The sequence below is a fragment of the Drosophila sulfurigaster genome, chromosome 4, assembly GCF_023558435.1.
Source record: "Drosophila sulfurigaster albostrigata strain 15112-1811.04 chromosome 4, ASM2355843v2, whole genome shotgun sequence".
NCBI lineage: Eukaryota > Metazoa > Arthropoda > Insecta > Diptera > Drosophilidae > Drosophila > Drosophila sulfurigaster.
Genome location: NC_084884.1, coordinates 1,339,201 through 1,470,908, shown reverse-complemented (window position 1 = coordinate 1,470,908; position 131,708 = coordinate 1,339,201). Strand labels below are relative to the sequence as shown.

General features: G+C 37.4%; 6 protein-coding genes and 2 long non-coding RNA genes across 9 annotated transcripts; 7 read left to right on the top strand and 1 right to left on the bottom strand.

Moving 5' to 3' along the window:
- The first annotated feature begins 23,696 nt into the window (after nucleotides 1-23,696).
- On the top strand, nucleotides 23,697-28,533 carry LOC133846960 (uncharacterized). Its single transcript, XM_062281669.1, is given in 4 exon segments — nucleotides 23,697-23,774; nucleotides 28,038-28,158; nucleotides 28,221-28,354; nucleotides 28,357-28,533. Coding segments are annotated over 4 exon segments (342 nt in total). The 5' UTR covers nucleotides 23,697-23,737; the 3' UTR covers nucleotides 28,407-28,533.
- An 8,922-nt stretch (nucleotides 28,534-37,455) lies between these two features.
- LOC133846998 (transcriptional activator cubitus interruptus) lies at nucleotides 37,456-51,335 on the top strand. The gene is given in 10 exon segments (XM_062281707.1): nucleotides 37,456-37,938; nucleotides 43,525-43,922; nucleotides 44,082-44,545; nucleotides 44,548-44,745; nucleotides 47,244-47,394; nucleotides 47,397-47,627; nucleotides 47,630-47,748; nucleotides 48,193-48,357; nucleotides 49,015-49,179; nucleotides 49,227-51,335. Coding segments are annotated over 10 exon segments (3,927 nt in total). The 5' UTR covers nucleotides 37,456-37,900; the 3' UTR covers nucleotides 51,225-51,335.
- Nucleotides 51,336-60,098: 8,763 nt separating this feature from the next.
- On the top strand, nucleotides 60,099-60,805 carry LOC133846965 (uncharacterized). The gene is made up of 3 exons (XR_009895098.1): nucleotides 60,099-60,382; nucleotides 60,460-60,682; nucleotides 60,733-60,805. It is a non-coding gene; the product is annotated as an uncharacterized LOC133846965 (long non-coding RNA).
- A 756-nt stretch (nucleotides 60,806-61,561) lies between these two features.
- On the top strand, nucleotides 61,562-62,297 carry LOC133846932 (uncharacterized). The gene is made up of 2 exons (XM_062281644.1): nucleotides 61,562-61,979; nucleotides 62,057-62,297. Exons 1-2 carry the CDS (start codon nucleotides 61,702-61,704, stop codon nucleotides 62,295-62,297), a joined length of 519 nt encoding a protein of 172 aa, XP_062137628.1. The 5' UTR covers nucleotides 61,562-61,701.
- Nucleotides 62,298-68,292: 5,995 nt separating this feature from the next.
- LOC133846892 (plexin-B) lies at nucleotides 68,293-83,235 on the top strand. Its single transcript, XM_062281602.1, is given in 14 exon segments — nucleotides 68,293-69,094; nucleotides 75,845-76,190; nucleotides 76,192-76,419; nucleotides 76,421-76,764; nucleotides 76,767-76,871; nucleotides 76,874-76,993; nucleotides 76,996-77,256; nucleotides 77,259-78,779; nucleotides 78,782-79,705; nucleotides 79,708-80,385; nucleotides 80,388-80,531; nucleotides 81,008-81,606; nucleotides 82,399-82,581; nucleotides 82,641-83,235. Coding segments are annotated over 14 exon segments (6,132 nt in total). The 5' UTR covers nucleotides 68,293-68,523; the 3' UTR covers nucleotides 82,749-83,235.
- On the top strand, nucleotides 70,382-70,904 carry LOC133846954 (uncharacterized). Of its 2 annotated transcripts, XR_009895087.1 has the most exons (3): nucleotides 70,382-70,398; nucleotides 70,465-70,724; nucleotides 70,765-70,904. It is a non-coding gene; the product is annotated as an uncharacterized LOC133846954 (long non-coding RNA). The 2 variants fall into 2 exon arrangements; XR_009895086.1 differs by lacking the exon at nucleotides 70,382-70,398 and having other exon boundaries at nucleotides 70,410-70,724.
- Nucleotides 83,236-101,114: 17,879 nt separating the features above from the next.
- On the top strand, nucleotides 101,115-106,056 carry LOC133846931 (inactive rhomboid protein 1). The gene is given in 9 exon segments (XM_062281642.1): nucleotides 101,115-101,227; nucleotides 101,277-101,849; nucleotides 101,851-102,912; nucleotides 102,914-103,277; nucleotides 103,673-104,014; nucleotides 104,085-104,339; nucleotides 104,602-104,859; nucleotides 104,971-105,276; nucleotides 105,349-106,056. Coding segments are annotated over 9 exon segments (3,525 nt in total). The 3' UTR covers nucleotides 105,601-106,056.
- On the bottom strand, nucleotides 105,712-124,454 carry LOC133846930 (probable H/ACA ribonucleoprotein complex subunit 1). Its single transcript, XM_062281641.1, is given in 5 exon segments — nucleotides 105,712-105,784; nucleotides 105,787-105,890; nucleotides 105,957-106,370; nucleotides 106,373-106,428; nucleotides 124,270-124,454. Coding segments are annotated over 5 exon segments (783 nt in total). The 3' UTR covers nucleotides 105,712-105,760.
- Nucleotides 124,455-131,708: the final 7,254 nt, after the last annotated feature.

Below are 131,708 nucleotides of genomic sequence, written 5' to 3'. Positions count from 1 at the left end.
AATGAAATCATTGCCAAGTTTCCGTTCACAAACGATGGTTTCGCGTTGGCTTAAAGGGCTCTCTGTGAGCGCTATGAAAACAAGCGCTTACTGATAACGAGCCAGCTCAATATCCTCTTCAACCTGTCAGCGACAATGATTAAGGAGCTGCACTATTCAGCGGTGTTTGACCGCTCTCTAGCACTCTGATATTTCTGGGCGAGTTAACTCTTTCAAAGATCGAGTCACTCAGAAGAGCAAAGCGTGTGAGTTGTGCTTAAAAAATTACCCTGTCCAGGTATGTCCGGAAAAGCCTCCGTTTGAACTTTTTGCGAGAGGTCACCAACTCCGAGAGTGTACTTGTGCGCACAATTGTTTCACACGCAAGGGGCGGCACAACACTTAGCTTCATCGGGGCGATAATACCCACAACGGTGCCTCTTCTTTTTCTATTTCAATGCCGAATTCCAGTATTATATATATTAAAATAATAAATTCCAAACCAATCGGCAACAAATGTGCAAAATTATTTTGCCGTGAACGCTTAAAATATCCTTCTCGGCACGGTGGTTATCAATGTTTGCCATCTAGGTACTACGTACACCGTGCACTAATCGTCCAAAGCGACTTTAATTTCTGAGCGTTTACTCCATCGCCTAAAGTTGCCTTTCCGAACCGTGCACGCAATTGCGGCCCAAGCGCAGAAGTTATGTCACTTCAGCATTGGTTCTTCAATAAAGCCGAGACTCCATTTCGAAACCTTAGTGTTCATCATCCCACAGTTGACAGGAGCTGACTTTGATTTCAAGTGCCGCATAGTTTCCCAAGGGATCTACCAGCAATCGAACTGGCAGATCCATACTCCTACAAAAGTGTACAGATTGACATTTTAATCGGCGCGGATATCCTTCCGTCAATCATCCTGAGCCGGTCCCGGTCAAACATTTGTGGCTCACTCCTTGGGTAAAAACCTCCTACAGGAGTACGTGGGTCACATGACACCCATCTCGACGCAGGCGGTGGACACGATTCCTAATTTCTATCTGCCTCATCATCCCGTTTTAAACCAGTCAGCACCACAACGAAGGTGTGGGTCGTTTTCAACGCTTCCTGTCCATCTTTAAATGGCAAAAGTCTGAATGATATCCTTCATCCTGGGCTCATTCTCCAATTAATCTCACTTTGCTAGTCCTCAAATGGCGATATTTTCGGTATGTGTTCAATGCGGACATAACGAAAATCTATCGTCAAATCCAACGAATCAAACACAACAAATTCTGTTTCGTACGTCGGACGGTGATATCGGTGACTTAAGTTAAGCACTATGACATTCGTTGTTAATTGCGGGCATTTCCTGGCCCTACGGGTCCTCCAGCAACTCGCGGCAGTATCCTCTCGCAAGCCAAGTCATTTCTGGCAGCACGTACGTGGACGACGTCCTGGCAGGGACACACACTAAGGAAGAGGCCATCCGGACCATTACGTTAGTCTGCGCAGCTCTTGAAAGCGCTGGCTTCCCGCTGATTAAGTACACGGCGAACGAATAAGAGCGTGCTGAAAAATATCCCAAAGGACCACCTACTCCGAGAGGACTTCCTGGAAATCGAGGACTCGAGTACGGCAAAAACTTTGAGCATCAGGTGGCTGGCTCATGACGACGAGTTTTTCTTCCTGCCACGAGAAATTGCCCATCAGGTCTCCTATCCCAAATTGCCAAACTCTTCGAACCAGCCGAGTGGTTGGCCACTTTCGTTATCCGTTATGCAGGAGATCTGATTAAAACGCTTGATTGGGATGCTCCAACGAAAGGAGTATCTAGGAGCTATCCTGTTCTGAGAAAGATGCGGATTGCAAGGTGGGTTTAGCTCCAAACAAGAGTGGAGCTCCAGTACCACGGGTTCTGTAATGCTTCAGAAAGGGAGTATGGAGCGGCTATCTATGTCCATGTTGAGACAACAAACAGAGTGATCACGCATCTCCTTACTGCTAAGTCAGGAGTGGGTCCTGTCAAGTCACTTTCAGTGCCCAGGTTGGAACTTTGTGGCGCAGTTCTATTGGCCGAGCTATCCTCGGCCCTCCTCCTGAAACTTCCAGACGAGAGTTTTCAGCGACTCCAAAAGTTGTTTGTCAGGTGCGTTCCGAGCACAATCCTTCAACCTGATCAATGGCCCACCTCGTCAAGCTGGATTATCGCATTAGATGTAAAATCTCCAAGTTGCGTTTTTCTCCTGATTGCCTGAGCAGGTTCTCTGACTTTCCCAGACCCTACGCACTTCCACTTTCGTTTTCTGTTTTATTGATAATAGTCAAAATTGGCAGCTCCATGCTCCATGGTCAATGCTGATGAATTGTCAAGGGTCCAAGAGCGCCAGATCATCGTGTCGCAATGCCAAACCTTTCCGAAGGAATAGCACTCTTTGCAGTCCAAGCAATAGGCGCCTCCATCAAATTCCGTCCGGAACTTGAAGCCCTTCCTCGATGGCAAAGGGATTCTACGGGTTTGTGGGCGTCTCACTCCCTATGCTGTGATTAGAGTCATCAAATCATACTCTTCCTCTTCCTCTGCTCGACTTCATTCTTTCACTCTCATTGTATATCCGTGCATGGGAGTAACAAGGCTAAAGGTCCTCGTCAAATCCATCATCAGTTCTTGCAAGTTTTGTGTGGTCTACAGGGCTGCAGACCTGATGGGAGACCTGCACACGCAAAGGGCATCCTACTCGATACCATTTGCGCTCACGGGACTTGACTTTGCCACACCGGCCGAGCCTGCCTCATACGTACGTCTTCTTCTTTGTGTGCACCAAAACCTATCCTGGCACTGGGCGCCCAGCACTGGGAGGGTTATGGGATGCCGTCGTAAAGAGTTTAAAGCACTCGACTAAATATACGTTCGAAGAGTTATCTACTCTGTCTATGATTGAAGCCTGCTCTAATTCGAGGCCGATCTCCTGAGAGCAGTACTCATAAATTAGTTCTGCTGTTGGCCTAGCAGCAATCCTGCCGCAGCGCGGAAAGTTGCAGGGTGTGCTAGAAGGACCACCACACCTGCACTTCAAGGAGGTACGCAGCGCTCGCCCCAATCGCCAGCGAAGACGCAACGAGCAACCGGACCCGGTTCGGACTCTGACTCCGGCACGATCACGTTTTCGCTCGCCTTCCCACCATCGACAGGCCTCACCTCTGCCCGAGGGGGCATTTCCAACGTCTCTCACGTCCTTGCCTCAGGCTAAGGCTGTGAGCATACTGCCGACAGAGAACATCCTCATCGACGCCGGATGTCGAGCGCTGATCGACCCGTTCACTGCGACCAGCCGTATCTGCGCGTCTCTGGTAAGAGCCTATCGGCTATCCGTCACCTGCGTTGGTACGAAAGGCGTATGTACGGCGATCATTCGCTCTCGGACATCCGACTTTTGTCGAAAGGTGCTGCTGCAAGTGGACCCCCAACTTTGCCCCACCCCTCCGACCAATCGATAACGAGATCTTGGAACAGTTCCGCAGAATTACGCTTGCCGACGAACGCTGGCTCCAGCCGTCAATGGTGTCCCTGGTGATCGGCACTGATGTGTATGCTCAAATCACGTGTGACCTTGTCACACGCGCAGTCCCACTAATTTAGTTTTTCCTCTCATGTTAGTCACCCTGCCCTTTTTAGTGCCTTTTGCATTTTCACATAAGTTCTACATTCTCAAGCGGCACAAGTTTTTTCAAGTGCGAAAAATAAACGTGAAACGTAAAAGTGAATATTTCTACAAAGTGTTTTTTCCTTTCAACCCGACGCCACCCGGACGTAACAACTAATGCCGCGACCAAGACGGTCGAATGTTTCCCTACAAATCCACACGAAGTGCTCTGTCAAAATCAGAAAACTTGCTCAGGAAATCAGGAGTAGGAGGTAATTTGGTGATGTTACACCTAATCCGCTGCTCCTGCAAAGTCTCCGGATAGGACTTGAATAAGTTAGCCATTGATCCGGTTGGAGGTGGAGCCACTCTGGTCCATGCCACCACAAAGAGTTATGAATAAGCTCTTGTGGCAGGACACCTCGGATCGCATATGCGACCAACTTTTGGAGTCGCTGGCTTGGACTATTTTAGCCATACGATTGTCCACAAAGGCTGTCCACTTGCATGGTGGCTTGTTCAACCAATCTAGAACAACTGTTGAATCTGTTCAAAAGAAAGCCTGGAAACTCTCTGCTGGAAGATTCAGGAGGAGGGCCGACGATAGCTCAGCCAGCAGGACTGCGCCACAAAGTTCAAACGTGACACTGAGAGTGAATTGACAGGAGCCACTCTTGTCTTCGCAGTGAGGAGAAGCGTGGTCACTTTTTCGCCGTCTGAATGCGGACATAGATCGCCGCTCCATGCGCCGTTTCTGAAGCATCACAGAATCCGTTCTGGAGAACAGCATTGTACTGCTCCTTTAGAGAATCGTTCCTGGATAAACGAGGAATTGAGCCAGCGCTATGGTTTTGGAATGACCCAACTCAATGCAATCGGGCTTCCCGATCTGTCACATTTGCTACGAGAAGTCGTGTTTACGAAGTTTTCTTCGCAAACGAAATCGGACTCCTTTATCAGCTTCGCTGGAATACCTTCCACCTCCTAAAATTAAGAAATGAGTCTGTCGAGCTGATCGTCCGCTTGGATGACGACTCATCTGGGAAACGGGGCCGTTGAAAATCCAGCCAAACACGGTTTCTTGCCGAAGGAGTGAGCCACAAATGTTTGGCCGGGAGCCGCTAAGGATGACTGACGGAAGGATATCCGCGCCAATTAAGATGTCAATCTGAGCACATTTGTAGAAATATGGGTCTGCCAGATCGATCTCTGGTAGATCCCTTAGAAACCCTTGCGGCACATGGAATAAATGCAGCTTGCCTGCCCAACTGTGGAATGACGAACGCTGAAGTCTCGATATGGAGCCTCGGCTTCGTTGGAGAACCAATGCTGAAGTGACATAACTTCTGCGCTTGGGCCGCAACTGTGTGATTCAGCCCAGATATTTGAGCTTGCACGGACTGGAATGGCAACTTTATGCGTTGGAATAAACGCTCAGAAATGAAAGTCACTTCGGACCCTGAATCGATTAGTGCACGCGCGGTTAATGTGGTACCCAAATGGCTTACATTGATGACTGCCGTGGCGAGAAGGATATTCTGAGTGTTAATGGCAAACTAATTCTGCATGTTGGCGGCCGATCGATTCGGAGTGGACTGTACACTAGAAAGTGTAGCTGAAGTTAAAGAAGAAGAGGCACCATAATGGGCACTATCGCCCCGATAAAGAAAAGTGTTGTGCCGCCCCTTGCATGTGAAGCAATTGTGCGCCCTTGTACACTCTCGGAGTTGGTGACCTCTTGCAAAACAATTCAAACAGAAGCTCTTCTGTTTAATGTAGGTCATCAGATCATTGACCGACATTTGAAGCAAACGTGGACAGACTTGGACAGAGTGATTCTCTTTTGAGCACAAGTCACACAATTTGTCTTTTGAGTAACTAAGGCCTGAAAAGAGTTAAATTGCTTTGAACTTTACTGTGGACGGGATGATCCAGCGATAGCGTTTTGCGAGTTGGAAGTTTGCTTCACGTCGTCAATACGATAACGCTCGTTGAGAATTGTGCTCATGTCCTGCCATGCAGGAATCTTGGACTTGTCTACCAAAGATTACTCCCATAATGATAGTGTGAGCTTGGATGAGCATAGAAATACCAGGATGCAGTCTGCGAATGGACTAGAGACGGAAATGTCTGAGTGCTCAAGAGCGGTCAAGCACCGCTGAATCGTGCTATGCAGCTCCTTAATCGCTGCCCCGATTCTTGTGAAACCGTGAACAGGTTGAAAAGGATTTTGAGCTGGCTCGTGATTAGTAAGCGCTTGTTTTCAAAGAGCTCACAGAGAGCATTACATGCCGACGTGAAACCATCGTTCGTGAGCGGAAGCTTGGCCATGATTTCGTTGGCCTCATCTGCAGTTTTAGAATTAAGATGGATCAATTTCTCGACATGAGTCAACATAGACGTGAAAAGATCAAGGAAAGTTAGCCAACGCAAGTAATCCTCACGGAAAACTTCGGTGTCACCTTCAGGGAGCCGGCAGCCACCGGAATATACAGGAAGCGGGGATGTGTCACTCCTGATCGACCCGGATACTTGGGTAACTTGCCCCTTCACTCGGGCGAGACACCGCTCGTACATTGAATAACAGTGATTGTACTTTGGCTCCATGGCCTCTGTGTAGGGGGCGACGCTTGATGAAATAATAACACTTTCACTTGTAAATTATTATAAACTTGGAACTTTCGTGTGGTATTTATTTCACTTGAAAATATACATGTGGTTTGTGCGTAGAAGAAAATTTGAACATAAGAATAAGGCGGAGGGGGCGTCTTCCAGATAAATAATAACACTTGCACTTTGTGATTTTTGGAAATTGTAACTTTACAATTACTTTTATTGCACTTGGAAAAACACTTGTTGTGCCGGTCAGAATAGTAGAACATATGTTATCAGGAAAAAGCACTAAAAGTGGGCAGGGTGACCAACATGAGGATAAACTAGATCAGTGTGACTGCGCGTGTGACAAGGTCACACGCACAGTATACTAACTTTGTCGCTATCGATATCAATCGATCGCGACCACACTGTCAGCTGTTTTGAGCGGTCACTCCTGCCATCATCTGGCATCAACATCCTCCCCTTGCAATGAGTTGCAAACGGATTTATTGTCCACATGGACCGGACAGAATCCAACTCAATGTGGAATTCTGGGCCATTGGCAAATCGTTGGTGCTCGGCAGGATGCCATGTTGAATGATGTGAGGATACACATCAGTGCCGAGCACCAGGGGCGGAGGGGCAAGGATGTGAGCGAAGTTGGAAACTCCCCAGAGGTGAGGCCTGCTCATGGGGACGGCGAGCGGAACGTGGCCGTGCTGGAGTTCAAGATCGAGTCGTTTCCGGCTGGTCGTCGCGTCGTCACTGACGACTTGGCATTCACGTATTTGGCTGGTTCCACCAAATAAATTTCTGGTACTTGGGTCCCATGGCAGCAATCATGTAATAGAGTTGAGGCCCATCCACACGGAGAAGGGCATACAACATGGAATGAAACAAGAACAAATGATTATTACAGTAGCTTCTTTACAGTATAGGACAGCACAGGACGACGAATAGAGAAACGAAGTAGGAGGTTATTCGTCTTTGTGTCGATGCCTATCTGGTTTGGATGAATGATGAGGCAGATACAAATTAGGAGTGGTGACGGGCTTATGGAATGGAATAGTCACCCGAGATCTGCCACATCTGCTGCGTGAAGTTGTGTTTTCGCAGCTAACCAGCTTCGACGGAATATCCTCCGCCTCCCACACTTTGGAGCTTAGTCTGTCGAGTTGATCGTCTGCTTGGATAGCGACTCTTGTCGAAAACGCAGAGACAGTTGTCGACACATTCTGGGAGACGGGGCCGGTGAGAATCCAACCAAACACGGTTTGTTGGCCAAGGAGTGAGCCAGAAATGTTTGGCCGGGTACCGCTCAGGATGACTGACGGAAGGATATCCGCGCCAATTAAGATGTCAATCTGAGCACTTTTGTAGAAGTTTGGATCTGCCAGTTCAATCGCTGGTAGATCCTTTAGGAAGCCTTTCGGCACACGGAATGATGGCAGCTTGTCTGCCAGTTGTGGAATAACGAACGCTGAGGTCTCGATATGGAGCCTCGGCTTCGTTGGACAACCAATGCTGAAGTTGCATAACTTCTGCGTTTGGGCCGCAATTGCATGATTCAGCCCAGATACTTGGGCTTGCACGGAATAAACGCTCAGAAATGAAAGTCGCTTCGGATCCCGAGTGGATTAGTGCTCGTGCGGTGTAGGTAGTACCTAGATGGCATACATTGATAACCGCCGTGCCGAGAAGGATGTTCTGAGCGTTAATGGCAAAGTAATTTTGCACATTTGTTGCCGATTGATTCGGAGTGGACTGTATGTTGGAAAGTGTGACTGAAGTGGAAGAGGAAGAGGCACCATTGTGGGCACTGTCGCCCCGATGGAGAAGAGTGTGGTGCCGCCCCTTGCATGTCAAGCAATTGTGCGCACTCGTACACTCTCGGAGTTGGTGACCTCTTGCGAAACAGTTTAAACAGAGACTTTTCTGTTTGATGTAGCTCATCCGATCATTGACCGACATTTCAAGAAAGCTTGGACAAACCCGGACAGGGTGATTCTCTTTTGAGCACAAGTCACACGATTTGCCTCTCTGAGTGACTCGGGCCTTGAATGAGTTAATTCGCTTTGAACTCTGCTGTGGACGGGATGGTCCAGCGGTAGAGTTCTGCGAGTTGTTTTGCTTCATGTCCTCAACAGCCTCGAGCGTACGATAACGCTCGTTGAGGAATGTGCTCATGTCCTGCCATGCGGGAATCTTGGACTTGTCTACCAATGATTGCTCCCATAGTGAGAGTGTAAGTTTGGGGAGCTTGGAAGAGCAAAGAAAGACCAGGATGCAGTCGGCGAAAGGACTAAAGACTGAAATGTCTGAGTGCTCAAGAGCGGTCAAGCACCGCTGAATTGTGCCATGCAGCTCTTTAATCGCTGCTCCAGACTCTTGCGAAACCGTGGACAGGTTGAAGAGAATTTTAACTGGCTCGTTATTAACAAGCGCTTGTTTTCGAATCGCTCGCAGAGAGCACTCCAAGCCGACGCGAAACCATCGTTCGTCAGCGGAAATTTGGCTACGATCTCATTGGCCTCATCTTCGGTTTTTGAATTGAGATGGAATAGTTTCTCAACCGGAGTCAACCTCGGATTGTTGACGTAGATGGCCGTGAAAAGATCACGGAAGGTCGGCCACCGCAAATAATCCCCACGGAATACTTCGGTGTCGATTGGAGGGAGCCGGCAGCCACTGGAGTACACAGGAGGAGCGGATGCTTCTCTCCTGGTTGATTCGGAAACTTGTGTAATTTGCCCCTTTACATGGGCGAGACACCGCTCATACACTGCATAGCAGTGGTCATATTTCGCCTCCATGGCCTGTATGCCTTCGTTGTCGTCGTCTCGATGCAGTGCATCAGCGCACGTGGCATAAGCGGTCTCTACACTGTCCCAGAGGGCTTGCAGGCGGTCACGACGGATCTCGTACGTGTGTACATTGTCGTCTTCGGCTGCAGGCCCTCTGACCCGACTCTCAAAGTGCACCAGTCTGTCAGAGACGGCGACGAAGTTGCTGAGAGCCATCGCACGGGTGTTGCTAAGTTTAGCCTGGACGGATCGTGTAGTTGCAGAAGAAGCAGACGGCGACGGACGATCAACTTTGACTCGGAGTTGAGCGGCAGGAGTGGCGTATTTGGATCCCGAAGGAGCGGGCGAAGCGGACGACAGGCGACGAGCTGTGGTCGGAAGCTATAAAGAAAGTTTAGAGTCCTTTTCACTCTTTTGGCTTTTGGACATACTACGCTTCGGCAGCCGAGAGCAAGCACAAAAAATGGAAAGGAACTTCGGCTATCACAGGATAGTGAACAAAGCCGACACAACTATATACGGAGTGTATATTGAATATATACGGAGTGTATATGGAATATATACGGAGTGTATATGGAATATATACGGAGTGTATATGGAATATATACGGAGTATATATGGAATATGTACGGAAGTGTACATGTATGTATGTGATAATATATATATATTATATGGGTAATACTGGACTTGAGTATATAACTTCAGTATGTATGGAACTTATACGGAGTGTATATGTGTGGAAGTGTCTTGTAGGGAAGTGTACGTGTATGTATGTGGATGTATATATGTCGTATGTATATGTATGTATATATATATATATATATGTATATATATGTATATATATATATGGAGTGTAGTGGATCTACGCGCGTTTGCTATTAGAAGAGCAACTCTCTTGTTATTTTGAATATAACAACATGAAGAGAGATTGCATACACAGGAGTATGTTAAAAACAGACAAACGCGATACGACAGCAAAAAAGTAGCAAAGTACACACAACCGCGGCTAAATCGGAAAATATTAGCGAACTCTTTTAAACTGTATAGATACTTACACATACGTATACATATAAGGATATATATATATATATACTGTGCCAAGTATACACAAAGTAGAAAAGATGGCTGAGAAAACGCCGGTAGAACGCTTATGTACTTATATATATGTTGTGTCACATATATATAAGGTACAAGGAAAAGATATGGCGCGAACACGACACTTGCACAAAATGTATGGAGAAAAAGTGTATTACTTATCTTGACAACCAATTGCTTGCTGGGGTCGAGCGATATCCAAATATCCGGCTCGAAGGACCAAAATATGTAGGGGACGTCTTCCAGATAAATAATAACACTTGCACTTTGTGATTTTTGGAAATTGTAACTTTACATTTATTTTTATTGCACTTGGAAAAACACTTGTTGTGCCGGTCAGAATAGTAGAACATATGTTATCAGGAAAAAGCACTAAAAGTGGGCAGGGTGACCAACATGAGGATAAACTAGATCAGTGTGACTGCGCGTGTGACAAGGTCACACGCACAGTATACTAACTTTGTCGCTATCGATATCAATCGATCGCGACCACACTGTCAGCTGTTTTGAGCGGTCACTCCTGCCATCATCTGTCATCAACAGCCTCTATACCTTCATTGTCGCCGTCTCGATGCAATGCATCAGCGCACATGGCATAAGCGGCCTCTACATTGTCCCATGGTCACGAAGCCGGTCACGAAGGATCTCGTGACCCGACTCTCGAATTGGAACAGTCTGTCAGAGACAGTGACGAAGTTGTTGAGAGCCATAGTGTGGGTTTTACTAATTTTCGCCTGGACAGATCGAGTGGTTGCCTGACTATGCACAGTACTAGAAAGTTTAGGAGCGTCGCTGTGGCGTGTGGCAAGTCGTCTCGGCATCGTGGGAGTTTTAGCAGACAAAGGAGCAAATGGAGACGGACGATCAACTTTAATACGCAGTTGAGCTGCAGGAGTGGCCTTTTCATTAACGATTTTGGACGAGCTGTGGTCGGGAGCTTGAGTGAGTGCTTGGAACCTTTCTCACCCTTTTGGCTTTTTCACATACTATGCTTCGGTAGTCACTGAGTCTTTTTCTACAAAGACTCAGAGTAAAACAAACAGCCGACAGCAAAGCACAAATAATAGAGGAAATTTGGCTATGCCACAGGATAGTAAACAAGCCGAACAGAAAGTAGACGGAAATATAGATAATAATTGGAGGATGATAGTTGTTAGATAAAACACAAACAGCAGCGTGAATTTTATTACAATAGCTTGATTACAAGTTGATGCTCTTTATATATATGTTAACAGGTCACTTCTGTTAATAATAAGTTTAGCGATCCGGCAGCTCATGCACTCTGTAAAAATAAAGAAGAACAAGAGTTGCGAACGCACTTCACTCCTTGGAAAGTCGCGAAGGTATTAAGTCGTTGCTGCAGAAAAAGTCGTAGTTGATAAAATATAATGCGTAGTATCGTTCACTCCAAGTTATCACGATTAATAATAAACAGTTAATTTACATTTAATAAAATACTTTACATTTGGGGCTCAACCGGTCGTGAGTCTTGTGTGTGAAAAATTGAAAGTTATTGCTGAAAATACGGATAGACGGAACAGTTGCAAAGTTGTGAAATAGGGTCTTGTAAGTTGAAGCCCTTATTTCAAAATAAGTTGAAAGGTCCGAATCCAATAAGCAGTAGTACTACAGTGGAAGTTGCAAAAATTCCATTTTGGTGATCATCTGCGTAATTGCGTTTCTGCGTCGCGGGATACATACACAATGGCTACACTGTATACGCCAGTAAAGAGAAACAAAAACGCCGGCAAAGAAAACGTATGTACAACACGAAGAAGCAGAGGAAGAAGAGGTGACGTCGAAATTATAACTTGTGGTAGAGAACGAAATGGAAGAACCGAATGAAAAAGAGTGACCAGCAGTGTATCTGACAAAGTTGACCAAATGCTGCAGCTGTTAAGTTTGAAAATAGAAGTTGATGAAAAACAAAGTGGCCAGATTAAGATTGCAGCCGATAAGTTTGAAAAAGTTGTGGCCGATTACGATGGAAAATCGATACCAGTTAAAAGTGGTTTGAAATTTTCGAAAGAAATGGGGATGCCTACGAGCTTTCAGAAAAGCAGAAATATGTTCAAGCCAGAAGCAAGATGGTTGGAACAGCTAAGCTTTCGTGGAGTCTGAAGATGTGTGCGGTTATGAAGAGCTGAAACGTAGTGTGATCGAAGAGTTTGCATGCAGTGTCAATAGTGCAGATATACACAAGAAGCTGCAGGATAGAAAGAAGAAGAAAGATAAGTCAATGCACGAGTACATGTTGCAAATGAGGAAGATAGCTGCACTTGGGGACATTGAAGTAAATGGACTCGACATTAAAAATGAATATAGGTGCAGTATGTTGCGATGTAAGTCACTTAAGTCATTGAAAGAAGAGTTTGAGATTTACGATAAGCTGAATGTGAATGAAAAGAAGAGTGAGCAACAGAAAACGAATGTTAACAACAAGCAAATGACGTCAGCTGGTAAAAAGATCATTGCTATAATTGCGATTCGACAGAGCATAAAAGAAAGGATTACAATGCCAGCACAAAATGCTTTAGTTGCAATCGAGAGGGTCATATTTCGCGTAATTGTCCTACAAAAGTTGAAAAAGTTAATAAAGTTGTATACGAGAACAGCCGCACCAAAAGATAAAAGTCAACAATCTTGAAGTAGACTGTCTGGTGGACACAGGATCGGATGTGACGTTGATAAAGGCAAATATCGTAGATCAAATAAAGAACGTAGAGCTTACTAAGACTGCCTCAGTATTGCGTGGATTGGGCAATGCCACGACACAACCAACTGGATGTTTCAACGCAAGTTGTGGTCGATCGGCTGTCAACTGACCAAAATTTTATTGTTGTGCCTAGCAATAAAATGGAATACGATGCTAGGACACGATTTCATCAATAAATTTCGCATGGTTGCTGACAAGCGAAGATATACTTTTGAATATGGAAGGAAGCTTGATGCATAATGATGAGTATGAAGTATATAATATTTGCGAAGAGTCTTCTTTACAGTTTCGCCAAAGTATCGAAAGCCTGTCGAGCAGTTGATAGAGGACAGTGTCCTGTCGAGCTAAAGATAGTGCCAGATGGAGTGGTTAAGCCGTTTCGTCATCTACCTGCTCGGTTATCACCGGATGAAGCTGCCGCTGTACAGAAGCAAGTAGAAGAGTGGATTGATAACGGAGTCGTACGCAAATCGTCGTCAAATGTTGCAAGCCGAGTAGTTGTTGTTAAAAAGAAGGACGGCACACTGCGAGTATGCGTCGACTACAGAAAACTTAACAGCATGGTACTGATGGATTGTTTTCCGGTGCCACTGATGGAGGAAGTGCTTGAGAGTTTGCAGGTTGCACGTTGGTATACGATAATGGATTTGGAGAATGGCTATTTCCACGTGCCAATTCAAGAAGAAAGCAAATGGATGACAGCTTTCGTTACACGTGAAGGGCTTTACGAATTTAATAAAACGCCGTTTGGTTTTAAAAATTCGCCAGCTGCTTTCATAAGGTTTGTTCAGTTTGTATTCCAGAACCTTATAAACTCTGGAGACATGCAGCTGGATGATATAATCATATACGCCGAGTCGCCTGAGGTATGCTTGCAGAAGACCAGATGATTTTTGGAGACAGCAGCGCAGTATGGCTTAAAAATTAAATGGAAGAAGTGCAGCTTTATGCAAAACAAAATCAATTTTCTGGGCTACACCATTGAGGCTGGTAAAATTTGGCCGGGAAAGGAGAAAACTGTTGAAGTCAGCCATTTCACCAGCAAAGCAGTACAGTCATTTCTGGGATTGACGGGATTCTTCAGAAAATTCGTTTGCGGAAGGGAGCAGATTTCCATATTGGTACGGCAGAACTACAGGCGATGCAGCAGTTGAAGGATATACTGACGAAGGAACCGGTATTGCATATTTACTCAAGAGATGCCCCGACCGAGCTCTACACTGATGCCTCTAAAGACGGTTTTGGAGCTGTATTACTGCAGTTGTTCGAGGGCAAGATGCACTCAATTTACTATTGGAGTAAGAAAACGACGGACGCCGAATCAAAAAGACCCAGCTATTACTTAGAGGTCAAAGCAGCCTATTTAGCCATCAAAAGTTTAGACCCTACTTGCTGGGTGTTAACTTTAAGCTGCTGACGGACTGCGCCGCATTTAAGGCTACAACAAAAACAGGAGGTTCCACGAGAAGTTGGGCAATGGATATTGTACTTGCAGGATTTCAGTTTAGAAACAGAACACCGCCCTGGGAATAGAATGCAGCATGTAGATTTTCTTAGTCGTTTCCCAAATTCCTGTATGGTGGTAACGACCGAACTGACAGCTCGCATAAGGAAAGCGCAACAACAAGACGATTTTATGAAGGCGATCATAGAAATCGATAAAGAACGACCTTATAAAGAATTTAAGCTGAAAGGGGCGTTCTTTTCAAAAATGTTTATGGAAGCGAATTACTAGCTGTTCCAAGGTCACTGGAGCGGGAGGTTATTCAAACAGCACACGAAGTTGGTCATTTTTCGACACAAAAGACGATGCATGCTATCCAGCAGCAATTCTGGATCCCACATGTGGAGAGTAAGACAATTAATTTGATCTCTAATTGCATAAAATGTATAATCCACAGCAAGAAATTGGGAAAACAAGAGGGTTTTCTAAACATGATCGACAAAGGCGATGCTCCCTTACACACATTACATCTGGATCATTTAGGTCCCATGGATGCATCTGCTAAGCAATATAAGTACATTTTGGCGGCAGTAGATGGATTCAGCAAGTTCGTATGGCTGTTTCCAACCAAGTCGACTGGCCATGAGGAAGTTGTGAAGAGGTTGAACGAGTGGTCCAATGTGTTCGGGCTGCCTCAGCGTATTATTACGGACAGAGGAGCAGCATTCACATCGGGTGGATTTCAACAATTCCTTGACGAGATGAAGGTAGACCACGTAAAGACGACGACAGGCGTGGCAAGAGGTATCGGACGGGTTAACCGAACAATTTTGTCGATCATATCAAAACTGTCAACAAGTGAGCCAGACAAGTGGTTCAAGCACGTCGCTGCAGTTCAGAAAGCCATCAACTCACATGTACATGCATCTTTAAAGATGTCTCCGTTTGAAGTACTTTTTGGCGCAAAATGCATAATCAATCCGAAGATCTTTTACTGCAGATGTTAGAGAAGGAGTTGGTCTGTCAATTCAACAATGAGCGTCAAATGCAACGTGAGGAGGCGAGACGAAATATAGAGCAGACACAGCAGGTCTACAAACGCAATTTCGACAAGAAGCGCCGGCTAAAGCAGACATATAAAATTGGAGATCTTGTCGCCATAAAGAGAACGCAATTTGTCGCCAACGTAAGCTGGCAAGCGAATATCTTGGTCCATATGAGATAACAAAGACGAAGGGAAATGGGCGATATGACGTTCGTAAGGCACCTGATGTTAAAGGGCCTAATATCACTGCTTCTAGCTGCGACAATATGAAGGAGGAGGTTTGTGATGGACAACGAGGAGTTACTGTCATCTGGGACAGATGAAGAAGATCAGGAGGGCCGAATGTAAACAGGTCACTTCTGTTAATAATAAGTTTAGCGATCTGGCAGCTCATGCACTCTCTAAAATATACTGACTCCTTGGAATGTCGCGAAGGTATTAAGTCGTTGCTGCAGAAAAAGTCGTAGTTGATAAAATATAATGCGTAGTATTGTTCACTCCAAGTTATCACGATTAATAATACAACAGTTAATTTACATTTAATAAAATACTTTCCATATATATATGTGTTATTGGATATACGTAATAGATATATGGATATATGTATAAATGGATGTATATATGTATGGAGTGAAATGGATATATGTATTTATGTCGTGTATATATGTATGTAGAGGATGTGCGCGCGTTTTGGACGAAAGTGCAAACTTTTTGTTATTTAGAATAAAATAACATTAAGAGTTTGCATACTCATAGAGTATATTAGTAACAGACAAACGCGGAACGACAGAAGTGCTACTACAAAGCACATACAAGTACGGCCAAGCGGAAATATAATATATACAGTAGAATCCGGTTATAACGCCGCTTATAGTGTTCGTCCGGTTTTTGTGACGAAAACTCGATGACTTAGTGGGTCCCCATACAAATTAAATTGATTAAAACATTAATTAGTTGTATTTTAAAACCTATGGCCACCATCAAATAAACAAAATTTTATTTTTCCTTTTTGGTTAATGGGTCTTCCGGATATAACGACGGTCCTTGAAAGTCGCTATAACCGGATTCTACTGTATATATATATATATATAAATGTATATATATATACAGTAGAATCCCGTTATAGCGTAAGTAAGTATATATATATTACATATATATATATATATATATATATATATATATATATATATATATATATATATATATATATATATGTGCAACATATACACAAAGTCGAAAAGAATGCGGAATTTGCCGTTTCCAACACCGAGATAAGGGGCTGTCCATATATTACGTAATCACTTAGGGGGTGGGAGGGGGTCAAGGAAATGATTATGTTTGATTACATGGGGAGGGAGGCTTCTTGGACAATGATTACGTAATCATTTTATAAAAATTTTGTTGTTAAAAGTATTTATTCAAAAATTGGTTTAGCGACGATTAATCTGTCGATAAGTACCGAATGCAATAATTCATATAAATGTAGCTGTAAGCTTTGATTGGAAATCAAAGAAACCCTTTTACCGTGTGGCTGGACGGCGATAGGGAGAATGCCTAGTAATTCAGTCATACGAAGGATGTGAAGACCTCGAATGGCTTGACGAGGACTATGTAGACGACGAAGACTAAGATGATACCTGCGGATATAAAGAGATTTTGACAAGCCAACTTCCGATAATAAAAATATTAAAGATTGGCTGGAATCTTCTTTTGAAAATACAGATTAAAAGAACAAATTTTCATATTTTTCTTTTTGTGATTACGTAATCATTGTTAGGGGAGGGTGTTCATCAATTGATTACTTTTGATTACCAGGGGAGGGTCAAAATCGCAGAAAACGTGATTACGTAATATATGGACAGCCCTAAGCGGGCCACCTATGGGGAAATGGCAAGTCCATAGGTCGTTGATTCATATCCGGCTCGAAGGACCAAATGTTACGTCGGGGAGGCGTCGGGTTGATAAGTAAAAACACTTTGTAGAAATTTTCACTTTGAAAGTCACGTTTACTTTTTCGCACTTAAAAAACTTGTGTCGCTTGAGAATGTAGAACATATGAGAAACACGCACAGTATACTAACTTTGTCACTATCGATATCAATTGAGTGGTCACACCTGCCATCATCTGGCATCAACATTAGTAAATAAACTTCCAAAATCAATATAGCACGTCAGTTTGGCGCCAACCTAATGAAAGTTAAACGTTCCGTTTCTATTTTGGCATATGTACATGTCGACGCAATACTGTTGAAACAATCGAAACAATTAGTAAATGCTCTGTAAGACGATTTTGAGTACCCGGATGTTTTGGTAGGTATCTATGTCCTATTCCTGCCTTTAAGCTACCTCCTCGCCAATACCCTGCTTCTAAGCTACCTCCTCACCAATACCCCCTCGAATAACACGCGTAATTTTAAAGCTAGAATCGAATTTTGGTATATACAATAATAACTATAGTAGTTGTGATTTTTTTTTTTTTTTTATCTGAAAATTTGGTTGCGATCAGATAAAATTTGTCGAAGTTATTAAAGATATACTTTTGTATAGGCAAAACCCTCACTTACTGGGGGGTCTTAGTTGGCAATCTGGTAGAGCAATCTGGACTGTAGTTTTCTTACATGTTACTTAAGTATTTTTAAATGAGACAAGTGTATTAAAGTGAATTAAAAAAAAACTCAGAAAACCCGAGTTTTTCGTGGTGAGAATGTAAACAAATTTTAACCACCAAATTATCGATAATTGAGCGATCAAAATCATTAAAAAAAGTAGAATTATATTTAAAAATCATTGGATTATATTATGGTGTCGATTGAGTTAGAGACGGTTGCAGATATTCAATCATCACCATCCTCTGTCGAGATCATCAGTCCACTCCAGCTCCTACTTTAATTGTCTATTCCACGATAGTTGCGGTGCCACCGCTTAAACAGATTTTTGTTTCAAGGCTTGCCCGGATACGACATCTGATGATGTTCGGGCTTATATTAAGTTGGACAAATTTAATTTCCCGTGCTAGCGGGAAATTTCATCTCTTAATATAAAAATAAGTGTTCTTGCGGAACAATTAGTAACATTAGCTGTAAAAAGTTTTGGCAGGAACATCTATTAGACAAAGAATTTGTTGCTAAAAAGAAAAATCGGTCTCCGGTTTCGCTTTCTAACAGTAGTAATAATTCTAATTCAAAGCCTTCTTCTATGTCTGCCAATTCAAAAAACTAACATACTCTGTACTTATTGGCTACCAGAATGTAAGAGCCATTTGCAGAAAACTTAAAGGAGTCAAGCTTTGACACTTTATACTTGTATCAAAGAACTGCATCATTGAAGCAGACGCCCTTGGTCTAAATAGATTATAAGAAACTGACGGCTAATGATCCCGCGTCTTCAGAAATTCTGAAAGTGTAAAATTTGTTTTGTTTACCAAAAAAAAAATTACGAAAATTTGGCGTTAACCATTTTTTTAAATGGCTATTCTATCAATAAAAGCCATTAAACCAAAGACCAATAAAAAATTATTGCGAAAATTTCCGAGGCGTTCAAATTGACATTTTATACAGGAAACTGATCGTTTACGAAAAGTAGCTTAATATGTTGCGACTTTGGTGTAATCACTTGCAACACTAGTTGCTCTTTGTGTGATACATTAGCATGTTGAAAATTTTGTTAATAGCAAGAACCAAAACGTAAAAGAAATAAAAGTATATGTGGGGCTGTTCATATATTACGTAATCACTTAGGGGAGGGAGTCAAGGAAATGATTATGTTTCATTACATGGGGAGGGAGGGGTCTTGGACAATGATTACGTAATCATTTTATAAAAATTTTGTTAAAAGTATTTATTCAAAAATTGGTTTCGCGCCGATTACTCCGTCAATAAGTACCGAATGCAACTCTATACTTAAGTCGATATACATATTCTATTATTTGTATATCGAAAATAAGCTATTTTAAAGTTTCGGTTGTGACATGTTCTCGTGTGTTTTGCAATGGAATCGAACTGTGAACTATTTCTGAGCGCTAGTTCGTTGCTGGTGAAATAAGCACTTACCCGCAGACCACCACTACTTACAAAGTGGCGTCTAGCCATGCGTTTTTAACTTCCGTTTTTGTATGAAATGTCCGCAAATAGGGTCAATTGCCACCGCCTCGATTACCCAAGAACTAGAGAAATAGTGCAACATATTAGGGTCTTTAAAGAAAGTGCTTACATCGGACCCCATTGAAGGGTCGGTAAAATAAGTGCTTACATCGGACCCCATGAAAGGGTCGGCCAATAGAAATTAAAAGAAATGTACAATTACAATTACAGTTTTTATTTTATTTTAATTTTTCTTTATTTTAATAAGTCGGATACTTTTATTACTTAAAGGCAACTTGAGTTTTTAAAAACCCGTTTTTTTTTGGAGCAGTAAGGCCTTTTTAAGTGGTCCTCAGTTATTGAATCTGGAAATAAAAAGGATTAAAAAGTTTTAATAAATTGAAGTGGATAATGATTATTAAATAATTATCTTTTAAAATACTCACCTATCATAACACCAAAGAAATTGTCTTCCTTTTTTAGGGCCGCATTCCCCTGTCGTTTTCCATAACTTAGATTTTCTGTCATAATTTCCACTTCTTCTTTTTAGGCACACTGTTTTCACTGTAGAGCCATTATGCTACCTGCTTGTCGTACTTTTTCTCTGTTTATTTAATATTTTACATATTAAACATATAATACATACATATATTATTTTTTAAGTAACTCACCTAATAATTGATCGATTGACCCGCTTTGCACTTCTCAACTCAAATGCTTGCAAAATTTCGTCAGCCAGCAAACACAGCTGCGTTTGAGCAAAAGAGCACAAAATAAAACAAAGACGCGTAAACAAACAGCGATGTAAAGCATAATCGAAGTTTTGTCTTATATCTTGTGTACGCTCTTTCCACAAAATAACAAAACAAAAGCGATGCTTGCCGTTATTTTGTACTTATGCTTTAATGCGCATATATTTATTATATTAACTAGGTGGCTCGACGTTCGATTACTATAGGGTTAATCTAGTAAGTACCCATGTAGTGATCGACGAGGTAAGCACTTACCCAGGGCCAATCGCAAACTCGAGTCGACTAGGTGGTTCGATCTTCGTTTACTATAGGGTCACTTTAGTAAGTACCCGTGTAGTGATCGGCGAGGTAAGCACTTACCCATGGCCAATCGACACCTCCAGTTCTGCAGGGTTATGATATATCATACAAGCTGCGATATCCAGATAAAAGACCGTCGGATTGCATAAGGGAAGCAACGGCAATATGGATTTCAGCAAAAAGAACAAAAAGATATTTAAACATATATAGAAGATGTAATAAAAAATACGAAAATCAGGTGCTACAAAAAAATCAAAACGATATAATTATTTATGAATGCTTAAAGGTATGTACGATATTTTTAATATATTTAATTCAGTTCGCTATACATATGCATTCGTAGTGTTGTCAAAATAAAAAAAATGTTATAAATGTGACAGACACATGCTTTTGCATGTTGGTGGTCAAATTATTATATTTTTTAAACTAATTACAGAATATATGTACTCCCAAAAACGATGTTCCTCACTCGATCGATAATGAAAATTCTATCGATCTAAGGTCTCAGCAATGTAAGTGAATATTAAAACTATTTTAATATTGGTTAAAGAACAAATCACCCAAAAACTTCTAAATTTTAGATGAAAATGGAAATCATATTCCTCAATCAGTGATCGATTCAAATGACAATTCATCGATCTAAGGAATGAACAAGGTAAGTAAATAATAATCAAAAATATTAGTTAACAGACCAACTAAATTACTTAAATACTTTACTATTGTAGAAAGAAAGTCTGTACAGAAAGTCTACGCAAGAAAAGGCAAACGCAAATATTATATCCTTAACTCAGAGAGCAGCAGTCATAGCGCAGGCAAATAATTCAACAATGTACCGTTCTCACATATTTTGCGAAATCCAATAGGAGCTTGATAAAACTAGGCAAGAAATTGAAAAGGAAAGAAAAAGCCTCAAGCGCAAGCAAAAATTGCAGAAGCTCTAAATAAATACAGGCAGAATAAACAACAAAAATTGAGTTGTCTATTTGAGGAAATTCCTGAAGTTAAAAGTCTTTGTAGCCAACAATCTTTAGCCGGCAGACACCCGATTAAAGACGATCAACCGCTTCTCCACAAAACTATTTTGGAGATAGTTAAAGCTTTGTCGTGCAGCATATAGATGGATATTTTGCTACAGCATCTATAAAACGCTTTCAAGATGCGTTGCCTCTGTTCTCGGCCCCGCTCAAGTGTTTTTTTGTCACAAGACGACATGTCTAGGGTGCCAATTGGTTTGACTGCTGCAAATAAGCAAGCACCTCTGCTTATGCATCCTGAATACAAGGTCAAGCTGCCAGATCACGATTGGGTTGTTGCCCCAAGGCATAAGCTAATCCCATCAGTTTGTGCGGGGGTAATTATAGTCCACAAAAATGGAAGACCCGAAAGCTGTTGGTTATTCTAGCCCCACATTTATAAGCATAAGGAGTGGAGAGCATTCTTCATCTACTGCTGGAACTCATGCTTGGGAAAAAAAATTTTGAATTCGCCGGGAGAACATTGGCCAAAGTTTGGGGCAACATGGTTCTCGATGACTTTCCTGTGACTGCGAAATATTGTCTACCTAACGAAGAAGAGGCAGAACTGGATGACATATATCAGTACTGGTATTAAGAACATGATCGTGAGACTCAATACTTTGTGCAAATTGTGAAATGCCGTTCTGACGAATGTTGTGGAGAATTTAGAAGTAGATTACTTCAAATTCTACCTGATATATTTTTCCCTCCTCTGGGTGTCTCTGAAATAATGGTTTCCGAGAACAATGAGAAGGGAAATTTTCTGGACCTAATACAACGCAGAGCTCTCGTGATATCCATAAATAAACACAACAAATATTTTCAGGTAAGCTTTATCTACATTTTATATATTGAATGTGCTAATATCACACTCCCCACATTCACTCTAGATTCCCTACGACTTGAATTGTCCGTCGGTACAAAGCCAACTTCAAAAGCGCATATATAAAACGTGGGGTTGTATTTTGCATCACAAACATCAGCTACTCGGCATGCAATAATTCACAAAAATGTAGCTGTAAGCTTCGATAAAAAATTAAATCAAAGGCTGGTCGACGAAAGAAAAAAGGCCTAGTAATTCAGTCATACGAAGGATGCCAAGACCTAGAATGGCTTGACGAAGACTATGTAGACGACGAAGACGAAGATGATACCTGCGGAAATAAAGAGATTTTGACAAGCCAACTTCCATTAATAAATAATATTAAAGATTGGCTGGAATCTCCTTTTGATAAAATAGATTAAAAAAACAGCTTTGCATACTTTTCTTTTTTTGTGATTATATAATAATTATGGGGGGAGGGTGTTTATTAAATGATTACTTTTGATTACCAGGGGGTAAAAATCGCAGAAAACGTGATTACGTAATATATGGACAGCCCTGTGCCGTTTCCAAAGTTATTGAGGACAACTCAGAGATGAGTTGCGAGTTTAAGTGGCGGATTTACCCTAATACCAGCAAATTCGGCTATAACACTTTAGAATCCTTTTCAATAAATAAATTAATTGTTTGTATATATGTATGTACATACATAAATTGCATTATTGTTTCTAATGTTCTAAGCATTCATCCTACAAATTGAGTTGTCCATTTTAGTCGTCCAATTACAGTAAAATGGACGATGACGCTAATACTTATCATAGAAGAAACATTTAAAGTAATTATTCGTGCGTGCACTAACGCTATGCTATAAAATACTACACATAATACACATAAAACGTTATCAATTTTAGAGTTTCGCTAGAGTTTGAGCATTGAAAAACATAGACACTTCTGTATATAAACAAGAATGGTGCAGTTAAGAGTGCTTGCTCGCTGTGAGATACCCGCTAGCCACTTTGATTAAGAGCAAATGAGCAAAAATACAAAAATATACTGATAATTTCATATAATTTTAGTAGTATTACATTCAAGATTGTCAGCCAAAGCAGCTAAGACCCTATTGCAGTAGACGCTTTTGCCATACAAAAGTATTTCTTAAATAACTTCTACAATCATAAACACTGTAGTTATTATTGTATGTACCAAAAACCAAAATTACTCTAGCTCTTCGAGTTTTGTCATTTGCGGGTGCACAAGTGGGCGCGTCAAAAATGTGGAACAAACGTCATCTATGTGCAAACTCGAAATTTCTCGATATTTCTTCAATAACGTCGATGTTTTCACAAGCAACTCTGCGCACGGCGGGAATAAATTGAAGTAAATGCATTTTTAAACATTTTTTATCAACTAAAATTTTTTTGATACTTTCAAGAATTTCTAGTTGATGGTGTTGGTGGACGTTGATGGATGATGAAAGTAAGATGGAGAATTACCTGAAAAGTAAGTTATATAAATTTACCAGAGGAATTGGAGCTGGAGTTAGCACAAAACGGAAAGAGAGCGATCAATTGTTTGGGACTACTTCAAAAAGAAGTGACAAAGCGTAAGGTATTAGCGCTTGGATCCAAGTCGCATGACTACAAATAAAGAAAGAGACTTGATCAAAAAGTAATGAATATGATTGCCAAAGACGTGCACCACTTTAACGATCTCAAATAAACCTTGTTTGAACTGTTTCTGTTCTTTCTGCTACTAAAACATCGTTGGACACTCACATCGATGTTTCTGCGCCTCTAAAGCAGACATAAACAAATGCTGTCGAAATGAAAATCTCTATCTCAAATCTTATTAAATATATCTGTACACATATATATATGTATGCTTCTAAAAACATCAAAATTCTTAAACTAAGAAGCAACAAACAATTGTATTTCATTGTTAATATTGCCTTTTGATCAATTCAATTTACCTACAAATAGAATTTTGAAAACTGTCATTAGTTTCATTTAGCTTTACATTACTAATGTAAAAATTCAATAAACGTAATTTAATGCTAATGTTTTTCGATCCCGAAACGCTTTGGGACTACATGGATAGTATTTGTTAAATAACGGAAGTCCATGATTTATCTCTTAAATTAAATAGGTGTGGTGAGTTCGCAATTATCATAGCTTTATTAAATATGTATCTACTGAAAGTTAATTCGCTGACAAGAAGACTGAAGCAAGTTTCTCAAATATAGTGACATTGATTTTTGAGGTTGTATTCTAAGAACTACTATATACTCTATAACTTACATTGCACTATGGGAAAAAGTCGATTTTTTGGCATAAACTCTAGTTTTAAAGATAAAAACTTGAAATTTGTTATATATACTATTAAGATTAATGTGTAATTTCGGATTTTGTTGCTTTTGAATCGGACCATTGCCTTCATCCACCCACCCCCACCAATAAATTAAATTTGTAAAATTGCTGCAAGCCACTTATAATTTTTTTTGATTTTTATATTTTTATTATAATTAATGTACAGTTTAATCAGATTCCTCTTCCTCTAAATATATTTCCAAACAATCACTTTCATTATCGTAATCGGATTCATCTTCGGACGAGCCTACGGAGGTATCTTTGTTTGTTTTGCTAATTTTCTCTTTTAACTGACCAACAGATTCTGTTGAAGCCGCTTTTAAAACAAAATGCATGTTATTTTCATTAGATTTTCTTGCCGAAATGGTGGCAGCGTGGAGTAAAAGAGAACTTGAATTGTTATTTTCTTCTGCAAGTTCAGATGCTAATTTTCTTTTGAGCCTTACGCCAGCATCCTCATAATTCATTTTTGGGCGACCTCGTTTATTCGATGACATATTTTGAGCACAAACGCTTAAGCTCATATTGCCGGCTAGCCACAAAGAGTGTTTTTCTTAAATTGGTCCATTATACGGTAGCATTTTGCCAAATGTTTTTAATATAACCAATGAAACATTTAAATTTGGTTGATATTTGCTGATTTAAAGTTTCATCAAATTGCTCGCCGTAAATTTGTATCTTAGAGTATCTTCCGAGCGCCTGTTTTTCTCCCAAACTTCGAGAAGTGCAGCGTGTGGGAGCTCATAAGTTGCTGGACATAAGTAATTTTTGAAGAAACGTGCAAAAGTTGCAAAAATGATTAGTTTTACGATATTAAGGATACATTTGGTAATAACTTTGCGCTTTTACCTTTTTGCAACGTTGTGCCATTTATAAGTTATACACCACGGAACACAAACAAACTTGTTAGTTTTAAGATAAAAAGATATACATATAAAACAGTTCACAGTTGGACAACAAGTCATAATAATCAAAACATGTAATCTAAGATACATTTAGAAATACCTTTGCTACAATTTGCCATAATCAGAAATAATAAATCAATTTGTTGCACACAAAATAAACAGTGAAAGTTTGCAAAAGATTTTTCACTAATTTAAGCACACTACAAAGTCAATCGAACAGCTGACTTTGTTCGTTTATCAACACTATAGTGTTGTTAGTAAAAAATCTTAGATAACGGTTCTTGGCTAATTAGGGTATGTAAATTCAAAAATATATTTTATTTTTAAAAATAATTTGTAAAATAATTTGATTTTATGCCAAAAAATTGACTTTTTCCGCCAATGCATTGGCGGATTTGACAAACAATTCTTGACGGCCGAGATATCAACCAAAATATTTCTGCTCTAATCTGAAATTAGGTCATAAATATGTAATATAACTTGACAAACATGGATATATAATTTATTTTTAATCAAATTTAAATTTATTTAATTTTTGCTAAGATTCGTTAAATAAATATGCAAACATCAATACAGCCAATATTTTCCATAGATAGTTGACGCTAATTTTACGGATTTACTTTAACATTATTTTCATAAAACCGTTTTTGTTAACCGAAAAACTGCAAAAATATATATATATATATATATATATATATATATATATATATATACTACAGATATACAGATATACTACTTTTCGAGAAAAACATATTTTAAAAATAAAAACATGATGCAGAAAAAACAAACTGCTTGCCAAAATAGACTTCCGGCAAAAATGTATTCTTTCTACTATTTTACGGAAAAGGATACGGAATCGTTAGATATTCGAATAAAAGAATAAATAAGATCATTTTCTGACGAAATAAAATTAAACTCTTGATGCTCTTGTCGAACTAGACCAAAAACTCATATTTGAAGTCTTTTCCTCAAAGATTACTCTAGCATGCTATCAATAATTTAAACTTTTAGACGTTTTATTCTATATAAAGTTATTTCTTGCAGAAGTCATAAAGACGTATCAATAATAAAAAGAAAAGAAACGAAAATAATTGTCAACACTGCACACAAATATGATTCCATATAACATACATGTATGTATGTATGTACACATACATATATGTATTTTAAATGGTTGGAGAAACCTCTTTGTGTATATTTTTAATGATAGCGATTTTAAATGTTAATCTTACAAATATATATTTGACACTGCTGCCGGTACGCGTTCCAAGTAAAAGCAATCACCCCATAATAAGTATTCTCATTATTTTCACAGTTTGAATAAAAATGCTTAATATGTGTTAAATATAATATAGAAATTCAAAGATCGCAAGCGAAAACATGACGACATATGTATGTACATTTGGACATCACATCTACAACGACTACTACATCGTTTGATGATAGAAAAACTCGAAAATCAACAATATCGTCTATAAATAGTAGTGCATTGCGTTGAGAGTTTCAATTTGGTCTTCACTTTCGCTTTAAGCGGACTCGTTTTCTGGTCGCAAATATAAGCTTGCTTTTGTTGCGGGTTTTTCGTTACAAATAACAAGTCTATAAATTAATATTATAGTGTTACAATGAATGGAACAACTATAATTTTTCTAATACTTTCCTCGATTTTCGCGTTTTCATTCAATTTGACCGGCTCAATAGCTGAAAAGCTAGAAACACCATCAACGAATGAAGCAAAAATGATGAAATCAAAATTTATAAGCGTCTGATTCCAGCAGATGTTTTAAGAGGTGAGTCGGTATCAGGCGGTGAACGCATTAAAAATCTCGTAATACTAGTGCATCTACGACTACTTTTCCACAGACCACATATCTACTCTAAATAAACATATACATATTTGACCACAAATACATATGCTTGCATTCATATATTATTTGATTTGCAACCAAATTATACACACACACTCCATATCCCACTCTCCACTCGTGCTATGAATGTAGACTCGCTTGAGATGTTTTGAAAGCCACTAAGTTTAACAGTCCATGGCAAATCATACACATGTATGTATATTTTTTGTCTGCTTGGGTTTGTGGACCAAGGCCATTCTATAAAGGAATACTAAATTACATACATATTTGGATGTTGACGTACTAACGGCACTAGCATCAATTGTACCAGCAATACGGGTTTGTTGAAGTGCGGACAAAACAAAAAATTTCGTTAAACAGCATACATTAATCGGAAACCGCCAACAATTAATAAGACATTGAAAGAATATACTATTAATACTATAATAAAAATGAGATATACATATATGAATGAATATATATATAGGTATATATGTATACTATAATAAAAAACTAATAACTAACTAAATACATATATATGTGATAATAATTCGCGAGTTGTTCCGTTTTGGTCGTTTTCGAATGATTTAATAATAATAATAATAATTGTGGAGCTTTAATACTAAATTTAGTGTTTGAATTTAGATTTTCCAGGAATGTGTTTTGCATCCACACGCTGTGCTACAGTAGAGCCGGGCAAGTCGTGGGACCTGACACCATTTTGCGGCCGCTCAACATGTGTTCAAAACGAAGAGAATCCGGCCAAGTCAGCTGATAAAATATTACGTTTTCTTTAGTACTATAAAAATTATATTTTCCATTTCATAGGCTTCTAGAACTTGTTGAGGATTGTGGTCCCTTGCCGTTGTCATTATCGAACGACAAGTGTAAATTGGACACCGAGAAGACCAATAAGACAGCACAATTTCCATTTTGCTGTCCCATCTTCACCTGCGAGCCGGGGCCAAATTAGAATATCCCGAGGTAGAGAGGGATACTAACAAGCAAAACTAAGCAGCAAAAGCGCATGAATTCTTTGACTATTCAACTAAACACGATAACCATCGGTTTGTTTAAAACTCATATGTATAACTTTCTCAAAACCCAGAGTAATGTATGAAATAAATTATAGTATAGAGTTGTCTTAATTATTTATAACTTAGTTCCAACAGCAAATGTAACAGCCAGAAGGAAGCATTTTCGACAGCGTAAAGAAAATACATATATTCTTAGTCAGGGTCAGTAGCCGAAACATAAAATCAATGAAGTTCTTCAGAAACAATAAGAATTACAGATTGTGATTTTGGTGACTATACTTGTATACTATATGGTAATGTTTGTTTTAGATTTTCGATAAGTTCAGTGTGATTCTCAATCTAGTTACTTGTGATTCAGTAATAAAAGCATTCATCAACTAAGAAATTGCGATTCGCAACGAATGACACAAAAAGGTTAGAAAGTAGAAGGGTATTATAGTATAATTTAGTACCTAATGGGAATATATATATAAGCAAGGTATTTCCAATCCCATAAAGAACGTATATTCTTAATCGTGGCAACAGCCGTTGAGATATTGCAATGTCCATGAGTCAGTATTTCTGTATTTCTATTATTGCATATCAAGTTTGTTTCAAAATTTTCCCATGCCCATTTCCTTCCGTTCATTGCAAATCGAATCAAAGCGTAATTTTAAAACAGTATTTGTGACTTCCAAATATTTGTTGCAATCAGATACAAATTGTTTCAATGTTTAAGAAAATATATGTATATTACGAAAAGGCTGCAGCAGTCGGGTCTTAGTTGTTTTGTTTGTCAAACTTAATCTGCGTGTAAAAGTTACAAATGCTGCCAAACATTACACCTCTATCTCTTAAAGTCTCCGAGATCTAGATGTTCATACGGGCAAACAGATGAAAACGGCTATATTGACGGCTCTGACAACGTTGATCAAGAATATATAAATATATATGTAAATAGGGCACAAAGTTATACTTCTACCCAATGGGTAGCGGGAATAATAAATAATGAATTGATTGGCTGTCTATTGCCCGCTCTGTTGATGTTCGAAATTCGAAAACAGGCGAATACTCTAGAGTCTAGACTGTAGTCGAAGCTTGCGGGGCTGTTATAATGCGGTAAATAATTTTTTCACGACCTCTGCATATTTAACACTTGCCGGCAAAAGATAAATGGTCGTTAAAACAAACTACAATAGCAAAATTTGCTTTTTATACCCGCTACACACCGGGTAGACAGACACCTTTGTGACTACAGACAATGTATGTTTTATGGCAATGTATTAAGAATAATACATACACACAAGATTGTGAATTTATTATTAGTTACTATTCAACCGGCGCAGGGAATAAAACTAATTAGATTCATTTTCAATTATAATAAAACTTATAGAACGAATGACAGTCCAATGGAATATTAACATGAAAATCAAAAATTAAATTAATTAATATTTTAGGCCTATATTAACTTTAAATATGACTGCGTCTAAACTATAAATATCTTACAGATAAATCTGTGATCTTCAAATAAATGTTAAAATACAAATGTATTTTTTTGTGAATAAAATTTGAAAAACATTCTAAAAATATTTTTGTTTTTTATTATTGTGATAGTGATAAAGAAAGCTAAAAAACAAAACGTTTTGGATGAAATGAATTAAGCATTCATTTATGATCGACAAAACAAAACGTTTTGCTCTGTCATGTCGAGTCTAGTGCTTTAAGCAGTGGTAAAATTTGAATGCAAGGGGCCGTGATATTTTGTATAGGATGTTGATGTGTTCTTTTCTCTCTAATGAAGCGCTGTTTGCCATTTTGTATCGCATGTTTTAACTCCTCCATGCTTTAACTCCTCCTCTTCAACCAGTTCTTATTGGGGGCTTTCCCATGCCTAAAAAGTGTATATGTATATGTATATGTATATGTATATGTATATGTATATGTATATGTATATGTATATGTATATGTATATGTATATGTATATGTATATGTATATGTATATGTATATGTATATGTATATGTATATGTATATGTATATGTATATGTATATGTATATGTATATGTATATGTATATGTATATGTATATGTATATGTATATGTATATGTATATGTATATGTATATGTATATGTATATGTATATGTATATGTATATGTATATGTATATGTATATGTATATATATATGTATATGTATATGTATATGTATATGTATATGTATATGTATATGTATATGTATATGTATATGTATATGTATATGTATATGTATATGTATATGTATATGTATATGTATATGTATATGTATATGTATATGTATATGTATATGTATATGTATATGTATATGTATATGTATATGTATATGTATATGTATATGTATATGTATATATATGTATATGTATATGTATATGTATATGTATATGTATATATATATGTATATGTATATGTATATGTATATGTATATGTATATGTATATGTATATGTATATGTATATGTATATGTATATGTATATATATATATATATATATATGTATATGTATATGTATATGTATATGTATATGTATATGTATATATATATGTATATGTATATGTATATGTATATGTATATGTATATGTATATGTATATGTATATGTATATGTATATGTATATGTATATGTATATGTATATGTATATGTATATATATATATCTATATCTATATCTATATCTATATCTATATCTATATCTATATCTATATCTATATCTATATCTATATCTATATCTATATCTATATCTATATCTATATCTATATCTATATCTATATCTACATCTATATCTATATCTATATCTATATGTATATGTATATGTATATGTTTATGTTTATGTAATTAATTAAAAAATTAAAAATTAAATTCTATATTATATATATATTTAGTCCTACAAATTGTATCAACATCAATATATATTTATTATATTCCTAAATATCTGTGGGTATATGCAGATGTAAGTATGTCTGTTTATAAAATGCCCAATAAAGAGGAGCTGATGACGATGACGATACGATCTCTAAGGGGCACACACGCATTCACAGATGCCTAACTCTTCACAGACACAGAAACATTCGCTGCGGTTGGCTTTATAAATAATAATGTCTTCATCAGCAAGAGTAGTAGCAGCACCGGACCACTACCACCACCATCACAAAATGAGATGGTGCGGTTGTATGGAAGAGTTTCGTGTCCCAAGTGCAGGAGAGCGGGATCGAAAACATGCGATCGTATCGGATGGGGTTTAACTTGCTTTGGCTCACAGTTTCAACAACCAATTTTTTTGCACGGTCCTCTTAAAATGTTCTGATACAATTATGCATTCTAAAGGAAAACTATAGTACACAAAAATTGGATTGTGATAATTTTTAACAAATTTAAGTATTAAAAAATTTCAATAGTTCCTAAAGCCGTCTTTTCATGTACTATGAGTAAGAATTTCATACAAGAAATTTACATATTATATACATACATAAATTTCCTGTTGGTCCTTCTGCGCTTCTGGGCGCCAAGTAGATTTCATATGTATAGTCAAATTAAAGCATGTCTTATACATAGCATAAACCTATTAAGCCACCCATGTTAAAAGGTCGACGAAAGCAACAATTTACTTGAATTTGTTGTTGCTATTCTGTCAACCTTTTTCCTACATGCAGACAGACCTTCGTACATACATATGTATGTTCGTATGTATGTATTTGCGTGCGGATCCATGCCACATAATAATCCCAGTGCCTATCATCTTTTACTGGCGGTGATGATGCTGTCTTCATCTGTACGTGTATATTTTGTATGCTCCAGCATGTACACACATACATATATGTATTTCTTTATGTGTGTACATACGTACAAAAACATTTTGTATATGTATTAATGGCTTGGTATATGCACATATATTTGTGCGTTTATATGTATGTACATATGTATATATATTTATGTAATAAAAAACTGGATTTGAGAACGAGAGTTGATATTAAGCGCACCAACTCCTCTGACGCTGACTACTTTGTTTGCCCTCCGATATGCTGACTAATTAAGCCCTTAAAATCGGACCGAGCGAAGATTCAGACGCAAGACATGAAAATAAAGTCATTTGGCCTGTCCTCATCGCTTTGCAGCTACATACAATCATGCGTACACATGTATACACATACCAATTCGTGTGTCTACAGGAATGTAAAAGAGAGGAAACTAAAGTATGGAAGATTGTCGTACAGCAGTAAAGATCATTATAGTTTGATTTTTACTTCTATATTATGTATGTGGTCATACATACATATTGAATACTGAACGTTTGTATTATGTAACTTATATCTGAATATACATACATATGTATATTTAAAACAAAAAATAAAACAAATAATTTCGCGATAATTAACTTAGTAACTTTGGACTACTTTTAAAATATAAGCAACTTTTATTAGCATAAATTCAAGTGTTCTGAGTATTTAAGACTCTTAAATCTTACACTCTGTCTGTTTAAAATGAATCAAACTGATTTAAACAAGAAAGAAAGCTACAGTCGTGTGAGCTTGAATGTGAGAGACCCGTTACTCATCATAAAAACAGAACAGTGCTGTACTATTCTTGCAATTATTAAATTAATATATTAAATAATACTAAAATACACAAAAACAAACTTAATTTGCCTGCAAGAGCTGTCCAAAAAATATAGCTCTATCTCTTAGATTCTCTGAGATCCCATGGTTCATACGGACATGCGAACATGGCTACATCGTCTCGGCTGTTGACTCTGATCAAGAGTATGTACACTTAATATGTTCGGAGATGATTCCTTGCGGCTCCCCGCTTGGGAAGATGGTATAAACAGATACATTTTGTAGTGGTACCAAAATAAAAACAAGTAAGAAAGTTACAGTCGAGTGTGCTCGACTGTGAGATACCCGCTACCCATTTTTAATAAAGGCAAAATATTGCGGTATCATTTTCAAAATATACCGAAAATACTAAAAAATACTAAAAATATACTAAATGGTATGTTTGGTATATCGATATAGTACACCATTCAAAATATACCATAGACGGCACAATATACCAGATTGTCAGCCAAAGCAACTCAGACCCCTAGTAAGTAGGCGTTTTTGCCCATACAAAAGTGTTTCTTTAATAACTTCCACAATTTTTATCTGATCGCAACTAAATTTTCAAGAATCATAACTACTATAGTAATTATTGTATATACCAAAATTCGCAAAATTAGCTTGAAATTTACGCTTGTTATTCGATTTTTTGATTTACGGGGGCGGAAGTGGGCGTGGCAAAAATTTGAAACAAACTTGATCTGCGTGCAAACATAACAAATGCTGTCGAAAAAATTATAGCTCTATCTCTTATAGTCTCTGAGATCTAGGTGTTCATACGGACAGACGGACAGACGGACAGACACACAGACACACAGACGGACAGACGGACAGACGGACATGGCTATATCGTCTCGGCTGTTGACGCTGATCAAGAATATATATACTTTATAGGGTCGGAGATGCCTCGTTCTACCTGTTACATACATTTCCTGCCGGCACAAAGTTATAATACCCTTCTACCCTATGGGTAGCGGGTATAAAAATTACACTTATCCGTAATAATTGTGAATGCTTTATTTCGTCAATACTTGAGTGAATGTTAAGAGGACTTCTTGCTACCAAGCTATTTAACAATAGTTTCTATTTTGGTTTCTTAATTTCATTTTAAAACTAAAGTTGTCCACATTAGAGCTAATTTAGAGAATTTATGACCTTGAGAAATGTTATCTCGAGGTTAAGAAAATGAGGTATATTTTTTTGGTTTCTTCTACTTATGATTTTTTGAATTAATATTTGTACACCTGCAAAATTTAAAATAGCACCAATTTATATTTCTGCCTACATACAACCAAAAGATCTTGTAATAAAGTTTCCAAAAACAATTTTTTCATATATGTAACATTTAATTATTTGTAAATGATATAAAAGTTAAATTGAGATGTTATGCAGTTTTTTTTTTTTGGGAAATATTTATAGCGGATGAATTTTTAAAATAGGTGTTATTTTTCATTTTGCAGGTGTACATACATATATATGTACGTATGGTATTATTATTAACCGTATCATCAAATTAAATTCTTGGAAACAACCGTACCGTTCCAGAGCAAGGAAAAATTCATTAGAGGCATTTCTATTTCTGTAATATGTACATATTTGTAGCAGCATGTATCTATTTGTATTTTTGTATGTACATGTATTTTTTGACAAAGAATGGTAGTTAAGCAAGTCATCGTTTTCAGCGAACCTTAGGCAGCCTGTAGTGATCTACAATATATTCTTTGAAAAATCAGGGAGAAACGACGTTTATGGGAATGATTGCCGGCCAAAATACTCTGTATGAAATGAAAGAGAGAACACAGCGGGAGAATATCGTTCTTAAAAATATTGAAATGTTCTTGTGTTCTGCGTTGCGTTGCGTTTCGTTATGTTTGTGTGTGTGCTCCTTTTGTAATTTAACGTCTTATTCAAGTCGTTTCAAATTCTTTGGTACGCCGTTGAATACACAACAAGAGCTGCGATCTGAGTTCTATGCGCGGCCCTGCTCTCTGTGCCCTGCCGTGACTTCCACGACTGCCAGCCTGCCTGGGATTGTGATGGTGGTTGTGGATACAAAGCATTCACGTTTACACTCATACATATACATACGTATTCGTATTCGCCTTATTTAACGACGAAACTTCGGTCGATTCTTGGAAACAACATAAAACCTGATGTATATATATGTTTTTGTGTATTCATGTAGACATGTACAAATGTGTATTCATTTATGTATGTATCGACATACATATGTAAGAAATATCCGTGGCACATGCATTTGTGTACATATGTACATACGCTCAACTTTACAGATGTTTTTGCCTTGCATCTCACTAGTGCAATAAGAAGTACAATAATCAAGACATTAAGAGTTGCTAGGACATCTGTAAAAATCCGCTAAAATTGCACACATCTGCGAACTTTTTCGATATTAATACTCTTAATCAACATAATGTGTATATGTATATACATAACATTTGTTTATGTTTGTATTAACTTATAACTTAATTTATGAGTTTGGATTAATGATCATTTTTACAAAAGATTTAATTGCAGTTAATTGAAAAATTAAATCTATAAATTAAAGTAATATTTTATTATTATTTTAAAGAGAATATTCGATTAAGTTGTCTTCTACTTTCAAAAACCAAATTGCAACATTTCTCTGAAACTAAATAAGTGAGAAAAATCGAATAAAAAAACTATCTACATTTTTTTTGACTTAGAATCTGCCTGATAGTAGATTTCTTTAAAATATTTAAAAATGTACTATATTGCGATAGGTACAAGATCTGTCAATATCACGGATAGCTACATCAGCTATTAACTTTCAGTTTTCTACAGGCTTAAGATCTTTAAATATATATATATTATATATACATACATTTAGCCGAAACCAACTTACCAATACAATTTTTTTTTTCCAAATATCCTTTATTGTTATTGACATATAAAAAGATGCATACGATTAAACCGAAACGAAAATACTCCGCTGTACCTATTTTAACATATGTATGTATATAATATCTTGCTAATCTTTACAATTCGACACAATTAAGGATATTTTGGAAAAAAAACAATTGGCTTCTTTTTGTAAAAGGTCTACCATGATAATTTTACACAAATGTACAGTGGCAGTACCATCAATTGGCCCATCGATACCAAGCACAGGCTTGTTGTTTGTATATTTATAAAGTTATGTGAATTTGAGACAATTGTCAAGTTTCTCATTGACTTTGAATAAACATTGGGTTGCGCAACTTTCTCTATTTCATTGACCGATTAGAAGGAAGCCTAATGTGCCTTATCATGATTATTATTATTATTATTATTATTTTTATTTTTTGTAGCAACAAACAAAATATTGTTTTGCAGCATTAATTGAGCTGTAATGTAAACATGATTAAATACATATATTTCTGAATGTGGTATATACACATACGTTTATTCTCATATCGAAAATTAAAGAGAAAAAGAGATTTGAGAGTAGGGAGATAGAGATATTGAGCAGCCATGCAATAGAACGAGAGGAAACACTAAAGAGAGCGCTTCCCGCTTGTAATGTGGGTGCGTCTAAAAGATCGTCCCGTCTGTCTGCTTTTAAACGTTTGCTGCATAACAAGTAGCAAGTTATTGAAGTTTGGTTAGCATAGGGAAGTTGAGACAACAAACTCGTACTACAATGTTATACCTGATGATGGAGTCCCATTTGGATAGAAAGAGAGCGAGTCTGAAAGAGCGAGCGAGCGAGCCAGAGGCGTATGAACTAAATGAAAATATACCTACAGAGTATATCAGTGTTGGCAGCATTGAACCACATTTCAGACATGTAAACATATAATTTTACTATTTTATGATACAATAATTAAATAAATATTTATTATTTACATTTGCATATCATTGCGGATCGTATTGTATTCGCATTTATAATTGTGTAATAGAGCTGCTGTCAGAATTTTTCGATCGGAAGTTTACTAACTGAAATGTTTTAACTTATAAAAATTGTATTTATACCACATAATTGTTGCAATATCAATATCAACTCATTCCTTTGTTTTCACAGATCTAAACATTTTAAAAGCATGTGTATATCTATCTATAGTTGTATTTGGCATCGCTGACGAAAAAGAGCGACAATTCGACAAAGAGAGCGAGTATGGCCATCTTCGATCTCCCCGCCTTTTCTCAACTACAAATGAGCGGTTAAAGGAGGAAGAGACAGAAAAGATCGTGACCTGTGGCTGTGAGTACACTTGTGTCTATGGTTTCACATCTGTGTGTGTGTGTGTGTGTGTGTGTGTGTGTGTGTGTGTGTGTGTGTGTGTATCTGAGTATCTGTAGTAGGAGCCTGCTTGTTTTTTCATTTTATTATTGCTTGAAACATTTTACATTGGTATGCGTGAGCAGAGCGTCTTGCTCCCGCTTAATCAAGCCAGCCACTGCGTTGCCGCCTTTCAGTCCGATGGGAATAAACAAGGCAGTGAGACACCGCCGAGGCACCGCACGGTCGCTCTTGTTGTTTGCCACACATTGTTTAATCTTGGTGCTTTGAATAATTACTGTAAAATAACAATGCAAACTTTATGCACTGGACTGTTAAATTAAGCTAAAGTCAGAAATTGGCATTATTATGTGTAGCATATATAGTGAAAACATACTTAATTCGTGAAATAGGTTAGACAGCCTATTTATATACAAACATATATACATTTATTAAACGACATAATCGTAATGGAAAATACTCCACAACTTTCTGTCGTCAAATCTTCCTCAAAGAAAAATATTCGTCGACAATTAACGAGGATATGAAGAAGGTGGCGCAAACCATATGAATTTGGATAACGTTAATATTTCATTATTAATAGTATTACAAATATTACAAACACTGGACTGAAATGGACGCATATGCATTACCAACTTACTTTCCACTGGCGTAAGTAGAACGTATAGATTAAATTCTGTTTCCATTACTTTTATACGAATGTTGCAATTTAAAATTTTAATTATTTGAATCTAAATGATAAATTTAATACATACATGTATACTGCAGAGCTTTAATGTAATAATGTGAAAACGTTCGGTTTTGTAATGTTTTCGCGTCTTCTAAAAGAATAATTTCTTTATCCGACGCGAACACTATTGTGGGACCTTATAAACATGACTATGCTTCAAACAATGAAAAACGCAGAAAATATTAAACATCAGTGAAGTAGGAAGAAGGGAAGAAGAACATTGTGGCTATGAATCAGGAAGAAGGCGGCATCTTCGACCCGAAAAGTACAAATATTCTTTATCATTTCCGTCTATTTGTTTGACTGTCCGAAGATCTCCGAGACAATAACAATAGGGGTATATCAAATTAAGTTAGATTTAGATGTTTGTCACTCCCAAATTCGCTCTCGAAAATCAATAAAAAAACAATCGAGCTAACTAATAATAATTCTTGCGTGCCAAAAATTAAAAACAATCTCTCTTATAACATAGTCTTTAAGATCTAGGTGTTCATACGCACGGAATATATATACTTTAAGGAAACGTAGATGCGTCCTTCTGCCTGTTACATAAATTTCCTGCAGGCACACAATTATAATGCATTTCTTGGGATATAGAAAAGCCTGCTGCTGTCAGGTTTTAATTGCTTTGGTCTATAATGTGGTATGTTTTGTACCTTATAATATGTTACGAACGTAATAATTTATCTATTAACCAAAAATAGACTTCGGTATAATTTAGTATTTTTGGAACATTAATTATCTTTTAATAAATTTTCGTGCTGTTTTGCTTTTATTAAGAATGGGTAGCGGGTATTTCACAGTCGAGGATACTTGACTGGAACTTTGTTTCTTGCTTCAAGTACTTTTCTCTGTACGCGAAATGTAATAGAATTAAATAATAAATATTCAGTTGATGTCTCTTAACAGCTGGCTTGAATATAAAACGGACCAGTAAATTACATCCAATTTTTCTTTCATGATGCGTGTGGTTTCGATTCTTTATATAGTGAAGAACGCATTTTTAAATTTATAAACCAAATTTTGCAGGCAATATATGATTTTTAATTAATTTAATTACATATGTGGGGCATGCTAATCAAAATGGAGACATTTTTTATAGTCATATTTTACGTTTGAATTTAATTAGAAAAATTCTATCTTTATGCGAGAGATATAAGTAATTTAATTTACAACCAATATGAAATTAAATTGACTAACCAGCTGCAGCAGCTGTTTTCTGGGATATACAATTATTTCATTACCAACATAACTTATATGATTGCAACCAAATTATCAGTAATTTCAGGAATGTAAATTTTATCGTATGTATACTCAATCTTTAAAATTATGGTTGCGTAGCAAAAAAAAAAAAAACAAGTCAGAAAGCTACAGTAGAGTGTGCTCGACTGTGAGATACCCGCTAGCCATTTTGAATAAAAGCAAAATATTCCGGTATTATTTCCAAAATATACCGAAAATACTACAAAAATACTAAAAATGTTCCAAATAGTATATTTGGTATATCGATATAGTACCACATTCAAAATATACCATAGAGTCCACAATATACCAGATTGTCAGCCAAAGCAACTAACATAAGAGCCCTAGTAAGTAGGCGTTTTTGCACATACAAAAGTATTTATTTAATAACTTCTGAACAACCAAATTTTCAGGAATCGCAATAACTATAGTTTTTATTATACCCTTAGGGTTGTGTCGGCAGGAAATGTTTGTAACAGGTAGAAGAAGGCATCTCCGACCCTATGAAATATATAAATTCTTGATCAGCGTCAACAACCGAGACGATATAGTCATGTCCGTCTGTCCGTATGAACACCTAGATCTCAGAGACTATAAGAGATCGAAAAACAAGCGTAATATTAAAGCTAAAGAATTTTGGTATATACAAAAGTAACAATGGTATTTGTGATTCCTGAAAATTTGCGATCAGGTACAAGTTGTTTAAGTTATTAAGGAAATAGTTTTGTATGGGCAAAAACGCCTGCTATGTATGTATTGCATGTATGCGTATACGTATATACATGTTCGCCTATATATTTGTATCTGTATGCATAGAGGCACTGCGATTGCTCTATTTGTAGAGTGCAAGCATGTGCATGTTGTGGTACTCCGGGTACTCGGGTTCGAGCCCGCTCGGGGTACAACCTTTTTATTCCCCTTACCCATAGGGTAGAAGGGTATTATAACTTTGTGCCTGCAGGAAATGTATGTAACAGGTAGATGGAGGCATCTCCGACCCTATAAAGTATATACATATATTCTTGATCAGCGTCAACAGCCGAGACGATATACATAGCCATGTCTGTCTGTCCGTCTATAATTTTTTCGACAACATTTGTTATGCTTGCACGCAAATCAAGTTTGTTTTAAATTTTTGCCACGCCCACTTCCGCGCCCGCAAATCAAAAATCGAAAAACAAGCCTAATTTCGGTATATACAATAATGACTATAGGTTCGTGATCTCTGAATTTGGTCGCAATCAGATAAAAATTGTGGAAGTTATTAATGAAATAATTTTGTATGGGCAAAAACGCCTGCTATATATGTGTTGTATGTATGCGTATAAGTAGATACATGCTCGCCTATATTTGTATCTGTATGCATAGAGGGTTCATAAGCAATGTGGTGGTAGAGGGTGGTAGAGTGAAAGCCGAGCATGTTGGGGTGCTCGGGTTCGAGCCCGCTCGGAGTACAAATTTTTTTAACCACCCGGTCGGTGGTGCTCGAGTTCAAATCCCGATCGAGAATACATGCATATTTCTTTTTAATATTTTGAGATTATTACCGTAATATTTTGCTTATATTCAAAATGGGTAGCGGGTATCTCACAGTCGAGCATACGCGACTGTAGTTTTCTTACTTGTTGTACGTATTAAAATTCGCGACTCTAGCTTTGAAATTACTCTTGTTATTCGATTTTTGTTGATTTGGGGTGTGTGTGTGTGTGTGTTGGGGGCTTGTGTTGTTGTTGTATATATGTGTGGGAGGAGCGGAAGTGGACGTGGACGTGGCAAAATTTTAAACAAACTTGAACTGCGTGCAAACATAACAAATGCTGTCGAAAAATTATAGCTCAATCTCTTATAGTCTCTGAGATCCAGTGTTTCATACGGACAGACGGACCTGGCTAGATCATCGGTTGTTGACACTGATCAAGATTTTGTATTTGCCTACGGGTGTCCGGTGAAAATCTGTGTGCAGTCAGTGTGCACATGATAGTTAGAATGTTTCAGTAAGCATTCTAAATCACAAAATGTCTTTTAGAGTCTTCCGACTGATTAAAATTAACTTAAATGAGCCCGATGTTTAATAAAAATGACTTTTGGAAGAGTCATGATTGGATCTTATATTCAATCGATTCCTGCTTGAAAAACAGATTTTCATTATTTTTTTATTATATATGTCTCAAATTATTTTAATGTATTAATTTGGGTTTCAACTCAAATGAGTTGTTAATTAAATTCTATTCATTCTTATGATTATACTTGAATCTGAAATAGCATGATTAATATGTGTATTACAAATGATGTGATCAAAGCCTTACACATTTTTCTTGGTCAAAATAAAATGCGCATTTCAACAAATATAACACTATGATACGTGACGGACAGTAAACTAATAAACTAACAATATTTATGCAAAATCACAAAATTGGCGGTCACTATATTTGTTTTGTTAATCATTTTACATAATCTCGTAAGCGCATAGTCAAAATTGAAATACTCATACGAGTATTTCGGTCAATTCCTTTGAGATTGCTTTACATTTTGCAGTCATTAAATATTATCCAATTGCTTGCTGCTTGGCATCCTAGTGCCATCCTAGCGTGTGCAGAGTAAATATATAAATTTCTATATTTTCAGAGCACATACTTTTAAAAAGCACTCATGAAGTCATTCGAAGTTATATGTTCTTCTCATGACAAGAACCTTTTTATACGATTTCAAGACGGCGGCGATTTACTGCACTAAGCAGCAACTGATTTTAAACTACCAATTCACATTGGGCCAGCGAGCCTATTTTCCGACGAAAATTAAAGTTTTAAGGCTAGGTTCTTCAAATTGGGTACATATGACAGTGTCGATGCACACAAGTTTCAGACCGATCTGACCACGTCTTCCTAGCCGCCCATATGAGATAGGTTTTCTCTTATTGATAGTTGTATGGTAATAAATAATGCTAGCACTCGTTAAATTCAACAAATGTTTTTAATTAATTTTTTTAACACTTAACCTTAATATTAATAAGTTAAAAATAACAATACATTCAAAATGACTATAATTAGAATAATCAGAATCTGAATCACTATCACTATTGCTAGCATCATTTAAAAATGTAACATTGTTATTATTATTCATGTTACAAGAATTTTGCAAGTTTGGTGATTCCAAAAGTTCGATTACGTTTGCTGCTAGGAGTAGTTTATTTTATTGACCCAATCTTTTGTTAGATAAGAGGATCTGACAATAGCAGAATTAAATATTGTAATATTAACACATTTTAATACCTAAAGTACAAACTAATTTATAAATTAAATTAAGTGCCAAGACAAATAATTTGTATTTATGTATCTTATCTGTGGTTTTTATATATTTCGTAGGGAAGGTGAAAACATTGTCAGATTGGACTCACAAATCGTCCACAATAAAAAAACGGGAATTAACATATTGTTTTATGGGATTGTACATACTAATTTAGACAAACAATAAATAACAATAAAATTTCTAAAAATAGGTTCTCCTAACATTATGTCCTATGGAGATGTAATTGTATTCAATATAATTTACAACATCTTGCAATAAGGAATGACATTTTAAAATTCAAACTATATAAAATCTGTAATAATGTCTTGCGTCTCAACTGTCTGTAATGTAATAAAATTAATACTGATGGTAATTTATGGAATGCGAGCCAGAATTTTTGTATTTGGCATTTGAATAAATTTGCTGGTTTATTGCATGCCATCTCAGAAGTGATCCTTTATTATTATATCATCGATCAGAAGTTGAAGATCGCCACAGTTGAGATAACCGCCAGCTAAATAAAAGCAAAATAGTGCGGTATTAACTATAAAATATTTCTTTTATAACTTCGACAAATTGTATCTAATCGCAGGAATCAGGAATCTTAAATATTATAGATAGGGATTCTAGCTTGAATATTACATTCGTTATTCCAATTTTGTCTATTTGCGAGAGCGGAAGTGGGAACTGATGTGGGCATAACGAGTGCTTTCGAAAAAGTTATTGTCTCTGAGATCTAGATGTTCATATGGACAATCCGACATGGATATTTCGCCTCGTCTGTTGACCCTGATTACGAATATATATATACTCAATAGGGTTAGAGATGCCTCCTTCTGTCTGTTACACACATTTCCTACATGCAAAAGTTATAATACCCTTTTACCCTATAGGTAGCGGGTAAAAAAATTAGATTATTTATTAAGCCAATTTTTATGTGAATTATTCGTATGTTCCTAAATTATAAAATTTTCTTTTAGATATACGGAACTACAGTTCTTAGCATCTCGGCGAGCCGCTGCTGCTGCTGCAGCCTCAATGATCCCAACAACGCACTCCCAGTCTAGTAACCATATATCCTCGCCCTCAACGGATGTGACTAGCACGGTGCCAGTTTTAGTTCCTCCGTCAACAATGACAACGGTTCCTGATTCTACGGCAGCCACAAATGTAAATGTAACAAATGGTCACACATTACTCAGTAGTAATGTGGGCGGACATCACCATCATCATCACCAATTCCATGGTCATGGTGGAGTCACAGGTATGACTGCTGGTCAAACGCAACAACATGATTTCCATCCGGCTTATCGAATTCCTGGCTACATGGAACAATTCTATGCCATGCAACGAAATAGTCCATCCGCTTCCTATCATGGTAATTATATCTTATTCATTTATTCATTTTAAAAGATTAATTGAAGAGCAACTATAATTATAATAAGGAGTAATAAGAATAAGGAAGTATAATAATAAACGTTTTTCTGACACGAATGAATTAAGCCACATAATAGAAACCTCATAAAATTTTTCACAGATCCATATGCCAACTGCTCACCGGCATTTCACCTGGCTGGCTTGGGTCTTGGCTCTGGCGACTACTTAGGCAGCCGAGGAGGTATGGGATCGCTGAGCGATCTACATCATGCTGCGGTCGCTGCGGCGGCTGCCGCTGCTGCTGGATCGCTGGCAAGTACTGATTTCCATTTCAGTGTGGATGGTTCCCGACCCCCAGGTGGTGGAAGCATTCGTGCTAGCGTTAGTCGAAAACGTGCACTATCCTCGTCGCCGTACTCGGATTCTTTTGATATTAGTTCAATGATTCGATTCTCTCCCAACTCTTTGGCCACGCTAATGAATGGATCGCGGGCTAGCAGCGCCGCAAGTGGTGGTTCATACGGTCATCTATCTGCTGGCACAATCAGTCCTATGACGCATATGTCGCCACATTTGCAACAGCTGCAAGCGCATTTGCTACGCGCTAGCGCAGGACTTTGCAACCAGCAATAACGCCTCAACAGGCCGCGGCAGCAGCAAGTTATTCGATGAGTCATGTTGCTCTCGGCCTTACTGAGCCGGTCTCTGCAAATTCAAAGGAACTAACGTTGGGCGGCAGTACCAGCCAAACATCGACGCCAACTTCGACAATTATAAGCGCAACTCTAGATGAGACTACAGTTAAACCAAACGGCTCAAAACAGGTGGGTAATTACGCAATATTCAACAATCTAGCACACTTGACGTCAGCTTTATTATTTTTGTATTTTGTATTTCTTTAATAAAGTTGTATTTATTATATTCAAATATTACACATTTTGTGGATGAACACAAGGTAAATTAAAGCTATGGAAAAGATAATATATTCTTAGTTACACAAAAGACTTTAATCGTACTAAAGCTGAGAACAACATGAAACTGAAGCTTCCCATAAAAACTAAGCATACGTGACTTAAAATGTAGTTAAAAATAAAACTAATTAAAAACAAGTAAGAAAGCTACAGTCGAGTGTACTCGATTGTGAGATACTTGCTACCCATTTTAAATAAAAGCAAAATATTCCGCTATTATTTTCAAAATATACCGAAAATACTACACAAATACCAGAATATACAAAACGATATATTTGTTGTATCGATATAGTACCGCATTCAAAATATACCATAGACGGCACAATATGCCAGATTGTCGGCCAAAGCAACTGCGACCCCTAGTAAGTAGGCGTTTTTGGCCATACAAATTTTGACAATTTTAACTGATCGCAACCAAAATTTCGCTTGTTATTCGATTTTTGTTGATTTGCGAGGGCGGAAGTGGGCGTGGCATAATTTTGAAACAAACTTTATCTGCGTGCAAACATGACAAATGCCGTCGAAAAAATTATTGCTCTATCTCTTATAGTCTCTGAGATCGAGGTGTTCATACGGACAGACGGACATGGCTAGATCGTCTCGGCTGATCAAGAATATATATACTTTATAGGGTATACATTTTCTGCCGGCACAAAGTTATAATATCCTTCTACCCTATGGGTAGCGGGTATAAAAAGAATACTTATCCTTGTGAGCATAAAGTACCCTGATAGAATAAATTCATGTTCGCGGAAGTTACCAATATGGAATGTGGCTAATATGGAAATCAACTTGAGCATTATTTCGTTCTACTTAAGCACATGCAATGCATATACATATTTAATGTGTTTAATGTGTACTTCTAAATTAGAATACCGTAAACTACATTTCGAATTCGATAAATTAAATAAGCTCTTTAATATATTTATACCCGATATCCATAGAACTGTATTATAATTTTGTGTCTGCAGGAAATATATGTAACAGGGTGAAAGATCTCCGACCCCACAAAAATTTATATTTTTGATCAATGTAAATATCTGAGACGATATGTCCTGTCTATCTAAGTGCTTGTACATTTGACGGTGACTATACGAGATATAAATAGCTATAATTTCGACAGCACTTGTTATTGATGAATGCGGATCAAGGGAGTTTTGAATTTTGCAGTAATAGGAGCTGCAGTCGGGTCTTAGTTGCCTTGGTTTATTTCCAAAGCCTATATAGCCTCAGCCAATATATCGGTCTATTTTAATATGATTTATTTAATTTATTAATTAATTTATTATTTAAAATAAGTATATATAATATACTCTTGATCAGAGTCAACGATATAGCCATATTTACATATACATATAGAGATATAATTTTTATACTCGCTACCCATAGGGTAGAAGGGTATTATAACTTTATGCCGGCAGGATATGTATGTAACAGGTAGAAGGAGGCATCTCGGACCCTATAAAGTATATATATTCTTGGTCAGTGTCAACAGACGAGACGATCTAGCCATGTCCGTTTGTGAGTATGAAACACTACATCTCAGAGATTATAAGAGATAGAGCTCTAATTTTATTTCGATATATTTAAGTTTGTTTCAAATTTCACGCCCACTTACGCACCCGCAAATCAAAAAAATCGAATAACAAGCGTAATATTAAAGCTTGAGTCACAAATTGGTATTACAATAATAACAATATTTGTTGTGACTCCTGGAAATTTGATAGCGATCAGTTAAAAGGGTTAAGGGTCTTAGTTGCTTTGGCCGACAATCTGGTATATTATGCAGTCTATGGTAATTTCAAGTGTGGTACTATATCGATATACAAAATATACCATTTGGTATATTTTAGTAGTGTTGTAGTATTTTTGGGCTATTTTCAGAATAATACCGCAATATTTTGATTTTATTCAAAATGGGTAGCGGGTATATCACAGTCGAGCACACTCCACTGTGGCTTTCTTACTTGTTTTGACAGCACTTGTTATGTTTGCAGACAGATCAAGTTTGTTTCAATATTTTACCACGCCCACTTCTACCGACCCAAATCGATAAAAACAAGCCTAATTTTGAAGCTGGAATCACGATATATACCTTTGTATACATACTTGCGGTATATTCATTTGGTATATTTTAAAATGATAGCCCCGCTATTTTGCTATTATTTAAAATGGGTAGCGGCGACTTTTACCTAAAACTTTTAATGGTGTTCAATCGTATTGTATATTTCGAATTTCACATATGTTAATATACCTATATTATTGCCTATCGAAATTTTACACTTTCAAATGGCATACACTTTAATGCTGTAAGCTACTAAATTATAATATTGTTACCATTTCATTTCAAGAACTACGACGATCGATGCAACTCAAAGACAAATTGTTTAGGTAAAAATAGCAGCATTAATAACAGTAAGAGGCTACTCGAGCAACCGTCATCTACTTCAGGATGCGTTGCCCAAGTCGAAGCAGACAGTGCAACGGCAAATGTGACCGAACGGCGTCAAAAGCAAACAAGACGCTAGCTGACGCTATTAACCGTGGTGAAAGCCACACATTCGATCGGGATCACCAATTAAACGACTATGATTGCGCAACAGCAGACACAACCGATATTAAAGATGAACCAGGCGATTTTATCGAAACGCATTGCCATTGGTGTAATTGTAATATTGAATTCGGCACGCAGGATGAGCTCGTCAAACATATTAACAACGATCATATTCAGAGCAACAAAAGGCATTTGTATGTCGATGGGAAGATTGCTCGCGCGGTGAAAAACCTTTCAAGGCCCAGTACATGCTTGTGGTGCATATGCGCCGCCACACAGGAGAAAAACCTCACAAATGCACTGTAAGTAACAATTAAAGTCACCGCACATGTACATATGTATATGGAATCAGAAAACAAAGATATTAAAGCATCAGTCGAGATTAGAAGATTAGGTATCATAACATATATGTATAAAAGTCTGACTTCAATATTTTTAAATTGTTCATCGGTTTGTTAGTCTTTTGCATGTACCCCGAACATGAAACTGTTTGACCCAAGCTAGAAAGTGGAGAGATTGTTCCCTCACAAGCGTTCAACAGCGTGTTAAAGTAAAAGTTTTAAGGATATGGGTGCATTTGGGTTTTTTAGTAAAATTTGTTTAGTGGTAGAATTTTTCAAAGTAGTGCCATTTTTAATTTCGCAGTTTTAACATACATGAGTATATTTCACAATCGATTTGTTACTTATTATGTTTACATATTTTTAATTTTCATATTATAATAAAAATTCTTTCATAACACGTAGTTTGAAGGCTGTTTCAAAGCTTACTCTCGCTTAGAGAATTTGAAAACTCATCTTCGATCCCACACTGGCGAGAAACCATATACTTGCGAGTATCCCGGATGCAGCAAGGCATTTAGTAATGCGAGCGATCGGGCTAAGCACCAGAACAGAACGCATAGTAATGAGGTAAGTTAAGTTTTTGATTAAAATCGACCATAATTAAAGTGTTACTTTATTATCGAGTGTTATTATTATTACTTGCAATCGAAAGCGAAATAAAAGAGATATACAGTAGAATCCGGTTATAACGATTCCGCTTATAGTGTCCGTCCGGTTATTGCGACGAAAAGTCGATGGCTTGGTTGGTCCCCATACAACCTTATATGAAAGGGCCTCCGCTTATTACGTCTCCGCTTTTAGCGACAAACCACTTATACAGACGAAATTTTTCCCAATTCAACCGGATATTGCGACGAAAAAAATACAGCAAAATAATGCAAACAGATTGAAGTATTTGTTTTATTTTAAAACCCTATTACGAACAGGGCAACCATAAAAAAAAATTAATTTTGCTCCTTTCGGTCCCTTGAAAGTCGCTATAACCGGAATCTACTGTAATTTGTATCAAATACCTTGAATACACCTCTCGATAAAGAATGTAAAATTGAATGGTGTCGGTCATGCATCATTGTAGCTTCTATAAACTCGGCTTTATAAACTCTGTCTAGGGTAAAATTATTTTGTTTTTGTAATTTCGATTCGTGGATTTCACGAAAATGCTGTCAAATTAATCTAGATATTTATTAAAATAAGCTATATTAATTATTGATTATCACTTCACAGAAGCCGTATATTTGCAAAGCACCTGGCTGTACCAAACGATACACGGATCCCAGTTCATTACGAAAACATGTGAAGACTGTGCACGGTGCCGAGTTCTATGCGAATAAGAAGCACAAGGGATTACCACTTCATGATGTCAACTCAGGGCTGGAGAAGCATAAAATAGTAGTAGGGAGACGACTGATCAGCATCATCACAATCTAAGCATTCAGTTGCAGGAGCAAAATATCGATTCCAGCCCTTGCAGCGATGATTTGAGATCTGGCAAAACGATTAGTGTTTCTAGCCCTAGCATCAAGTCTGAATCGGATGTCAATTCTCCTGGACAACTAACAAATGATTGTCTAATGCATTCTTATCGTCAAGATGATGAGAGTTGGCCGTATAACGAGGATATAGATGCTGCCGATTTGCCAATTGTGCTGCGTGCCATGGTTAATATAGGCAATGGAGGATCCACGTGTGCTAATGTCCGTCAGCGTTTTCGCAGCCGATTGCAATCAAAAGTGTTTCACTCGGCTGGCACTTCAATGCTTTCAAATATACCTGAGAGTAATCGACCCATTGGTATGTCCGAGCTAAATCAGCGCATCACTGAGCTCAAAATGGAACCCGGTACAGCATTGACAACACCAACGCCTCAACCTGTGATCTCGGATCAATATTCGTCTGATCATTTTACTGAGCTGCAAATGAATAATACTCATTTTATGCAGCAATCACTCAACAGCTCCATTCAGCATCCGTCTATCCCGTCGCAATTAAGACGCGATAGTCAAAATTCGAATGCTAGCACATATTACTGCAGCATGCCAAGTCGTCGCAGCAGTCAATCTTCACAAAGGTCTTCCATATCGACAATGCGACCCCGTCCCATTTATAATAATAATAATAATATTACCGGACCAACAACATCCTATCCGACATCGCTCTACGATCCAATTTCACCAGGTTGTTCGCGGCGCTCCAGTCAAATGTCAAATGGCGTTGCTGCAAACGCACAAACATCTACAAATATTAACAGTGTTAACATTCAAGCGATGGACGCGCCACGTGGGGAAGTAGCTCGAATGACAGATATATCAGATATTCCATATGGTACTAGCTTGCCACCACCGCCGTCATCGCATTTGATTGCCACACATTTGCAACGCTTACAATCGAGTGAATCAAGTGCCTCCCATTTCCATGGACGTAATTCGGTGCCAAACAATTTACAGTGTCCCAGCCCAATGTCAAATTCAATATACTGTTCACTATATGATGGCGAGAGTCATACGCAATACGACTCTAATTATTCCAGACGACAGTCAGAACCAATATTAGCCCAACAAAAATGTCAGAACATCTCTACATCGAATCTCTCGTCATTTGCAATTAATAATAGCTTCCAGAATCGAATAGATAGTTCTTATCGCTCATCTTGTGGATCAAATAAAATAAAAGCATGCGCAGACTCTGCTGGACAGGACAGTCAACTTCTCACTGATGTGACCAAATCGGATAGTTCAACCGTCGATTATCATCCAAATGAGAAGGTAAATTTGGATGAAGTTGAAGAACTGATACTACCCGATGAAATGCTGCAGTATCTCAATTTGGTTAAGGAAACGGAGAAATATCATGAGAATGATATGCATGAGGCAATGTCAGGTATAAAATCATCCGTTACACTTAGAAGTAGTAACCAACAAGCTCCAGTAAACGAGTTGCAATGCCATCAATCGGCTATAGCTTCCGCTACAATTAGTTGTCCAACATATGCTCAACGAAATTCTGAGTCTGTCATCTTATCTCAGTCTCATCGATATACTGTTATCTGTAGCCGCAAGACCACAATTGATTCGCCAAGTAGTCCTCACGTAACAAATCCAGGATTTATTGTGATTCCAACCACTGCCCAACCAAATGATAAGACGCATCCGATCATCGATTCCTCAATGACAAGCATGCCTGAACTACCTATACAGCCTTCGCCTACCGCAGCAGGACCTCACGATCAAAAACTGAATAATGGCAACGTGGAGATACAATGCAGGATAGTCAGTCAATCTCAATTGTCACCAACGACCACAAATATTAAAGCAACATTTGAATCGAAATCGATTAATCAGAATCACAATTCTTATTTGCCGATGAATCCTTTTGCTCCTGATACTATGGCAATATCAGATCCAAAATTTTTGAGCAACAAGCTGAGAGTAATCTAACATCTATGCATTCAGATACTTATCAGCGCACTTTAGAATATGTGCAAAGTTGTCAAAATTGGATGGAGACAAATTCGTCAACACTTGCTTGCAATAATAGCCACAACAACAGCAATATGATATGGCCAGATGTAAGCAGTTCTACACATCCGCGTCCCAGCACCAACATGATCATTAATGATATGACAACATCATTAAGCTCACTATTGGAAGAGAACCGATATCTGCAAATGATACAATAGCATATTGCTTATTCATGTTTTCCAATGTAATAAATAAACTTTTCCCATCTATCGATGTTTAGTAGGTATGAATATATAATCAGTCGCGTAACGGTCACACAAAAAAACAGTAAATTTGATTTTCCCAGCTGACGAGGTTAGTAGGTGTGGGTATATAATTTAAATTGTGTATTCCGTCCTCCGAACTATGGTTGAACAACAAATGAATGACAACGGATGCACATAGTTTTAATTAACTTGTATTGTAATAAATCATAATGAAGGATCCGCTAGTTGATCCCAGTGTCTCCAAGTTACATGAAAGTAGTTCTTAATAAGCCATATACGTATAATTAAGGATAGTTTTAACAAACATACGGACATATACTCAAACTTATGCGACTTATTTACATCTGTCTTCCCAAACGAATTAAATTAATTTCGAATGTGACAACAACAAAAATAAAATTTTTATATACTGAACATATTTATATTTATATTTATATTTATATTTATAAACTCATTATACGTCCGTTTTACACCGTTACTAAAAAATAGGTCACAAGTTTGGATTTGTGAGTAGATTAGAAAGAGGCATCGCCGAGTTTGTCTTGCCGAAATAAAAACTAAATGCCCTTTCTACCTCAAATCGGATCTTATTTGCAAAATGAAACAAGAAAGAAAGCTACACTCGAGTGCGCTCGACTGTGAGATATCCGCGACCCATTTTGAATAAAAGAATAAATTGTACTGTAAATATACTAAATATGACAAACTGTATATTTTGTATAACGATATAGTACCACATTCAAAATACAGCACAGGCGGCACAATATATCAGATTCGCAGCCAAAGTAACTAAGACCCTAGTAACTAGGCGTTTTTGCCCATACAAAAGTATTTATTTAATAACTTCGAAAATTTTTATCCGATCGTTACCAAATTTTCAGGAATCACAATTACTGTAGTTATTATTGTAATTCGTGGTTCAAGCTTTAAAATTACGCGTCTTATTCAATTTTTGTTGATTTGCGTGAACGCAAATGGGCGTGGCAAAATTTGAAACAAACTTGATCTGCGTGCAAACATAACAAATGCTGTCGAAAAATTTTACAATAAATTCAAGAAATTTAATGCCATCCGTTTCATTATACAAGTATTTTTAACTTACTTTTCATTCCACCAAAAGTATGGCAACTTAGGCGATAACCATGGTGTCGGATTTATCGGTCGCTTACCAAAACGAAAATTGTTGTTGCCGACAGCAAAATTTTATTTCCAAATTTGAGGTGGGGTCAGAAATTAGTCGTTTTAAAAATTATCACAAGCCTAATTTATCTTCTGGCAGTCTTAAAGGAACGACAATAAACCAATGAGTCAACTATTTTTTATACCCACTACCTATAGGGTAGAAGGGTATTATAAGTTTGTGCTTTTGAGGCATCTCCGACCCTATAAAGTATATAATCTTGATCAGCGTCAACAGCCGAGACGATCTAGCTATGTCAGTCTGTTCGTAGACTCCATAATATTTTTAATGAAATTTATATTCCCAAGAAAATGTCTCAGAAGTTTTCTTTATAATAGTTTTTAAATTATACATCTTGATGCTTCTCTTCTTTTTGCCGATATGAGTGCGGAATAACAGTTGTCTATTTTTTTGTAAGTAGAACTGCTGAATTGATTTCGACTATAGGAGTATGGATACGCTTCAATTTTTTTTGTGCTTGGAACTGCGAATCGAAATGTCGCCGCAAAAATTTTCCAAACCATTTTTTACGCAATTGCGCGGAAAACAAGATTTCACGATTTTCACATATCGGAACAGAGCTTAGCTACAAAATTAAATTGTTTTCTATTTTTGTATTAGAATATATACTAACTAAATAAATATTTAAAAGAAAATAAAGAAATATTTAAAAGAAAATAAAAAATATTTATAGAAAATATATACAAAATAATTCTTTTATTTTTTAATTATTAGAAGATGTAAAACAATTATTATTTGTTCCATAATTGTCATAAAATTATCCAATTTGAAATGTCAAACTGTTGGGGATTGTTAATAAGTTAGCAATCAAAATGTTAGGAACTCCAATATACAAACTCGGCGAGTACACCCGTAAGTTTCTAAAAGACCAAAACCAAGCTGCCCAACACATTTGCCACATGTCGGTGCAAGCCGACTAATTAGTCTTTAGTCTCTAGTTTGAATGAATAAAGAACAGGTTCCAGGAACCTCAATTAAATATTTTTATTATTATTTTTAACACAAATAATTAACTGGCGCCCGAGCAGGGTGGATACAGTTTCAAGTATCCAGAGTGCAAAACGTTACTAACTGTACGGTTCACATTAAGCTATACAGGCATGCTCCGGTTTTCACTTTCGGTTTTCGTTTTGAAAACGAAAAATTGGTGCTCCGTTTTACTTTCACAAGATTTTTTCGAATTGCAAAACGAGAAAATTTGACTTGCCGAAATGAAAAGTAAATGCCTTTTTCTATATTAAATCGGATCTTATTTGCAAAAGGAAAAAAAGTAGTTGACTCATTGGTTTATTGTCGTTCTTTTAAGACCGCCAGCACATCAATTGGGCTTGTAATTATTTTTAAAACGACTAATATCTGACCCCACCTCAAATTTGGATATCAAATTTTGCCGTCGGCAACAACAATTTTCGTTTTGGTGAGCGACCGATAAGTTCGACACCATGAGTTATCGCCTAAGCTGCCATACTTCTGATATAATGAAAAAGTAAGTTAAAAATACTTGTATAATCTAACGGATGGCGATAAATTTGTTGAAATTGGGTAAAATATGTTTTTAAAAATTAATTTATTTAATTTAATTACTTATGTGTTAACATTTTATAAAAAAAAAATGTTGGAATAACCGGAATGAAATCTATTAAAAAGGTGGCATCCCCATTTTTTGTGGGAAACAGCTGATTGCCGTTCAACTGATTTTTTAAAGAAAGTTTCAAATCTTTCTTTGCAAAAAGACAAAAAGCAAATATATTTCATTCAGGGGAAGCATAAAATCCACTATGCACGATAAAAATATCCTTATGTGAGTTCTATCCACTCAGGAAATTGGACATACAAAAGACATTTTTTCGCGTTGTTTACTTTTAACCAAAACACAAGTCAGCTGTTTTAGCAGTAAAAATTGAAACGTTCCGATAGCAAAACGATGACCAAAAACGTGTGAAAACCGGAGCACCTAAAACGAAAATCTCGGTTTTGGTCCCAAAACGAAAACGAAAACCGAAAGTGAAAACCGGAGCATGCCTGATAATGTCAAATAGAGACTCGTGGTCGTCAAAGGGATGACTGGGAAATAATAACACTCCAAAGACATTAACTTGACCAGTGGGACCATGGGGATTAAATTTGCAAAACCTTCACGACTATTAGTTTAGTCGGTCGAAGCAGGAGTAGAGATGCAGAAACATCGAGTGAAGCATCGATGTTTTCAAAACATCGAAACTATCGATGGTTCGTGATCACCATCGATGTTTTCACTCGGTACGAACAAATTGTAAGTCAATTAATTTCTTAATTTTTTTCTAACAACTAACAAAATTGTTGATAATATTTAGGATTTCTAGTTGGTGGTTTGGTGGACGTTGATGGATGACGAAGGCAAGATGGAGAATTACGTGAAAAGTAAGTATATCTTCTTAAAATAAAGTAGCTAGTAGTAGTAGTAGTAGTTTGATTATGTTGTTTAGTGAATATTTTAAATTACATACAGATAAGTAACATCCTTTTTTATTTATTGGTGTAATAGGAGCGGAACCAACAGAGGAAGTGGAGACGGAGTCAGGACAAAAGCGTAAAGGGAGCGATCAGTGGTTTATGACCACTTCAAAAGAGCAACGACAAAGCGTACGGCATTTTCAACTACTGTGGAAAACATCTTAAGACAGCTGGCAATACATCAAACTTGCTGGACCATCTTAAGCGTTTGCATCCGAGTCGCATGACCGCTGATAAGGAACCAATGCCTAAAACGATGGCAATTTTTTTGAACAAGGAGCCGTTCTATGGCAGTGACTCAAATATAAAAAAGAGGCTGGATAAAAAAGTGATGAATATGCTTGCCAAAGACGTGCGTCCGTTTAGTTTCGTTGATGACGAAGGATTTGTCGAGCTCATGCAAGAAGCGGTCCAGCGCTACAAGTTGCCGAGCAGAATGTATTTTCGCGATGTGATGCTTCCAACGGAATATGAACAGCTAAGCCTTAAGTTGCGTGCAGCTTTGGAGACCGTTAAGCATGTTGGGCTGACAACCGATCTTTCCAAACGCCCAAAACATCGCAGACTCAATAAGTTTATTGTTGGCTAAGTGGGGTCTTCTGTCGAAGGTTGTCACCGTTACAACGGACAATGATACTACCATGAAAAAGCGTGCGATATATTAGCATTCAAGCATTTACCCTGTTTGGCACACACAATAAATCTGCTTGCTCAGGACATTTTAAAACTGGCAGCAGTAAATGGTATTATCTCAAAATGCAAACGAATAGTAACTTACTTCAAGCAAAGCACAATAGCCACAGCTAAATTAAAAGAAGTCCAGAATACAAATCAGCTGCTTCTCTTAATTCAGGAAGTAAGCACTAGGTGGAACAGTGTATACGCAATGATCAAAAGAATTTTACAAATAAACGAATATGTTACATTGACATTGTTAAAATTGCGAAATGGCCCTTCACCGATCACAACTGAAGAACTCGATGACCTGTCGAACTTGCTGTCACCTTTTCAGGAAGCGACTCTTTCGGTATCGACTAAGACAAAAGTTTCTGTGTCCCTTATCATTCCGGTCATTGCCGAGATTCATCACAAAATGAATCAATTAAATGCAAAGTTACGAACACAGGAAGGAAAATATATATATGACCTTGTTAAGAAACGCTTAGTGGATTCTTTTGAAACGCGCACAATTCCTCGCATCGCTACTCTCGTTGATCCTCGCTTCAAAAAAGATGGCTTTCTCAGACCTTCAAATGCAGATCAAGCAGCCAAAGCATTGGAGCTGGAATTGCTCTCGTTTAAGTCCACAACTCCACGGCGTCCACCAACACCACCAGAGCCAACGTCAAACGAGCCAAATTTCACATTTTCATTTTGCAAAACAAATCAAAAGTGAAGTCCACCCGAGCCGATGACATTATTACCAGAAGGCAATTTATGGAAAAGGAAAACGCTCCTGACACCTGCGATTGGGAGGTATGATTTTCAAATACTTATGACAAACATGTTAAATAAAAATTACTTTTTACAGATGACTGATGACAACGATCTCAAATTGGTTGCGCAAAAATATTTCTGTGTACAAGCCTCGTCCTGTGAGTCTGAAAGGGTGTTCAGCAAAGCTGGACAAATTGTATCTGATCGCAGAACTAGACTTAAACCTGAAGTTGTTGATCAACTTCTTTTCCTCAACAAAATAGACGCTTAAATGATCTCAAATAAACCTAATTGTTATCGTTTGTACTGTTTTGCCTTTTTTTTTTTTGTTAAACATCGATGTTTCACTCGATGTTTTTAAACATCGAAAACATCGATGGACACGAACATCGATGTTTCTGCACCTCTAAGCAGGAGCCTGTTATTTTGGCTATTTGTTACGGACTGGTTGTCTTCCTGGCGCCGCGCCGGCTGGCTCATCGGTACTCAGGTGGAGTTCCATCCCTGGCCCGCAGTCCGCACAATCGATAATTCCACCGATATTAACAGCTGATTGTACAACAGAAAAACACATCACTAACAAAACAAAACAGCTGCCGCGCAATTGAAAACTGGACTAAACAAAAGAAAATCCAAAACAAACTATTGGCGACGGTAAGTACAAGGAAAAACAATAACAAATACACTCACTGATCCATTTAATATTTGAATAGGGCCACAGCTGGACCCCGGCGTACCCACCCTGCCTGAGATGGCTACATCGGCGACATCTCCCTTTGCGTTGGCCACTATATCAGTGGCTGCTCCTCATCCGGCGTAGCGCTGTCGAATTTCCCTCCCTCCATGCTGAGAAACTCACACAAACATGTTCAGGGTATTACAATTATATTCTTCAAGAATTTTCCTTAAGTACTAACATTTAATTTATTTTATTTACAGATAACTTACAAATATTTGGACTTCAAAATGGAAAAAGGAACAAGATTCATAAATTACGCAGTAGGACGAGCGAAACCAACATGTAGCCGCAACGGCGTAAAGGACAACTTCTTTTATATGTAACACATCCGGGCGGTTCGTATATATGTATTCACCAATTTATATACGTATGTTTTTATGTAAGTATATATATATTTATCTGAGTCGCTTTATTGTCAACCTTAACCTAGCTAAGAGCTCTTGGGATTGGTGAAGGGGGCGATATGGGTTATAATAGAGAAAATATGTGTATATATATGTAACTTAGTAAATATAAAACTTATAACCCCGCAGCAAGTAGATTTTTAAAGCATGTATGTATGTATGTAGATGTTTTGTCGTCCCTACTCTGTCATTTATTTACAAGAAAATAAATTTGAATTTACTTTAATTTATATTTATTTAATTTACTTGGAATTTTTATTTACTTGCAAAATTTATAAATTGACTAAATGAGCGTCTTGAAAAGGTCAGCGAAAATATTGAAATCTCAAATTTCAGGAAAAAAAACAAATTAACTGCTGTTTATGTTTATGCAGTTTCGAATCAACCACCATTGCGAGCTCGATCGAGCAATCCGTTCCCACAGATAATGGCGATTGGAACGAGATTGGGCCTGGCACTAACTCACCAGTCGGGCTCCTCCTCCTGGCTCACCGTAGGCGGCTTCGACTCGCTCGCTATCCCACGTCGTCGATGCTGTTCCCGTCGTCAAAGCGCCGTGTGCCTTCTTGCGGCGACGGTGGCCCGCACTTCTCCCGCGGTGATTGTGGCCGCTGGTGCCGCTCGCCGTTACGCACTCGACGTGGTAGTTGGACTTGCGTATACCGTTGGTGCTATGACCACTCCTCCAGATTGCACTTGCCAGCACTTTGGGCACAGAACAGCTACGCAATGAGCGAGGAAAGTGGACGCACGAGACCCAGATTTCAGTGGTTGCTGCTGCTTCTGTTGTTGCTGTTTTTGTTGGTTGTGCAATAAAATGCTTAGGCAACTGACCAACGTCAATTTATCAACTGCACTTCTTGGATTAGTAGTTTTTTCAGCCGCTTCGTCTGCTGGTAATTTGCACTTGATGAATTGTTCCGTCGTTATATTTTTTAGACGTTATAGTCTGTTTTGAATACGCGGCGTTGCGTGATACCACTTTTCAATTCACAACTACGATGCGAACAGCCAAAATCCAAAACAAATAAAAACTCAACCAGCGAAAAGCAATTTCTCTTCTTGCGGTGGACCGTCTCCAACTCCTCGACTCAGCAAAATCCACATGCTCCTCCAGTAAAAAAGTTGACGTTCCTTTTCATCTCCTATATAATGGGAGGAGCAATTTTCAATTTCCCCGCCCCCACCCCTGGAGGTGCCATTTCCTATCTCCGATATATCGCCTCGGGATATATCGATAACCCCTAACATTGCTGGCACAAAATATCCAAAACGTAACAATACCCCAATCCCGGGCTTCTAGGTCGGTGATAGCATGATCCGACAGCGATCTCAGCTTCCTGGCCAACTTAAATTGGTGTCCGTTCAAATTCATGTGTTGGCCGAACACAGCAAAACGGCGTTACTCCAGTAGCGCTATGGACGGCGTTGCGAATCGCTACTTCGATTTCCGGTAGATAAGCATCCCATTCCCGGTGGTCGTTTTCCAAATATGCTCTTATACCAGATATTACAGTCCGGTTTACGCGTTCAGCGGCATTACTTTGGGGCGAATACACCGGCGTGCGCATATGGGTGATTCCAAAGGCTTTTACCATTGTCTCAAACGATTTGGAAATGAATTGCCGTCCGTTGTCGGAGTGTATCACCTCCGGTACTCCGAATTTGAAGAATACTTCGTGAACTAGGAAGTCCACGACATCCGCGGCCGAAGCGTGCCCAAGTTTGGATCGTGGATATTTCCCCAAAAGTGTATATACAACTTCTGGAATGGGCGATCGGTGAGCATTTCCTTTCCAATGCCGGCCTGCGTTGAGTAATTCAGTGCTTTTGTCTCCTTACAGGTAGCACATCCTCGCACATAATCTTGTACTTGTACCGCCATGCCAGGCCAGTAAAAATGCCTCCTCAGTGCATGCAGAGTTTTCGCCACCCCGCCGTGAGCTGATGTCTCGTCCGAGTGCGCTTTCTGGATCAATCCGCCGTTAGTGAATCGGGTATCCACAGCTTCTAGCTCGCCTGGGTCGTTCCATCGTCAACCGTCTCCTCCGTCACTCTCTTAAACAGCATGCCACTCTGTACTTTTACGTCTGGCAACCGATGTTGTTGGCTGGTTACCTCGTTACCAGCTGTTTATAGTCGGTTGACTCGAACTCCGTCGTCTCCATCCCAAGAAGATCCTCCGGCGTCACACTTAACTCCTCTACGCTTCTCGACAAAGTATCCGCAACGACATTTTCAGTCCCCTTTCGAAACTGCATCGTGAACGGAAAAGCCTGGAGTTCCAGTGACCATCTGGTCTCTTTGAGACTCATGAGCCATTGGAGGCTTGCGTGGTCGGTGATCACGGTGAATGGCATCATTTCAACATACGGCCTAAATCGATGAATGGCCAACTTCGCGGCCAAGCACTCCTTTTCAGTCACGGTATAGTTGATTTGGTGCCGGTTCAATTTGGCCGAAAGGACGCGATCGGCCTCTTCTGCTGTTCCTCGTCCAATTGGAACAAAACAGCTCCGACTCCGAAATTTGATGCGTCTCACTGGATGTAGAATGGCTTCTTAAAATCGGCGTGCACCAACACCGGAGCCGTGGTATGTGCCTTCTTCAATTTATCCACAGCGTCAATGGCCTCCTCACTCAGCTGAAACTTCCCACTCCTTTTCTTTAGAGAATTCGTCAGTGGTACTGAGATCTCTGCGAAGTTCTTAATGAATCTCCGATACCAGCCAGCCGTACCCAAGAAGCTAAGCAGTTCCTTGACCGTTCTTGGAGCAGGGATGTTATTGATGGCCTCCACTCTGCTCGGGTCCATCCGTAAAGTGCCTCCACCTATGATGAAACCTAAATAGTTGAGGTTCCTAAAGCAGAACTTGGATTTGGCCATGCCAATGGTGAGATTTGCCTTCTTCAAACATTCCGCCACTAATCTTAAATATTTCAGATGTGTGTCGAAATCCGCCGAGATGATTAACAAATCGTCCAAGTACACGAATACAGTGGACCTTAGGGAGTCGCGATTACGTTGTCCATAAGTCGGCAAAGTTGCTGTGCTGCATTGTATAACCCGAAGGGCATGTGGCGGAATTGGTACAGCGGTCGTCCCGGAACTGTGAAAGCTGTATAGGCTCTACTGCTTTCCTCCAGCTCGATTTGCCAGAAAGCAAACTTCAAATCAACACTTGAGATGAAGTGCGTCTCGCCGATCCGCGAGAGAATGCCTTCGATGCATGGAAGGGGGTACGCGTCCTTCACCGTCATGCTGTTCAGCTTTCGAGCGTCTAAGCAAAATCGATTTTGCCGGGCTTCATGACGACCGTCGTCCTATTGCTCCATGGACTGTTGCTCTCTTCAATGATGCCCAACTGAAGCATCTTATCAATCTCCTTCCACACGATCTCCTGTTTTGCTGGGGATAGAGGGAAATGTCGGTCCTTCACGGGTTCGGTTCCTTCAATTAGCTGTATCCGATGCTGCAACAGGTGAGTCTTATCCAATCCATGAATTTCAAATTGAAGAAATTCGCATTTCACGGCTTCCAACTGACTCCTCTGCATCTCTTCCAGGTCCACATCTCCGGATCAGACTCGATAACATCCTCGCCTCGGTAATAATCCACTTCCACAGTGGCTACTTCCGACACATCTCCGGGTGACTCTCGGTGGTCCAATCCTCCAAACAAATTCGGAGAACGCTCTCCAGAAATCGATGCCCAAATAAATCTCCTGTTTTAAATCGGGGCACATGAAGAAAGTTAGCTCCGACTGGTCGCCGCATGACACCGGCAGATTAACTCGTCCTAGGATCGGACGGCTGGCTCCTGTAGCAGTGGTGACCATGGACGCGTACGGCTGAACATTCCAGTTCATCTTACTGGCCAACTCTCGGCATCCTCGCCCCAGCAGACTAACGGATGCGCCGGAGTCAGAAGGCCTTTAAAACTTGTCCACCGATGACGTCGTCTACAAAAACTCGGGGATCGGTGTTCTCCACTCTTCGAACTGCTTCCACGACTTGCCTCCTCGTTATCCTTCGTCGACGAAAACGAGCGCGTGCCTTTATGACGCGTTTCGTGGCCAGTGTCATTCCTTCACACTGCCGCTCACCAAAAATTCTATTTCGGGCCGACATGTATGCCCGAACACGTTCTCCATATGGCAAGCCTCTTAGTGTTCTTCCTCTCTCTGAGGTGTTCGTTCCTTCTTCATCCACGATGTTTCTCCTTAACCTACTTGTAATATAACTAAGCTTATGTTCTCCATTCGCAGCCTCATCCTCTACTTGCTCCTGTTGGCACGCCACTCCGGCTTCTGGTCGGGTCTCGCCTCCGAACGCGTCTGCCCCAGCTTCATCGCGTTCGCCCAGGTGTTTCCCGGACGAAACTATGATCAGGTTGCCGGCAGTTCCAGCAGATCCGCTTGCTCGCACGCGGGTCTTCGCTGCCACCTCTTCCACTTCCGGGGATGGACTCTCGTCGCGCTGAGGTGGGACTTCAACCTGATAAACTGACGGTTTGACTCCCTGCGGATATCTGGTTTGTTGTCCTTGTGATGAGCGCCCTCGACGGCTCATGTATCGCTCCACTTCGATACATTCTTGGCGCAACTCGTCCACCGTAAGAATATCCATCGCATACACATATCGTGCCAAGCCTTCCTTTAACCTGCGCTTTATTATCTTTATCAGTTCCCGGTCTCGAAGAGGTTTCTGGAAGCGTGAAGCTAGCCGCCGCATGTGGTGGATGTAGTCGTCTACATCTTCGCTAGACTGCTGTTCCCTCTGCAGTAGCTCCTGCATGAGGTCATGCTCGGTTTGGTAGCCCCGAAAGCGGTCAAACATTGCTTGACGCAATTGAGTCCAGCTGTCTACTCTCGAGTGCCTCACGTGCATCCAGTACCATTCCTGACTCTGCCCTCCAATAGAACATGGAAGTCGCTTAGCACTTCCCTCCATGGGCATTGGTATTGTCTCTGCAAAAACTCGATGCGGAAGACAAAATCCTCCTGAGTGGAATCGGCACCATCGAATCGCACGTTCCAGCGTTCCAGCTTCAAGTAAGTGCGGTCCCTCGACGACTCAGTTACCATGACTAATTCGGTCCTTCCGTCTCCAGCATCTGACTGCATGTTGTCGTGGGGATTCCGCCAGTTCGTTGCGTGCGGATCGTACACTTCTTCAGGGCTCGTTAAATAATCTGGACGCGGCAACGGTCCTGGTATGGTCGGCACTGGCGGCTCCGGCTCACTTTGGTGGACCTTCGGGATTGCTCCAGTCCCAGCCATCGATTTTTGCTGCGTAGAGGCGGGTCTACTGCCACCACTACCGTCACTCTGCGGTCGGGTGGTCTCCTGCATCAGCTTCACCAACTCCATGAAGCCTGCGCGAATTTCATCGCGTATCGATGCTGCAATACCCTCCTGTAGGTCGCGTGGGTCTGTGCGAGAGCTGCACTTACCGTCGACTTGAGGACTGAGTCCGTCGGCTCCGGAGGATAGATATGTCGGCCCGTATCCGCCGAGTTGCTGGCAGTTGTGGTTCCCATGCCGGATGCTACTGCTGGTGGTTGAGTTCCCGGTTGCAAAGCCCTTGATCCAATCCTGCAAGTGCCTCAGCCGATGGAAACTGTACTTCCGGGAATCCACGAAAATTTATCGGAGTCCACGCCATACCTCCCACTAAATGCGGCAGGTTCCCGGTGCTCCATCTGTTTCCCGACCTTCTGACATTTCTAATTTTCCTATCTACTCCTATCTACTGCTAAATAAGAAAAACGACAACTACAAAAATAAACTCCTATAATAAATAAATGAACACCGTAAATAAATACGTACCCTAATAAATAAATAAATAACTCAAGCAACAACAAATTTTTCCTTTTATAACATTAACGAACGGAAGGGAGAGAAAAACTTCACACTACGACCTAACCAACGCTTTACTACGCCCAATTCAAACAATGGACATACACTTAAGCACTAATCAGATGCTCTATCCATCACTTTCGTGATGGATGGCATCAAGGAGCGCTACCTGAGGTCTATTTTGAATCCACCTATACAACAATGCTAACCTAATATCACAATTCTATCACAATCTTTGTTCGTTGCTGCCACCAGGCTACGATGACACGTTGCAAACTCTCTACTACCTCGTAAGAGTGACACACGCACATCAACAAAATAAACAAATCCTGCTACAAAAATGACATTAAGACTTGGATCTTGTCACCAAATGAAATCCTGATCAGAGCTGCGCAATTATGGGTTACTAACTCGTACCACATAAGACATCAGATGATCACAATTTCATTCAACAAAAGGACATACACTACATCGATGGAACTATCTTTTTTTTAATTCTAATTTCAAATTTGGTCGCCATATTGTTACGGAATGGTTGTCTTCCCTGGCCCGCAGTCCGCACAATCGATAATTCCACCGATATTAACAGCTGATTGTACAACAGAAAAACATATCACTAACAAAACAAAACAGCTGCCGCGCAATTGAAAACTGCACTTTAATTTATTTATTTTATTTACAGATAACTTACAAATATTTGGACTTCAAAATGGAAAAGGAACAAGATTCATAAATTACGCAGTAGGACGAGCGAAACCAACATGTAGCCGCAACGGCGTAAAGGACAACTTCTTTTATATGTAACACATCCGGGCGGTTCGTATATATTTATTCACCAATTTATATACGTATGTTTTATGTAAGTATATATATATTTATCTGAGTCGCTTTATTGTCAACCTTAACCTAGCTAAGAGCTCTTGGGATTGGTGAAGGGGCGATATGGGTTATAATAGAGAAAATATGTGTATATATATGTAACTTAGTAAATATAAAACTTATAACCCCGCAGCAAGTAGATTTTTAAAGCATGTATGTATGTATGTAGATGTTTTGTCGTCCCTACTCTGTCATTTATTTACAAGAAAATAAATTTGAATTTACTTTAATTTATATTTATTTAATTTACTTGGAATTTTATTTACTTGCAAAATTTATAAATTGACTAAATGAGCGTCTTGAAAAGGTCAGCGAAAATATTGAAATCTCAAATTTCAGGAAAAAAAAAACAAATTAACTGCTGTTTATGTTTATGCAGTTTCGAATCAACCACCATTGCGAGCTCGATCGAGCAATCCGTTCCCACAGATAATGGCGATTGGAACGAGATTGGGCCTGGCACTAACTCACCAGTCGGGCTCCTCCTCCTGGCTCACCGTAGGCGGCTTCGACTCGCTCGCTATCCCACGTCGTCGATGCTGTTCCCGTCGTCAAAGCGCCGTGTGCCTTCTTGCGGCGACGGTGGCCCGCACTTCTCCCGCGGTGATTGTGGCCGCTGGTGCCGCTCGCCGTTACGCACTCGACGTGGTAGTTGGACTTGCGTATACCGTTGGTGCTATGACCACTCCTCCAGATTGCACTTGCCAGCACTTTGGGCACAGAACAGCTACGCAATGAGCGAGGAAAGTGGACGCACGAGACCCAGATTTCAGTGGTTGCTGCTGCTTCTGTTGTTGCTGTTTTTGTTGGTTGTGCAATAAAATGCTTAGGCAACTGACCAACGTCAATTTATCAACTGCACTTCTTGGATTAGTAGTTTTTTCAGCCGCTTCGTCTGCTGGTAATTTGCACTTGATGAATTGTTCCGTCGTTATATTTTTTAGACGTTATAGTCTGTTTTGAATACGCGGCGTTGCGTGATACCACTTTTCAATTCACAACTACGATGCGAACAGCCAAAATCCAAAACAAATAAAAACTCAACCAGCGAAAAGCAATTTCTCTTCTTGCGGTGGACCGTCTCCAACCTCGATCAAGAACCCAACTCCTCGACTCAGCAAAAATCCACATGCTCCTCCAGTGAAAAAGTTGACGTTCCTTTTTCATCTCCTATTTAACAGGAGGAGCCATTTTCAAATTAACAAACTAACAATTCATTTTTCTTATGAACTACATATGATGTATCGATGTTGGCTCCGATGTTTTTGCAGCTCTGGTCTACCGCCCAGCGTGACCGAATGCTAAAATTCTATGTACCGTTTGTAATAGAGCACACCGCAATGCTGAGGAAAATATAATTTAATTAGCAGAAAAATTCTACTTCCCCAGAATAAGATACAAAATAAGCAGTTTAGTAAAGCAATGTAAAATTTGTAAGGAATCTAAATATACCCCTTTTATCCAGAATTAAAAAGAACCCATAACCAGAATATCCCGGAAACATTATTAACATCGATATCTCCAACCAAAGGTCATTTAGTTTAGTTTAGCAGTAGATAAATTCTTAAAATTAGGACAGGCACGCATAATAAATTCCAAATCAGTAGATGACATTCGACCTTAGGACATTATTTTCTACTATGTAGTTCCTAAGTTTGCTGTTATAAATAATGAGAAATTCCATAAAATGCTAGATCAATTAGATATCACTATCCACCATAAAATAGTACAGTTAACGGACAATTTAAAAGGTTTCATTCAATACTCTCCAAAGTGATGAGATTAAAAAAATAATTAAAAAGAAAGCATCTGAGCCATTTTCTTGTGAATAGAAAGCGAATTAATTATAATTTTGGAGTCGCAACTATATGAAATTTAAAATTAAATTAAACTAATGTGATTTCATCTTTTTTTAATAACTGCATTCATTTAATACTCTATCTAGACCAAGTGCATCTGCTTCAATGTTGCAATTATATACAACAAAACTGTAACAAGTGAACCAATCAATAGAATAAATCTTTAGGTGTGATTGTTAAAAAACAATTTGCTTTATTGAGATTCTGATTAAGACTAACTTATTACAATTTTAAGACTTAAAAATTAAGACTCGCTGCAGATACTGCTGCTGCCATCACTGCTGGCGATCCGCGTTGTTGATGGTCTGCTGACACAGGGTATGTGGCGGATGTGCTGCAGACTTTGCAGAGCCTGAAGAATTGGATGAGTGCATTTCGGGTGTCAATGCACTTAGCCACTTAGTATGAAATTGGTTTTCCAATCTTTATCTAAAAATAATAATTATTATTCAAATAATACGATTTTTATTTTTTAGGTTTACCTTCACTGCTATTTATATATTTATTTCAATCAATAATGTTGTACGACTATTTGAAATGATTTGTTCTGTTTTGTTGAAGACCCTCACCGACTCTACGGGTATGCCCAAAGAAATTTGAAAAAATATCGACCACTATCGACGAAAGCGATTGACCACTATCGAGAGTGCGCGCCGCAGGTTTAAGTTTTTAAGAGCTCCGGTTTTCACAAATTTTTGGTCAACGTTTTGCTATCGGAAGTTTCAATTCTTACTGCTGAAATGAGATGACTTGTGTTTTGGTCAGAAGTCAACAAAGAGAAAAAATACCTTTCGTATATCCAATTTCCAGCGTGGATAGAACTCACATAAGGATAATTTTACCACGAATAGGCTTTCACCCTGAAAGAAATCTTTTTGCCCTTTGTCTTTTTTGCAAATAAAGACTTGAAATTTATATTGCAAAAAATCGGAAATCAGCTGTTTCCCAAAAAAAAAAAAGAGGATGCCACCTTGTTAATCGATTTCATTTCGGTGATTTCATCAACAATTGTTTTGCAATTAAGCATTTAAGTAAGTAAATTAAACAAATTAATTTTTAGAAAACATATTTTACCTAACTTCAACAAATTTAATGCCATCCGTTTCATTATACAAGTATTTTTAACTTGATTTTTCATTTCACTAAAGGAATGGCATTTTAAGCAATAACTCAAGGTGTAGGATTTATCGGTCGCTCACCAAAACGAAAATTGTTGTTGCAGACGGCAAAATTTTATTTGCAAATTATGAGGTGGGGTCACAAATTAGTTGTTTTAAAAATAATTACACGCTCAATTGATCTTCTTGCGGTCTTAAATTACCGTCGACTATTTTTCCTTTTCCAAATAAGATTCAACTTAATGTATAAAAAGGCATTTACTTTTCATTTTGGCAAGAAAAACTTGATCGTTCTGCAAATCGAAAGAATCTTGTGAAAGTGAAAATGGTACCACCAATTTTACGTTTTCGATTTGAAAGTGAATGTGATGACCGGAGCCCCGCTGAAAATCATTTTAATTTTTTTCAAACAGAACATCGAACACGAAGTATTGACATTACCACCAAAATTTCGCCCGAACACAACATGTTTTCGAAAATTCTGTCGTGGATGGCCTTGCTTATCGCAAATGTATATGTAAATGCATCATTTACAAAAACAAATTTACATATATTTGCAAAAAATATTTTTAAAGTAAAAAGAGAAAACCCCAGCTTTTTTGCATTTTTTCGCCGAAATATCATTTAGCTTAAGTTCCATTGTTATTCAACCTATTGTATTTTCAACCTGTAAGTAAATATGGCATCTCTTGTGTATGCAGTGTAGACAGAATTTGAAATAACAATATTATCGATAAATTAAAAATTGCAATCGATAGTTAAGCGACTCTTAGAATGTATACCTTTTTCAATTAGGTGCGTGTGTGTGTGAAATTCAGTGTATATTAGAAAAAGTTCGTATTTAATTAAAATATGCTTTTATCTTCAAAAATGAACAATGTAACAATGAATACAAGAATGTGATAAAAGCTTGATTTAATTCTGGATAAAACAGTATCAAACTATCTTAGCTAAATGAAAAATTATTTTCTGAGTTCACTTTAAACGTCGAAATATTGGCTAAAAGAATATATTTAAGATGAATGCTTGTTATGTTGTTCTCCAAATGCTATATGTTGTACACTGCAGCATAGTTGTGAACGGTGTCCGAGACGTTCGTTCGCATATTGAACTAGACAGACAAGCAGCGGTGGTTCCACCCAAGGAGTTCCTATCCAGTGATATTATTGCACAATTTGTTTTGCCAACGCTTTCAAAAGGTGGAGGACCGTTAAGAGATGAATCTTTTGGCAGCACCACATCAACTGCGAGGCCGATCAATTTTGTAAATCGTACAACGTCTGCTGTATCAAACAAGTCAGGAATTGGATCAAACTCACAATCGAAAAACTATTTCACGCATCTGACATTTGATTACATCCACAATGTAATGTACGCAGGTGCCACTAATAAGATTCTGAAGCTAAATGAAAATCTGCGCGTTCTGTCAGAGGCGGTGACTGGGCCCAAACACGATGCACCTCAATGTCACGCAGGTGGTTGTCCAGATGATGTAGAGACAACTCTAGTAAATAATTTTAATAAAATATTAGTTGTCAGTTATGCTCATAATGACGGCATCCTCATATCGTGCGGAAGTATTCGACAAGGTATGCATTTTATGTTTTATTTTTTTTTAATTTAAGTTGCCGATCTAGTGCTTTCCGGTTAGAAAATTTAATAATCATGTTATATCGCACAATAACCAAAATAGAATTGAACACATTCGATTTCAAGGAAGCGCATTCAAAGTTACACAAAATTCAAAACCAAAATCAATTTAGAAATAACTTTGACTCAACAAAGTTCTGTTTTTAATAAACGAGAGCAGCCCACATTTTGGAAGAGTTATATAAAATATAATAATACGGACCAGCCACAGCAACTTAAAATCTCTGAATATAGAAATAGCAACATGTTAAATAGATCGCCGTGAAATTTAGACAATCCAAACTTTACACATCAATCGTTTTTATGTATTGACTAGTTGAACTAATACAAGGTACTACATTTGTTGTAGTATTATATATTTTAACTAAAATTTTTAAGACTCCAAATGATAAATAATATCGTTTTCCCAGAATACAGAAATACAGAACCTTTCATTGCGAAACTAGCCATTTCGACTAAAACTGTGCTTGCGAAGGGTCAGTTCGCAGCTAATTGGCATAACCATGAGTAAGTTAGTAACCGGTCGCCAATTTTATCTTTACTTGGACAGATTTTGACACTACTTTTTATTGTTCAAAATACATTTTATTTGCTTCAATCCGTTTATAAACGTTTTTTCGAAATTCTTTTTTATAGAAAATAGTTATTTGTTTTATTACATACATACATATATTGTAAGTGGTGATATTCTTGGTTTCATACCTTTTTTAAAAATAGGTGAGAAAACTACAGAAGAGTGTGTTCGACTCTGAGATACACGATAACCATTTTCAATAAAAAAAAAAAAAGTGAGGTATTGTTCAAAATGTACCATGAAATATAATATATAAGAAATTATTAGCCAAAAAATTAGGCCCCGGCATTTATGGATAATATTGTATGTAACAAAAATGATGCGACTCCAGCTTCAAAATTATGTTTGTTATTCGTTTTGTTTTTATACCCGCTACCCATACGGTAGAAGGGTATTATAACTTTGTGCCGGCAGAAAATGTATGTAACAGGTAGAAGGAGGCATCTCCGACCCTATAAAGTATATATATTCTTGATCAGCGTCAACAGCCGAGACGATTAAGCTCCCTCCGTCCGTATGAAACACTGGATCTCAGAGACTATAAGAGATAGAGCAAACATAACAAGTACTGAAATCCATATTCAAGTATGGGGCGAACCAGTGAGATATACAAAGCTTTTGTGATGTAGGTATCGTTGAATTCTTTCGAACTGCGTCTTATGAATCCGAGTAAGCCATGATCCTATTTACAGCAAACAGAATATTTTTATCGAATTTTAATTTTACATCAAACAGAACACCGAAGTCATTTAGGGAATCTATTCGCTCTAGAGAAGTATCATATAATACATAGAGAGAATCCCTTAAGAATGTGAAAAGTTTACATTTATTGCAATTAAGATTTAACAAGTTTATTGTGCACCAATATTGTAGACGATTCAGCTCACTGCAACCGTGAGCCCGGAAAACAGTCATTGAATGTCAAGCAAAGCTTAAGGTCATCAGCCAACAAAAATGAATAAAGTGGCCCAAGCAATAGAGGACCAAACTGCCTGGTTCAAACCAGAAGTAACTTGGAGAGTTTTAGATACAAAGCTATTTTAATAAACATACAGAATTCTATTCGATAGATATGAGTGGATCCATTTTCCATTGAGGATAAGAAAAAAATATTTTAAGAACATGAAACAGAATAAGTCGTTTGAAAAAGTCAACAAATAAATCGGCAAGATCATTAGATTTTGTCTTATTTTTAAAGGCGATTATGCCGATCTACGCTTCTACTAAGCGTGCACTTTCTCAAATAATAATTATAATACAGATTATTATGAATGCAAAAGCGGCTTGAGCAGTAGTATAGTGGAGAAAAACAAAGGAAGAGGCAGTTTCCTTGAATTTTTGTAAAGCCCTACGATTTTTAAGTTCGTTAATTTTTAGTACACTATGGTATAAAGGCTTATCAGATCTATGTGGAATACTTATCGGAACACAAGCATCAAGTTTATAGTAGATTGGCCACATCAATGTTTTCAGATAAAGAAAGTTTTGACCAGTCAGTCTGAGATACATAAGCGATTTATCTTTTTGGCTTATCAGTGAAAAAAGTGTACTTTTTGATGTTCCAAGAAGCTCATAACACCAGCTTTTCCCATTTTTACTTTAAATATAGCTCTAAAACAATTTATTTGTTTATTTTTAAAATTTTCTGAATACAAAAAACTGCTCTTGTTTACGCAAGACAAATAAATCTAAAGTGCGTCTATTTCAATGACCGAATGGCAATCACGAGATTGCCATAGAACTATCTAGAATCTTCGAATGTACATTTATTTTTTTCGAAAATCAACCAGCTGTGAGCACATATTCGAACAAGATTCGAACTCTGTTAAGAAAAGATTTTTGGACAATTAGAATAAGCATTATTATAAATATAGCATTTTATTTAAAATAAAAGTTGGTGCGTCTAACCTAAGACCAGCAGTGTATAAGCGAGGCAAGTTTCCAAAAAAAAACAAGTAAGAAAGTTACAGTCGAGTGTGCTCGACTGTGAGATACCCACTACCCAAATTTAATAAAGCCAAAATATTGCGATATCATTTTCAAAATATACCGAAAATACTAAAAATATACCGAATGATATGTTTGGTATATCGATATAGTACACCATTCAAAATATACCATAGACGGCACAATGTACCAGATTGTCGGCCAAAGCAACTCAGACCCCTAGTAAGTAGGCGTTTTTGCCCATACAAAAGTATTTCTTTAATAACTTCCACAATTTTTATCTGATCGCAACTTAATTTTCAGGAATCATAACTACTATAGTAATTATTGTATAAACCAAAATTCGCAAATCTAGCTTTAAAATTACGCTTGTTATTTTTTTGATTTGCGGGGGCGGAAGTGGGCGTGGCAAAAATTTGAAACAAACTTGATCTGCGTGCAAACATAACAAATGCTGTCGAAAAAAAATTATAGCTCTAAATCTTATAGTCTCTGAGATCTAGGTGTTCATACGGACGGACGGACAGACACACAGACGGACATGGCTATACCGTCTCGGCTGTTGACGCTGATCAAGAATATATATACTTTATAGGATCGGAGATGCCTCGTTCTACCTGTTACATACATTTCCTGCCGGCACAAAGTTATAATACCCTTCTACCCTATGGGTAGCGGGTATAATAAAAGTGTAGATGGCAGATCATGCAAAATCTCTACAGTGTGATGGTAACGATCTTCAGGAGAGGATATTGTACAGGAATCTGGGCCCAAAACAAAACTTAAGTCTAGAAACGTGTTTAGACGATTTGGAATATCATTAATCGGAGACAATTTTACACCGAAAAGGCTATCAATAAAAACATGGGTTGTGGACACAGCCCATTAAAAGTCTTAGCGGAAATCCACGGGAAACCATCAATATTAAAATTCCCAAAAACTATAAAGTAATCTCTATAATTATAGAAAAATGAGCTAAATATAAAACGTCATCAGAAACAGGAAAGTACCAAAGGATAATTATACAGCCACCAAGTGTGATTAATCAGTTCAGAATCAATTTGAGCATCTACAGCAATTAAAACACCACCACCAACGCGAAGCAAGCGAGCAAGCGTAACCCATAGGGTAACTTTGTGCTTCCATACATGGATACATGTTTGGCACTTGTGACTTTAAGGTATTATAAAATGCCTAACAATATCTTTATCGATTTAATTTATTTTTTCTATCAATCTTTACTTATACTATATAGAAAAGAAATAAATATAAAGAAAAAACAATATGCGTTAACTTCGTCCACTTTCAACAGTTAAATGGTGTTGAACATAAAGTAACATAACAATAATATCGAAATTTTCGGGATTCCACTATGTATCAGAAGTTAAAATTAAAAAAAATGTTAAAAAACATGAAAAGTATAAACGTGCAATACTTTTAAAAAGAAATTTTTTTAAAATATAAACGACTTGTTTTTGAATATTTGTTTATTTTAAATATAGTAGAAATAATGAAAGATTATTGGAAAAATAAATTAAATCGATTAACATATTTTTATGAATTTTACATCACCGTAAAATCAGAAGTGAAGAAACACAGCTTGCTTCAACCACCACCAACCGACATCTTCGAATTAGTATACTGGCCAAACTAAAAGAAATATTAAATTTATTTAAACGCAGACTTTTAGTTTCATGATTTAACATAAAAGATATTCTTTCATTTATCCTCTAATTTCTTGTTTACTATATAATAAAAATGATCGAAAAACAAAAAATTGCGAAAAAAGTACCTCTATAAATTATTATTATCTCTATTATTGCCGTTCCACTGCTTTTTTTTTAAAGTAAGTTTTAAATCTGTATTTGCAAAAAGACACGGGAAATTAGACATACGAAAGGCATATATATTTTCGCGTTGTTTACTTCTGGCCAAAACACAAGTCAGGTGTTTCAGCACTAAAAATAAAACGTTCCGATAGCAAAACGATGACCAACAACTTGTGAAAACCGGAGAACCTAAAAACGAAAATCTTGGTTTTGGTCACAAAACGAAAACGAAAAGTGAATACCGGAGCATGCTTGCATAACTGCCGACAGAAAATGTATGTTACAGGTAGAAGGAGGCATCTTCGACCCTATAAAGAATATATCTTGTTGATCAGCGTCAACAGCCTAGACGATCTAGCCATGTATGTCTGTCCGTCTATCTGTCTGTCCGTATGAACACCTAGATCTCAGAAACTATAAGAGATAGAGCTATAATTTTCGACAGCATTTGTTATGTTTGCGGCAGATCGAGTTGGTTTCAAATTTTTGCCACGACCAATCGAATAACAAGCGTAATTTTCGTGTATACAGTAATATCTCTTGTAATTGTGATTGGTCACAACCAATTTAGCAAAAACGCTTACTTTCTAGGGGTCTTTTATGCTTTTGCTGACAATGTGGTGGGGTATTTTGCACTCTATAGTATATCTTGAATGTAGCACCACATCAATATACAAAAATACAATTTGACATCTTTTTAAGTTTTTATATATTGTTTTGATATATTTTGAGAATATTAGCGCAATATTTTCTTTTACTAAAAATGGGTAGCGGGCATCTCATAGTCTAGCACACTCGATTGTAGCTTTCTAACTTGGTTTTTTGTAATTTAGTGGTATATTAATTTGGTATTTTTAAAAGTATTTATTAATAATATTAAATAATATTTAATTTTATTCAAAATGGATAGCGGGTACAGCACAGTTGAGCCCACTCGATTGTAGCTTTTTGTTTAAACTGACAGACAAAACTTTTGCATAAAATCTTACTAAATTGTTCGGCAGAAACATTTATTTTAAAAGATGAAATTTCCCACTCGTAAGAAAAATTAAATTTGTCCACCTCAACACTGGCCTGAAACAAAAATCTGTTTTAGCGGTGTCACCGCAACTAACGTGTTATGGACAACTGAAGTAGAGGCTGTATGTAATTCTTTTATAGTTGAGAGACTGATGATTTCGACAGAGAATAATGAAGATTGAATTTCTTCAACTATCCCCAACTTCCCGACATAAAAATCTGAGGAGGTGTGGGAACGTCTACATTTAACGACGCAATGGCGGTATGTGTAACTTCAAGAACTATCGAGAGTTGAGGAGACTGTGAAGTCAATAACACTAGTTCACCAGCAGTTGGTAGAGACACAAAGGAAACCCCTTCAGGAAAAAAGTTCATTAGAGAGTTTCGAATTGGTCTTTTTCTTCGGAGAATCGGTCAAGAACTTTACAATCTTAAACTCACTATTCAAAAACGAAATCAAAAATCCAAATGAAGCCCGCGAATACATCTATAAACCTCGCGTTTGCCTAATAAACTCCATCGTTTGCCTAATAAACCCATCCTGTAATGTTCACAAATCTAACTACCAATACGACCGTTGCACTTTTCTCATACATTAAGTTCAAAAGCGCAGGTATGGGAGTTAGTTAGCAACAATTATGTGAATTCCAAGGAATGATAAGTTGTTTAAAATCTAAGACTTTATGTGGGGAAAAAAATATCGGGACCGTTCCCATTAACATTTTCCAACAACATACAATATGCCTGTCACATATTTTATATTTGAATTTGGTTTTAATCTCGTCTATTATTTAACATGGTATTTATGACTAATTTATTATAAATGTTTTTTAATAAAATGTTCCGTTTTTGGTACCAATCCTAAACTCAAATGGTAACTCAAAATATTTTTCACTAACAAAATCGATATACAAACTGTTTTTAAATCTTTGAATGTTTAACTCTTCAATTGTTGGCGATGGTCCTTTTGGCTGTTTCTATTCTATCCTCCTCCAATTGAAAAAAAATATTTTCCAACATGTTTTGAAAAATTGTGTTATTGCTATGACTCTACACATGATAATTTAATTTTTCAGAGGTTCAGAGTCATTACAGCGAGGGGTTTAAAAATCACTACCATATATTTGCAATGTGTAATTAATTATCTTTGATTTTTGAGAAAAATCCGATATTATTGTAGATTATGTTCAATAATAATTACATTGAATATGATGTTGCTCATAATCAAGTATGGCAAACTTTCTTTTTGTTTTTAAAATATTTGCCTAGTAATACATATTTATTAATTTGTTCTATTCATTTTTTGTTTTTGTTTTAAGGTGCATGTGAAATCTACAACCTTATGAGATTTCCAGCAGCAGCACAGTTCATTGCTGTTCCGCTAGCTGCGAATGAAGAGTACGCATCAACATATGCGTTTGTTGGACCAGCACGTTATTCGTGGAAAGAAGAGGACATTCTTTATGTGGGCACTACATTTACCAATGTCGGTGACTATCGCCATGATGTGCCAGCGATATCATCGCGAAGACTCGAAGATTTAAATTATGCAGAATTCTCTATTCAACAGTCGATTATTAACATCGACGTAAAGTATCGTGATCACTTTCTTGTTGATTACGTGTATGGTTTCAATTCATCAGAATACGCATATTTTGTGCTTGTACAAAAAATCGCATTTGGCTGAGGAAGCCGGTTATGTGACTCGACTGGCAAGAATTTGTATAACGGATCCCAACTATGACAGTTATACAGAAATAACTATACAATGCACGGCCACCGATGAGCATGTTGATTACAATATTTTGCGTGATGCAAAAATCACGCATGCCAGTCAAAAGCTAGCTCATCAAATGGGTATCAAACGAGATGACCATGTACTGGTCACAGTTTTTCGCCATCAAAGAGATTAGCGATCAACCTCAAAATAAATCGGCCATGTGCATCTATAGTCTGAAGGATATTGAAGATGTATTCATTGAGAATATACATATGTGCTTTAATGGCACAATAAAGGATCGTAATCTTGGCTATATTTCGGGCACAATCAATGATGGCCGATGTCCAATTGTTGGTTCATTGGGTAACATATACAACTTTTGTAGTGTGGGACTAAAAATTAGCGGTGTTTCGCCGATATCTGCTCAGGCATTATTTCATTACGATAATGTATCGATCACATCAGTGACAGCGACAACAACAACTGATCAGCAACATTCTTTGGCATTTCTTGGCACCGAAAAGGAACTATTAAGAAGGTTTTGTTGTCAGGTCAACAGCCGGGTGAATATGGCGAGATTGTTGTTGACCCGGGTAATCGTATTTTGCCCAACACTATGATGTCACCCAAAAGGATTTCCTATATGTGTTGTCGTTACGTACAATCACCAAATTGCGCATTGAGCATTGCTCGATGTATACAAATTGTTCAGCCTGTTTGGAGAGTCGTGATCCATTTTGCGGCTGGTGCTCCTGGAGAAACGTTGTACGGTTCGTTCTACCTGCCAACGTGATACGTCCGCATCGCGGTGGCTTTCCCTCGGCAGCGGACAGCAATGCATTGACTTTGAATCAATTGTGCCCGATCAAATACCTATTAATCAATTGAGCCAAGTGCAATTAATTATAAGAACTTTACCCGAACCATTCAATGCCAAATATCGCTGTGTGTTTGGCAACTCAACACCTATTGATGCAGAGATACTCGAAAATGGTTTGAGTTGTGCGACTCCTCAATTGATCAACGGCCAGCCATTGTTGGCAATACAGACCATGTACTCGTGCCGCTTTCTGTGCGAAGCTCCGAAACAAATAAAGATTTTGTGTCGCGCTCGTTTGCATTCTTCGATTGCTCGCATCACAGTAACTGCCAACGTTGTGTGCGTAGCATGTGGGGCTGCAATTGGTGTATATTTGACAATAAGTGCGTTCACCAGTCGGAGCAGTGTCGCAATATGGAAATTGCTATTAGTTCAGAAGGACAATGTCCACACTTGAAGCGACAACGCGATGTCATCTTGTTGCCGGTGCGTGTGCCCAAAGAAATACGTTTCGAGATTGCCAATTTACCCAAACCGAAAAGTGCTCATGCCGGTTATTTGTGCACAATTCAAATCGAAGCCGCCCAAATGCTTCTGCCGGCACATATTGAGTCTAACAAGATTGTCGTATGCGAGAAAACTCCATATTTTTACGAGACTAATACTCATGAGTATGAGGCTAAAGTGGACATTACCTGGAATCGTCAGCATTACGTGGATACAGCCACAATTATTTTGTATAAATGCGATGTGTTGGGCTCTCATCGGGAGCATGCTGATTGCAGTTTATGTGTGACACGTGATCCTAAATACCAATGCGCCTGGTGTGGAAGCTCCTGTGTCTACAATGAAACATGCTCTAGTTCCGACGCCGCACAATCTAACTCCCACAATAATGCATTACTACAAAATGAATGCCCCCGTCCTAGAATTGACATTATTAAACCACTAACTGGTCCTGTAGAGGGCGGTACTCTAATCACCATCGAAGGCAGCAATTTAGGCATTCGCGAGGAGGATGTGCGTGGCAAAATCACCATTGGGAGCGTACCCTGCGATTTGGTTAACTATCAAATATCGGTGCGGATTGAATGCCGCACAAGGGCCGCTTTACGTGAGATGTCGGCGCCAATTAAAGTGGCCAATGAAGCGGGCTATACGGAATCCAGTGTGCAGTACCATTTCAAGGATGTGCTATTGACTGGGTTATATCCAATGGTGGGCCCAAAATCCGGTGGCACGCAGTTGTCATTGCTTGGAAAATATCTAAACATTGGCTCCAACATTCGTGCATTTCTTGATGAATATGAGTGTCATATAAATTTGACACAAGCATCATCTTCTCGATTGTCCTGCACCACATCGGCGTCTACCCAGCCTGAGCCTATCCGCTCACTGCGTCTGGTTATCGACGGTGCGAATCGCACATTTACTTGTAAAAGTGAACCACATTTAGTGAGTGTTGCCCAAAATAATTTTGGAGAATTTTGGCAAGCGCCTTCGATGCCGTGCTCTATTTTCAATTACACACAGGATCCGCGTATTATGCAAATTAAACCGCTCCGCAGCTTTGTCAGTGGTGGACGTATATTAACTGTGCATGGAATGCACCTTGACTCCATACAGAACCCAGAATTGGAAGTATTTTATGAAAATGTCCGAGTTAACAAAACCGCTTGCACCGTGATCAATAACAATCAAATGGAGTGTCCATCGCCCCAGTTAATTTCCAATTTCAATTGCTTAAAAATGGGATGTCAAAAAAGGATTCGGTTTTAGCACAATACAATTTGACTAGATCGAAGCAAAAACGAAATTCCTATTATAATGAAAAATACTTTGTGGGCGATCACCACTTGGATAACCTAGAAAACTTGTCGGCTGCCTTTGTAAAAGTGCACGAAACCCAATTGAATCTACAAATGAGCTTTGTCATGGATAATGTGCAACTGGTGCGAGATTTGAATAAATATTTTCATGATATTCGTAGCACTATTGTGTATCTGAACGATCCGAAATATTTGCCATTTGTCAATGATGATGGCATCAAACTGTATAAAGGCGATACTCTTGTGATTGAGGGAGAGCTTTTAAATATTGCAGCGGATGAGTATGATGTTAATGTCACTATTGGTACAGCACAATGTAATATTACAAGCTTAGCACTCACTCAATTACTCTGCATTCCACCCGAGCGTCAACCACCAGCAACGGATGAGAATGGTATAGACCAACCAAATGATTTACCTTTAGTGGTTGTAAAAGTCGGTCGCAATCTTCGCTTCGTCATTGGATCTCTTAAGTATGATTTAAACAAAACGCATTCAATACCACATCTGATAATTGGAATAATTTTGGCAGTATTATTGTTAATTGTGATCTTAGTGGTGGTGCTAATTATATTTCGTCGCAAATCCACCCAAGCCGAGCGCGAGTACAAACGAATTCAAATACAGATGATCACACTTGAAAGTAACGTTCGCTCCGAGTGCAAACAAGCATTTGCCGAACTGCAAACGGATATGACTGATTTAACGGCTGATCTAGAAAGCAGTGGCATACCTACTCTTGATCATATCAATTATATTATGAAAGTTTTCTTTCCCGGTGTCTCAGACCATCCCATACTGAATGCACCAAAAATCCGAAGCTCAATTATGATGCCGCTATGATGCAATTCGAACAGCTAATCAGTAATAAATACTTTTTGTTAACGTTTATAGAGACGCTAGAGGCCCAACGATCTTCATTCTCAATTCGGGATCGTGTTAATGTAGCTTCATTGCTCATGATAGTACTAATGAATAAAATGGAGTATGCCACTGAAATATTAAAATCTTTATTATTGCGACTCATTGACAAATCACTTGGCAGTAAATATCCGCATTTAATGTTACGTCGTACCGAAAGCGTTGTAGAGAAAATGTTGACAAATTATTTAGCAATCTGCATGTACGATTACTTAAAGGAATATGCCGGTGCCAGTTTATTTTTGCTATTCAAGGCGATTAAACATCAGGTTGAAAAGGGCCTTGTCGATGCTATAACTCATGATGCTCGCTATTCGCTTTCTGAAGACCGTTTACTGCACGAACAAGTTGCACACTCTGTGGTTATTTTGCACATTCTGCAAGATGACTTGGATGAAAAGGTGCAGTGTCGAGTCAATGATTGGGACACCATCTCACAGGTTAAACTGAAGATACTGGATGCAATTTTCAAGAATACACCATTCTCGATGCGTCCATCGGTGCACGAAGTGGACTTGGAATGGCGTCATGGACGTGGTGGCCATTTAACTTTGCAGGATGAGGATCTCACCACAAAACAATTTCCGGATGGAAACGTTTAAATACCCTCCACCATTATGGTGTTAAGGAATCGGCTGTGATGTCACTTATTGCTCGCCAAAATGATAACTATACTATGTCGTATGGGAAACAACAGATCGCGCCTTATCACAATTGTGAGTAATATATTTATCTTTCAATTCTTTATCCTTGACTCAAGCAGGAACTAATTCCTGTATTCAATCTGTTACCATTTGTGCATTGATAGTTCAAGTAATTAATATAAACTATATTAATTACTATATTACTATATTAATATATATATATATATATATATATAATATAATATATGATATATAATACTCGTATATAATATATAATACATATATATATATATATATATATATATATATATATATATATATATATATATATATATGTATTATATATTATATACGAGTATTATATATCATATATATATCATATATATATATATATATATATATATATATATATATATATATATATATATTATATATTATATACGAGTATTATATATCATATATTATATATTACCAGTCCAAATGGTAACAGATTGAATACAGGAATTAGAATTCTTATGCTTTACATATATCTTTCCCTCTCTTTACAGTTTACTACATCAATAACTCACAGAGTCATATTATCATCAACAATGATATTGAATCTGGACTTCAACAACCGAGACTCTACCATTTGGTTAAGCCGCTGATTCCCGATCATTACATGAACATTAAAAATTCTTCCATATCTGGTGTTCTGACATCTTCAGGCCAATCGGCAACACATTGTATTGGAAATGTCAGCAGCGAACGGGCAAACAAAACAATTCCGGAAGTCTATCTGACTCGTCTTCTCGCTACAAAAGGTACAATTCAGAAATTCGTCGACGATTTCTTTACCATTATCCTAACTGTAAATGAGGAGTTGCCGCCGGCGGTTAAATGGTTATTTGATCTGCTTGATGAAGCGGCACGACGTCACGAAATTGCTGATTCAGACATTCTGCACGCTTGGAAATCTAACAGTTTGCCTTTGCGTTTTTGGGTAAACTTTATCAAAAATCCGGACTTCATTTTCGATGTCAACAAAACATATTCTGTGGATTCTTGCTTAAGTGTCATAGCGCAGACTTTTATGGACTCGTGCTCTACCACTGAACATCGATTAGGCAAGGACTCACCATCAAACAAGCTTCTTTTGCAAAGGTTTGTGCTCGATTCCATATTTATACCCTTAGTTTAGAAAGGTATTGTAACTTTATTTCGCCAGGAAATAGTTTTAACAGGCAGAAGGATTCGTTTTCAATCCTATAAAGTGTCTACAGCCGAGACGATATAGCCGTGTCCGTTTGTCTATATGAACACCTAGATCTAATATAATTCATTTTAATAACACTTTTTAAGATTTTTGTCACCCATTGCGACAGCTGTCAGGTCTTCATAATTTTGGCTATTGAATTATAGGGTATATTTTCAATGTAGCAGATCTAACCGAATAATGAAGCAAAATATATCATGTTCAACATCATTGCGATTGGAACACCAGATCCTCCTTGGCTTATTTCAAAATTCGAATACAAATTAAAACTGGTACAAAATATTAAAGTCTCGAATGTTGGTACATACAATAATACGTATGATTTCGATTTTATTTAAAATGGGTAGCGGGTATCGCACACTCGACTGTAGCTTTCTATATATTTATTTATATATACATACATAATTTGATTTGGTATATTTTAATATGTTTTGCTTTACTGCTTTTGTATATATGTTTGCTTTTCTATTATGTATATAAATTATTTATTTATTTATAATGTATACAGTAACATTAGACTCTTTCACGGATAGACGTAAAGAGTACAATAAATGTGTTCAAATCACAATTTTTGGATATATGTATGTGTATATGTCGATACGAGCAACTAAAACAAAGGATGCGCCTTTTTTAAGTTTGATATAAGTGATATTTATATTTCGACTGTGGGTTTATCGTTTACAGGATATTCCAAACTATAGAGTCATGGTTAAAGAATTTTATCGAGACGTGGCGCGTTTGCCCCAAATAAGTGATCAGGAAATGAGCACAGCCATGCAGCAATTGTCTATACAACAAAATGAGGAATTTGATACAATTTCTGCTTTGAAGGAATTGTATATTTATATAACCAAGTATAGAGAACAGGTAAGTGGAAATTACTTAATGTGAAATGTACCTTTATGTGATTAACATTTACATTTTAGATTATGGATGCCCTGGATGCGGACCCAAATTGTAAAAAAATGTATCTAGCGCGTAAACTTGAAAATGTTGCGTGCACTCTTGACGGAGAGGATACATTAAACTGCTGACAAGAATTGACATCTCTTAATGTAATTTTCAATGTTACAAAACATTTCCAATACACCACGAATAACCACATTTGCTTACTTATTTGAACTGAATATATATATACTACAAATACCACTAGCTTTAAAAAATAAAATAATACACATTTTGTGAAAAGTTGAGACGTAAAGTTGACGACTTCAACTTGACATTTTAGTTTCAATGCATTAATTTTTTTTTTTAACATCGAATAAAGTTTAATAAAGACGACGTACATCGAGAAAATATTAAAACATATATTAATGTGCTAAAATTATACATAAATTTCTTAGTTGCCTATTTAGTGATTATTAATGATAATGATCGAAATGTCTCAATTTTTATGAAAATTACTTCATTCGCATTCATTTTTGATTATAATTAATTTTATGAAATATTTAAAAACATGATTTTAATATAATAGACTTAAGTTGAAACAAAAAACACATGATGTTCTTATTAAGGACTTTATGTAGAAATTTTTTAAGTCTGTTTTGTAGGTAAGCGACTTTTCACTGCATCGATATACATTATTGGACTGAACTGTACAGATACATAATAATTTATAAAGTCTGGTAAACATTGGAAACTAAATTTATTGTAGACAGAAAATATTACAATTTAATATTTAGTTCTAAGACAGCATACATTTAAGAAGTAAATGCAAATTAGTTATTTATAGCTAAAATTTATGCTGAATTTGCATTCTATATATAGTAATATAATATATTATAATATTAAGTGCAATTTCTAAGAATGGAGATGGAGTGCCATCCCTCTACTTTTCATAATTTTACGGTAATTTAATGAATTAATATATAGAATTACGTAGAATACCGTATTAGATTAAGAATTCTGTAATACGCAAAAAGAGAGTATTAGGATAAAAATAATTAAACATTTCCATAGCTTGAGATTATTATGCATTCTTTATGTGAATTATTGTGCTGATTCTTTTAATCGGCTCAATGATAGGTTTAGTACTTTAGAACATGTGATATGTATTATATTAAGGATTCTTAATCTTACAGCTTCTTAACACCTTAAGTACTATTTAAAATATTAATTTGTTTCATACATTTTTTGTATTTAGAATTTTTAAACTATGCGTTCAGATTTCATCGTTTCAGATTTTTTCTTTTTAATTCATGAATATTTGAATTTGTTCATTAAATACTGTACAATTTACCAAGATTTATAGGATTATAGGCATATTTAATGAAATAATTTTTGCAAATTTGTTTAGTTTTTAATTTATTGTTTAAGAAAACTTACAAAATTCGACATAATTGTCAACATTAAGGTCGTAAATAAATACTCATTTATTTGTCTATGTAAATTGTCCCATTCTAAGTTAAAGAAAAACCGAATGTATATATAGAGACTTTCTGAATATAAATATATGCAAGTAAAAACGAAATTATTAATTTATTTGGAAACGTTTGTTTGAAGCTCAACAAGTAAGAAAGTGACTGTCGAGTGTGCTCGACTGTGAGATAAAACTAAAATATTGAAGTAATATTCTCAAAATATAACAAAATAATGTACCACAAAAATACCAAAAAACAAGTAAGAAAGTCACAGTGGAGTGTGCTCGACTGTGAGATACCCTCTACCCATTTCGAATTAAAGCAAAATATTGCGGTATTTTTCTGAAAATATACCAAAAACGTAAAAATACCAATTGTATATTTGATATATCGATATAATACTGTGGGCAAAAAGTAGTAAGACTTTGTTCATAATTTTAAAATTCTTTATTTATTCGGCCAAATCTATTTCGTCCCCCTCAAATTAATCCCCCCCGGCCACAATACACTTTCGCAAACGATTTTTCCAATCCTCGAAATAGTTTTTATAGTAGATTTCCGGAATAGCCTTCAATGCGCGTAGCGATTCTCGTTTAATGTCTTCAATTGACTCAAAACGGTTTCCCCATGCGATCGATTGAGTTTTCTGAACAGCCAGAAGTCACACGGAGCTAAATCAGGCGAATACGGTGGTTGTGGAACGATATTGGTTGAATTTTTGGCAAAAAATCACTAAGAATCAATGCAGTATGCGACGGTGCATTATCGTGATTGAAAAACCAACAGTTGTTGATCCATTATTTTGGTCTTTTTAGACGAATTGCCTTACGCAAACGACGCATTATGTTCAAATAATAGTCCTTATTAACAGTTTGGCCGGATGGAAGGAATGCATAGTTCGCAACACCACGAAAATCGAAAAAACTGTCATCATGACCTTGATTTTTGATCGACTTTGACGAGCTCTTTCTTGACCCTCCTTGAAGTCTTTGTACCACTTAGAAACATTTTTTGTGACATGGTAGAATCACCGAAGGCCTTTTGCAACATTTTGAAACATTTCGGCACCCGAAATTTGATTCCGCACACAAAATTTAATGGAACTTCTTTATTGAAAAATTTCACTCATTGTAAAATCGCCGAATGCACTTTTTGTACTTCAGAAAAACTGGCATATATTAAACACTAATGATTATTTTGATATGATATTTGGCATAGAAGTTACTGACAGTCTTGCCAACCTAGAAACAAAATATTTCGACGAATGGATTTCCGCACGAAATATAAATTAAAAGTCTTACTACTTTTTGCCCACAGTAGTAGTACCGCATTAAAATATACAATGGACGGCACAATATACCAGATTGTCAGCCAAAGCAACTAGCATCCCTAGTAAGTCGGCGTCTCTACCCATACAAAAGTACTTCTTTAATGCACCACAATTTTTATCGGATTGCAACCAAATCTTCAGGAATCACAATTAGTATAGGTGTAGGTGGTCCTTTGGGATGTCCTTCAGCACGCTCTTGTCGTTCGCGGTCCACTTCTTCAACGGAAAGCCAACGCTGTCCAGGGCTGCACATACCTCCGTAATGGTCCGGATGGCCCGTTTTTAGTATCTGTCCCTGCCAGTCCGTCGTCCGGAAATAACTTGGCTTGCGAGAGGATAGTGCAAGCATATATCTTCAGCGAGTTGCTGGCAGACATTTTCGTTATGTCCGCATTAAAAGCATAGGAAAATATCGTCATTTGAGGATCTGCAAAGTGAGATCCAACTGGAGGATGGGCCCTGGATGATGGATATTATTCAGACTTATGTTATTTGAGGATGGACAGGATGCATTGAAAACGACCCGCACCTTCGTTGTAATGCCATATGATTTAAGAACGGCATGATGAGGCAGATAAAAATTATTAGTCGTGACCACCGCCTGCGGTGAGACAATTGTCATGTAACCCAGGTCCATGTACTCCTGTAGAACGGCATTGTACTGCTCCTTTAGAGAATCGATTCTAGACAACCGACCCTCGTTCTAGAGGAATTGATCGTCTGCTGGGATGGCGACTCTCGTCGAAAACGCAGAGACAGTTGTCGGCACATTCTGGGAAACGGGGCCGTTTTCCAAGGTGTCCAAGGAGTGAGTCACAAATGTTTGGTCGGGAACCGCCCGATACTTGGGACTGCACGGACTGGAAAAGCAACTTTATGCGATAGAATAAACGCTCAGAAATGAAAGTCGATTCGGACCCCGAGTCGATTAATGCACGTGCGGTGTATAAAGTACCTCGATGGCATACATTGATAAATTCCGTGCCAAGAAGAATGTTCTGAGCGTTAATGTCAAGGTAATTTTGCACATTTGATGCCGATTGGCTCGGAATGGACTGTATATTGGAATGTGTCGCTGAAGTGGATGAAGAAGAGGCACAATTGTGGGTATTATCGCCCCAATGACGCAGAGTCGTGTGCCGCCCCTTGCATGTGAAGCAATGGTGCGCACTAGTACACTCTCGAAGTTGGTGACCTCTTGCGGAACAACTCAAGCAAAGGTTTTATGTAGGTCATCCGATCGTTGACCGACACTTGGAGGAACCGCTGACAAACCCAAACAAGGTGATTCTCTTTTGAGCACAAGTCACACGATTTGCCATTCTGAGTGACCCGGGCCTGAAAAGACGTAACTCGCTTTGAATTTTATGGAACTTTGGACGAAATGGTACAGCAGTTGAGTTCTGCGAGTTGGAAATCGGCTTCACGTCCTTAATAGCCTAGAGTGACCGATAACGCTCTTTAAGGAACGTGCTCACGTCCTGCCTCTGCGAATAAAGTGAAGACGGAAATATCAGAGTGTTCGAGAGCAGTCATGCAAGCGTTTGTTCTCAAAGCGCTCCAAACCGACGCGAAACCGTCGTTTGTGAGTGAAATCTTGGCAATGATTTCGTTGACCTCATCTGCAGTCTGCGAATTCAGGTGGAAAAGTTTTTCAACAGGTGTTAACCTCGGATTGTTGACATAGATAGTGAAAAGATCACCAAAAGTTGGCCAATGCAAGTAATCCCCATGGAAAACTTCAAAGTCAACTGGAGGGAGCCGGCAGCTACCGGAATACATAGGAAGCCCGGATGCGTCACTCCTGACTGACCTGGATACTCGGGTAATTTGGCCCTTCATACGGGCCAGATATCGCTCGTACACTGAATAACAGTGATCGTACTTGGCCTCCATTGCCTCTATGCGTTCATTGTCGCCGACTCGTTGCAGTGCATCAGCGCATAAGCGGCCTCGACATTGTCCCAGAGAGCTTACAACCGATCCCGACGGATTTCGCACGTATGTACGTTTTATCCTCGGCTGCAGGTACTCTGACCCGACTCTTGAACTGGACTAGTCTGTCAGAGACGGTGACGAAAGTGTTGAGAGTCATAATACGGGTTCTGGTGATTTTCGCCTGGCCAGCTCGTGTGGTTGCCCGACTATGCACAGCACTTGAAGGTTTCGGAACGTCGCTGAAGCGCGTGGCAAGTCTTCTCAGAAATGAATGAGTTTTGGCAGACGAAGTAGCAGACGGAGACGGACGATCAATTTTAATACGGAGCTGAGCTGTAGGAAGGAGCCCAGAAGGAGCGGGCGAAGCGGACGACAGACGACGAGGTGGAGCGGTTGGGAGCTTGAGTAAGAGCTTGGAGTTTTATCACCCTTTTGGCTTTCGGACATGCTATGCTTCGCAATCACTTTAGAGTCTCTTTTGTGCCAGGGACTCACAGCAAAGCAAGTAGCCAATAACCATAGCATAAACAATAGGGAAATTCCGTTATGCCACAGGATAGTGAACAAGGCCGTCAAAAAGCAAGCGGAGGAATTAATACTAACAATTGTTAAAAAACACGAGAAGCACCGTGAATCTGTATTATTGGCACTTGATTGATTACAAGTTGCTGATTTATTTGGATGGAAGTACAATTTAGTGGGGGTTCATGGTAGTTTAACTTAGTTTAGGAATGTGTGTTAATTGCATGCCATATATCTTAGTAATGTACACCAGACAATGTGCATGGATTTGTACCGCAAACACTACACATAGAAAATATATATAAAAGTGTATTACTTATCTGGTTTTTCCAATTGCTATTGCTGAGTCGAGTGGAAGGACTTCCGCTCGAAGGACCAATGTTTTGGGTGGCGTCGCAGAATAAGTAAACACTTTAAATTTTTGAATTCACTTTTACTTTTTTCACAAGAAAGACACTTGTCATGCGTTTGAATATGGAGTTGGAAAAGCACAACTGTTGTCTGATCTCAACCAAGTTTTTAGGAATCACAATTACTACAGTATAGTTATTATTTTATATACCTACTCTAGCTTTAAAATTACGCTTGTTATTCGATTCGATAGCTTTATCGCTTATAGTCATTTATATCCAGTGTTTCATACGGACGGACGGACACGGCTAGATAGTCTCGGCTGTTGATGTTTTGAACAAGAACAACATTCAAGTCACTTAAATTAACTCGTATGATTTTATTCTTGCAAACAAAAATAAGCTTCACTTCGTGGAACGTAAGAGGCTCGCATAGATATTGTAACTGTACATGCAGTCGTTGACACTTATCGTTTACTCATACGCGATCAATTCAAATTGAACCGAATGATACTTTCGTCAGCACATGCTCACTTTATTGAACGCTGAGTTGAATTAAATGGGAAATTTTGAAAGGAAGACTCAAGATGATCAGTGTGTTTTATTCAGTTGAATGAAAATGGTCGCATATGAATAAATTAAGAAAATATCGAGTTTTGCAGTTCTCTGCTCAAAAATCCAATTTGAGATTTTTAGTTGGGTTTGGTTATTGATGTTTTTAAAATAAATTCCGAAGAGTAAAGATGACAGACCATTAACAGGCAGGTTAACAAAGGTTTTTGGACTTATTCTGGTAATTCTAAAGCTTGCATATCGGCTATGTGTGTTGATACTTTACTTTCGCACACTTTATTAGATCAAAACTTGGAAATCTTTATTGCAAAATGTTTTGTCGAAAGTTTAGAAGGATTTGAGTTCACTTTCGTATGATACAAATGTATTTTAGTTTGTGTTCCATTTTGCATAATAAATGCTACTAGTGTGCTGTGTTAAGCATTACAAAAAGAAGTGTCTTTTAAATTTACCATTTCAATTGAAATTTTTAGTGAATGGGAAAAAGATCTGAAACAAAAATATAATAGGCAAGTGATGAAAATTACAAAATTTAAAATGAAAAGGCCAACGAAAGGAGTATAAAAAGTGTATTTACATTTACGTTGTCTCATAGTTACTATGGTGGCTACTGCTTACCCAAACGTGCTCCCCGTAGACGCAGCCTTCACTTCGCTGCTTTTGTAGAGATTTACCAGACGTTTGATTTGGGCCTCGACATCGGTTTTGTTCACTTCAAAGTCTACTAGGCGGGCGGCTCATAAATGACGCTAGTGGCTGAGAGCTTCCTAGCTAATGACACATCCTCTGACTTGGCAGTGTCGACAAAGCCGAACCTGGAAACAGGTTTACGCTTTCGCCACTGCAAGGGTTGAGGGGCAGCACACTTGGGTGCTCCGATCATAATGAGAACAGCGCCCACAAGCATTGCCACGCAAATAGTCCAGAAGTTGAAAAAAGCAACGCCAACACACCCCGAACAGATCGTTAGCATAGTTGACCAGCTCTTCCTTGTTCATGCCAGTTAACTTCGGTTTGACTCCGTTGAGATTTCCAATGTCAATCATGACGTCGCCATTCTAATGGTCGATGAAAGAATTTGATTTCGTCGCACCGCTTTGTGAGCTTTTCATTGTCACTGTTGAGCACAAACCTGTCTTCTTCTTCATGTCGACTGTCGAAGCTTTCCCATTATTTCTGATGGGTTATTTATCCTTTATCTTTGGCTTGCCACCAATCCAACGATGGCTCCAAACTGTCATCAGCCGATTGTGCAAAGTGCACTCCAAATCCTTGCCGCTGCTCTGCACCGCCGGAAAAGATCCACCCCAGCCGCGTTTTTTGCAGAGCATGTAGCGCATACGCAAGCTTGATCTGTCCAACGCAGTGAAAATCATAAAATAGTGTAGCCCCGAGAAGCAAATCAATACGCTGCCATTTAAAGAACTGCGGATCGCCCAGTCATACGTTTGCTGGTATTTTGCAATGCGAAGTCTTCAAGTTATGGACGGGTTGTCTATCAAGACCAGCATTCTGCGCAGCGAGAGAAGTTGACGATGCACCAGGATTTGCTTGCTGATCCGTTAACACGCCTTGCATCTGTGGAACCAAATTGTTCGAGTGCACCAATGCACTATGGGCAAAAATCCCCGAATTGCGGCATTTTTACCATTTTTGAAGATAGAAACATGAAATTTGGTACACGTACCTAAAAAAAAGATAGAATTTCGGATTTTTTTTCAAATTGGACCACGCCTTATCTACCTCCCACCCACCCATAAAATTGCAATTTTCGATTTTTTCCTAACATTTTTTTTAATATTTTAATGTAATATATTTAATAAAATTGTATTAAATATTTTTAATATATTTTTAACAAATTTGCATTGTAAAGTTGATATGGATACCTGAAAAATTAAATTAAAAATTAGTTAGAGCCCAATATTAAGTTTTGTGTCTCCATACCTTGATGCCCAGTTAATAATTTATTCTTCCCAAAGCTCTTCCTCCAACTCCAGGAATCCAGCCCGAGTATTTCAAATTCATTATCTGCGACTTCTTCTACCTGCTCAACATTATGGTCTACACATGCCCCTGTTGTTGGAAGCTCAATGTCAGGAGATTCCAAAAGAGCTATAACATCTCTTGGCAGCCTTTTTTGTAATTTAGTCTTTGGCGTTCCTTTAGATTTATGGTTGAAAGCAGTGGGTCAGAGGAATCAATGCTCTATTAAACACATCTGATATAGTATTTAGCCGACTGTTTTTCTTGCATGGGAAATCCTATCGCGTTTGTACAATTTATTGCGGGCTTCTGACGCATTTTCACCCAGAGCACCTAGAGGAAGTACGGAGGTTTCCATTATTTGGTGCCCATGTACCAATACTTTATGCACAGTCGGTGACATTGGATACCAATCATAAGTTTCAACATATAGGTATATATGCTTCATATTTTACTATTATTTTTTTGCTCTCCGAAAGTATAGGTGTGGTCATCAAGGTTTTTTATTTGCTTGTCCAAATCCGTTTTTTCATTTTTTATAAGATCAGTTGTTTCCTTAATAAATTCCATTTTCAGGGGTCGGCAGAATCTGACCGATTGAGGAGATGGATTTAACCAAATAATTTGATTTTTGGAATCTATTAATTTTAAAGGAATTATTGTAGTTACAAACAGTGACTGATCCAATCCAACAGGCTGATCCGTGTGAAATATATATACTTTGATCCGTTGAGCCATCAAAACCGTAGCTGACCATTAATTTGCAATGCGTTGCTTGCGAATGAGTAATTATGTCTTTCTGCATTCCAAATATATGGTCAACAGAATGATTCAATAAATTCTGAAGTGATACTTTAACTTTATATTCAGAATAAGTTATTAAATCTTCTTCTGGTCTGCATTTCAATTTCATTTTTGTAATTTCCGAATAAGGGGATAAATATCGCATCCATGGAGCTTACTTATGGCTTTTATGTTAATGTATTGTCGTTTTGTTAAATTGTTTTCAATTAAAAAGGCTAAAGCATTTTCAGGACTTATTACTGTCACCTCTTTCTGCTTAAATTGGTTCGTTATACCAGCTGTATTATCTTTATTCAATGTTTTTGCAATAGAAGAGAAGTGTCGCCCGTTTTCAACTTTTTGGCCAATGTAGAAGTTGCATGCAACAACAGTGGCATGCAATCTTCACTTTTATCGACCAGATCAGATGCCAATTTTCGCCTTAACCTTGGTCCTGCCTCAATGTATGTCAAGCGTTTGCGACCAGACTTGTCGCGTGGAATATCATCTTTAAAAAACTCAATTTTTAAAGATGATGCGAGCCATTGCGCATGCTTTTCTTTGAAACGGTCGAGCATTCTGTTGCATTTTGGCAAATTAGTGGTAATAAATCCAAAGAGCTTATCTTTTATTATGTTTTGCTGGACATCACTTAATTAAGTCTCATCAACATTTTGTAAAACAAACTGCTGCACAGCAGCTTGTTGGCGGTTGTTGTCGCTCCAAACATCAAGCAACGTTGAATGTAAGAATGTAACTGCAACTGCAACTGCAACATTGAGTATTGCCGTAAATCGGTCAAAAATGTTAACCACTATTTGATTGTTCACAGTTTGGTTAATAACATTCAGCTTTACACTCCACAGAAACACAGATACATTTGTTAGCAGCGGTCTAAAAACATACCAGCAACACATTGTACGATTGGACAACATAACACATGTACTAAAAATTTAGTGCCAATAATTAATATTACATACCTTGACGATTAAATTCCATATCTAAGCTTTTTGTTTAATTTACAATTTGAAGATAAAACTCACAGAAAAAATCATAAACTTTCGCGCCAAATTCTTTTTTAGAGTGGCCAGATCATAAACTTTAAATATGGACGAATAACAAAATACCAGCGAAGTCTAAATTTTTTTTCAAAATATGTTTCAGTATATTTGAAGTATTCTAATTCAAAAAATAAAGTCTATTTAATAATACCGAACACAAAAAAAAATGTAAAATGCCGCACTTTGCGACTTTTTGCCCATAGTGCAATGTCTGAACCAGAAGAGCGAAGCACGTGCCCATTTCTTAAGCAGTTGTGACATAAGTTAAGCTTCTTTACTTTTTAAGATACAGATGAGGCGATACATTTTTAGAGATGGCAATTGTGATGCGCACGATATCGTCAATGAACGACAAGGCGTTTATTGTTGCTTGTACAACAATTCTGGCGATACTACACAATTGGCGCACGGCATATCCAGTGCACGGAAAATACGACCCAATATGCTGGAAATTCTCCAAAATATTGAGATCTGGATTCTTGTCAATGATTGTCGACAACACTACGATGAAATCTGCATACTCCATTTATGCACTAGCAAGTGTCAGCAACTTCAGCTCTTGCAAGTGCCGTCGGCTGTTCTGGCTAGGCTTCTCTAAATGTAGAGCTCGCCGGCATATGCGACTGGCGCCTCGACACATAATTCTGCAGACAGACATTTATCAAACTTGTCTCTCAACTCGCTTCCAATTTGGTCAAAATCAAGCTCTTCAAGCTTACTATGCACCAAATTAAAAGATGACGCAGGCTGTTAAGTTAGCGTTAAATGCACCACCAATTCATTATCACCAAATGATTCTACATTGTCAACTGTCAGTTTAGAACGATCCCGACTGCAGAATCATAGATGGTATATGTATATGGATAATAACTATTGTCTTTGTGATTTGGTTGCGATTAGAGAAAAACTGTCCAAGTTATTAAAGAAATACTTTTGTATGGGCAAAACGCCTACTTACTAGGGGTCTTAGTTGCTTTGGCTGACAATCTGGTATTTCACACATCAATATACCTGTTGAGCTACTAAGCTATTACGAATGCGTTTAAAAATAAAACACGCGATTTCAAATTTATAGTTTATTGGTGTGGTACATATGTACATATGTATGTATATGTAACCACTTAATATTTTTGGAATGCTCTTGCCCAAGTATCAAGCTTCGCCACCGACACGATTTACAAGCGAGAAACAATTCAAGTGCGTAAGCAATTAGCCGATCGAAATGCAAGCGATCGCTAACAGTGTCAGAGAGCATGCAGTGCTGCCGGCAGAAGCAGCGCTGCTGCAGACGCCGTCACAGCATTGCATTAACATTCGCTGTCTGCTGCTCCCGTCAATACCATTTGGTATATTCTTAGAATTTTGTGTTCTATTATTTTGACATATTTTGAGAATATTTTGGATTTATTCAAAATGAGTAGCGGGTATATCACAGTCGAGCACACTCAACTGTAGCTTTTTTGATTACTTATTATATTTTTTTTGAGCCGGATTGTATATTTATCCGAAACTTTCCTTCGTGGTGTGTCGCCTTCATGATGTGTGTTTTCTCAAGATTGTTTAGCCTTTGATGTTTTCTTTAAAAGAATAACTACTTTTATGGTTAAATGTCTTTGAACGACGTCACAAGTGTGAGCATGCGCGTTAGATACTTACATATATGTATGTAAGATAATGTACATATTTTACACTTGCACGTATACATGTATACATATATAGTCGAGAATTTTTCCTGCAAATCTCATTTGCACCAACACTGAAAGAAAACTAAATCAGTCGAGTTAAAAGTTGAGTTAAAGCGGGTAATAATATAAATTTAATGTATCTTTTTAATATTAGTCCTGGTAATACAAAAGATGTTTTGTATTTATTTCTAAAAAAATCCGATAAGGAAAGAGAAAAACATATTCACAATTTATTTACGAAGGCTCCATTAAAAGTACACACACATTCGTATACATACATACAATTGTTTATTACTAGTCAATTACATGCGTTAAGTCAATCGGGCTTCAATTTAATTATACTTCAAGAAGATGTGCACAATTGAAATAACATAGTTTGGAAAATTGTGACATACTTGTGTTACCTGAATGAGTAAACAAATAATTTCAGCATAAAGTAACAAACGTGTGTGTATATTAAATTAGCAAGAGTACCATAACAATCATAACTCAGTGCGACGAAACCTCAAACAACAAAAAATCGAACAAACTTTTCGAGTTTATAAAATCTATTAAAATGCCAAATGCATGTGATTCATATATGTACATACATATGTATGTACATATTTACATTGACTCCATCGAATAATCGGAAATCACTTTTGTAAAACTAAAGTGCGCTATAACTATAAAAAAATTAACTTTATTTACAATTTTACAATGATACGTCAGGGTTTCTCCTACCTGATAAGACAATAAAAACATATCATTTTATTTTTGAGAAATACTTAAACAGGTCAATTGTATGCGCATCAAATAATCAGTAGTAAACATACATACTATGTATATTTTTTTTATCTTGGAAGTGCATTTTAGTGGTCATAATCACAATATTTGTGCTTTAAGAAAATAGAGCAATGGTTCCACACTAACGTTTCTTCTCTTGTCCTGCCTGATTTCTACAATTGTATCATAGTTGGTAAAATAATAATCACTGTTATATTTTTTGGATAGATAACTAAACCACTAGACCACTAAAATACACTTAAAAAAATAAGGAAGAAAGCTTCAACCGAGTGTGATCGACTGTGAGATAGCCGCTATCCATTTGTAATAAAACCATATTCTACAAATATGCCGCAAATATACCACAAAATACCAAAATACACAAATGCTATATTTGGTGTATTGTACTGCATTTAAAATAAACCACAAAGTTTAAAATATACTATATTCGTAGCAACTAATATCCGATTCCAGTAAGCGTTTTGGCCACACAAAAGTTTTTCTTAAATAACTTACAATTATTATCTGATTTTTGCCGATTCTTTAACAACTTTTATAATTTTTATCTGATTACTGTCGATCACAAATCATAAAATCTATAGTTATTATTTTCTGTACCTAAATTTGCAACTCTAGCTTCAAAACTACGCTTCTTTGATTTTGGTCGATTTGCGAGGGCGGAAGTGGGCTGTCGAATAAAAAGGATATTTCTATGCAGAGACCTTACAGTCTTTGTTCATACGGACGGATAGATAAACAGACGGCCATGGCTATATCGTCTCGGTTGTTGACGCTGATCAAGAGATGCCTCCTTTAAACAAGTAAGAAAGCTACAGTCGAGTGTACTAGTGTGAGATACCCGCAACCCATTTCGAATAAAACCAAAATATTGCGGTAATATTCTCAAAATGAACCAAAACAATATAGCATAAAAATACTAAAATGATATGCCAAAGTGTATATTTGGAATAATGATATGGTACTACAATCAAGATATACTATAGAGTGCGAAATATACCAGATTGTCAGCCAAAGCAACTAAGATCCCTAGAAAGTAGGCGTTTTTGCCCATAATTTAAAAGCTAGAGTCGCGAATTTTGGTGTATACAATAATAATTGTGTTTATTAAAGCAATAAATAACTTCGACAATATTTATCTGATCGCGACCAAATCAGGAAACACAATTATTATTGGATACACGAAAATTCGCGACTCTAGCTTTTAAATTACGCTTGTTATTCGATTTATATCGATTATAGCTCTATCTCTTATAGTCTTTGAGATCCAGTGTTTCATACGGACATGGCTAGATCGTCTCGGCCGTTGACGCTGATCAAAAATATATACTTTATAGGGTCGGAGATATGTACCTCCTTCTACGTGTTACATACATTTCCTGCAGGCAAAAGTTATAATACCCTTCTACCCTATGGTTAGCGGATATAAAATTTTAGCATTTTAGATTTCGTTAAATTCAGTAATGAGAAAAATGGTAATTTTGATTTTTTTTGTTAACTCTTTTTAAGTGACTCTATCTTTTAATTAATATGAATAAGTTAACAGCAAATTTTACAAAAAAAGAGGAAAATATTGACTAGGTTAGGCGTTAGCAGAGAATGTCAGGCATGCTCCGGTATCCACTTTTCGTTTTCGTTTTGGGACCAAAATCGAGATTTCCGTTTTAGGTGCTCCGGTTTTCACAAGTTTTTGGTCATCGTTTTGCTATCAGAACATTTCACTTCTTACTGCTGAAAGAGCTGACTTGTGTTTTGGTCAGAAGTAAAAACGCGAAAAATGCCTTTCCTGCGTGGATAGAAGTCAAAGAGGGATAATTTTACCCTGCATAGATGATTTTTGCTTCCCTGAGAGAAATATATTTGCCTTTTGTCTTTTTGGAAATAATAATTTGAAACTTACTTAAAAAACCAGTGAAACGACAATAAGCTGTTTCCCACAAAAAAGGGGATGCCACCTTTTTAATCGATTTCACAACTTCTTTTATTAATTAATTAATTAATTTTATAAAAACATATTTACCCAACCTCAACGAATTTAATGCCATGCGTTTCATTAACAAGTATTTTTAACTTGCTTTTTCCTTCCACCAAAAGTGTGACAGCTTAGGCGATAACTGCTGTTTCAGCAGTAATGTGTCGGATTAATCGATCGCTCACCAAAACAAAATTGTTGTTGCCGACGGCAAAATTTTATTTGCAAATCTGAGATGGGGTCGAAAATTAGTCGTTTTAAAAATAATTACATACCGAATTGATCTTCTGGCGGGCCTAAAAAAACGACAATAAACCAATGAGTCAACTTTTTTTTTTCCTTTTGCAAATAAGATCCGATTTAATGAAGTAAAAGGCATTTACTTTTCATTTCGACAAGACCAACTTGCTCGTTTAGCAATTCGAAAAATGTTGTAAAAAGCAAACGGAAGCACCAATTTATTATTTTCGTTTTCAACACGGAAAGTGAATTCAGAGCACGGCTCTTAATCTCTTAATATTTTAGAGCAAATGAGAAGAAGAACCAGAAAAACATGTTTTAATGATTACAAGTGAAATAACTGAAGAGTTAATAATAGTTTATGTAAACAAATTTTTATTTAACAAAAACAAGTAAAAAGCTACTGTCGAGTGTGCTCGATTGTGAGATACCTGCTTCCCAAATATACCAAAATATTATAAAAATACTAAGAATATATCAAGGGTGTATTTAGTATATCAATATAGAACCACATTCAAAATATACCATAGACAGCACAATATACCAGATTGTCAGCCAAAGCAACCCCTAGCACTAACCATATAATACATAGATACTCCAAGCTCTTGAAGCAAAGCATATCATTCAAAACAGTATTATTGCGACCACAGAAGAGCTGAGCGCTGCGATTAGAACCCCAGTCTCTTCGGCTCATTTCGAAATTCGAAGTTCTAAGTTAGAACTTCTAACGCAGCGCGCAGCGTATGTCACACACAGTGCTGCCAATTTTTATTTTTTCCCGTCAAAACTGGCTTTTTTTGAAGGCTAAATGCGGGAAAAATTTGTGAATTGCGGGAATTGTGAAAAGCGGGAATTCTAGCTTTTTTAGAAATTCTGTTGGCTCTTTCCCAACTTTTTTGTGTTGTTAACACAAAAGTACAAAATATGAAAAAGTGGCAGATTTACGATAGTCTCTTATAAACAATCAAAAATGTGTTGGCGTATCGAGTGTTTTCTCGAAATACGCTAATTTCATCACTCACTTAGTGTTTCCATTTCAATTTGATCAAGTGGGCCAACATCAGCAACACAAACAAATTTTGGTCTTTAAAGATTCTGGTGAAAACCGGAGATTTTTGAGTTGGCAACTGTGGCCATCCACAGTTGTGTTTGCCCTGGTCATAAGCGATTTCTGGCTATTTGCCAGGTTAACCTAATTAAATCCAATTTAAGGAATGCATTTTAAGCATAAGTTAAAGTATTAATTTCAAGCAAAAGATATACTCTATTCATTTTATTGTAATATAGAGAATCGGATTGTGACGGATGGGAAAATGCTGCGTCGACTATGAAGTGCCTATAAAATATCTGCAGATGATAGGCACTAATATGTCATACGCAAATGAGACAGACTAAGGAGATAACGATAAAATAATGCAAATCTTTATCTTTTAAACAAAAATGAACTTAATAAATTGTTATTTTTAAGAAATTTTTTCTCTTTTTGATACATTTGTTTTTAGCTTTTTTTTGAGCTTTTTCTCCATTCATTCCGTCAAAAACAGCTTTTTGCTGGTCAAAAGTTGGCAGCACTGGTCACACACTCAGTTCAGTCACAGATCGAATGCGGAACGATCAGCACGAGCATATTTCGTTGCCCTGTGCTTTCTTTTGTATGTATGCGTCTACGTATCTATTTGCTCGCCTATATTAGTAATACCAATTTGGTATGTGTATGCATGTGAAGTTTTGCAACGTGCAGTTGCCTCGCAGACAATTAGCTAGTGCACGTCAATTTTGTTTTGCCGCGACGAAAGTCTCAAAAAGGCAACAATAATTGCTCGGGTCTTAGATTTTTGCAGTTAAATGACACCTGCGCAAGGACTGCGTTGGCGCTGCTGATAGTTTGCAAGCCCAACGTATTGTGGTGCGCGAGTTCAAATCCCGATTGATATTTTGTTTTTTTAATACGATTTATATTTTTTCATTCCCTTTCAAGCTTACTGACAGAAGTAAGAACTAATTGCGCATTGATTTTTTATGATTTACAATTTTCAGCATTTAAATATTAAAATGAAGCCCTAATTATTTTTGCAATCATCTCGGCTGTTGACGCTGATCAAGAATATATATACTTTGAAGGGTTGGAGATGCCCCAGGTATGACACTTTTTCAAAATAACTCTGAAAGAGGTTCTTTAGCTCAAATATAAAAACCGCATCCAAAAATCAAATGTAGTTCAGAAGTTATAATTAAATCACAATAAAAGTGGTCGCCTGGACCATTGGTTCAGAGAAGCACAGCCTTATTTTATATGTTAATAGCAAACTGAGGTCGCAATTACGCCTAGTTCAGTGTTTGATATATGTATGGAAATTAATTTTATTAACAAATTTTTAAGCTAACATTAAATAAAGAATAAAATTGACTGTAGTTATTATTGTTGTAAACATCAAAAATCGCCACTTTAGCTTTACAATTACTTTCGATATTCATTTTTGGTCTAATTGTGGTGCACAAGTGTCAGATTTTTTATAACAATAAGATCTTGTTGAATATATTATATATATATATATATATATATATCAAACATATATTTTTATACCCGCTACCCATACCCATGTTCGTCTGTCCGTACGAACACCTACATATATATCAGAGACTATAAAAATAGAAATGGAATTATTTTTTGACAAAACTTATTATTGCATCGATATTGAAATTAACATTATATTTGTTTATAAAAGCAGTCATTAATTGAACATGACGTTTTGTATTTCAGATGAATATTAGAAATTAAAAGACCACAACCTCAGCTTTTTAAATGAACTCCATTGACAGTGAATCATCAAATGGTTTCGCCGGGAATCAACGCAGAAGTTTTAATAGCAATGAATGCAATGTGATTAGTTTAAATACTGCTAGTAGTGGGGACAAAGAAAGAAGCTTAATTATCAAACGCAGTTGTCCCTCAAATCGCAAGCGGCAGTTGACGATAATGATGGAGCTACCACAAAGCTGCCATCAACTGGACGCTTCAGTCCACATCCCAATGATATATTTTTGCCACAGACAGCCAGACTAACTATACCGCCGCCCTTCGAAAAGTTTGGTGATACATTAATTGCGGGCTGTCTACCGCCACCATCGCCAGCTCCAAGTAGTGATTGCCTGACATCGAACTATACCCAGATTCAATCGCAGAGCAATAAAGCTAATCAGCAAATGCAACAACTGAATTTAAATCAGTTTCAACATCAGCATGGTCATCACAGTCATATCTATCCGTTACCATCGTCAAACTCAACATCACAATGCAACAGTAATTCAGGCAATGCCAAGTCCCAACCATGCACTCTTGCATTAGCGATTGGCGATAATAACAGACAAAATAAATATAATCTACATCAAGGGCAGCAATCGAACCAACGCCTTATGTCACCTAACTCGAAATATCGCTTAGATCGTTATCGAGATCCAAAAGCCAATAGAATGGAATCATCAACAGCGCCATCTAAAACTCGTTATTTTCTGCCGCCTGCGAAAGTACAATGTAGTGAAGCATACAGCAGTTATTTGGGCTCAACGGTGCACACTCCGGTTAAGCGCTATGTACCAACCCCTCCTTTGGCCAGTGAGCTGTATACAGATTTGCCTTTATCATCATCGACATCAGTGGCGTCGTCATCGTCAGCAGCAGCAGGAACGTCAACTTCATTTCCTATCTCGACGCATTATTTGAATATGCCATTACCATTGCCTCATAATTATCGACCCACAAAGTGTTGTCACCATTCTATTGAGGAATCAATAGCGCATTCGAAGAGTGCGCAAACATACAATGGAGCTAGTAATAGCAATCTGTCATCACCTTCCCCAAATTGCCCATGCCCATCACCATCGCCAGCATCATCATCGGGCATATCTGCTGTATCCATTACAGCAACAGCACCAGTACCCACACCACCACCTAACATCTGTTCCCCAATGGTTACCACAAAAGCGTTTCGTCTTGCAACAAGCTGCGTGCTAAGTCAGATGAAGGCGACTCTGTCATCGTTATACAGCAAACAATTAGTCAAAGTCAAAATCAGGATAACACCACAACCTGTTTACACTGTAATACGGCTCGCCGAACAACAGGAGTGCATCAAACGACGCAAACTACTGGGCCGATTAGTCCAGTTCCAGTGGCCATGCCACTTGTCCCGATTAAAGTGGCAGCTATCAATGATTTATCGAAAATTAAGCATCATGAACAAGAGTTGACAAATACAAAAATGACCGACGCCACTTTTCCTAATCAGCAAACAAAACATGCTGACAATACGAACAAGTTACCCACATTGCAACGTCAAACGCACTCTCATCAAATGTATGCGTCTTCAACAATGGCACCATCCCAACTCATTGTAGGCTCGCCACGAAATCAAATGCAACATCTGCAACAACAACAGTTTCAAGTTTTAGCGCAGCCTTCACAACAGCAACAGCAGCCCTCATTACAGCAGCAGCAATCGCAACAACAAACCTATCATTATTCCTGCAAGAAACGTATTAGCATTTATATGCGACGCGAAATCGCTCGTTTTTGGCGTAGAGAGCAGCTCTGAAGCGGCCGACTTCATGCTCTGGTATGGACGGCAACAACGATTAGCAATAAGGCGTTTTGGTTTATTAAAGACCAACCAAGAGCTAGAGTATAATGGAACCAATTCAAATGATAATCGTGATGCAAGTGGTACTGCTGGAATGGGATGTCGAGGCAATCAACGCAATGTTGCCGATGGTTATGCTAAACCACCGGATATTTTGCCAGCTCGCGATGCTCAATACAACGATATTACGCTTTATGGTGCCTGTCGTTGGCACGATAAATTAAATGCTAATCACGATTACGATGCTGCAGACTATATCGAGCGTAAGGCAACGGTTGTGCATATGTTAATAACTGGCATTAGTTATGTTATCAACATCTTTAACACTAGGCTAACAAACAAGATTAGTAATAGGGGCTGTACAAGTAGTAATAAACGACCTCAATGGTCACGTAGTTTTGCCCCAATTCACGTGAATGGTCGGTCAGATCGAGATGTAGATCATAGTGACCAAGCTGAACGGCATCATCAAATGGATATTGATGTGAATGATTGCACCAGTATGATAGCTACAATCATTGAAGATGAGTTATTCTTTGATAATCCAAGTGAAGCAACATTAGTGGCGAACACTAATAATGATGAAACCATCGGTGCAGATATGGATCGGAAGAAAACAGCAAATAAAACTGTGCCTTTGGGATTAGGCATAGATGCTAGCGTTGGTGTCTATATGACAGAGCGTCATCACAATGGTTGGCGAACCTCTGCAATAAATACGGCCAATAATGATGTGCATTTTATAGGTTCGTCTCATGATGCACATATCACTCAAACGAATCAAATAAATATAAGTAATTCGGTGCAGAATCAGCCACATCCGATTCGTGCCTCCAATTTTATTGCACCGTCGACTAATCGGGCTACTAGAATCAGTGCACAGTTACTCGATGGTGTTTTGGAAAATTCCCGGCGTCCGCCAATGCGACGAATTAAATATTTTTCCGTCAATGATTTGGATGATCGCACCGATCATCGACCATTTTACATACTGGATTAACACTGTTCAAATTGTTGTACTATTCCTGTCCATCGTTTGCTATGGCATTGCACCGATTGGGTTTGGAACCGAACAAAAGACTGGCCAGGTTTTAGTGACCAGTCTAAGTCTTCAAACCGTACAACACGTTGAACCCCGCAATTTCTGGATAGGTCCGCGCAGCAATGATTTGGTTCATATGGGAGCAAAGTTTGCAGCTTGTATGCGCCGAGATATGAAAATCATGGACGTTCTTACTAAAACTAAGCGACAGGAGCGTGAAACCGCGTGTTGCATACGAAACGATGATTCTGGATGCGTTCAGAGCTCACAGGCCGATTGTTCCATACGCGGGCTGTATCCAGCAGTAAGTTATGTATTTGAGACTCATTTCGATGTGTCATCGAAATTCACATCGAATTCAACAAGTTTATGTTTTGATTCACTTTTTCACATACATACATATATCATTGCGAGTGATTTCTTTATACATACATATGTATGTATGTACGTACATACATATGTGTAATCAAGTGGCTGTGGAATCCAGTTTTAATAACAACAAACAAAACAAGCCGAAATTTTCTGTTTATTGATTTATTTTAAAACTGACTGTGCTCAAAATTAATTTAGATAATCCATTATTTAAACAATTGATTTATTTAACTTGAACTGTAGACACTCAAAAACTGTAATATGTATAAATAATAATAATTTGAATTTAGAAAAAATTTAACTAATCTTAATATTCACATTTTACAGAAATCCATATCGACTTGGAAAAAATGGTCACCCGGCGAATCCGGTCCTGGCGGTCGTATATCAGGATCAGTGTGCGGCTTAGATCCCAAATATTGTGACGCGCCTGCGTCGATTGCACCATACGAGTGGCCTGATGATATTACCAAATGGCCTATATGCCGAAAAACCAATTCATTTTCGCAACGCTATCGCTACAAAGATCATACTGCCGAGCATATGGTTTGTGAAGTAATTGGACATCCCTGCTGTACTGGTCTTTATGGGGAATGTCGCATAACGACACGAGAATATTGTGATTTCGTCAGTGGTTACTTTCATGAAGAAGCATCACTTTGCTCGCAAGTAAACATCAAAAATACCTTGAATCCCTAAATAGTTATTCAATAAATGTATCCATTTTTGTACTCGGCAGATATCTTGCTTGAACAACGTTTGTGGCATGTTTCCGTTCTTCTCAGTAGAAATTCCAGATCAGTTTTATAGACTACTCACTTCGCTATGCATGCATGCCGGTATCCTGCATCTGGCAATTACTCTGATAGTCCAGCATTTGTTTCTCGCCGATTTGGAGCGTTTAATTGGAACAATGAGAACAGCTATCGTATACATAACATCTGGGTTAGTGGGCAATCTCACAAGTGCAGTACTCGCTCCACATCGTCCGGAAGTAAGTATCATAACCGATTTCGTTCGTGACCGCTCATTTTATAGAAGCTATGACATGACAATCGTTTTAAACAAAAATTCTCATTAAATTAACAAACATTCAACAGTCGAAATATGAACTATGAACTACATCTTTCTAAATTTCCCAAATTGCAAGCAATTTTATATTCAAGATATTTATTTAATTTAAAAATAACTTTGCACTCGTAATATTACATATATATACATATAAGTATGTTTTATGTATTATTGTTAATCTTCAGGTGGGACCATCTGCTTCACTCTGCGGCGTAGTCTCAGCCCTAATTTCCCTACTGATACTAATGCACTGGAAGCATCTACACAAGCCGTATGTGGCATTGATCAAGTTTATACTTCTATGTACGGTACTATTCGGCATTGGCACACTGCCATATCAATTAAATTTCGCTGGTTTGCTAGCTGGTGTCGCGTGCGGAGCATTTTTAACAATATCATTAGTTCCATTTACCACTTTTTCAACATATGAGCGCAAGAAAAAGGTAATTTTTGTAATTTCTGGCGAACCCCGAAATACGCTCTAATATTTAAAGTTCTATTGAAATACAATAACTGCATACTTATGAATATACACGATTGTATTTAAATTTCAGATCAATCTGATTTGGACATGTATACTCTTTCACTTGTTAGTTTACGTCACATTAATTGCAACTTTTTACATCTATCCAAGCGAGTTCAGTACATTGAATATTGTTGAAGATATATTTGATAGTGGAACGCATAATTACATTAGCCCCACAAACAACAATATTGGACACCACAATCACAATGGCGAAGTGGTTGGCAACACACAAAGATATTCACAAACCCAGAGCCAATATCCTCAGTACTTTTATCACCCCCATTCGGAGATCATTAGGAATAGTGTTGACTTCACCGAAGGAGATAGTTTTACAGTATGCAGCAAATATTTAAATTTATTTTGGTTGCTTGACTTTTATATATCCTATTTTTATCATCTTCACTAGCAATTGCTACATCCGGCTGAGATGAATCGACAGGAAGATATTAAACCTTGGCCAGAAAGAGCGTATACGAGATTATTTGGCTACAATAAAAATTATAGTATTAAGAACACTATGCACAGCAGAAGTGCAGATGGAATTATCAAAGACAAAGGAAATTTCAACTCATCGCTTGACAATATAGTCATGGCTACCAACCATATTGATTACAAACTTAACGCTAATTTAAATATTACCAAAATAAAGGGCCTATAAATTATTTCTCATATTTAAATTATAAAATCAAATAAATTTCCCCAATAGTGGCGAATTTAAATGAGTGCACAAAAAACGATTATATAAAAAGATTGAAATAAACATTTACAATTTCATGAAAATTAATCTTTATTTTCTTAGACTTAAATAAGGTATAAAATTACCAACGTCCGCGTCCTCCCCAGCACTACGTCCTCCACCACCTCCGCGACCCCTACTGAATCCACCACCGTTTCCACCACGACTTGAACCTCTAAATCCACCACCAACGCCACGAGCACCTCGACTACCTTTAAATAAATAAACAAATATATTACAATTCTGTTCATTAAACTTTTTAATCACGATTAGCATACCCATTCCAGTTCCGCGACCTCGAAATCCACCTACGCCACTCCCACCAGCTCTTTTCTTCGCTCCTTTGGGCTGTGGTGGTTTTGGTAGAAATCTTGCAATTGGCAAAAGTTTTCCTGGGTCAATATACAAAGTTTGACTTGGAGAGAAGCTGTTTGCGTATACATTATCCGACAGTTTGATAGATACAGAGTAATCTCTAACAGTCCCAAAGATTTCATCAATTTTTCCAATCTGTTCCTTGTTTTCAAGAAATATGGGTGCATTAAAATATGGAACGTCTTCAATCTCCACCTTGCAAACTAAGTCGTTTTGACACACATAGCTAAAATTGCCCAGTGGTATAACGCGCTCAGGAGGACCTTGATCAAAGGCACCACGTCCGCCGCCTCCACCTCCACGTGGTCCTCCTCTTTGAATCCACCTCGAGAATTAAATCCACCTCCGCCTCCTCGGGATCCCCGCCACGAAAACCTGAATGGGATTGAAACATTTACAAGTAGTCAATCAATATCATCCGCAGTAAAAATACCTCTTCCGCCACCTCCTTGAGGACGTCCAAAACCCATATTCTATAAATTTCCTTATTTCAGTCTTGCAAACAAAACACGTGCAACACGTGCAACACGCTTTTCCACAATCAACTTTTAGTAGAGATGTAAGTCTTCGGCGATGATTCCAGCGGCGATGATTGCTCATATACAGGCTTTTAGGGCAGTTCACACTATAGTTCTTGTTCGATATAATAATTATGCCTCGTTTCCATCGCACCAAAAACTCGGATGTGTTATGCACTTCATATTTGCCATGAAATAAATATAGGTGTTTTGCAGTTCGCTTTTCGGTGTCATAACGCTTGTGACCAATAGTATCAATTAAACAGTTAAAACGAACGCTATAATAATTATGTGATAGCATTTACATATGTCAAAAAGCACGTATTCAACTACACAGTATACAGATGCAAAAGAAACAATATATGGGGAAAACAAGACACAAGTTTATTTAGATTATTTTTAATAATATCTGAAATTTAAAAATTTCTATTAAAAGTTATTTTTATCTTTTTAATTTTTGATTTATGTTAATGGAAAAAATGAACATATGTTTTGAATTTTTTAAAATATTATTACAATTAACGCGACGGTAAATAAACACAGGTGTGAACTTGCTATAACAGCTGGCCTATAGCAGGCCATCCACAGGCGAGCATGTTTGCGAATATGCTCGCCAACTTGTATTTCATTTGTCCACCAACTAGTGCCAACATGCTCGCGAATATCATTTGTTGGCAAATTTTCAAGCAGTCAACATGTCAGCGGATAACGACAGCGGTAGTATAATTGCACTGATGGCAATACATATTTGCTTAAAAAAGAAGAAAAAAATTTCTTCCAATGGACAGTTTTATATATGAAAAACTGTTAAATTTAGTAATGGCCAAAGTTATGAAGACCTGAAATTCTTAACAGGAATTTCTCCCCAGAGCCTTGGGCGCATAATAATTGAAATATAATAATATAATAATTGATTTTGCAAACAAAAATGAATTCTTGCATACATTTTTGCTCATTTTGCGCTTCGCAAACACGTCTTCTCTCTACTAAATGATTGCGCAAATGATGTTCGTGCCAACGTTGCCATCCATTGGCGAGCATGTTCGTGCAAACACAGACAAAATAGAATAATTTTAATCTCATGCGAACATTTTGACGAACACGAAATTTGACGACGAATACTCGCAAATATGCTCGCCTGTGGATGGCCTGCTTATATCAAATCCATATAAAAGGAGCCCGACATATTTTCACTTGCGTCATGTAAAAACATCAATAAATGTATATATATAAGTATGTGTTTTTCTTGTTTATTTTTCAATATATTTCAAATGTATGTACGTCAATATTGCTCCGCAATTTTAGCGTCACATATCGATAAAAAATAAATTGGATAAAAAACTATTTATTTTCGTCTCTTTACGTAATATTTAGTCTTAAATTAAAATAGTTTAAATGCAAATTTATGTTTGTCAAATTACTTTTGTGACAATATCTCGGCTTTAACGAGTTGTCAGTCAAATCGGCTTATGACAAGTTATAGAGTATTGTTTTATCAATATATCCTCAAAAAACAAAATTGATCTTACGCCGTTTGCAAGACATTTCGGGAAAAGTACAATAACCTCAGCTCCAGCCCCATACAAAATGAGCACAAAAAATCAGTGTTGTCGATTAATGACTATAACCTTTTTGGCTTTCTTGTAGGCGCATATTATACCTTCGTAGATGCAACTACAAGGAATATATGTAGAAATTTTGGTTGAAATCCATTAGGCCGTTTTTGAGAAAATTGACCTTTTGTTAACCCGCAAAAACAAGTTCAGTTCGCAGGTGCATCAAGTAACTGGAACCAGCGTGGAACCAGTTAGGCCAGAGCCGACTCAAATCGGAAATATTATAGCCTATTTCCACTGCACATTGGGATAAAAGGCCTTTATTTTGGCAAAACCTAAAAGTTCATGTTAATATATCAATAATGTTGCAATTATTTCAAGCTTAGAAATGTCCCTAGACATCGAAAATATTTAATTTGAATTTTATTGCGCAGCCTTCGTCTTGCACCAGCTGTTTAAAGTCAGCTGTTCTTGCCACGTTGTGCGTGCAAGCTTGCTGACTAGTAAAATTTCTTAATTTTGGCGTTGTCGTATTTTTAAACAGTTTGACTTATTAAAATACCTTAAATTGGAAAATGTTCTTCATGGTATGTAGAAAATATTTGTATAAGTTTTTAATTATATTTGTTTTTGTGTTGTCATGTTTTTAATGAAATACGTAAGCATTAGTTTTGTTGGTTCTAACCTTAAAATATTTGTGTTTCGTGGAGCATATCTAGCAAGAAACAACAGATAACAAATAACAACTTATGTGGTAGTATGAGTTATTATGTGTATATTCAGGTAGCATTTAATTAATTTGCGGGAATTTGCGGGGGTTAAATATTTCAATAGATACAAGGAAGGTTTCTCTTCGTCGGGGTGACTAACTAAAAATTTGGCTGGATTCAAATCGCAATGTCAAGGCCTCTTTTGACTGGGTAATTCCAAATGATTTTCCGGAAAACGATTTAGAGGTGATTAAAAAAAAAAAAATAAAAAATAAAAACTAAAAAAAAATAATAAAAAAAAAAAAAAAAATCCGAAATTCACAAATAATATAAGCAGCAAATTCTCCAAGTTTCAACTTTCTAGCTTTAAAATTACGGTTATGGCCAAAATAAAGGCATTTCATCCCAATGTGCACTGCACCCAAAACCTCGGATTTCTTTTGTTTTTTCGTTCATGTAAAACCCGTAAGAAAAAGTCGATTTTTAATTACTCGATATTTTATCGATATGATAACGAAAAAGAGCTCACCACACAAACAGCTGACATTTAAGTGCGTATGAAAACAGAAAAATAAAAATATTATTTTGCTTTTTAAAGCAAGTTTTTATATTTTAGATGAAATAAAAACTCGCAAGCCGTCAATACCGTGGACTGGCATCCACGAGGCTTTATTGTTCGAGTTATGGGAGGAGAAATGTAGTGTCTCTTTGGCCAATCCACGAAGGCGCTCCACAAGAATGCCAAACTCCTCCCTATTAATTAGAAAATTATCTCCAAAAAATTTGCTGATTCCAGGAATATCGCGCTCCCAAAAACACCCATGCCGTTGATAAAAGTAAATGTATTTACATATGTAAATATTACATTGCTGCCAGCAATTCTACTTACATAGGCCCAAACTGATGGGCCTTTACTATTGGCTATGACCTATACTTCCTCCACTTCGTTAAAATCCTCATATAAACCTTGCAATTTAATACATTTTTCCATTTTAGAAATGCGCGTGCTGTTTTTGAATTGTTCGCCATTGTACACGAAGTATACATTTGAATAGCTAACATTTCAAAGCGGCCATATTGAGAAATTTACAGTTGCCCATGTTTATCGGTTCGTGCCAATTAGGGTTGCATGATATTTAAAAATATCGTATCAGTGATATATCGTTTTTCAAAAATATATCAAATTGATAAAAATATTTATCACCCAAAAATATCGATATATCAAGTATTTTTGATATTTAATTTTTATATATTTATTTGTTTTTCATTAACTAAAATTTAACTCCAAAATTATATATATGTATAATAAATACATAATTATATCTTTTGTGTATATCAACATATGCATCTGCATAAAAACATATATAATCCTGATTTTATTTCGCCTATTAAATCTCTTACACGGAATACACGAATTCCCCAAAAAAAACATCAGACACGCATGTGTGTATTTCCCCGAAATTGTGAACCCTTGGCACAATTTCGGCGAAATACACACATGCCGATGCCTGTTTTTAAGGTGAGACAGTAACTTCGACGAGTTGCCGCTCGTTTTGACAATTTTACTGCAAATGTTGCAGGTTGCAGAATGATTTTTAACTTCAGAAAAAACTTTTGCCGCGCTCATCTTTACAGGAAGTTAGGAAAAAATCGCGATATTCGATATATCAGGGGAAAAAATATCAATGTGCGTCAAGATAGCTCCGCAACTTTAGCGTCACATATCGATAAAAAAAATATCGGCTAAAAAAAACTTTTTATTTTCGTCTTTTGACGTAATATTTAAACTTAAATCAAAAAGTTTAAATGCAAAACAATAGAAAATTAAATTATCTTTCTTTTAAAACTATGTTCGTCAAATTTGATGCAGTATTTATGCATTAAAATCGTGATTGAAAAATTGGGGTAGCAACATTTTTGCCAATATCTCGGCTTTGACGAGTTGTCGGCCAAATCGGCTTATGACAAGTTATAGAGTATTGTTTTATGAATATACACTCAAAAATTCATAATTTTAAAACTATTCGTTTTTGAGATATTTCAGGAAAAGTACGATAACCTCAGCTCCAGCCCCATACAAAATGAGCAAAAAATCAATGCTGCCGATTAATGACCGTAACTTTTTTGACTTTCTTGTCGGTCATAGCGCACATTATACTTTCGTAGATACAACTATAAGGAAGATATATAGCAATTTTGGTTGAAATCCAACTATCTGTTTTGAGAAAGTTTACCTTTTCCTAACCCGCAAAAACAAGTTCATTTCGCAGGTACATCAAATCACTGGAACCAGCGTGGAACCAGTCAGTGTTAAGTAGCACCATTTGGACTTTGGCGGGACTTCAAATACTTGCAGAAAATAACTAAATGAAACAAATATTACTATAATTTAAAATAACATTTAAATACTCTATTTATATATATATTACTTTGTTATAATTAATAAATATACGCAACTTTATATTCTTATTTAAATCGTAATTTTGCAGTTTACTTGATCATTGTTAGCGGCAAAACTTTATGTTAAAGCTATCATCAAATTAATCTTAATATTTGCAGAACTTATAGGCCATGTCGCGCTATTTCATTCTATTTGAATCAAATAGACAAATATGTTGCTTTTGTTTTATTCAAATCGGTTAAGCCGTTTTCGGGAAAATTCAATTTTGTGATTATTGCGAAAATTACAAATAAATTTCAATTTGGCATGGCAACGCTTAACATCTGCGAAGCTAGTACAAAGTTAGCGTCGAATTTTTGTTTTGCAGATTTTTCAACATTTTGACTATGTACATAATTGCTCAATACTTTAAAAATAGATAATTAACATATGTATCATTTCCCAATATATACTACATAGCAAATTATCATAGTTTCCGAGAAAATTCAAAATAACATCTACATTTTTCGATTATACGTTCTCCTAGACTTTGTCTGAGAAGGCGCGCATTGCTATAATATAAACATAAAAATTCGAATGCTTTGCAATTTGCTTTATTCAAATCGTGCTATACGTTTTCGAGAAAATCGCATTTTAGTAGAATAGTACACATTTTTGAATTTTTGCGCGTTACCTAAAGTAGTTAAAACGTTGCCAAATATAAAAATGGCGATCATGCATATACCTATTTATCATATTTATTACCCATATATATCCCCAACTTATTGGCCATGTCGCGCTATTTCATTCTATTCGAATCAAATAGACAAATATGTTGCTTTTTGTTTTATTCAAATCGGTTAAGCCGTTTTCGGGAAAATTCAATTTTTGTGATTATTGCGAAAATTACAAATAAATTTCAATTTGGCATGGCAACGCTTAACATCTGCCAAGCTAGTACAAAGTTAGCGTCGAATTTTTGTTTTGCAGATTTTTCAACATTTTGACTATGTACATAATTGCTCAATACTTTAAAATAGATAATTAACATATGTATCATTTCCCAATATATACTACATAGCAAATTATCATAGTTTCCGAGAAAATTCAAAATAACATCTACATTTTTCGATTATACGCTCTCCTAGACTTTGTCAGAGAAGTCGCGCATTGCTATTTGTTTTATTCAAATCGTTTAAGCCGTTTTCGAGAAAATTAAATTTTAGTGATTATTGCCAAACAAATATTATCACGCTTTATGAATCTTTGTGGCAACTCTGGAACATAACGGAATAATGTTTTAATGTCATAAATATATATTCGAAGTGTTACGGTATTGTAATTATATATAATTATATGTTCGCGGTGCACGAACAGTAAAAAATAAAACACAAGGATTTATTTTTGTTTACTTAATAGACTACTTTATTTTTATTTATAAGTTCGCGGGCTACGCGTCTTAAGCGAGGAAAGTGTCTTTAAAAACTGAACTCACAATAGGCTGAGCTCTAACATGAAAGTTCTTATTACGACTTAGGGCTAACATACGTGTGATGTTTTGTGTTTGTGTTAGTGCAGTAATGCTGAGTCCTCAAGTTGCAAATGGAAAATTTTAATGGACCTTGGATTTTTGGAAGTGGCACGATCGCCAATGTAATAGGATCTTTTGTTTGTGACAGTTGGTGCCGTCGCGACAAATGTTTATGTTTATGATATGATTTGTGGGAAAGAATTTGGAAGATAGGGGAATAATTATGAGTACGAGGAAATATTCTGGTGGTGGATATATTACTATATACATATACATATATATAAATATATAATTATTATTATTCACTTTTTCTCAATATCCGCCTTTAAAGCGTCCCTGCATTTAATACAAATAACATAATAATTTCAATGTTTCTTATGCATTTGTAGCAACTACGGATATAAGGATCCTATACAGGAGGCAGTTTCCGAGGGTCTAATTTCCGGAAGCACACTTTTGATGTTGGATTGCAAAATATATGATACCATTTGGTAACACTAGCAAGACTCGTTATGCCTTGCTAAAGTGCTTCCATCGTGTAAGTATTAAAACTTTTGAATTTAATATATGTCGGAGAGTAAGTAATGCAGCATCGGCACATTGTTACTGCGCAGTTGTAAGTGCGTTTCGGCACATTGACACTGCGTAGTTGTAGGTGCACATTGGCACATTGACACTGCGTAGTTGTGAGTATGCATGTTAATATTGCATTATCCTTTATTTGTGTTGCGATTGGTTGTCTGCATTTTGCAGCTTTGAGAAGAACCGTTAATGCGGGGCGACAGCGTATCGTCGCTGTTGCCGAGTGTGGTTCGATGGTTCAGGCGTAGACAGTATGTTCAGATGATCGAGCGGGCAGTGTGCTCCAGAATTCGCCTGTGAAAGCATCGGAACGTGCTTCGCTGAAAGGGACAATCAAGCTTCGGCAGAACAAACTTCGACATCAGAAGTGGGATTCGGCCCTGGACAAACTACTTCAAGGGATGTCTTTGCGTTGCTGGAGCAGCAAAACCGAAATTTTTGGCACTGATTAAGGGGCTACAGACGCCGGCGAGCGAGTTGCAACCGGATAGCGAGATCTGCTTGCCAAAATATAATCCGGACATTGCTGGTGTGGATGCCACGCAGCGGGCCGCTACAGTCGACATAATCTTACGAACAAAACCGTTGAGTGACAGCGCTCTTATATTAGTGCTGAATAAAGCCTTGGAAGGGTCAGCGGCCCAGTGGTTATCCCAAATTTGTTAACCTGGAATAACCTGGCTACAGTTCCGGCAATTGTTTGAGCAGCGTTACGAAACATCTGAGACGCCAGCTGCTGTCATTTTTAATCTACTTAGCAGCCATCCAATCAATGGTGAAAGCTTGACTGTTTATGCGAGTCACTGCGTGACATCACAATGCACAAAACTGCGAAATTTGTGTTCAGAACAAATTGCCATCGCGTTGGTTCTGGGACACATGGATAATTTCGACCGACGTTTGCAGCCAACGGTACATACAATGCATATAACTAGTCAACGTGAACTGCAATCGGAGTTGCAAGCGTACTCGGCACTGAGAGAACGTCCTGTCATGTCAAATGGGGACCCAGAGGCCAAGCGTGCTAGAACCACGGAAATCAAATGTTACCAATGTGGAAAACCTGGCCATAAAAACAAGACTGCAAATCTGGAAAGAGTGCTTAGGCTCCGGCAACTGGGAAGGAGTGGCGCTCAGGGTAGCCTCGTCTTGGAAGGGCCAATGTGATATGCTACAGATGTTAGGAGCCAGGACACATTGCCACTAATTGCCCGAATAAAAAGCAGAATACCTGGTCGGGAACACTATCGGAAAAAAAAGTGGAGCTGTGCGCTATAGGCAAGCCTCAATCGAGTATGCTGGTCAATGGTGAGAAATTTCTAATTACATTTGACTCGGGAGCCGAGTGCTTATTAGTTAAAGAAAGCGTGTCTAATAAGATAGTTGGTAAGAGGATTCATAATGTTATCTTTTTAAGGGAATAGGTAATGCCAATATTTGTAGTACTACAAATTGAGTCAAACATCATGATTGACGGTAACTCGTTGGTTGTTTTGTTCCATGTAGTGCCAGACGAATGCATGAAGAATAATATTGTAATTGGCAGAGATATTGGCTCAAGGGTTCTTAGTGGAAGTTTCGTACGATAATTTTAAGATTGTCCAAACTAAAGTTGTGAAAACTTTTATTGAAGGCACTCCGCAAACGCGGGTGAGTACTGGGAAATGCATATTCGTTTGTTTGAACCAACTAAGACCGTGCAAAGGAGATCATACAGATTTAGTCCAAGCGAAAGGGAGTTAGTACGTGCTAAAATTAAAGAATTAATCATTTAACATTTCGAAGTGTTTTTTTAAGATCTACAATTCGCTATCTTAGCTATGAGATAACGGCGGGGAGATACGCCCAAACTTAAGCAAGGTAGAATCTCTTGTGGCGTTGCCTCCACCAAAGTCAGTTGCTTCTCTAAGACAGTTCATTGGATTAGCGTCATATTTTCGTCAATTTATTCCGGGGTTTACTCAACTGATGAAGCTGAAGTTATTTTCTCACGTCCGAAAAAATAGTTTTGAATGGCAAACACAGCATGAGGAAATTCGCAGTAAAATAAACGGCGTATTAACAAACAAGCCTGTTTTTATTATTTTTGACCCTCAGTTTCCGATAGAACTGCATACCGACGCCAATTCGATTGGGTATGGTGCTATTCTTTTACACCGAATAAACTCTAAGCCTCATGTGGTTGAATATTATAGTAGAGCAACTAGCTCCTGTAGGTCCAGGTACACATCCTACGTATTGGATACCCTGGCTATCGTAAATGCAGTAAAACATTGTCGTCACTATCTGCATGGGAGAAAATTCGTGATTTTACTGATTGTAATTCAATCAAATATTCGCGAAATAAAGTCGATTTGTCACCTAGCGTTTATTGTTGGTGGGAGTTTCTACAAACATTTGAATTCAAAATTGAATATAGAGAAGGTAAACGCATGCCACACGAAGACTTTTTATCTAGGAATCCGGTGTGTCAAAAGTCAGTATCAAGAAAAATAGAAGAGAAACGAATTGACTTAACAGAAATATCAGAAAACTGGATTTTGGTGGAACAACAAAAGGATCCAGAAATATAAGAAATCGTAACTAAGTTGAAGAATGACGATTTACCATTGGCGTTAGTTACCACTTATGAAATTAGATCAAATGTTTTGCATAGAAAGATCCCGAGAAATTCAAAAACTCGTTGTTTACCTGTAGTTTCTCGTACGTTCCGTTGGTCAGTTATAAATCAGGTACATGACTCTATCATGCAACTTGGTTGGCAGAAAACGCTGGACAAAGTGTACGATCATTACTGGTTTTCTGGCATGACAAAATATGTTCGAAGATTTGTAGAGCACTGTATTACATGCAGAGTTTCTAAGGGTACGTCAGGAAAACCTCAAATTGAATTACACCCAATTCCAAAAATTAGCATTCCTTGGCACATGGTCCACATAGATATACCGAAAATCGAAACTTTTACTAAATACGTTTATCTGTTCCACACCTTTTCCTTGGATGCGAATACTGGCATAAACGCAATGAAATCTTCAATTGCCATTTTGGCGTGCCAAGACGTCTAACATAATTGCCGATCAGTTGCCCAGTTTCACGGGCACAAAGCTTGCGCAATTTTGTTCTAAAAGATATAATTACATTTAATTGGAACAGGTGCAAGTAGACCCAACGGTCAAGTTGAAAGGGTTATGAGTACACTAAAGAATCTGTTGACGGCTGTTAAGACGATCGTTCAGATTGTTCCAGATCGTGGCAAGATGCACGGGGATATACAGTTAGCCCTTAACTGTACAGTTAATCGTAGCACTAAGTGTAGCCCTTTAGAACTTTTAATTGGTAAAGTGGCGCGTCCACTGGGATTGATTCCTATTAGTGATACTGAAACTGAAATTGACAAAATTAAATTAAGGGAGTTGGCTCATAAGAACTTGGAAGAGGCCGCTAGTTATGAGAAAACAAAATTTGATATAAGTAAGGCTAAGGTAATTAGGTTCTGTATGGGTGACTTTGTGTTGCTTAAAACAGTGAGAGACAGCAAACAAAATTAGACCCAAAGTTCAGAGGAAATAGGAATAATAGAACAATAGACCTCACAAGTACCCACACGAACGTTTACGAAAGCTACCGGATGTGCAAATCCCAGAAGAGTTAGATGTAAATCATAAAGAGAAAAGTCTGTTGGAAAAGTCTGTTGAAACGGAAGAGAATTCGTGAAGTCATGTGATTGGCGATAGACGAGAGTTGCTTTAGCAATGTGATTGTTGATTTCGTGAAGCTAAGTTTTGGTCGATGGACGAGCAATGTGATTGTTGATTTCGTGAAGTCAAGTTTTGGGCGATGGACGAAACTAAAAAAATAAGTGAAGTCAATGTTTTTGGCGATAGACATTTTGATTTGTTTGTATTTAAAAGTTGGCTAATAAAAGTCTGGTTATGTACTTTGGCAGAACAAACTTTGACATATATGTAAATATTTGTACATCATTTAAATTCTAATTTGAATTTTTTATAGGAGGCTATAAATTAAGTTCAAATATAAAATTATCCACAAGTATATATTCTACTGACATTTCCATTGAGCCGGCAGACGAAACATTTATAGAAGCCAATTTGAAATGTTTTTGAAAAGAGTACCACAGTGGAAATGAAAGTTCGAATCGATCGGTCCTCCTAGTTGTCAATTTAAATAGCCCACGTGCAATGTTTTCGAAATGCAATTATGGGGAGGACTATGAATTTAAGGTTTTTGATTTTAAAAATATATATTCCTTATTAACTAACAAGTTCTCTGCTTCAAAAAGTATAGAGCACATGATTAGAGAAGCTTACAGCTCTCATAATAATGCGTGTGTTTTATACTTTAAAAGCTAAGAATTAATAAATTAAATTTTGTAGCGTATGGTTATTGTAAGGATCCATCTTGCAATAGCTTTATATTTAAAGGACTTTTGATGGGGTGGTTAAAGTACTAACAAGTAATCTTAGAGTAGCACATACTAGGTATTTAAAAAATAAACACAGTATAGGGCTGTGAACAGATTTATGGAAAGAGCCTCCATAAAAAACTGTACTGCGTTTGAATACAGAGTTAAAAAATTAACAAGTTAAATATGACTCGAGCTTTAGGTGGTAATGACCAGATGACAAATGAGAAACTGCCTTTTATAGAAATTTAATATCAGGAAACAACGGCAAATTTGATTTCAATAAGGATCCTTTTGTCGATGCTTTCGGTATAATTTCTAAAGGGCATTCTCATTTTATTTAGTACTTATCAACCAAACTTGAAGTCTTTTTATGGGACAAAGAACATATTAATGTTATTGACCCATATAAAACAAGTAAGAAAGCTACAGTGTACTGTAGTCGAGTGTACTCGACTGTGAGATACCCGCTACCATTTTGAATAAAAGCAATATATTTTGCGGTATTATTCTCAAAATATACCAAATATACTGCAAAAATACTAAAAATATACCAAATGGTATATGTGGTATATCGATATAGTACCGCATTCAAAATATACCATAGACGGCACAATATACCAGATTGTCAGCCAAAGAAACTCAGACCCTAGTAAGTAGGCGTTTTTGCCCATATAAAAGAATTTCTTTAATAACTTCCACAATTTTTATCTGATCGCAACCAAATTTTCAGGAATCATAACTACTATAGTAATTATTGTATATAATTCGTAACTCTAGCTTTAAAATTACGCTTGTTATTCGATTTTTTTGATTTGCGTGGGCGGAAGTGGGCGTGGCAAAAATTTGAAACAAACTTGATCTGCGTGCAGACATAACAAATGCTGTCGAAAAAATTATAGCTCTATCTCTTATAGTCTCTGAGATCCAGTGTTTCATACGGACGGACGGACAGACACACAGACGGACAGACGGACATGGCTATATCGTCTCGGCTGTTGACGCTGATCAAGAATATATATACTTTATAGGGTCGGAGATGCCTCCTTCTACCTGTTACATACATTTCCTGCCGGCACAAAGTTATAATACCCTTCTACCCTATGGGTAGCGGGTATAACAAGGCACTTTACATATGGATGCCGCAGGAAATGTAGTGCAGCCTTTGCACTTTGTAAAGAGAAGAATATTTTTGTATTCAATAATATCCCTAAGCTCCATATAGCACATGCAATACTTTCAAATCATACATCGTATGACATTGGAAGATTTTTGTGCGAGTTACGCGAGTCTTTTTAAAAATCGATTCAAATGGCCTATTTGCAGGAGAATAATAACTGATGTTAGTTTTGCTATTATCGGGGCCATTTTAAAAGAGTTTAATAATCTTGACATTGTAAATTATAATGAAATTTGTTTTAATTATGTATAAATAGAAGTTCAATTTTTCCTAATGTTTGTGTTGAATTTTGAATACAAGTCACTATTGCAAAATTATGTGCCGTAATATTGATGAGATAGTTGGCTTGCACAACATTGAATGAAGAACATTTTAAGAAATTGCTTAGGTTACGCCTATTCGGTTAACGACAACAACAATATTTTAAAAAGTATATTGTATATGTTCCCTTCTGGACTAATCTTATTGGAATATTTATTGATTCATCTGGCAAAAGACCAAGCAATGGGACAATTGAGTCGTTTTTAAAGTAGTTAAGCATAGTATTATTAAATCAAACAATAAGAAGAGGTTAAAATTGGGCCGCTTTATTCGGAAAATGGAGCAATGCATTGCTCTGTTTCCGTCATGTTTCAAGTTTCTCACTCTTCACACGACCAACTAACAAACGTAGACATCATTGGACCTAAAACTAAAAACTTAGAATGAAGAAAAGTAAATATTTAAATGAAATGGCTGATAAGCGAAAGCTCTCATATCGAAAGATGGAAAATGCCAGCTTTGAAGAAGCTTAAAGTGGGAATCTTAAAAATGATTTTTATACCCGCTACCCATAGGATAGAAGGGTATTATAACTTTGTGCCGGCAGGAAATGTATGTAACAAGTAGAAGGAGGTATCTCTATCATCTATCATCTAGCCATGTTCGTCTGTGGTCTGTCCGTATGAACACCTATTTCTCAGAGACTATAAGAGATAGAGCTATCATTTTTTCGACAGCATTTGTGGTGCATTTATCAGTACCACAAGGAAAAACAGTCAGGGCTATGTCTCACATCACGTGTTATAACTGTAGCAAACCCGGACACAAGAAGGCGGAATGTCGCTTTAAAGAGAGACAACTCAGCGTCAGCAGCCCCGTAATCAACAATCTGGATATATTGGAGCAAATGATCGATCATCCGTAATTTGTTATAAATGTGGAAAAGCCGGACATGTGTCTTCCAGTAATACCATCAAAGATGTGAACATATGCACCGTTCTTGAGCCCTTAGGAATGTTGCTGCAGTTTGGTGAGTCGTTCCAACTTTACTTTAACTGCGGAGCCGAGTGCTCACTCATCAAAGAGACTGCAATCACTGAGATTATCCGGCACTGGAATAAACAACGTAGTAACATTGATGGGTATAGGTGGCAACTCTGTCTGCAGCACTTTATAGATATTGGCGAATATTTTAATTTGTGAGCGTTCTTTTGAAATCTTATTTCACGTAGTTTTAGATAATCGTATCAAATACGACGCTCTGATTGGTCGGGAAATTTTGAGCCAGGGCATCGGCTTGACAATTACATCAAGCGCGCTTACTATGTTTAACGAAAAGTGTGTATTACCTGTCGTAGTCTCCGAATGCACTTGACCTGGCTAATGTCGATACCCATTTACATGGACAAGATAAAGATAAACTGCTATCAATATTACAGAGGTATTCAAATTCGTTTATAATCGGTATACCACAGAGCCTCTTGACTAGAGAATCGCTTGATTGATCAAAATAAGAATGTTCAGAGGCGCCCTTACCGATTGAGTGTGGAAGAAAAAGAAAAGGTTAGACATTCCATTCAAGAACTGTTGGATGCAAACATAATAAGACCCAGTTCCTCTCCTTTGGCGAGTCCGATGTTACTGGTACAGACCGTCTGTGTGTTGATTATCGGGAGCTTAATGCCAATACTGTTTCCTACAAGTATCCGTTCCCACTTATATCTGACCAGATAGCTAGGTTGAGTGGTGCTAGGTTTTTCACGTGCATTGATATGGCGAGTGGCTTCCATCAGATCCCAATACATACAAGCTCTATTGAACGGACAGCGTTTGTAACCTCAGAAGGACTTTATGAATACTTGGCTATGCCTTTTGGGCTTCAAAATGCGCCTTCTGTATTTCAAAGGGCTATTAATCGTGCCCTATCTGATCTGACTTATACTTATGCGATCGCTTGCATGGACGAAGTGATGATAGTTGCACGCACAAAGGACGAAGCTTTCGACAGACTACAAATTACTTTGCAAGCACTCGCCGAAGCAGTGCTCCAAAAATGCTTCTTTCTTAAATCTTGTGTAGAATATTTGGGCTTCAAAGTTAGAGCAGTTTTTAATACTGTTGATGTCAGATGATGGCAGCTGTTACCAATCAGACTAGCTGACAGTGTGGTCGCGATCGAGTGTTATCGATACCGACAGAAATGTAGTAGGACATGTGCGTACACACATACACACATATACATACATTGCTCTCTCGGCTATCCGAACTCTCTCGATATTGGCTCTCTTTATCATTTCACATTCCATGTTATACATAATTAAGCTATGCGGTCAGTCTTGATCGAATTGCGGAATAAATCGGACGCTAAGCTACAATTCGTGTTGTTTTATTAACTACCACAGAAGCTAGTATACTGTGCGTGTGATGTTGTCAGGCGCGCAGCCACACTGATCTAGGTCTCATATGTTCTACGAGGGAAATTTTCCGACGTCGCTCACATTCTTGTTGCAGGATAAGGCTGTGAGCATCCTTCCGACGGCCAACATCCTTATCCACACCGGATGTAAAACATTCGAGATGCGAGCACTGATCCAACCGTGCACTGCGACCAGCCGTATCAGCGCATCATTGGCAACGGCCTATCGGCTATCCGTCACCAGCGTTGGTACGGAGGGCGTCTGCACGGCGATCATCCGCTCGCGGACATCCGATTTCCGTCGAAAGCCACACTGATCTAGGTTTCCTCTCGTGATGGTCACCCTGCCCATTTTATTTCTTTTTCCATTCTATCATTCTACATTCTTTGTGTGCATGACAAGTGTCTTTGCTACTAAAAAGCAAAAGTGAAATAAAATAACTAAAATTTCAAATAAAAGTGCAAGTGTTTAGTTATTGAAATACCACAGGTGGTAGTTGTACATGCAATCTTTTGAGTTTGACATTCAGTATAGGCCATGCGAACGAATGGCTCACGTAGATTTTCTGTCTCGAAATCCCATATCAAAAGATCGCATCAAGTTAAAAGGTACAGTAGAAAAACATATAAATTTGACAGAGATTACTGACAATTGTTTGTTAGCTGAGAAACAACGACACGAAGAAACGTCGTCTATTGTTTCTAAATTGCAATTTAGGTGGTCAGCGGTAAACAATGTAAAACAACTAAGAAAGTTACAGTCGAGTGTGCTCGACTGTGAGATACCCATTTTGAATAAAAGCAAAATATTGCAGTATTTGTTTCAAAATATACCGAAAATACTAAAAATATACCAAATTATATGTTTGGTATATCGATATAGTACCACATTCAAAATATACCATATACGGCACAATGCACCAGATTGTCGGCCAAAGCAACTAAGGCCACTAGTAAGTAGGCGTTTTTGCCCATACAAAAGTATTTCTTTAATAACTTCCACAATTTTTATCTTATCGCAACCAAATTTTAAGGAATCACAAGTACTGTTGGTATTATGTATATGCCGAAATTCGCGGATGTGGGCGTGGCAAAATTTTGAAAAATCTTGATTTGTGTGCAAACATAACAAATTATAGCTCTATCTCTTATAGTCTATGAGATCCAGTGTTTCATACGGACAGACGCACAGTGGGTGATTTGGTCTCGCTAGCGGCATTTAATTAATAACTTCTAAACTAAAATAGATGTCTTCAGTCGGTTTTTTTTTTTTCACTGATCAGAGAAAAATCATAGAATTTTTTAAGTTAAAAAATTTTTTTTTTTAATTTTTTTTTAATTTAAAAAAATTTAAAATTTAAAATTTTGGTGTACTTTTATTTTATTTGAACTTCAATTAACATATTTCATATATAAACTTTATCTAAAAAATGATGGGATGATAGAAAAAAATGGGATGACTTCTGAGTGCAATACTAAAAAAAGATCCCTTTTTGGTACTAACACTGTGTCTAAAAAGTACCATAGTTTGAAGGCTAGCAGGTACTAGCAGTTAATATTACACATTTTGGACGCCACTGATTCACACTTTCGGCTAATAAAAGAGTTAGACTGAATCCACTTGAATAAAGTTAGTTCGACTCCACGAAAGACAGGCGTACGCTTATCCGACTCGTTGTTAATACACTGAATTACCACTACGTTTTATGAGCTACACATTTACAGACCGGTTACAAACATTGATTTTTTGAAAATACATACCTTGAATATAATAAAACCAAACTTCTAACAAATTAACTAAAATTGTAAATTTCCGAAGAACTCGAAATCAATGCGTGAAAAAGAAAGAATTTTCTAGAGCTCTTTGCAAAATCATATCGTGTGTTTGACCGTTCACAGCTGATGATCAGTTGATCGTAGAGCTTTTAAAAGCTTTTAAAAATCTAATCAAAGCATCTGCTATCGATATGTGAAAAAATATTAACGGTTTTTAAATTTGAAAATTTGAATTAAATGCCGCTAGCGAGACCAAATCGCCCACTGTGAGACGGACATGTCTAGATCGACTCGGCTGTTGACCCTGATCAAGAATATATGTATATACTTTATAGGGTCGGAGATGCCTCCTTCTACCTGTTACATACATTTCCTGCCGGCACAAAGTTATAATACCCTTCTACCCTATGGGTAGCGGGTATAATGAACAGAAGGAATACATAATCGTTTCAATAGACGCCTTTACGAAGTTTTTTCTTTATCCAATACAGCGAGGGCAGACACAGAGAGTTGTATTAAGGCATTAAGATCACTAATATCATTGTTTGGCGTACCTTCTCGTCTGATCGCAGGGACGTAGTTTTTCTAGCACAGCATTCGTAAATAAGAAAATAAGAACGATGTTGATATTGACAAAGTTAGAGAAATAGCCAAGCAAAACATGGAAAAGAATGCCAGTTACGATAAGGCTAGATTTGATAAAGATAAGGCTACTATTGTAAGATATAAAGTTGGTGACCACGTCTTGCTTAAGAACGAAGAGCGTCATCAGACAAAATTAAACCGTAAGTTTAGAGGACCGTTTTTAGTGACCGAAATATTGGAAGGAGATCGGTATAGACTTAAGGCATTAACTAACAATAGAACATATAAATATTCTCACGAATTTGAGAATTGAGAAGTATGCCTGAGAAGGGGATTACCACAGAGTTGGATGATGAGTGTGATGATGAAGAAATCACAGAACTGAATGATGAATCCAGTGATGAAGATGCCACAGATCAAGCCGGTGAGGGCTGTGATCTTGAAATAGAATAAAGACATTGTAAATGCCCGGATCAGTTCCATGCTTCATGACTTTCTGTAGAGGTGGGCGCCCGAGTTATGTGGTTCGCCATTTGCTGACATACTGACATTTTGGTAATGATCAGACAAATGTTATTTGGCCGGCTTATTAACTAAACTGCGAGCTATTTGTGATGGCCGGTTTGTCTGGATATAAACTGTGGGCTAAATTAACTTGTTTATTGACTGGCCAGTCTATTTTGTTAATGACTGTGTGCTAGTATATGATTTTAAAATGATGATTTTAAATTAAACGAAGAATTTGATCGCCCTATGAAAGAAAAGGTTGAATAATTTTAATTGTTTGGATTTAAGTTGGTGGTAATCTGGATCTCATGGCAAACGTTGTATAAGAGTAAGAAATAAGAAGAATAAGAGAAAACTTTGAAATAATTTGTTCAATTTTGATGTAAGAAGAAAAAATGTATTTTTGCAAAACCTGCTTGAATTTGAATTTGTATTAAAAAATAAGAGAATATATTTTGTAAAACCTTTATATTGTAAACTCACGAGGACGTGAGATAGGCCAGGAAGGCCGTGTCGCAGATTATATTAAACATTCAAATTTTAACGATTATTTGTTGGTAAACACTTGTTTTATTTCTTACTGTTTTTCCATTCTTTCGCGCCAAATAACGTTTCAGCGAAAGTGGAAGACTCGGATAATGAATCCTCTTAATCCTGTAAAATATATATATGTCGGAGATTCCTCATTTGTTTCCATTTTTTGTATAATTGCACAGCAAGTTCTGTTCGTTGCAAGAGACGCTTCCCAACTGCCTTCAGTAACACAGAGTTCTGTCTAATTCCACAATTCCTGCAATGTCTATTGCCATCTCTGTTTCTCTCATTCAGTCAGCGCTCTACGATCAGACCTGCTACTGTGCATTTTAAAACTACTAGGTACAATGTGTCGCCACACAAAACTGTACGCACACCTACAATGGGAAAACTAACCATTCTACGACACGGCCTTCCTGACAACTCACACGTCCTCGTTAGTTTATTTTATAATACCACGAGACTCAATTTCACTTTAAACTTTTCTTTATTTTTAAACAGATATTTTTATTTCATGTATTGGACAAAAGCTTTTAAAATAAAAATCACTTATATAAATATCAAATTATCTGTATTCATTACATTTCTTCAATTAAACATAATCTTATTAATTCATTTAGTTATTCTTTAATAACATTTGTGCATTTCCTTTGGCACATTTTAACAATTGTGTAATTCCTTTAACACTTTTTATACCCGCTACCCATAGGGTAGAATGGTATTATAACTTTGTGCCGGCAGGAAATGTGTGTAACAGGTAGAACGAGGCATGTCCGACCCTATAAAGTATATATATTCTTGATCAGCGTCAACAGCCGAGACGATATAGCCATGTCCGTCTGTCTGTCTGTTCGTCTGTGTGTCTGTCCGTCCGTCCGTATGAACACCTAGATCTCAGAGACTATAAGAAATAGAGCTATAATTTTTTTGACAGCATTTGTTATGTTTGCACGCAGGTCAAGTTTATTTCAAATTTTTGCCACGCCCACTTCCGCCCACGCAAATCAAAAAAAAGGAGTAACAAGCGTAATTTTAAAGAGTTTTTGTATATACAATAATTACTATAGTATTTATGATTCCTGAAAATTTGGTTGCGATCAGATAAAAATTGTCGAAGTTATTAAAGAAATACTTTTGTATGGGCAAAACGCCTACTTACTAGGGGTCTTATTTGCATTTGTGTAGTTCCTTTAACGCATTATACATTATACAATAACATTAGTGTAGTTCCTTTAACACTTTTTAACATTTGTGTAGTTCCTTTAACACATTACAATAACATTAAATTCTTTTTCGGAATATCTCTATACATTATTTTATGCCCCTTTTTTTATAAATCTCTTTCTTGATTGTCCGACGCATCTTCCATCGTGCCGTCTCTATCTTCGCGTATTAGCTGATTATTCGGCAAAGCTCTTAAGAATTCATGGGAATATTTGTAAGTTCGCTTACTTGTTAAGGACTTTAACAGATATCTATCTCCATCTAGTATTTTGACAATCTCAAACGGCCCTTTACATTTAGGGTCAAGCTTAGTTTGATGACGCTCCTCATTCTTAAGCAATACGTGATCGCGTAAACTATGTTTAATAACTTTCGCCTAATTACTATCAAACTTGCGCTTATCATATCGTGACCCGTCTTCCATATTTTGTTCGGCTTGTTTTCTTAGATTTTCTCTGTCTATTTTGTCATCAACTTTTTCATCTATTGGTAGTAAGCCAAAAGGTCTAGCTTCCTTACCAATTAACAATTCTAATGGGCTAAACCTAGTTACTCTATTCGCCGTACAATTCATTGCCAATTGCACCTCGGCCAACGCATCCTGCCACGATCTCTGACCGGTTTCCACAGCCGTCAACATACTTTTGAGTGTACTCATTGAGTGTACTCTGAATATCTGAACTTGCAAAACAATGACCTTGATCCGCTATAATTCGGGTAGGCAAGCCAAATAAAGAAACAACTGATCTTACGGCCTTAACACAACTTTCCGTATCTATTTTCAAAGTGTGGTAAAAATAAACAAATTTTGTAAATGCGTCTATTAAGACAATAACGTATTCTTTTAAGTCGTTTTTACCACTCAATTTTCCTGTTATGTCAATATGCACCGTGTGCCACGGTATATCTATATTGGGAATAGAATGTAACTCTGCCTGCACTTTACCTACGGGTGGCTTCGATAATTTACAAGTGATACAGTTTCTACGAACCGACGCACATATTTTGACATGATTTCAAACCAATAATAGCTATAAACCTTATCTAATGTCTTTTCCCATCCCAAATGCATTATTGATTCGTGGATATGATTGATTATTGCCCATCTAAATGACCTTGGAATTACCGATAGACATTTAGTTTTACCATTTCGCTGTATTTTTCTATGCAAAATACATTTACGTAATTCATAGGTTTTATCTAAATTATCTGGTAATTCATTATTTCTTAATTTAGTTGATATTTCTAAAATCTCACTATCACGCTGTCGCTTCGAAATTAACCAGTTGTCGGTTACCTCAGTCAAATTTCGTTTCTCAGGTATTTTATTTTGATCATTATTTTTCTCAGGCACTGGATTCCAAGATAGACAATCTACGTGCGCCATTCGTTCACCCTTTCTGTACTCTAAGTCAAAGTCAAACGATTGCAAAATGCCCACCACCTGTACCCTCGGCGTTAAGTCGAGTTTTGTGCGACTAGCCTTCAAAGAATTGTGGTCTGTATATACGACAAATTTACGTCCCTGCAAGTAAAGGCGGAAATGTCGGATACCGTTAACTACCGCTAGCGTCTCTAATTCATAAGAATGATATTTAGACTCAACAGGAGACGTGAATTTACTAAAATACTCAACGACATGGGGTTTGTTATCAATTTTGTGCAATAGTATAGCTCCATAGCCAATTGAACTGGCGTCAGTGTGCAACTCTATTGCGTATTGCGGGTTGAATATGATCAAAACGGGTGCCTGTGTCAACACAGATATGATTTTAACTCGTAACTTTAATTTTAACTCTTGTTGCCAAGCGATAGTTGCAATTTTCTTTAAAGTTAGGTGATACAACGAACTGTCTGAAATACGAAGCCAATCCAATAAATTGTCGTAACTGCGACACAAATTGTGGAGGCGGTAAATCAATCAATGCTTTTATCTTACGTGCGTTTGGCATAATTTTCCCATTGCTTATTTCGAACCCCAGATACTCTATACGAGTTTTAAGAAAGGAGCACTTAGTTACATTAAACGAAAATCCGGCATTACTTAATGTTTCTAGTACAGTATGCAACCGTTCCAACGCCTCTTCTTTGGTTTCGGCTATAACCAACACATCATCAATATAAACGATAGCATATGTATGTGCTAGAGTTCTTAATGCTCATATTATGGCCCTCTGGAACACAGAAGGTGCATTTTTCAAGCCAAAAGGCATGGTCAAAAACTCGTACTGCCCTTCTGGCGTTAAAAACGCGGTTCGCTCTATTGAATTTTCATGTACTGGAATTTGGTAGAAACCACTGGCCATATCTAAGCACGAGACATATTTGGCACCGCGAAGCCTGGCAATCTGGTCTGCGATAAGAGGCAACGGATACCTATCAGCAACGGTATTCTCATTTAATATCCTATAGTCCACACAAAGACAATCAGTGCTGTTTTTCTTCTTTACCAACATCATAGGGCTGGCAAAAGGCGAGCAACTTGGACGAATAATATTTGCTTTCAATAATTCATCAATTTTACAGCGCACATGGTTTTTTTCTTCCTCGCATAGCCTGTAAGGACGTCGTTGCACTGTCTTTAGTGGATCTATTAAATGAATATCTAACTGCCCTGTCGAGACTCGAGTTTTTGGAATACCGCTGATAAACCAATCAGAGTAACACTTTAGGATATTTGTTAAGGCCATTTTATCGGATTCGACTAAATCAATATCACCATTTATAATATCTTTGTAATCAGTTACAGTCAAAACATCTACCCGTTTTGGTTTTATAAATTTGGAATTTGTCGGCGTCAAAGCAAAATGGAATAGACTCACCGGATGCCCTTGTTATTCCAGACGGTGGAGCTACTGTGCAGATATCTACCCGCTTCTCAAACATTCGGGCTTTTGGACAAGCAGATGCAAAATGTCCTATTTCGTCACACTTAAAGCACTTAACACTTGACCGATTCTTCGGTCCAGTCATGTTGCTGCCGCTGTGGATTTTGCCTTTGCTCTGGCCCTTCTCCAAGCGAGCACGACATTCGGCGTATTTATGGCCAGCCTTCCCACAGTAATTGCATTACATCGGTGCACTATGGGCAAAAAGTCCCGAATTGCGGCATTTTTACCATTTTTGAAGATAGAAACATGAAACTTTGTACATATACCTAAAAAATAAAGATCGAATTTCCGATTTTTTCTTTTTCAATTGAACCACGCCTTTCTTCCCGCCCACCTTACCATGAGGTTATAGTTTTCGATTTTTTTTCTAAAAATTTGTTTTAAAATATTTTAATATAATATATTTAATAAAATTAAACTAAATTTATTAAATTAATATATTTTTAGCAAATTCGCATTTTAAATTTGATTTGGATCCATGCAAAATTAGATCAAAAATTAATTGGAGCCCAATATTATGTTTTGTGACTCCATACCTTGGTGCCCAGTTATTAATTTATTCTTCACAAAGCTCTTCCTCCAACTCCAGGGAACTTGCCCGAAAATTTCGAGTTCATTATCTCCGCCTTCTACACTATTGTCTACACATGCCCATGTTATTGGAGGCTCAATATCAGGAGATTCCAAAAGATCTATAACATCTCTTGGTAGGCTTTTTATAGTTTAATCTTTGGCCTTCCTTTAGATTTATGGTTGAAAGCAGTGGGTCAGAGGAATCCAATGCTCTATTAAACACATCTGATATATTCAGGCGGCTGTTTTTCCTTGCATGAGAAAACATATCGAGTTTATAAAATTTTTGCGCTCTTCTGACACATTTTCATGGAGAGCCCCTAGAAGAAGTACGGAGGTTTCCACAATTTGGTGCCAATGTACTAGTACTTTATGCAAAATTTGAGACATTGGATACTACTTATAAGTATTAACGTATAAGTACATCAAGTACCTACTTTAACTTTTGATGGGCATACCTCAAACTCACATTATGTCATGCAACAATAGCATTGACTTTTCTGTTTAATAGACTAGTTCAAATTCTAATTTTCACTATAACCTTGGTCCTGCCTAAGTATACGTCAATCGTTTACGACCAGACTTTATGCGTGGAACATCATCTTAAGAAACTCAATTATGAACGAGGATGCAAGCCATTGCGCAGGCTTTTCTGTTGCATTTTCGTAAATTAGTGTTATTCAATCCGAAAAACTAAATAGGCTTATCTTTTATTAAGATTTCCTGAACATCACTTAATTCATTTTCATCGATATTTTGCGAAACTAACGGCTTCACAGCAGTTTGTTGGCGTTTGTTTTGCTCAAAAATCAAGCAACGTTGAAAAATAAGACAACATTGAGTTTTGCCGTAAATCGGGCAAAAACGGGCAACAATGTTAATCACTATTTGATTGTTAACAGTTTGGTTAATAACATTCAGCTTTATTGCCTCGACCGGCCTAGACGCACTAGTTACACTTCACAGAAACACAAATACATTTGTTACCAGGGATCTAAAACATACCAACAACACATTGCACGATTGGACAATATATCACATGTACTACAAATTTAGTGCCAATAATTAATATTACATGCCTTGACGATTAAATTCCATATTCAAGCTTTTTGTTTGATTTAATATTTGAAAATAAAATTGACAGAAAAAATCACAAATTTTCCCGCTAATTTTTTTTAGAGGGTCCAGACAATAGTCTTTAAATATGGGCGAATAACAAATTACCAACGAAGTCTAAAATTTTTAAAAATATGTTTCAGTATTCTTGTAGTATTCTAATTCAAAAATAAAGTCAATTTAATGATACCGAACAAAAAAAATGTAAAAATGCCGCACTTTGCGACTTTTTGCCCATAGTGCGGTGTCGGAAACTTGAACTTCTTCCGCTCCGAGCCTGTTGAATCGTCGTCTATTCTGCGCTTTTGAAAGAGTGTGCGTGTAACTGTTGTTGTTGCTCATTGCAACTTGTTGTCTATTTGCGCCATGTGAGCGAGAGTCACAGATACAGCTATTTCTTCCAAATCCTTGGCTTTCCATTTTGACATAAGTAGCGTCACAATACGGCTGCCGTATTCAGCGAAGCCCTCCTCCGGCCTTGGTCGACCATTCAGAACATTTAATAGCATGGCGGCAGAAGTCTCAATTCCAACAAAGCGTTGTATAAACAGCTCCTTGAACTGCGCCCAAGTGATGCCGGCAAAGCAAACTTGGGAAAGCCACTGTGATGCGCAGCCTTCTAGTGCCTTGCCTCGTGCATTCTGTGCATTTTAAAACTACTAGCGACAATGTGTCGCACATCTACAATGGGAAAACTAGCCATTCTACGACATATATATATATATTTTACAGGATTACGAGGATATATATATATATATATATATATGTATATATATATATTTATATTTATTTTACAATTATAGACAAATATTTCTAAGAAGAGTTGTAAATGAAGAAGAGTTGCAGTCATAATATAGCTCTTCAATTATGCTCTAATATAGATTTATAATTA

What these genes read in the sequence shown, in the direction of transcription:
- LOC133846932 (XM_062281644.1), top strand. Translation starts at nt 61,702, where the DNA reads ATGCGCCGGAGTCAGAAGGCCTTTAAAACTTGTCCACCGATGACGTCG. An exon ending in GTTCTTCCTCTCTCTGAGGT is followed by an intron (nt 61,980 to 62,056) that starts GTTCGTTCCTTC and finishes CTCCATTCGCAG; the next exon opens with CCTCATCCTCTACTTGCTCC.